Genomic DNA, 144179 nt, shown 5'->3' with positions numbered 1-144179 from the left:
AGAGAATTATGAGGTTCGATAGGAAGGGGAAACTGAGTCCTCGTTTCATTGGGCCATATGAGGTTCTGGAAAGAGTGGGTCCTTTGGCATATCGTTTGGCACTACCTCTAGAGTTGGAAAAGATACATAATGTCTTTCATGTGTCTATATTGAGGAGGTATCGATCAGACCCATCTCATATACTACCAGTAGAAGAAATTTAAGTAAATCCAGACCTCACATATGAAGAAGAACCCATAGAGATTCTGGCTTATGGGGTGAAGCAGTTACGGAACAAGCAAATGCCGTTAGTGAAAGTGTTGTGGAACCATCATTCGGGCCAAGAAGCTACTTGGGAACGAGACGAGAACATGAGGAGACAGCACCCACAGCTGTTTAGAGACTGATACCAAGTAAAATTTTGAGACAAAATTTATTTTAAGGGGTGAGAATTGTAACACCCCTATTTGCATAACCTGGTATATTTCACTATTCCAATGACCGGTGTCGGTCCGGACAATTAAGAGGATTAGAACCACACTTAAGATAACTAAATAAGCCCTGAACATAAATAATTAGTAATTGTCAATTAGTTAAGTATAAATAAGAAAAACATAATATAAGAATTTAAACGAGCCGTGAGTCACAGCAATGGGTTACCTTCTCGGGAAGGATTGCGAAGTCGATTTAAACTCAAATTTCAAACCGTAAAATGTGACGCCGCAGTCCTTAGGACTATTCTGAACACACTGGAAAAGAGAAAATCATGAAAAAGAATTGTTAAGCCAGTCAAGTAATTAGGTCAGGGATCCGAAAGAAATATTGAATTGTTTGCAAACCGGATCAAACCGGCGAGGGGCAATTTGGTCAATTGACCCCGAGAGCTGACTCCTAACCTAACTGTCAAATAACATCGGAGAAAAGAAAATTTCAGAATCAAGAATTAAATTAAAGAACTAATAAAAAAAAGGAAAAGTAAAAAGTAATGGCATCATGCATGACCTCATGCATGATGCAATAATTACTATAATTAAAATTTATTTAATTTAAATTTATGGTCTTCCTAAAGACGTAAAAAAGAAAAGAAAAGAGAGGAAAAAAAATAAAAGTTCTTCTTCCTCATCCATATTGCTGCCCCATTACTCCCATCTCTCTCTTCCATCTCTTTCCACCATTAACAACCATTTCAAGCTTTTAAAAGCTTGATTTTATTCTATACATGCCCTAACTCCCTTAAGTAAATTTTGTTCTTGGCACTTGGCAAGCATCTTGTGAATAGAAAGAAAGATGAAAGTGGAAGAATTGAAGCTTTGAGAATACTTCCTTAAAGGTTAGTCAAGAATCCCCTCAATTCTTCTTATATTCATGAACTTGCACTTGAAGTGAACTAGTATTGATGAAAATAAAATAAAAACAACATATTGAGGAATATAGTGAAATTCGTCCAGCTTAGAGATAACTTGAAATTGATGGATTTTGACACAATTAAAAAGGTAAGCAAGCTTGATTGAAGGTGTAGTTGAGGTTTATATAGTTTAATTGCATGAATGGAGCAAACATGAAAATTAGGGTTTTGGCACCTAGGGTTTGGAAGACAAAAATGTGAAGATGTGTTAAATGGTGTGTTGGACTTGGTTTGAGCTAAGAAATGGTCATTTATGACCAATTGGAGTATGTTAGAATTGTTGGAACCAAATGCAAATTCGGATTGCTTAGGGTTATGCTGCAGGCAATGGGACCAAGGTCCCTTTCAGGGACCAAAACTGAAAATTTACGAGCCCAATTGGTGTTAGGCCAATTGAGAATGAAACTAGATACAAAATGACACATTTTTCATTTAGGAATCATGCCCAAAAAGTGACTAAAACCTAGTGAACAAATTGGCCAAATTAGGGTGTGAGTGTTCTGCCGTGTACAAAAATGACCAAATGAACAGTGTTTGTTCATTTGGCCATAACTTGGGCTAGGCAGGTCTAAATGACCTGAAAATTTACCTGTGGAAAGTTGAGATATAGACCTAAAACTTTCATGAAGAATACAATCCCAAATTATGCCCTTAACCAAGTTATTTGGCCACCCAAATTTGGTGACCTAAAACTGCCAGAACCAATTTGGTGCTCAGAAATCTGGGTTAAGTCCAATCCAGCAGCCATGATTCAAATGGCTATAACTTGAGTTACAAAACTCTAAATGGAGTGATTCAAAAAGAAGAATAAATTTAAGACAATAAGGAACAATTTCTATGAAGAAAACTTGGCTAAATTTTAACAGAAAAATGACCAATGGAATAGTGCAACTTAAGACACCAAAACTGAAAATTTGCAATTTTGCTTAAAAGACCTAAGTTTTGAGAAAACAACCAAAACCAACAAAATTGGTGACCAAAATGTGGTATGTGAGGATAGTTGAAGTTCCCATGCCTATTAAGCCTTAGAAAGTTAACAAATTGACTTGAATAATGTCGTGAATAGTAACCCCGAAACACAAATTTTAAAGAATGTCAAGTTTAGCTTATTAAAGCTAGGTATAAGTGAATTTGAATTTATTTTTGGATTAATGATGAGTTATGATACTGAAACACTGTAAAACTGTGTGTTTCAGTTGAAAAGAACACCGAGAAAGAACTCGAGGGATCGAGTCAAGGCCAAGGGCGACTCGCTTAAGGTTTGTGCACAACATCAATATGCTTTAAAATTCATTTACAAAGTGCATGAAATGTGTATTATGCTTTTGCTTTGAATTGTTGAAAGCTTAATTGTGTATGTTGAAATGGAAATAAATATTTAATAAATTGTTAAGATAAGTTTTGAAACCACAGTGTCATGACCATATATTTGAACACCTCACTAGCATGACTAGTGAGGGAAATCAGTTTTGAATTTTGATTCCTTCTCTGGCTAAAGTGTTGAGGTGTGTGCCAGTAGAAGAAGAAAAAGAATCGGTTCCCATATATTTGAGCTAGCTATCCTTGTGGTGTGACTTCTCCTTAGCCTTCGGCTATTGAGATTATATTTGTTTCGAATGGCATGATATAACTGTGTGCTTTTATTAAATGTGTTTTGAGACTTTTGAAATGAAATTGTTTGGATTAAAATTTTATAAGTCATGTTTTGAATGTATTGCTCATGTTCAATTTAAATTTTGAATAAATGTGATTTAAATTCTGCATAAAGTTTATTTTAGTATGTTGTGCACCATTGAGTCCTGTTATTGCTGTCGCAGATATAGAGACTAGAGGAGCAGCAGATTGAGCTACTGAGGATTGAGGAGCTACCTGCTTTGAAGTTATCGGGTATATTTTATACCCTAACTGTAAAAATTTATTTTGATGTATGTAATGTATGTAAAGGTATGAACATGTAAAACTGGTCTTGAGCAGTTTGTATAAAGTTTGTAATAAATTTTAGTTTGGATTTTCCTAATGTAAATTTTTAGTATGATGTATATAAATTGTTTTACATTTAATTACATATGAATGAAAGTATTTTATTTTAATTTGAATGAAAGTAATTATTAATATTTTGGATGATATTTGAATTGGAAATTGTGGATTTGAATTTTTGGAAACTGAGAAATGATGTAGAAATTGGTTGGGAGGATTGTTGTGGAATTGATAAATAATTGGAAGTGCTTTTTACAGGTATTTGAAGAACTGTTTTCTCAAAATACAGATGGCACTCTGCCGAAATTTTTATAAAATTTGCGAAAAAATAAAATGGGCTAAAAATTTTAACTAGTTTTCAACTTTAATTAAATGTTTTAATACCTATTAGAAAATGCTCACCACTTATAAAAGTAAGAAAAAAAAAAATTTTTTAAATCCTTTGTAGGATACTTAATGAGTTATCGGTAGATGAAGTTCGGTAGTTCATTAGGTATTCTACGGGATCATGTTATGCCTTATAGAGGGATAAGGTGTGACATATTGTAAAAGAGGGATAATGACCCGATAAGGGGCATTTTGGTCAATTCACTTTAAGAGTTGATTTTTTTGACCAAAAGGTCAATTTAATTAAATAAAAATAAATTATTGAATTATGAAGAAATATTAAGGAAATTTTAGTGTAAATATAAAATGAAAAGAAAGGAAATAAAATTATAAGTTTTATGACATTGTTGACACAATTAAAATTTTTAATTGAAATAAACTAATTTTGGGAATAAATATGTATAAAATATAAGAAAAATTAAAAAGCCATTTCTTCCCTTTCTTTCCCATTTAGTTACCACCCACTCTCTCTCCTTCTCTCTTTCTTTCTTTCTTCTTCTTCCTTCTTTCTCCATTGACACCCATTATCAAAACTCAATTCCTTGCTTTTCCTCCGTGGGTTTTCCATCTAATTGGTAGAGAGCATCAAATTAATCTTTGATTTAGAGATTAAAAGCCAAAGGGAAACAAGAGATTAAAAGAAAATTGAAGATTTGGGGAGTTGGAAGGAAGTCATCAAGAGGTAAGTTCTTTAATGCTCATTTAGTTATACAAACTTTAAATTAAGTTAGGTTATGATGAAATTTCATAAGAAAATGAAAGGAAACATGCATGAAACCTAAATTAGGGTTTTGGCCAAATTGGAGAAAAATTAGGGTTTGATGTATTTCAATGAAAATGATGATGAAATCAAGCTTCGTTGAAGTAGTATGCATGATTAGAGTAAAGAAATTGCATGAAATGTGTATAAATTTAATTATGGGAAATTAGGGTTCATGGGAAAATTGGAGCTTTGGAGCTAGAGAGTGAAATTAGAGTTTGTAGTGTTAAATTATGATCATTTGAGGTTTACTTGGTCTGAATTGACATTGGGTTGATGAATGGAGGTAATGAAATGGTAGAATTGAGGAAAATTACAAACTTTGGCGTTGAAAAATTGTGGGATTTATGTTAGGAAGTGCCATTGATGTTTCAATACTAAATTATAGTCATTTTGGGTGAATTAAATGTGAATTGAGGTTGGTTAGAGGGAATAATTGAAGAAATGAAAAAATTGAACTTATGGCAGAATTTTTGCACATTGAATTCAGTGTGTTTGGAAGCCCATAACTTGAGCTACACAACTCCAATTGGTGTGAAACCAATTGGAAATGAAACTTAAGACATAGGAATAGAATTTTTGTGAAGATGCCCTACCTCGAAAATGACCTTAAGCTACCCGAAATGAGCCTTGAAATGGGAGATAAAATTCTGGAACCTGCAGAATTTGACTATATGAACTATAAACTTTGCATGGCCATAACTCTCTCTAGAAAACTCTGATTTAGGCGATTCTTAAGTCGATAGAAACCTAAGACATAGTAGAACATTTCATATGAAGAACTTGAGGCCAAATTATGGACTTAACATAATCAAATTTCGAAGCAAATTTGAATCACCAAATCTGCAGAAATCTGGAAATCTGTAGATTTATCATATGAATAGTAAACTTTGCATTGCCATAACTCTCTTCAGAAAACTCTGATTTAGGCGATTCTTAAACCGATGGAAACCTAATACATAGTAGAATATTTCGTATGAAGAACATTAGACCAAATTATGGACTTAACTTGATTAAATTGCTGAATGAATTTGGATCGATAAATCTGCCAGAACTGAATCTGCAGGATGAACAGTGACGTGAACAGTAACCGTGTTTTGGTCATAACTTGAGCTACACAGCTCCGAATTAGGTGATTCAAAAAGGAAAATAAAGTTAAAACCTAAATGACCAATTTTCATGAAGAACACCTACCAAATTATTATTGAAAATAGGTAAAAATTGAGTTCAAAAATTAGGGCACCAAGCTGTCCCAAAACCAACATATTCTAAAAGCTGCAAAGCTAACTTGGGATGCATTAGACATGCATGTAATGAGTTCTTGGCAGCAATTAAGATTGGTATTGAGGTATTCTATTTGTGTATTTTTAGTAGAAAAAGAAGTTGGAACAGACAAGGAGAAATAGGTAACAAGGAAGGAGAATTATTGAAGGTTTGTGCACAACTAACCTTTTTCTTTGTTTTAGCTTCGTAAATTGATTTGAATGAGTTTATTTGAATGAGTTTGATTTGAAATGAGTTTATTTTGAATGAGGTATGTTTTTCTCTTGTATTTAAGGAATTTGTGTGTTGCCACCCCTTTTATGAGTTTTATGATGATTTGAATATGTTATTGTTTTGCAAACGTGATTATTGATTTAGAAACTCTTGAAAGTTGTTTTGAAACCACAGTAGCATGACAGTCCCTTCAGAACTCCCCAGTAGTAATGGCTACTTAGGGTTTTATAATTGATATTGATTATGTCTCCCATTAATAACGATTAGTGGGATAAGACTACATGAGTACTCATTAGCTAGCTAGCCCTTCCCTCATTAATAACGGTTAGTGAGGTTGAGATTGCTCTGTCATAGTGTCCAACACGGCACTGATCATGAAATTTTGTGTCATGGCCTGAACTGTGTGTTGATGTTGGCAACACTAATGCTTTGTGAATTGTGATTTATAAAGTGTGATTTCTCATTTGAAATGTTATTCCAATAAATGGCTCTTATGAACTTAGAACTATTGTGATGTTTTCATGCTTAAGAAGGATGTGATTTATTATGCTTTGACAAATTGTGTTTTCCCTTAAGTTTTAAAGTTATTAGTTGTGCACCACTGAGTGATATACTTAGCGATAGCTTCTTTATGCTGTCACAGGTAAGGGAAAGGAGAAGGCTGCCGAGTGAGAGACTTGAAAGTAGCATTTTGGTATTATTTGTGGGTATTTATGTTAGGTATACCCTTGTGATTCCTTTGGATGTATTTTGTACCTATATGTATGGATGTACGGACATTGAGTAGTTTATATTTAAAAGCATTGCATTGCTATCACATTTTGAGTTTGTAACTATTTTGTATTTTACTTTGAGACTTATGAAAATGTAACTTTTACAATATTTAGTCTATCATTATTTCCAATGAATGTTTACATGGAATTTTAACTATTCTCATGCAGTTTTCTGTAAAAGAATTGATATGATAAAAAGCAATGGTTTATTTTAAAATTCTTTATAGCATAACTAATGGGTTATCGGTAGGTGGAGTTCAGTAATTCATTAGGTATGCTGCAGGAACATGTCGTGCCTTACAAGGGATAAGGTGTGACATAATTTAGTGGTATCAGAGCTTTGGTTTTTATACAAGTTTTCAAATTGCATGTTTAAAAATTTTTGAGATGTACAATTGCTCAATTGTCATTAATTGATACATATAGTGCATTACATCATAAATATGGACTAATAGAGGGAAATCTCCTTGTGTTGGTTGTCCAGGGAGTAGAATTCTTTGTGATTCAGTATGGAAAAGGGGGATCACATAGTAGAGCAATCAGTAGTAGCTGAGGTACAGGGGGAAGCCCCAGCTCCTCAGAATGCTAGTGGATCGGCTGCACCCGTCCTGCCTATGCAGTTTCCTGCTCAGTGCACTCAATAGATGGCTGCACTATTTTAGCAAATGGCTAGCAATATTCCAGTCCAAGCTCCTGTGCAAGCACCTCCAGTGCAACCACCACCTCTGACCAGACAGTATGAAAAGTTAATGAAGTATGGGGCGATAGAGTTCAAGGGTATAGTGGAACCATTGGAAGCTGAACAATGGTTAGAGCGTATGGAGAGGGTCTTCAAGAAATTGCACTGCACAGATGAGTTGAAGTTTGAATATTCAATTTCCTTGTTGCATGGAGATGCATATGAGTGGTGGAAGACCATTCCCCACAGTTTGGCTGAGCCGCTAGTGCTGACATGGGATGACTTTCTAAGGGAGTTCAGACAAAACTATGTTCCTGATACCTATGTGGATATGAAGCTACAGGAGTTTCTTAGTTTGAAGCAAGGGAACAAGACTATAGTCGAGTATGAGAGAGACTTTTCTCGCCTCAGCCACTATGCTAGAAGCCTACTTACTACCAGTAGAGACAGATGCAAACGGTTTGAGGCCTGGTTTGAGATTGCAAGTGGTTAGGTTTTGACATGACAACTTCTCTGGGTTGATATCACAGGCCCTTGAATTGGAAAGGATAGAACTGGAAGGGGCATTTGAGAAGGTAACCACTGAAAAAGAGAAGAGCAATAAGCCTACAAGTCAGAGTCCAAGTAACAATCTGGGTAAGAGGAAGAGTTTTGGAGGACCAAGTAATAGAGGATCTAGTAGGGAAAGATTCTCAGAGCAGAGGATGCCTAGATACAGACAATAGACATCTAGGGGTTCCTTTCCTGCTCATACCTATGAAACCTGTGGCAGGAATAATGGAGGAGTGTGTTATAAGGCCATAGGAGCCTGTGACAACTGTGGTAAAAGTGGGCATTTTGCTAAAGATAGCACTAGTGCTCGCAGGTCTGGGCCGCCTACCACCACTGAGAGATCTGTTCAAGGTTCTGCTTCCAGAGGACAACAGATAGCTAGTAGAGGCCGAGGCAGGGGTAGAGGTAACACTTCTGGCAGCCTGGAAAAGCTGATAAAAGATTATGATTGTTTGATAGACTATCAGCCTGGAAAAGCTAATGTTGTAGCTGATGACTATGGCTAGTTTGAGGGTTTCTCCATTGTCCATGGTGCATGAGTTAAGGGCATTGCACACTAATTTAGAGATTAATGAAGATGGGCAGATGGTAGGTACTTGGCAAGTGAAGCTAATGCTAGCAGAACAAATTAAAGTAGTTGCACAAAAGGATGATAAGTGTGTGAAGTTAATGGAGGAGGCTCGGGATGGCAAGAAACTAGAATTATCAGTAAATGATTATGCTTTTTTTATATATGGGCAGAATGTGCATTCCTGAGAATGTTGAACTGAGGCAAACCATTTTAAAGGAAGCACATGATTCATCTTTTGCAATGCACCCTGGTGGAACCAAAATGTACAGAAGTGTGAAAGAGCACTATTGGTGGAGAGGAATGAAGAAAGACATTGCAGAATATGTTGCCAAATGCCTAACTTGTCAGTAAGTAAAGGCAGAACACCAAGTGCCTGCAGGGTTGCCACAGCCATTGCCAATTCCCAAGTGGAAATGGGAAAGAATCACAATGGATTTCGTGACAGGACTTCCACGTACACAAAAGAATCATGATGCAGTTTGGGTTATTATTAATAAATTGACCAAGTCTACACATTTTTTGCTTGTCACACCCTACCCCTCTATAAGGCATAACATGATCCCGTAGTATACCTAATGAATTACCAACTTCGTCTACTAATAACCCATTAAATATACTACAAGGGATTTAAAACTTTTCTTACTTCTTTTTACGGTGGTGAGCGCTATTTACAGGTGTTAAAATTTTTTTTTTTTTTGAACTGAAGTAAAACAGCTAACATATTTGAAGAAATAATAATTTCTGTAAAAAATTTGGGAGAGTGCCATTTGTATTTTGAATAAAGTAGTTCTTCAAAAACCTGTAAAAAAGCACTTCAATTATATTTCTCAATCTCAAACTCCAACATTTAATTAACACAATGTGTTTCTCAACTCAAATCTACAAAAATTTTTTAGTATTTTCAAAGGCTAAGATAAAAGAAATATATCACAATATTTACAAACTAAAATAGTTTACAATTTATTTTATAACTTCAATGTACAATTTTAATTTACAACTGCTCAAACCAAGAATATTATATACATACAGTGAACATACATTATAATACAAAATGCAAAATATGGTATACTCAATATACCCGATGATCTCTCACTGAAGCACTAGCAGCCTAGTCTACTGCCCTGTCAGTCTGTCTACCTGCGACAGCAATGAAAAGCTATCACTGAGTAAAATTTACTCAGTGGTGCACAATAACAATTTGAAATGCGATACATAAATCTTTTATTGACAATTTACAAATCAAATAGTTCACAATTCCATTTCACAATTTACAAAGTTCATATAACACAAATTTGATCAAATAACTGAATAATACAGTTTTGCCAATCAATAATACCATTTGATCAAATAATTGAATAATACAGTTTTGCCAATCAACAACACAATTTGATCAAATAACTGAATAATACCGTTTTGCAAATCAATAACACAATTTAAATGCTACACAATTACATTTCACAAATTATCAAAGCTCATTATAGAAAAATTTTGAGTTAAATAATTTAATAAACACAGTATTGCCAATTCATACACAACTTAAGCCATGACACAAAATTTCCCATCAATGCCGTGTTGTACACCACGACAAAGCAATCTACAACCCCACTAATCGAAATCAATGAGGGAGTTGGCTAGCTAGCTAATGAGTACTCATCCGATCTACAACCTCAACTGGTAAACCAGAGAGGGAGGAAAATAATCACACTCACCCCAGACTGATAAGTCAAAGAGGGAGAAATATAATCACACTCACCCCATAAATGGAAGAGGAACATAATAACAATGTCATGCCAAGTGTGAATCAAAACAATTCCAAATCACAATATTTAAATATTTCATACAAATCACAAATCATATTTTATCTCAAAATTTCCATTTGCAAAGTAGGTAACACAATAATTTCCAAATAAGATTCTCAAAGCCAAAACAATAAAAAATTATTCATAACTCATTTCTCCAAATAAATTTTCTAGTAAAAGCAGTGAATGTAAAAAGTATTGTGCACAGACACAATTTAAAACTATAATGTTTAAATAAATTTTTAAGTAGAAAATAAGAAATCAAAATTATTGTGCACAAACACAATTTAAAACAATAACATACAAATAATCATAATTTATTTCAATTGAAAAATTCAAAAGAAATAACTATTATGCACAAACCTCTGATAACTGTTTCTTGCCTCTGACTCAGTGTTTCCTTCCCTTTCCCTGAGTCTTTGCTAACTGAGAAACACAATTTGAAGTGTTTCAGTACTCATTTAAACTGTCTCTAAGAATAAGGTTCAATAATTAATTTATCAAATTCTATTATTTCCTTAGTCAACCTAAGATGTCGACCCTCGATGCAGTCTAGGTGAATTAGGTTTCAATGTTACCAATATGTCACATTTTATAGCCTTTTAGTATTGGTACATGTTACCTAATTCATTTCCATGTTTGTTGCATTTTATTGCAATTTGTCGGATTTCAATGTACTAATTTGACCTAGCCGGATGACCTAGTTTCCTCGGTTTTTGGGTTTTGGTCAAAACTACAAACTTGTAGATGTATCTCTTATTGCACGCGGGGCAAAATTTCAGGTCATTCTGAGTTATGTAGACCAAGTTATGGTCATTTTACTATTGCTGGTCAAAATGCATAAAAATTGGTCACTTTAGGTCATTTTAGGTCATTTTTGGTTCGGCCAGTTTTTGGACCCGAACTTGTGCAAGCTATTTGACTTGCTTATGGTCATTTCTGGGCTTTGGTGTCTTCATAAAACTTGTAGATATATGTCTCAATTTTTGTGCCTAGTTTCACCTCCAATTGGTCTCATACCAATTGGAGCCACACACTTAAGGTTCTAGGCCCAAAACATAAACTGCCCTATTGCATTTTGTTCATTACTCATTAAAGGATATATTTAACACCTACCAAATTACACATTCATGCCATTTCTGTTTTGCACCATAACCTAAACACATTTCACAACATATTTTTGGTCACTTTGGCAGCTTATAACCACACTCAATATGCACCTTATAATACAAAATTTTTTTCAAGTTAAAATTACAAACAATTCAATCTCCTAACCTAGCTTATTTACATGTCCAACCTCACACCATCATACATATACACAAGTTGCCATAGCAAATACCACAATTCAACATTAATATTCCATAAACCAAACCATGAAATAACATTTTTATGGTTCACCATTCAAGCGGCCAATTCATAACTCTCCTTGGATTAATTTTCAAGCTTCCAAAATCAAGTGTACATTCACATACATCTAATATACATCACCAAATTTATTCCTACACATACAAACACTTCATCAACACTTTAATCTACCATTTACATACAAGAATAAACTGCCCTTAAGGAGTTTTAATGGCTGCCAAAAATAAACATCTCCCTTAGAACATCAAACTCCAAAATTCTTTCCACAATTCAAGTACCCATAACATCCTCACAAACTTTAATGAAGTAATAATCAAAAACACATACTTACCGCTTTGGAAACTCTTCAAAACCTCTCCAAAAATTGATCTTCTTGTCACCTATCTACTGCCCAAGATGTATGGACAACTTTTAGTGAAGGGAAGTGCAAGGAAGGAAGCTTGGATCACACTTGCATGGAGCTCTAAAACCATGTGGCAATGGAGTTTCTTGAGAGCAATTTCGGCTGGTTCTAAGGTTGAAGAAGATGATGAGTATTCTGCCCAAGATGATGAGTTAGTGGTCCACTTTGATGGGTGAGTGGAGCACTAAGTTAAAATTAAATATTAGTTTAATATAAGGTTTCATTTTCCCACATTAAGCTTCCCATTTTTGCTATTTACATTAGGTACCACTAATTTAATTGTTCATGACATTTTCCAAGTGTAATATCATATATTTTTAATGGACATTTAGGTCAAAAGACAACTCGGGGTGTCAAATGACCACAATGTCCCTGTTCGGGTTACATTTCTGATTTTTCGGTAACACCGAGTTTTGTCTATTTTTCGATTTCTCACTTTTCTTTGTACTAATTAATTAATTTTTCTTTGATATTTCTAATGGTATTTATACTTCAATAGACATTTATTTAAGTCTTAAAAATATTTTCCAGGGTTCCCTGTGGTCCAAGGCTAATCAACGGTTCACGCCGCGACTTAACGGTGCGGTCACCCATCGCTAGGGTTCTCGGCTCGTTTAACTTGGTTACATTTCATTGCTATTATTTTTCCTTTGTTTTTCTTGTATTTTCTTTTCTTGTATTTCATTATTTTATGTCTCCTCACTCATATCCAAGTGTAGTTCTAGGCATCCTAGCTGTCCGGACAGCACTAGTCACCGGAATAGTAGAACGCACTACCGAACATAGGGGTATTACATTTCCAGTGAGGATGGATTATAGCCTGGAAAGATTGGCCAAACTGTACATTGATGATGTGGTGAGGTTACATGGAGTGCCAGTGTCTATTGTTTCAGACAGAGACCCAAGGTTCAATTTTAGATTTTGGGGTAGTCTCCAAAAAGCCCTAGGAACTAGATTGAACTTCAGTACAGCATTCCATCCATAGATAGACGGCCAATCTGAAAGGATCATTTAGATTTTGGAGGATATGCTTCGGGCTTGTGTGATTGAGTTTGAAGGGAGCTGGGACACACACTTGACTTTAATTGAATTTGGCTACAATAACAGTTATCAGTCAAGCATCGGGATGCCTCCATATGAAGCATTTTATGGTAGAAAGTGTAAAACTCCCTTGTGTTGGGATGAAGTGGGCGAGAGGAAATTGATTAGCCTAGAATTAGTGCAGCAGACGGAAGAAAAGGTTAAGCTCATTGGAGACAGACTCAAAGTTGCAACAGATAGACAGAAGTCCTACATTGACCTAAATAGAAGAGATATTCGGTACAGTGTGGGTGACAAGGTGTTCTTGAAAGTTTCCCCATGGAAGAGGATCATGAGGTTTGGTAGAAAGGGGAAACTAAGTCCTTGCTTCATTGGGCCGTATGAGGTTCTGGAAAGAGTAGGTCCATTGGCATATAGACATGCATTGCCTCCAGAGTTGGAAAAGATTCACAATGTCTTCTATGTCTCCATATTGAGGAGGTATAAATCAGACCCCTCTCACATTTTGCCAGTAGAGGAGATCGAAATGAATCCAGACCTGACATATGATGAAGAGCCCATAAAGATCTTGGCATATGATGTAAAACAGCTGAGGAACAAGCAAATCCCTCTAGTGAAAGTGTTGTGGAACCATCATTCAAGCTAGGACGCTACATGGGAGCGTGAGGAGGACATGAGAAAGCAACACCCACAGCTATTCAGAGAATAAAACCAGGCAAATTTCGAGGACGAAATTTATTTTTAAAGAGGGGAGAATTGTAACACCTCGAACCTCCGGGTTATGAATAGTACCATTTTTGGACCGTGACTAGTACTATTCAAAGACACCTTAAGGACCAAAAATAAATAGAAAATTAATTGAGATAAACATAATAAAAATTTAAGTGACCCAAAAATATAAGGATTTACTAGGTATATAGTAAAAGAGGGATTATGACCCGATAAGGGGCATTTTGGTCAATTCACTTTAAGAGTTAATTTTTTTTGCCAAAAGGTCAATTTAATTAAATAAAAACAACTTATTGAATTATGAAGAAATATTGAGGAAAATTTAGTGTAAATATAAAATGAAAAGAAAGGAAATAAAATTGTAAGTTTTATGATATTTTTGACACAATTAAAATTTTTAATTGAAATAAACTAATTTTGGGAATAAATATATATAAAATATAAGACAAATTAAAATGCCATTTCTTTCCTTTCTTTCCCATTTAGTTATCACCCACTCTCTCTCTCCTTCTCTCTTTCTTTCTTTCTTCTTCTTTCTTTTTTCTCCATTAACAACCATTCTCAAAACTCAATTCCTTGCTTTTCCTCCATGGGTTTTCCATCTAATTGGTAGAGAGCATCAAATTAATCTTTGATTTAGAGATTAAAAGAAGGGGAAACAAGAGATTAGAAGAAAATTGAAGATTTGGTGAGTTGGAAGGAAGTCATTAAGAGGTAAGTTCTTTAATGCTCATTTAGTTATACAAACCTTAAATTAAGTTAGATTATGATGAAATTTCATAAGAAAATGAAATGAAACATGCATGGAACCTAAACTAGAGTTTTGGCCAAATTAGAGAAAAATTAGGGTTTGATGTATTTCAATGAAAATGATGATTAAATCAAGCTTAGTTGAAGTAGTATGCATGATTAGAGTAAAGAAATTGCATGAAATATGTATAAATTTAATTATGAGAGATTAGGATTCATGGGAAAATTGGAGCTTTGGAGCTAGAGAGTGAAATTGGACTGTGTAGTATTAAATTATGATCATTTGAAGTTTATTTAGTTTGAATTGACATTGGGTTGATGAATGGAGGTAATGAAATGGTAGGATTAGGGAAAATTGCAAACTTTAGTATTTGAAAATTGTGGAGTTTGTGTTAGGAAGTGCCATTGATGTGTCAATACTAAATTATGGTCATTTTGGGTGAATTAAATGTGAATTGAGGTTGGTTAAAGGGAATAATTGAAGAAATGAAAAAATTGAACTTAGGACAGAATTTTGGCACACTGAATTCAGTGTGTTTGGAAGCCCATAACTTGAGCTACACAACTCCAATTGGTGTGAAACTAATTGGAAACGAAACTTAAGACATAGGGCTAGAATTTTTGTGAAGATACCCTGCCTCGAAAATGACCTTAAGCTACCCTAAATGAGCCTTGAAATGGGAGATAAAATTCTGAAACCTGCAGAATTTGATCATATGAACAGTAAATTTTGCATGGCCATAACTCTCTCTAGAAAACTCCGATTTAGGCGATTCTTGAACTGATAGAAGACTAAGACATAGTAGAACATTTCACATTAAGAACTTGAGGCCAAATTATGGACTTAACTAAATCAAATTGCTGAGCAAATTTGAATCATTGAATTTGCAGAAATCTGGAAATCTGCAGATTTACCATATGAACAGTAAATTTTGCATGGCCATAACTCTCTCTAGAAAACTCCAATTTAGGCGATTCTTTAACCGATGGAAATCGAAGACATAGTAGAACATTTTGTATGAAGAACATTAGACCAAATTATGGACTTAACTTGATCAAATTGCTGAACGAATTTGGATCGATAAATCTGCGAGCCCGAATCTGCGGGATGAGCAGTGGCGTGCGATGAATCGTGTTTTGGTCATAACTTGAGCTACACAGCTCCGAATTAGGAGATTCAAAAAGGAAAATAAAGTTAAGACCTAAATGAATAATTTTCATGAAGAACACCTAACCAAATTATGATCGAAACTAGGAAAAAATTTGGGTTCAAAGATTGGGGCACCGCTGTCCCAAAACCAACATATTCTAAAATATGCAAAGCTAACTTGGGATGCATTAGACATGCATGTAATGAGTTCTTGGCAACAATTGAGATTGCTTTTGAGGTATTTTATTTGTGTATTTTAGTAGAAAAAGAAGTTGGAACGGACAAGGAGAAGTAGGTAACAAGGAAGGAGAATTATTGAAGGTTTGTGCACAACTAACCTTTTTCTTTGTTTTAGCTTCGTAAATTGATTTGAATGAGTTTGATTTGAAATGAGTTTATTTTGAATGAGGTCTGTTTTTCTCTTGTATTTGAGGAATTTGTGTGTTGCCACCCCTTTTATGGGTTTTATGATGATTTGAATATGTTATTGTTTTGCAAACGTGATTATTAATTTAGAAACTCTTGAAAGTTGTTTTGAAACCACAGTTAGCATAACAGTCTCTTCGGAACTCCCTAGTAGTAACAGCTACTTGGGGTTTTATAATTGATATTGATTATGTCTTCCATTAATAACGGTTAGTGGGGCAAGACTACATGAGTACTCATTAGCTAGCTAGCCCTTCCCTCATTAATAACGGTTAGTGAGGTTGAGATTGCTTTGTCATGGTGTATAACATGGCATTGATCGTGAAATTTTATGTCATAGCCTGAACTGTGTGTTGATGTTGGCAACACTAATGCTTTGTGAATTGTGATTTATGAAGTGTGATTTCTCATTTGAAATGTTATTCTCATAAATGGCTCTTATGAACTTAAAACTATTGTGATGTTTTCATGCTTAAGAAGGATGTGATTTATTATACTTTGACAAATTGTGTTTTCTCTTATGTTTTAAAGTTATTAGTTGTGCACCACTGAGTGATATACTCAGCGATAGCTTCTTTATGCTATCGCAGGTAAGGGAAAGGAGAAGGCTGCTGAGTGAGAGACTTGAAAGCAGCATTTTGGTATTGTTTGTGGGTATTTACGTTAGGTATACCCTTGTGATTCCTTTGGATGTATTTTGTACCTATATGTATGGATGTACGGACATTGAGCAGTTTGTATTTAAAAGCATTGCATTGCTATCACATTTTGAGTTTGTAACTATTTTGTATTTTACTTTGAGACTTATTAAAATGTAACTTTTGCAATATTTAGTCTATCATTATTTCCAATGAATGTTTACATGGAATTTTAACTATTCTCATGCAATTTTCCACAAAAGAATTGATAAGATAAAAAGCTATGGTTTGTTTTAAAATCTTTTGTAGCATAACTAATAGGTTATCAGTAGGTGGAGTTCCGTAATTTATTAGGTATGCTACGGGAACATGTCGTGCCTTACAAGGGATAAAATGTGACATTTTCAGTTTTTTAGCTTGAGTTATGACATTTTTGCCAAAACTGGTTGGATGACCAATTACTCACATTCTTCAGGTTCAGTCCAGAATTCAGGGCAAGTTTTTGGACCAATTTGGTCTAGCAATTTAATTGAGTTAGGTTCATAATTTGGCTTTAAGTTCTTCATATGAATTTTTCTCCTATGTGTTAGAATTCCATAGGTTTAAGAATCACCTAAATTGCAGTTTTCTAGGGTGAGTTATGCTTAATTTCCTAAGTACTGTTCATTTGGTCATTTTGCCTAGGTCTAGAATTGCCATTCCGTATTCAAGGCTTAATTAGGGTAAATTATGGTCATTTTCTGAGTAAAATCTCTTCATGAAAATTGTAGTATTATGTCTTAGATTTCATTTTCGATTAATTTTACACCAATTAGAGCTATGTAGCTCAACTTATAGGCATTCAACTACACTAGATACAAGCTGTCCAAATTCTAGCATATTAACCACACTTTTAATTCATTAATTCCTCTCACTAACCAACTTCATTTCTTGTTCATTCCACATCAATTGGTCATTATTTGACCTCAAGAACCTTACTTACACATCATAGCACAAAACTCCCAATTTTCCAAAACCCTAACTTCACAATTCACAATTTCATGCAAGTTCCAACACTCAAATTATGTATACACATTAATCAATACTAGTGAACATATTTAATTTAATCAAATCATCAAAACCCTAGTCCTCCTAGAGTTGACTGAAATTCTATGCCTTTAATCATACATGATTTTCATCATTTTCTTTGTCATTTCTATACATTTCAACTTAAATTCAAGTAATATACAAGAATTTAAGCTTAATTTGCACATACCTCAATTAGAGAATTTCCTAGCTTCCCAAAACTTCAATTTCCATTTTCCTTTTGCTATCAATCTTCAAATCAAGGTCAAATAACAAGTTTTTATTTTAGGGGCTATGGAAAATATGATAGAAATGCAAGGATTTTAGAGCTTGGAAAAATAAAAAATGGTGAAGGGAGATGGGAAGCTTGGTTTGGCTAAGGGAGAGAAGGATGAAGAAGATGACTTTTTCATTTAATAATTTTTGTCTTATATATTATATTTATCCAACTTTTAAATATTGAATTATAATTATATTTATTATAATTTTAACAATTGCCTTAATTCCCTTCATGTCCTTTTTAATTTCCATACAACTTTCATATTTTTAATTCATTTTCAATATTTTAATCTCACATATTTTAATTGACATTTAGGTTAAAAGTCAACTCTTGGAGTGAATTGACCAAAATGCTCCTCATCGGATTATAATCCATCTTTTTCAGTAATACCAATGAAGTCCATAACCTGATGGTTACTTTGATTTTTATTCTGCTTATTTCAATTTATTTTCCTCTTATTTTTAGTCCTCAAACCAGATTTGAATAGTACTATTCACTGACTGAAAATGATACTATTCAGAGCTCAGAAGTTCGGGCCGTTACAGCTGGGGGCACTGTAAGGTCTACATCCGAAATTATGGAAAGACTAGATGCAAGAGTGCCAGCATGTGTATATGCCACTCAAGCAAGAGAGAAGCAGGATGCACCGAAGGTCATAGTTGGTACATTTTCTCTTTTTAATTCTGTAGTGCATGCATTGATAGACTCAGATTCAACTCATTTGTACATATGCATTGCCATCCCAGTAGAGAAGGGTTTAAAGGTTGAAATTATTGAATAGGAAATAGTAATTACAAACCCTTAAGCCACAATGTTATGGTGAATAGGGTCTATAGGGGTTGCCCTTTGAGGATTTAGGAGTATGAGTTTCTGACAGACCATTGAGCTGCCTTTTCATGAGTTCGATGTGATCTTAGGGATGGACTAGTTGTCACATCACCTAGCTAAGGTAGATTACCGTTTAAAGAGAATCACATTGAGAGCTTCTGGTAATGTGGAGAAATCATTATTGTGGGTGAAAAGATAGATTATCTGTCTAATGTCATATCAGTCACTAGTGCAAGGAGACTGATAAGAAAGAGCTATGAAGCATACTTGGCACATGTAGTTGATACTAGGAAGGCTAAATCTAGTCTCTAAGATATATCCACTGTATGTGACTTTCCGGATGTATCCCCAGAGGAATTGCCTGGTCTACCACAGGAAAGAGAAGTAGAGTTTGCCATTAAAGTAATGCCGGGTACAGCACCAATATCGATTGCTCCTTATAGGATGGCACCCACAAAATTGAAGGAGTTAAAAATCTAATTACAAGAGTTGCTGAATAAGGGATTTTATATGCCCTAGCATGTCACCATGGGGAGCTCCGATGTTATTTGTAAAAAGAAGGAAGGGACATTTAGACTATGCGTGGATTATAGACAGTGGAATAAGGTGATTGTGAATAATAGACATCCTTTACCCAGGATTGATGACTTATTAGGTCAGCTGAAAGGAGCAAGTGTTTTCACTAAAATTGACCTGAGATCGGGGTATCATTAGCTGAGGGTAAAGGAATTTGATGTGCCTAAAACTACATTTAGAACATACTACGAACATTATGAGTTTCTAGTTATGCCATTTGGGCTAACCAATGCACTAGCAGCATTCATGGACCTAATGAATCGTATCTTCTGTTCTTATTTAGATCGGATCGTCGTGGTCTCTATTGATGATATACTAGTGCATTTTAAGGATCAGGAGGAGCATGATGGGCATTTAAGGACTATATTGTAGACCTTGAGAGAAAAGAAATTGTATGCTAAGTTGTCCAAGTGTGAATTCTGGTTACATAAGATTTCTTTCCTTGGACACATAGTATCAGCTGATGGGATTAAGGTTGATCCCAAAAAGATACAAGCCATCGTGGATTGGAAATTCCCAAAGAATGTAATAGAAATTAGAAGTTTCTTGGGGTTGGTTGATTATTACAGGAGATTTGAAAAAGGATTTTCTCTCATAGCATCACCGTTAACCAATTTGTTGCATGAGAATGTCAATTTGAGCAAAATAATTAATGTCAAATCAGCTTTGGGAAGTTGTGTGATACCTTTTATCCATTTACAGTGTAGTCAAGCAATGTATGCCATATTCAATGCCCGAGCACCCTATCTTGTCTTGTTTCATACCATATTAATTTAAATTCCATTTATTCGTATTTATCCATGTGTGAAAATTTTTTTTTATCACAAATTATTTTTGTGGAGACCCGGACAGAGTCTCTTCTATTTTATTAGTGTTTGGCGGGTTTCATTATTTACCTATTAGAAATCTCATATCATATATCATACTATCCATCTCATTATTTTCCATATCATATCATATCATCATAGCTCATATAATTTCAAGTAAATATATATCATTCATTCATATAAAATTCATATACAATAATAAAATTCATATATAATAATTTACAAGTTATTTACAATGACAAAATGAATTAAATCGTTTACTTATATACAATGAACAAAATACAAAATCTAGATACGTATGGGCCCTGTAAAAAAAAAAAAGGACTGCTGATGTGACACATCCCGCTACTGCAAACCTGCTCCACTCACTGTCTGGACTGGTCCTGCTCACCAGTACCTACGCGATGGAAAAACCAACGCGCTAAGCATAATGCTTAGTGGTACATAAATTAAAGTAAAAATAAGCTAACTAATTAAAAATAATTATTTCATGTATAATTTCATGAATTTTGAGTCATTTACAAGTTTATTGAACTTTGAGAGCAATAAATTTATCAGGATCTTTTCTGGTCATTTATCTCATATTCAGTCTTAGTAAATTCATATCAATGTCTAAGTAACCTATAACAAACTATAAAGATTGAATACACGAGAGTATACTAGTTAGATATCCGTATGTCTACTATGTATACATCGGTCATGTCAGGCACAAGGCCAACGGGGCAGGTATAAAGCCAGAAATCAAATTAGGCACAATGGCCAATGGGCAGGCATAAAGCCTTTAGAATAACCATATTAGACATATATTGTCTATCAATGATTATTCATGTGGGCAGTACTGCAATATGTAGTCTCTAATTGGTGTACAAATCGATCCATGCTATGTACATAAGTCTAGGTATACATTGGGTAATTTTAGTATCATTAAGTACTTATAGTTTCATTATTTCATGTTATGTACTATTTGTGTTTCATAGCATTTTCTTATTACTAGTGATGGGAAACATAAGTCCCACATGCATATTTATGTCACTTTTATGTTTAGCAAATCATTTTAATTAATTCCTTATTATATGACAAGTCATTTTATGAACCTTTCTCAAGGTCCAGATTTGGTGTCTTAATTTCACCTAGCAAAATTGGTTAAGATGTAGCCACTGTTTGGCCACACTTCCTCATGGAAGTTGTCTCTCTATTTCTTATCTTGGCTTTCCTTTTTGAATCATGTCATTTGGAGTTTTAGAACTCAAGTTATGGTCAAATTACTAAAACTGGTTCATTGACCCTTTAGGGTTCCAGAACCAGCAGATTCTGGAATCAAATTTTGTCTAGTTATTTGGGCATGCTACAAGCATTTTTAGGCCTAATGTCCTTCATATGAATTGTTACGCTATGTCTTAGGGTCACTCAAGTTCAAGAATCACAATTTTTTAGGTTATGTAGGGTGAGTTATGGCTAGTTAATTGACCTGGACTCATGAACCCTGGACCTTCAGGATTTCAGGTTTAGGTCAGTGTCTTTGATTCCCATTTTAGAGTCCTTACACTCAAAATTTGAGAAAAGTTCCTAAATCAAAATTGGAGTTCTATTTTTTAGGTTTCCAGAACAGTTTGGATATTCCAATTGGAGTTTCTAGTGGGAGATATGGTATAAATACTGTTCTGGGGTCAAGTGGCTATTTAGTTCAATTTCAGGATTTGGGTGGCTGACTTGTTCTAACAATTTGGCCAAGTCCATTAGGTTCTGGGTTTGGTCAAAACACCAAAATTGTAGTTCTTAGTCTTATAGAGATTTTGGCTTTGGTTTCACTGCATTTGCAATTTTGTGGACCAAGTTACGGTATTTTTGCCAAAAACTAGTCTGGTAGGTCCAAATCCAGAATTTCAGGTCAGTTTTGGTTCTAGTCAGAATTGTTGATCTAAATTTTTCTAGAAAATTGGTTGGGTTAGAGTCAGAACTAGATTCTATGTTCTTCATGAAAAATGTGCTCCTATTTCTAACCTTTCCAATGGTTCAAGAATCAGGCCATTTTGACCTTCCTAGAGTAAGTTATGGCCATTTCAACATTTACTGTTCATATGGCCATTTTTCCAGGTCTAGCATATGGTTACTCGGATTCAAGCCAATTTTAGGCCATGTTAGGTTCAGTTTTTGGGCAGGGTCTCTGCATAAAAAATGTGGAAATTTGTCATAATTTTCATTTTCAATTGGCCTCACACCAATTGGAGCAATGTGGCTCTACTTATGGCCACATAACCTTGCTAGACTTATAGGTCTAAAATCCTGCACAGAAATTAAACACTCCCAATATTAATTCCACCCAACTCCCAAAATTCAATCACATTCATTGCACTTCAAATAGACAAAAATCAACCTCAACAACATCAATTTCAATCCACAACACAAAATTCCCAATTTAGGTCAAAACCCTAACTTCAATTTTCACAACTCATGCATAACACATGTAATTCATGATCTAACTTAATTATACTCATCACATGCCATCACTAACAAATTTAGAACAATTAAAACCAGCAATTTGTCACTATCCCCATGGCTGCCGAAATTGGGGTTCCCATTTATTCATGGTTTTCTTTTAATTTCAAGAAAGTTTAACCTAGTTTAGCATGCTTACAATAGTTAAAGAAGAAAGGGGGGCTTGTATAGTGCACTAACCTCAACTTAAGCCAAATTAACCTTGCCTAAACTTCAAATTCTCTCACTTTCTTGGCTGCCAAAGGCTTCCTCAAGGTGTAGGATGAATTTTTACTGAAGGAAAGTATGAGTTTTGGGATGAAAATGGAGGGAAATTCAAGCTTGAAAGCTTGAAAATTGTGGGAGTATCCTAAGAACAAGGTTCGGCCTTGGTGGTTTCAAAAAGAAGAAAATGACTTTTAATTAATGAAATTTTGTCCATATGTATTTATATTTATTCCAATGTAATTATATTAAATTTTAATGATGTCATTTTGTCATCGTACCTAAGTCATGCTTAGGTCATCATGAAGTAAGGCTTATGTCATAATTAAATTTCATTTTTCTTTTTCTTTCTTTTCCCTTTTCCATAATACAATCCATGATTTTAATTTATTTTTAATATTTTATTCTCTCTCATTTTGATTGACATTTAGGTCAAAATTCAACACTGAGGGTGAAATGACCAAAATGGCCTTCGTTAGGTTCATCGAGTTATAATTGTCTATACCGATTGACTAAATTTTCTTGTATTTTTCTTGGCATTTTTATTGTCATTTAAACCTCTTAAATCCTTTAATTCAATCCCAAACAATTATTTCATAAGGTTCCCCACAAGCCTGGGGTTGGCTACTGTCTTCATAGTTGCTTCCCGTTAGGGTTACCCATTGCCATGACCTCTAGCTCATTTAACCGAGTTGCACTCCACTTCTTTTATTTTTCTTTAATTTTTTCTTGATCTTTATTTAACCATCTTATGACTCCTCACTCTAGTTCAAGTGTAGTTCCAGATATCCTGGCTGTCCGAACAGACGTTAATTATCGAAACAGTAGAATGTACAGACTACCTAAAGTGAGGGCGTTAAAAGTTGGAAGCAATGCTTATAGAGGCACTTATTTTCTACACAATCATATTAGGAAGAGACTTTGTGATTTATAATGATGCCTCTCATAACAAGTTAGGATGAGTATTGATGCAAGAAAGGAAAGTAGTTGCTTATGCTTCTAAACAACTTAAGTCACATAAGAAAAATTATTCCACACATGATTTGAAATTGGCAGCTATTGTCTTTACATTGAAAATATGGAGGCATTATTTGTATGGTGAGAAGTATTATATATATATATATATATATATATATATATCCCAAGAGTCCTAAATGTTTGCCAACTCAGAAGGAGCTTAATCTAAAACAGAGCAGATATATAGAATTTCTGAAGGATTATGACTATATCGTCGATTACCACCTCAAAAAGGTGAATATAGAAGCAGATGCTCTAGGCAGGAAGTCCATAGCAACTTTAAGATCACCAAATGCCCGCTTGTCTTTAGTACAACTATTATAGTTGAATTGCAAGTAAAGCCCAATCTTCTACAACAGGTGCAAAAAGGGCAGAAGCTAGATGAGAAGATAATGACTATTATGAGCTGAATTAAAGAGGGCAAGGAAAATGAATGTGAGACACAGTTAATTGCGTTATAAAGGAAGAGCATGTGTATTGGATAATGAGGAAATTTAAAAGAGTACTTTTAAGGAAGCTTTAGGCACTTAATTGTATTTTAGTATTACTTTCCATCCTCAAATGGATGGTCGGTCAGAACGAATGATTCAAGTATATGAGGATATGCTTAAAAGCTATGCTGTAGATTTTGGAGGGAGCTAGGATAGACACCTCCCATTAATGGAATTTGCATATAGCAATAGTTACCAAACAAGCATAAAGATATCACTATATAAGGCCTTGTATGGAAGAAATTATGAGACAACAACATCCTCAGTTATTTGAATCAGGAAAATTTCGAGGACGAAATTTCTTTTCAGAGAGGAAGAATTGTAACATCCTCACTTTAGATAGTTCCATACATTCTACTATTCTGGTGACTAAAGTCTGTTCGAACGGCTAGAATGTCTGGAGCCACACTTAAACTAGAGTGAGGAGTCATAATTAAATTAAATAGAGATCAAGTAAGGTTGAAGAAAATAAAAGAAGTGAAATACAAATCGGATAAATGAGCACAAGTTTTCGGTGATGAGTAACCTCACTGGGAAGTGACCATGGGTCTGGTTGCTACTTTAATTTGTGTAGCACCATGCAAGACCCTTAATAATGGATTAATTGAGGAATTTCTATAAATTAATAAGTCAAGAAAATGAAAAGAAATGAGCACAAATAAGTAAATTAAAGCTAAGGTGAAAAAAAAAAAGATAAGGACGTATCGAGTATTATAGAAAAGATAAACAGAAACCTGGTAAGAGAAAATTTTGGTCAATCAAATTTAGGAGTTCAAAATTGACAAAAAAGAGATGAATTGAGTTAATGAAGTTAGATTAATTAAACTAATTAATATTAAGAAAAATTAAATATAATTAGTGAAAGTCAAATTGTAATGATTATAGATTTCAACTAAATTACAATTTTGCCATTCCCCTTAATTACAAAAATGCCATTATGTCTTAAATTAATATAAATATCAAATAAATAAACAAAAATCTGTCTTTATCTCCTTCAACCAGCCGTCACTCTCTTCATCCCTCTCTCTTTCATTTTTCTTCCTCCATTAAAGCTTGTAACCAAGCTTTCCAAACCCTAAATTCTTCCCCAATTCTTTAGGAAATCAATAGAAAACACCAAATTGAGACTTGATTTGAAGAAAGCTCACAAGAAACTCAAGGAATTTGGAGGATTTGATAAAGTGAAATTTTATCCAATTGAGGTAAGCTATGTTTTGAGCTTGATTAGTTAGAAATTGATAATATTCAAGTTTAATTGTGAAAATTTCTATGAAATTGATTTAGATCATGGGTGAAATTGAATTAGGGTTTTTGGTCAAGGGTGAATTCAAGTTGGAAGACCAACTTTTGCTTGGTTTGAAGGTTAATTGAGAGTTGATTAAAGCTTGTCATTAAGGTTAGTGCTATGGAACTTATTGTTTTTTAAGTTTATATTAAGACCATTTGGTGTGCAGAAATATTGATGGAATGCCAAAACAATTGAGTGAATATGAAGTGCTAGATTCGGACTGCTCCTGGACAGCCTGAGTGTAGTGAGTTCAAATGCTCATAACTTGAGCTAGACAATTCCAATTGATGTGAAACTAAAGCCAAATTAAAGATAAGACAAAATACTAAATTTTTCATGAAGAACACTTGACTTGAAACTGACTGGAAGTTACTTGAATTTTGAGTTGAATCCAAAAATGGATATCTGGAATCCTGAAAAAATAACCAAATGAATAGTACACTCCAAAATTAATGTAACTTGTACTAGGAAACTCCAAATGAGGTAATTTTTGTTTTGTTGGAAAGATGAGACATAAAAGAATAACTTTCATGAAGATAACCTGCCTTCTCAGCATTTGGAGGGGAGCCACCGAGTGGCCAAATCTAATCCCACATCGAAATAGGAGAAGAAGGTAATGATATATAAAATGGGGGAATTAATCACTAGAGGCGCCTTTTGGTAGAATGGCCTAGAGAGTTGGAAGAACTCCGAAGTTAAGCATACTCGTTTGAGAGAAATCCTAGTATAGGTAACTTCTTGAAAAGTTATCCATTTCACCTATGGGACAAAACCGTAAGGCTTATGGCCAATGCGGATAATTCCTCTAGAGGTTGGAGCCTGACCATTACATAGAACACATACGTTAAAGAAATTTTGAAGGTTTGTTGAAGAAAAAAAAGAAAAAAGCAAGAAGAAGAAAGAAAGAGTGAGATAGGGAATGCTTACCGAATTGGAGAGATGGAGTGAGACTTTTTTTCTTATATTGTGTTGTTCTCTTCTCCCCTCCTCTCTCCCTAATTTTGTTCTTCTTTTCTGTGAGGTATTTATAGGGTTTAGGTCAAAAAATTATATACGAAGTTTATATAATCCCTTAACAAGAAGATTTAAGAAGTCATAAAGATGAAACTTTCTATTTAATTTCTATTTTCCTTTAAAAATAAAAGAATTATGAACTTTTATTTTTTTAATCAAAATACCCTACTAGGTCTTATTGGCTTTAGAGAGCCCAATTAGGTCCAATTAAGTTTTTTTTTTAATAAAACAAATTCCCAAAATTAAATTTAAACAAAAAATAAATTTCATTTAAATTTAGTTAAAACATTTTTTACTTTTCAAAATTATTTTCTCTAAGAAATATGTCACATTTATGATTATCCATTTTCTCACGATCTCAATGCACATGCCCACAAAGTCACAAAAATAGAGATCTACAAGAGTCTTATGGAGGTTGTTGTTGCAAAAGGTAGGCAATTTATAGTTTATACTGCAACCTCAAAAGCATAATTCCTGTATTGTTAGGGAATTCCTGAATGATGGAGTAAGGCTCTGCCTGTCTCAACTATGTGATGATGTTTTCGTTCTACACAACCATTTTGTTCAGGGGTTTGTGGACAAGAAATATGATGTGTAATGCCATGGTTTTGTAAATATTTTGTGAGAGCTTGAAACTCCTCTCCCTACTCAACTTGAAAACATCTAATTGGAAATCCAAAATATCATTCGACCAGATGATGAAATTTAGTAAAAATACTAAGGACATCAGATTTTTGTTTCATGAAATAAATCCAACATTAATGACTAAAATAATCATAGAAAATGACGTAGAAACGATGACATCCACTGATGGGACTAGAGATGGTCCCTACACATCAGAATCAGAGAATGAAAGCCTGTGACTTTTACTAACAGATCAGGCATTACATGGAACACTGAAACTACGTTTATCAACTAATAATTTTTTAGAAGACAAAACATTATTCGGTATTTTACTGTTGGCATGGGCCAATCGTTCATGTCAAGTACTGAGGAGAGCAACAAGAGCTTGTGGACTGAATGGAGAAACAACTTGAAGAGGTAAGTGATATAAGCCGTCCTTATTCCGGCCTTGATGTATGATCTTGCTGGTGTGGATATCCTTCACAAGAAATTTGTTAGAAAAGAATTTAAGAGAGCAATTATTATCATTAGTAAATGCAAATAAAGAGAGTAAATTACGATCTATGTGAGCAGAATACAAAATATTACGCAATTGAAATTGTTGATCATTGGAAAGAACTATGGAAGAACCAATACGAGAAAAGGCAAGAGAACTACCATTACCAATGGTGATTTGTTCAGGACCATGATAGGGACTAAAGTGAGTGATATTCCCTTGATCTGTTGTTAAGTGATAGTTAGCTCTGAGTCCACATTCCAAGAAGAAGTAGGTTGAGTGGTTCTGGTAGTAAGGTGAGACTGCGGTTTCAGCAGAGCGGAGGAAGAAGTGGGCGGTTTGGGCATGGGACACTGCCGAGGCAGATAGACATGCCCCTGACATTTGTAACAGATTATGTTGGAATTGACTTTACTGATATGGGTATAAGGCTAATTAGAGCGCCTGGAAGAAACAGTATGTTCTAAGGAGAGTTTGTCCATATGAAGTTATGCTTCCTCACTTAACAACAATGCAAATACATCATTAAAGGTAATGGCTATGTTTCGAGCCTTAATAGCCCTTGTGAAGGGACGATATTCATAGCCTAAGCCTTCAAGATTATCCCCAGTGAGTGCATCTTCAGAAACAAGACATTGTAGAATAGATAATTGATCAGAGATGGACTTGGCATTGCGCATATAAATCTCAATTAAGTCAAAACCTTTGTTCAAGTATTTGAGTTGTTTTCGCAGTTGCTGGATCTGAGTGCGACACTCGGCACCAAAAATAGTATGTAATTTGCTCTAGGCTTCAATGGCGGTTGTTAAACCAATTATTTGAGGTAATATATTTTCCATAATGGATGAGAAAAGCCAGCTTAAAACAAGTTGATCATGACGATACCACATTGCATAATCTAGACTGTCAATACCATCTGAAAGTTTTGGAGAAGGTGGAGTAAAGGTAGAGTCTATGTGAAAGGCCAGATTGTGATAGCGTAGGAATGGTAGTAATTGGGCTTGCCAAAGAAGATAGTTCAATGTTGATAATTTGATATGCAGAAATGGTGAAGCATTGGGAAGGGGTGAAGCAACTGACGAGTGCACAGGAGTATTAGAAGAAGTAGGAACAAGAGCTTGATCCTGAGACATGGTTGCCAAAGTGCTGTGAAGCGAGAGACATCTAATACCATGTAGAAGCTCTTCAATATATTAATGCGAAAGGTACAAAAGGACTTATATACACTTTACAGGATATATATGAAAGCTAAGAGACAATAGCTGTAATGAGGATAAGGCTTGAGTAGGTACAACATAATTTGATTTCACATAAGATTATCCTTATCATTAAGGATTTCAATTTATGAGTTTTTCTTCTTCAATTTTAAAATGAGATGCGCATCTTCTTTAATAACATGTATTAGGGAGAGTGTAGCTTATGCTCTGCCAACGCATTACATAAAACATGCAACAAGAAAATTCCAACACATAAGTAACAAATGTAAAAAAAAAAAAAAAAAAAGGAAAAAGGTTCAAATCGCCCTTGAACTTTTGGCTAAGGTTCAAATAAGGCAATTTTAAACTTTTGGTCCAAATTACCATAAACTTTTGATTTAAGTTCAAATAAATTCAATTTTGTGGCACAAAAAAATATATATAATTTTTTAAATTTTTAATAATTAAATATTAATTTTATAATTTTAAATATTAAAAATTATTTAAATAAAAAAGAAAAATCTAAAATCTAATAACTAACCCAAATTCACAAACTCTATTTACCCACTCCTTGTTCTTCTTTGGCATTGGATTTCCCATCTCTATTGATCACCCACTATTTTCCCGTCACCACAAATGGGACTTGACACAGCAACCAAACTAGCCTTACTTATCTCTACTTCAATAAAGGAACCAAATTCCCCTCTCTTTCGAGCCCTACCCCTTCCTCATTTACTTTCACCACGCAAGACCCACCTTTAACTAGCCTCAACTCATCAAAACTTGGATTAGAATGTAATTCATTAAAAAGCCATTATCACCAATGTTTCAAACTGTATTTAGCCATTGAACCAATAAAGGCATAGTGTTAAGGTTTAAGGTTCAACCGAGTCAAAAAGGAATTTAACTGGTATATTACCAAATAACTATTAAAAAATCAATAATATTATAATTAATATTTTATATATTTTATAAATAATTATTAAATAAATTTAATTATATTTTAAAATGTAAATATTATTAAAAAAATGATATTTAATTATTTATGATAAAAAATACATAAAAATAAAATTTTCATAATAATAAATTTATTCACATCAATAAAAAAAAATAAACGTTAATATATTAAAATTATATAACATAATAAATAGAAAAATTTTACACACTTTTTATTATATAAAAATAATTAAATAGAAAATAATTAATAACTTAAGTTATTACACTAACAAAATACATTATTGATATTATTGATTATTAAGCTGCAAGTGGGTAAAACGAAAATTTTTTATTTTTCTTTTCAATAGTTCTGGCCAGATTAATAATTGATAATTATTTTATATTAATATAACGCAATATAATTTAATTTAAGTAAAAGGAATAGGTTTGTGCACCTTTAACTGGCCTCAATTCATCAAAACTTGGATTAGAATGTAATTCATTAAAAAGCCATCATCACCAATGTTTCAAACTATGTTTAACCATTGAACCGGCGAAGGCAGAATGTTAAGGTTTAAGATTCAACTGGGTCAAAAAGGAATTTAACTATTATATTATCAAACAAATATTAAAAATTAATAATATTATAACTAATATTTTATATATTTTATAAATAATTATTAAATAAATTTAATTATATTTTAAAATGTAAATATTATTAAAAAATAATATTCAATTATTTATGTTAAAAAATACATAAATTAAAATTTTCATAATAATAAATTTATTCACATCAATAAAAAAATAAATGTTAATATATTAAAATTATATAACGTAATAAATAGAAAAATTTTACACACTTTTTATCGTATAAAAATAATTAAATAGAAAATAACTAATAACTTAAGTTATTACACTAACAAAATAAATTATTGATATTATTAATTATTAAGCTGCAAGTGGTGCAAGTGGGTAAAACGAAAAATTTTTATTTTTCTTTTCAATAGTTCTGGCTAGATTAATAATTGATAATTATTTTATATTAATATAATACAATATAATTTAATTTAAGTAAAAGGAATACGTTTGTGTATTAGTTTCGTTGATAGAAACTAATATATATATATATATATATATATATATATATATATATATATATATATATATATATTACTGTGAAAAAAAATTCCAAGTCAATTTGGAGGTCATATGACTATGGCATAGGAAAACTTCTTTAAGGTCCTAGGTTTTACTCCTTGCAGCTGCGCCATTTGTAGACTTTTCTTAATTGAGTGATCCAATCCCATTATTCGGTTCAAACCCAGTAAAGTTGATTGGTTGGCCAATTACCCGGTCGATCACTCCGGTTCGCACCAATTTTTTGAAATTGATGATTAAACTGAATTAGATAGCTTCTAATTCTCAATTAAACCGGTCCATTTGATCAATTTAGTCCGGGTTTAACAACAATGATTATCACCCATCGTCCCAAAATCAATCTTACCTAAACTAATTATATATAAGCCTGGGCTATTTTCAAAAAAGTCCTTATGGAGTTGATCAATAAAGTAATCAACAAAAACTAAATCAACCGACTTTGAATTTTCAAGTGTGCCTTTCAAGTTTTTGGACTTTGAAGCTTGATTGTTGTGGTCTTCTTCAACAACGGTGGATTCGACCATCTCCAAGAAAAGAAAGAGTGGAGCTTTGAAGGTTATATATATGGCTTTCTCCAAAATATTTTGTTTCTTAAACCTTAGCTTCGGCCATTTTACGAAAACAAAAGATATTGAAAATTTCATGTTTTAGGGTTTTGTCTAAATGTGTTCTTGCTCTTGAAAATTTTTAAATTAAAATAATAAATAATATTAAATATTTAAAATTACAGAAAATATTACTTTATTATTAAAAATAGTATTGTATTAAATCAGGATTTATTTGGACTTAAATGTAAAGTTATGTATTTATTTAGTCAAAAAGATCAAATTGAGCATTTAATGAAAAGTTAACAGATTTATTTAGACTTATTTAAAAAAAAAATTTTGAAAATTTGGAGGCTGAATTATGCTATGTATCAACAAAGAAGCACTATCGCACCATGGCAACAAACAATGAACTGCTAGGGAGTGAGGGGAAGTCCTCATTTAATTAGAATTGTATAAAGAAACTGTTTATGGTTTGAAAATAATTACAAATTAAATTTTCAATTTTGGATTTCGATTTAATATAATAAAAGTTTAACTCAAACCGAATATATATATATATATGTGTTGGAATTGATGAAATTTTCTTTAGGCCAGAGACTCATTTTTGCCTCTCAACTATTTTAAAATAGTAAATTGAGCCCCTAAATAAAATTTGGGTCAATTGAGCCCTAATTATTTTAAATGGGTATATCAACCCATAAACAATCAAAAAATTAGTAATTGAGCTCAATTTAGGTCATGTGACCACGTGACCCGGCCGTTGAGTGGTGTTAAAAAGGTATTTTCATGAGCTTTAGAATAGAATCTTTATCATTGTAAAAAGAAAGGGCTTATAAAGGATGAAGAACTTAAAGATGCAACCGTGTCTCTTGTGATGGCTCGAGGAGCATGGAAGGTATTCCAATGGAACAACCAACAAGGACACCTTTATAATTGCAGACATGCAATTCTGTTGGCTTTTAGATTCTAATCCTATGCTATTTTCCAAATAATGACCAACAAGAGGAAAAACAAATGAGTGTCTGATAGCATTAACTCACCTCTTGCTCGGTCATCAACTTCCAAAGCTATGTCAGCAAACAGCTCTTGCAACAAGTTGCATCTCTGCGATGCAGAAGCTGGAGTCCGTCGGAGCTTTTGCTCAATTTTTAGAGCATGAGCATTGAGATAAGATGAACTGCTACCTTGTTTTGCTTCTTTTCATTTTTGGGTTGCTCTACTTTTCATAAAAAAGATATAATCATGCATTTTAATTGATAAATCAAAAAGGCTAATATGTTTCCTTTTTTAATTTCATTGTTCCATGATGGATACATGACATTTTGAGAAACGTATTGATCTTGAAATGTGAGAAACGTATTGATCTTGAAATGTTTTCATGTGACGATGTTTATCCACTAGTTATTGTTGCACATCCGTAGAAACCAAAGCAATTTACAGTAGGGCTATCAAATGCTAGGGTGATTGTATTCGAGCCTTTAAATCCTGCTGGCAAGTGGAGTTCATTGCCACCATATGAAGATGGGTCATATCCTAAATTAGCAGAATTTCCTCTCATCAAAAAAATCATATGGCAACGACTTTTGCTGCAAACCATAAAGAATGTGCAATTTCCTGTAATATTTATTCAGTTAGTGAAAAAGAACTAAAAAATGAGAAAGCCAGCAAGTGGATAATAGCAGCTCTAAAATGGCATAGAAGGAATAGGCAAGGTGTATATAATTAAGTTAACAGAAGTTTGAACTCTGTTAATTTTGGGTTTATTTGGTCCATTTAAAAACTTTAAGGGCTCGATTGACCATAAACTTTGTTTAAAAGCTTAATTGACTATTTATGAATATTTAAAGGATTAAAATGGGCCTTTGCCTTTTCTTTAATGTATGAGATATGTCTCATTGAATGAAAAATCTTATTATTATGGGGAAATCATGAGATTGATTAGTAAAATCTTAAGGTGATCTATCATTCATTGATAACATTTCATATATATCATATATCTTCGATCGCAAGTATGGAGTTTTATGTATTATGTAAAATACATAATACAAGTGAATAAAATATAACTATTTTAAGGTTTTGTGTTTGTAGATGTAGGCTTTCTGTAGCCTAATCACATAAATCCTTCTATTGCTATTTTTCTTTTATCTTTTCTATTCTTCTAAATTTCAACATGATGTTAAAGCTCGAGTTGAAGTCATTGCTAGGCTTGAATAGTTTTCAATTTGAACCAAAAAATCAAATTGAATCGAGCCATTTCGGTTCAATCGATTTGATTTTTTTGTTATGTCAATACAATTCCGTTAGAGATTTTTAGTATGTTCGGTTTTCGATTTTGTTCAATTTTTTATCAGTTTAAAACCAACAAAACCAACTAAACCAAATAGCAAATGGCACAAGTAATTTTTCAACTCAGGATTGCTATTTTTATGAAGTGATGTTTGCTGTATTTATAGACTTTTATGTATTTTGGATTTATAATTTCATGGTACATTTTATGTAATATGTATTTACAATTTTATGGACTTATGGATTTATATATTATATACTTTTGAATGGATTTTTATGTATTATTGATATTTATAAATAGGTTTTTTTGTAATCAAGTTTAGGATTGTTATTAATAAATTATTGTTTATTAGATGTAAATAGATTCTTTTGTAAAATTCCAATAGTTTCGATTTAATGCAACGAAATCAAACTGAACCGTTGTTTTCCAGTTTGGTTCGGTCAACTTTTTTAAATGATTCGATATTTTGGTTTTTAGTGTTCGATTCGGCTCGAAACTGAACTGACCGAATGCTCCCCCCTAGTCCTTGCTTTTCTTTGCCTTCATCAGAGCCAATGGTTGAAGCCCTTACTCTATTCTTCTCCTTCATCAGAGGCAGAATTGAAGTCACTATTCTATTTTACTTCCTTAGAGTCAAGGGTTTGAAGTCCCTACTTTATTTCTTCCATTTTTCTCTTTTATTTATCAAGAAAAGAAACAAACCAACAAAAATAAAGAGACATAAAAAAAAAAAGAGAGAGAGAGAGAAATGAGAGGATAGATTTAAAAAAAAAATGAAAGAGCTTGATAATAAATCCATGACTTTAGCAAAAATCTCATTAAGGGGAATTGTCAGAATTAATTAGATTTTCCCTCAATGCTTGAGATATGTCTTATTAAAGAATCTTATGACTATGAAAAAAATCATGAAAACGATTAGTAAAATCTTAGGGTGATTTATTATTTATTGATAGCATTCCATATATAATATACATTTTTCATTATAAATATCGAGTTTTATGTATTACGTAAAAGTGAATAAAATGTAGCCATTTTGAAATTGTGTTCATGGATATAAGTTCCTCATAGCCAAACCAATACGTAGATTCTTCTCTTGCTATCTTTCTCCTGTCTTTTCATCCTTCTAAATTATATATATATATATATATATATAACGTTAATAATTTTATTTCATTTATTATTCTTATTTATTTTTGTTGAAGAATACATTTTAAATTAATATTTATTTTTTGATTAGAGGATCATAACATATATATGTACAAAATTTAATAATAATTAAATTATAAAAACCTAAAAAGTATTAAAAAAATAAAAGTCAATTTATTTTATAATTTAATTTGTTAATTTTAATTTAAATACTGATAAAACTAACTTTATTGATTTAATTTGACGAAATATGGTAAACCCACCCAAACAAACACATATATAGCCTAGCCTCAAAAAGGTTGCCAAGCAAAGAAAATGGGCATTTCTCTACACGTCAATATATTTTGGATAACTTGCAATATCATCAAAACATCATCAAACACTGATTGCACACACATAGAGATTCAGTTTCATAAATTATACACAAATTCCACTTCAAGTAAAAAAACAAAAAAAGTTAAGCAACATACTGCACATCTAGGTGCCCAATAATAAATAAATAAAACACAAAAGCAACAAATTTAAGGAAACAAAACGGCAGCACATGGATATTCACTATTTGCCTATAGCTATTCATATGTATTATATTGAAATCCAAAAATATAGATATTCGAAATAATCTATAAAACAAAAGCTAGAACATTTTTGAAATGAAACACAATAAAAAAATACCAAAAAATTAGCTATTTGCCTATAAGCCACAAGCATGATGGTTTCCTAAGTTAATCAAGCCCTAATTCAAAGAAAAAATTATCCACATTTTTTATCTCAGAATCCACAATTCAAAGAACAAAATAAATCCTTATATTTAAGTGTTCTCAGGCATTCAGAGGGGGGAGAGAGAGAGATAACTACATGTACAATCGAGAGAGACTCAACTGGGGATTATGACTGAGTGATTTTGATTGAGGGGCAGTCGATTGAGGCTCAGCTGTTGAAAGGCAAGGCAATCGAGAGAGAATGGAGAAGTGATTGAGGGACAGAAATGGAGAGAGAAAGGCTTATAAAGAGGGAGTGCTTCTCTACATTAGATTGGAAAAAGGGTGTTGTGGTTTCAGGTATTAAAATGAAGAAGCTTGAAATGCTTCATTTAAAGATCCATAGTTTAATCCGTTGTTATTTACCAATGGAATAATTACAGCCAAGTAAATCACAAATATAACAAATTAATAACGAAACATTTCGTCTCTAGAGTTTTAATATAATTTTATGAAAATATAAATAAATATTAGAAATAATTCATGTTATAATTGTAAACATGAACATTCCAACATTGTATTTTCCTTCGACTTTGTAAATTAAATAACCAGTACATTGTGTATCTCTAAAATCCTCTCTCTCTCTCTCTTCCACAAATGCAGTGCATATTGATTATAATCCATCACATCACATCAGGGCATCAATTTGTGTCACACGGCAAGAACTAAACTAGGGGCTACAAAAAAGCATTAGCTCATTTTACACAAGTGCAAAATTTGTGTCTTAATGGTTTCCAGTGGATGATGTCTGACCATTATCACTCAGAAGCCTTTGACAGTATTTAATCATGAATTCTTCATGCCAAAAAAAATTCAAGCAATAGGAATTTTCGGTTCACCTAAATTAACAAAGGCCTCCGCACGTGCCATACGTTCCATTGCTACATTCCATGAGATGAGGTGATTCATAAATGTATTCACATACTTCTCTCTGTCATTCTGGGTGGAAGATGTGCCATAATCATCAAGAAAATATCCCATGGTAGGTAAAACAAGATAAGGCAATGATTGTTACATACCTTGTAATCCAGATAATAAGCATGCTGCAAAATATTAGAGAAGGATAATCAACTTATAAGCATTATGAGGCCAAATGTGCTGTAGTTTGTATGTTTGTGAGCTTGTGCATGCCTGTGGTTTTTGCGTGTGAGAGAGACCGAGAGTATAAATTTACCTCCCACATATCTAAACAGATGATGGGCTGCAAGAAAAAGAGATTATCAATGTAATTGTTAATATGAAAATCAAGCATATAGGGTTGTAGAATTGACGTACGATATCATCCCATACAAGTGGAGTGATGGCATTTGATGTTTTAATGATTGCAAGTTGTCTTTCTTCTCTCTTCACTTCAAACAAATAAACAAAATTACTTACTAGTTGATAGGAGAATAATAACAGAAAAACTACAGCTCTTGAAAAGAAAAAGAACAAGTTATTGCTTAATTTAAGAATATGCAGATAAAGTCAAATGCATGTTTAAATGATATATGTGCAATGAGCTTGCGTACACCCATTGGGATGGCTAGTAGTGAAAGTATGGATCTTAATCCAATTCAGATGCATAATGTAAAGGTCCAATGGAACCTCTACAAATACCTCCCTCTCCATCCTAACCCTATTTCTAGCTAATCCCATTGAAAACAACTTTTGTGAATAGGAAGTGTAAGGAAGATCTCATCCTTTATTTCTTATCACTAATCATTGTTCTTTTGTTTGGTTTCTCGGTAATCTAATAGAACGAGTTCAAACACAAAGATTGCATCAAACCCACCCACAGAGAATTAAAGAATAAAAAATTTTAACAAGGTTTGACGTAAGCATACACCACCAATAAATCCACCATTAAAGGAAAAATAATTACAACCACTAATTATTTTTCTAACCCTCAAACACTCACAAATCATTTACTCAAATCTCTTAAAAAACAAAACTACTCATGGTGTACTCAACTCAAATTTTGTGGCATTCTCCTTGCAACTCTAATGCAGAATAGGAAAATGATATCTCTAATACAATTTAGGAATTTAATTCTATGTCAAATTAGGAAATTTAAGAGTTTTATTCTTTAGTAATTTTATTCTTATTAGGTCTATTATTTAGAAATTTTATTATTTCTTAGTTTATTTTGGTTTAATTTAGTATTCCTAATTAGGATTGAATTAGGGTTCTAAAATCTTAATGTGATTGGGATTTCTAATTCTATAAATAAGATCTAGGATTTCTATTGTTATTGGATAAGCTTTGTTATGACAATTTCTATGAGATCAATAATATCTTTAGAATTAGTTCTCTCTCTCTCTCTCTCTCTTTAATATATATCAAGGATTGGTCCTTGATTTCTTATTCTTCTTGGTTCTTTCCCTTTGTTCTACATAAATTTTGATATCAGAGCTCAAATTCAATCCAAATTTTCATAAGCTTTCGTAAATTTTCAGTCCTTTCATTCTGCCCTCAAAATTTCCCTCTACTCTTTATCCAAAATTTTCTACCATATTAAAAAAAGCACCAAACAGAAAATAGAAAGCTTTGAGAAACAACGCAACCCAGCAGCGTACTTTGACCCCTCATACACCACAATCCGGCCATCAAACCCAAGTAACACCACCACCAATCCATTGGCGACATCCAGGTGACCTTTTCGACACCTTTCCGATCACTTGCAACTTCCCCCAAAACAAGACCTGACCGGGTCCAATCTTGATCCGAATCTAAACCTGCAAATTTTTTAGATTTCTCTGGAATTTGACCCTCCCTAGCCCTTCTCCAATCACCGATCTGCCCATCTCTGCTGTTGGAATTGCTATTCGACTTTCTAGCCACAAAAATCTGTTGGGTCAAGTCAAGGAATTTGTTTTTTTTTTCTTTTTTTATGAAAATGACTCCTAAATTGCTGAAATTTCAGTTTTCTTCAATGAGGTTGCAACACCCCACCCTTGTGGGATAAAGTTTTAAAGTAGGAGGTGAGGAGAAAGAAAGAAAAGTCAAAGAAGTGGCTTTCGATAGGCAAAAGGTTAACTTCGGCAGCCGAAGTTGACTTTTGACGGCTGAAGGTAAATGTTGGCAGCCGAAAGTCCTCTTGATTAGTGAGGTATAAATAGTACCTCTAGTCGAGAAAGGGAATGAAAATTGATAAGTTTCTCTTCTTCATCCTATAATTAAGCATTCTAATTGGGAAGATATCCCAATAATTATGTTAACTAATTAAGAAAGAATATTATGCACAAAATTATGGGATTGACTTTCTATAATACTCCCCCTCAAGTTGACACATAAATATTAATCATGCCCAACTTATTACAAATGTAATCAACCCGAGTCCTATTCAAAGCTTTTGTGAAGATATCTCCTAATTGCTCTCCGGTTTTGACATGCTCTGTTGAGATAATCATATGTTGAATCTTTTCTCGAAAGAAATGACAATCAATTTTAATATGCTTAGTGCGCTCATGAAACACTGGATTTGAGGCGATATGAAAGCGACTTGATTGTCACACCATAGTTTGGCAGGAGATGAGGTCTCAAGACCCACTTCTTCCAATAACTGACGTGTGCACATAACTTCACACACAGCTTGGGCTATAGCTCGATATTCTGATTCAGCACTCGAACGAGAAACTACAGTCTATTTCTTTCTTCTCCAAGGTACTAAGTTTCCTCCAACAAAGATAAAATATCTTGTAATGGATCTTCTCTCAATCTTTGAACCTGCCCAATCTGCATCTGAAAAGCACTCAATATTTAAGTGCCCATGATTGCTATATAAGAGACCACAACCTGGAGCACCCTTCAAGTAATATAAAATTTGCCCCAAAACTTTTCAATGGGTAACAGTAAGAGGGGACATAAATTGACTTACGATACTAACTGAATATGCAATATCTGGACGATTTACTGTGAGATAATTAAGTTTGCCAACCAATCTCCTATACATCTCAGGGTCCTCAAATAGTTCACCATCTCCTATTGTGAGCTGATGATTAAGAGTCATTGGTACACTGCATGGTTTGGCACCTAATTTACCTGTTTCCGCCAATAAATCAAGGACATACTTCCTCTAAGATAAGAAGATGCCTTTCTTACACATTGAAACTTCAATGCTTAAAAAATATTTCAATAAACTCAAATCTTTTGTTTGGAACTGAGTCTAAAGGAATGACTTGAGTGAAGAAATGCCTACAGAGTATTTCCAGTAATGACAATATCATCAATATATACTATAAGTAAGATTAGTCCAGCTTTAGAATGTCTATAAAACATCGAAAGATCAAACTTGCTCTTCTGCATACCAAACTGATGAACTACCTCACTGAACCTGCCAAACCAAGCTCAATGACTCTGTTTCAAACCATAAAGGGATTTTCAAAGCCTACAAACTTTGCCTAACTCCCCCTAAGCAACAAAACCTGGTGGTTGCTCCATCTAAACTTGCTCCTGGAGATCACCATGAAGGAAAGCATTTTTTATATCTAACCGATGTAAAGGCCAATTATATCTAGCTGCCAAGGAAACAAATAAGTGAACAGAAGCTAATTTAGCAACAGGAGAGAAAGTGCCAGAGTAGTCAGTCCCATAAGTATGAGTATATCCTTTAGCTATAAGGTGAGCCTTGAGACGAGCCACAGCACTATCGGGATTCATTTTCACTGTAAAAACCCATTTACATCCAATAGCTTTCTTATTTGGAGGCAGATGCATCAATTTCCAAATACTATTAGTATCTAAAGCCACTATTTCCTCTTCCATTGCAGTATGCCAGCCAGAATGGGACAATGCCTCAGCAACAGTTTTAGGAATAGAAATAGTGTCTAGAGAACTAACAAAACAACTAGAGGAAGGAGACAGGTGATCATAACATACAAAGGAAGAGATAGGATAAGTACATTGACGTTTACCTTTGCGAAGAGCAATGGAAAGATCTAAGACAGACTAAGGAGCAGTGGATGAAATTGGATCTTCTGACAAAGAAGTTGGATGATACAGGATCTTCTGACGAAGAAGCTGGTAGAGGATCTGAGTCAAAAGTCTCCCATCTCCTGGAATAAATATGAACAATAGGCAGGTGATGAGGTCGAGCAGGTGCTGGTGCAGGAGGATTCTGAGGACTTGGTTGAGGACTTGACACTGGATAGACAAAATAGACTAAGAGATCATCTTCCTCCCCCTGACTCTCATAACCAGGGGAGGGAGGAAAGAATGGAGTAGATTAAAAAAATGTAACATCAGAAGACACAATATAACGATTAAAGGTTGGAGAAAAATATTTGTACCATTTTTGAAGTCGATAATAGCCAAGGAAGAGACACCTAAGAGACTTGAGATCCAGTTTAGTAACCTGTAGACGAACATCTCCCACAAAACAAGTATTACCAAAGATACGAGGTTCAATAGGAAATAAAGATTTAGAAGGAAACAAAATGATATAAGGAATGTCACAGTTAAGCACAGATGATGGCATACAATTAATCACGAAACAAGCTATAAAAACTGCATCAGCCCAAAATTGTTTAAGGACCTTCATTTGAAAAAGGAGTACCCGTGCTACCTCAAGAAGATGTCTATTTTTCCTTTCAGCAACCCCATTCTGGAATAGAGTATCAACACAAGATGTTTGATGAAGAATGCCCTTTTTTGACATATAGGATTGAAAATTGCTAGAAAGATATTTCGTAGCATTATCACTTCTCAATATACGCATAGAAGTATTAAATTGAGTTTGAATCTCAGCACAAAAGGCACAAAAAATAGAAAACAATTATGAACGATTCTTCATTAAAAATAACTAAGTAACACAGGAATAATCATCAACAAATATAACAAGATACTTGAAACTAGTTTTAGAAGTAATAGAACAAGGACCCCAACTATCAGAATAAACTAACTCAAAAGGGGACGAAGCCTGTTTATTGACTCTTGGTGTAGAAGGTAAACGATGGTGCTTAGTAAACTGACATGACTCACACTCTAAGACTGACAAAGACTAAAATTGAGGACATAACTTCTTCAAGGCAGCCAGGGAGGGATGAAAACGACAAGAAATTTCGAGAGGAGTTAAGATGCTGGAGCAAGTAAGAGATCGCGGTACATATTTATTCATAATGCAGAGACCACCAGTACATAGCCTGTTTTAGAAGTAAGATCCTGAAACAAACAATAATTAGGAAAAAGGAAACTGAACAATTTAAGGCACGAGTAAGTTTACTAACTGAAAGCAAATTAAATGAAAATGTAAGTAGACATAAAACAGATGATAAAGAAATAGATGATGTTGGGTTTGCAGTACCAGAACCCATGACACAAGAAGTAAAAGAATCAGCTAAAGTAACTGTAGAGGAGGTAAGATTAGACTGAAAAGAAGATAGAAGACTACAATTACCTATCATATGATCTGTAGCACCAGAATCAATGACCCATTTGGATGAGGAAGATACAAGGCATGTAGTGGATTTACCAGACTCAGCAATAGCAGTGACAGGAGAATTGGAAGCCTTTAGAGATGCCTGATATTGAGAAAATTGTACATATTCCTCTGCAGATATTAAGATAGTTTTCTCAGATGAGGGTGCAACTGTAGACTCATCTATTGCCATGTTTGCCATCTGAGACCACTGATTCTTCCTCTGAAGCTTTAGACAATTGTATTTTGTATGACCAGGCTCATGACAATAATAACAAATAACTCCTTTTGAGTCCAGATTAGAATTGGTTTCCCCATTACGCTGATTACTTCTATTGCTTGAATTTCCTCTTCTATTTCTCTGTTGTCCATTCGTATTTTGACTAACAAGAGCACCAGTAGTAGTTTGTGGAAGTTGGGTACTTGCTGTAAGAAGGACATGTGTGAATGTATCATGCAGAAAGGAAATTTCAGAGCGAGATAGGATTTGAGATTTAGCAGTCTCATATTCTAAAGGAAGACCTGCAAAAAAACTCATAACAGCCATCTGCTTTTATTGAGCCTATTGGACTTTCACATTAGGGTTAAAAGGCAACAAGACATTAAGTTCTTCATATACCCTCTTAAATTCCATAAAATAAGCCGTGAGAGACTTATCCTGCTTCGCACCACGATAGAATGCTTTGCACACATCATAAATACGAGAAATATTTCCTTTACTAGAATACAGAAAATCTAAGTAATCCATCAATTCCTTAACAAATTCACAGTGATTAATTAAACTAATTACCTCACTATGAATCGAATTCCGAATTTGCAAAAACAACCGAGCATCTTCCCTAAGCCAAGCTTGCCTTGTATCATCAGTGGGTGAATCATTAGTCAGATGATCATCCTAGTCAATACTTCATAAATAGGCTCTAACGATCTTACTCCACTCCAGGTAATTTGAATCATTAAGTTTGTGTTCCGTGATTTTAGTCATCATTGGAATTACAATAAAAATAATAGCCTTATTGTCCGCCATTAGATGAAATTAACAAAATTCTAACACAGATTAATAACCAACTCTGTCCCAATCTTCAAACAAACTCAATAAAACTTAAAAACAAAAGAATTCCGTAAAACAAAACCTGAAATTGCTTAATAGTAAACTGCCCGAAGGAGAGAAATATTTGAGATCCAAAAAAAATACCTCAAACCAAACAATGAACCACGGAACTAGAATCACCAAGTCGAGGCGACCCTAGGACAAGAAGCGCGACTGTCAGATGTCGCCAGAGGACGGCACACAGACGTTCACACGTCGGCGCATGGAATAGGGATCATAACTTAAGAATGGCATGTGAAGGCGACGTGCTTCAAGTCCGGTCACCGGACTTCCAAGGGTGGCCGATCGACACCTGGGCCTTCTCCTGAGATGGGTGGTGAGACACTATGATAACTCTATTTGGTTCTCCTAGGAGACAGCAATCGTCGGAAGAAAAGAACCAGAGAAAAAAAAATTTTAGAAAAAAAAAATTTCAGGCTAGGAAACCAAGCTCTGATACCATGAAAAGAATATTTTCTATATATCTTCTTTGAACGAGATACAAGGTATTTAAATACAAAGAATCCTATAATTAAGTATTCTAATTGGGAAGATATTCCAATAATTATGCTTACTAATTAAGAAAGAACATTATGTACATAATTATAAGATTTACTTTTTATAACAGAGGATGCTAAACATGGTGGCTGATGTGGAAAAAAATTATTTTTTAATATATTATTACTGACGTGGCATAAACTTTTATGTTCTTGTTGAAGTAGTGGCTGACATAGCAAAATATTATTATTTTATATGTTGTTGACATGGCATAACTTTACTAATTAAAAAATTTAAAACTTTTCGACTTTTGTCAATTATAGTCAATTCTATAAATTTATTTCATTTATAGCCAGTTGACTAATTTTTATATATTTGGGTCAATTAATACTTTATTGCTTAATACAATTATCAAAAATAAATATTTATATTATTTAGTATGATAAAAAAGATAATATTCCTCGATCCCTCTCTCTTTTTTTTTTGTGGTATTTATTGAACTTATTTATTAAAATAGATAAATTTTTATTTATTTAAAATTAAAAATATTCCTTAACCCATCTCTCCCTCTCCCTCTCCCTCTCCCTCTTTCTCTCCTTCTACCCATTATCTAATTATATGTATATATACACCCTCCACCTACCTCTCTCTAAATAAGATCTCTCTCTCTCTCTCTCTCTCTCTCTCTCTCTCTCTAAAAAAATATCCTTATACCTCTCTCTCTCTCTCTCTCTCTCTCTCCTCCCACCTACTGTCGTCAAATAATATATAGACATTGAACCATATGTTTATTATTATTATTATTATGAAAAGTCAATCACTATATTATTTCTCTGTATATTCTGTATTCTGTATTTCTATTTAGGATTTCTTCTTAATTAGTAGAACACAATTATTTGAATCAATTCTGTATTCCTATTTAGGATTTCTTCCTAATTAGTAGAACACAATTATTAGAATCAATTGTATATATATACCCATGTACAGATTAATTGAAACTAAGGATAATAATCTCTTTCTACATGGTATCAAAGCAGGTCATCTATCTAGGGTGACTATTTGTTCTAATCACCCAGCTCAGGAGAGACCTTAGCAGCCGGCCTGCCGTTTCGACTCTGATCAACATCGCCGGTGTCGCCTCAACCCCCTCATTCAACCACTGTGTGCTGTTGCCTAATCCAGTACACCATTAAAGGACTTCTGAGGTTTGGCTCTTATATCCTATTTCGGTATTTGCTTGATTTGTGATTTTGAGTTATTTTGCTGCTGTAAGCACTTTGGATTAGCATTTCGGTTAGTTTTCTTTGTCTCAACAAATGGCAAACAATAAGAATGTTGTTTCTGATGTGATTCCGGTGATGACTAAGATCACAAAATACAAACTTAATGGTTTGAATTACCTGGAGTGGAGTAAGACTGTTAGGGTCTATTTGCGTAGCATTGATAAGGATGATCACCTTCCTAAAAATCCACCTATTGATGATATACGACAAACTTGGCTAAGGGAGGATGCTCGGTTATTTTTGAAGCTTCGGAACTCGATTCACAGTGAAGTAATTAGTTTAATTAATCACTGTGAATTTATCAAGGAATTAATGGATTACTTAGATTTTCTGTATTCTGGTAAAGGGAATATCTCCTGTATTTATGATGTTTGTAAGGCATTCTACCGTGCTGAGAAAGAGGATAAGTCTCTCAAGGCTTATTTTATGGATTTTAAACGGGTATATGAGGAACTTACTGTATTGTTGCTTTTTAGTCCTGATATGAAAGTTCAGCATGCCCAATGGGAGTAACTGCCTGTTATGAGTTTTCTTGCAGACCTTCCTTCAAAGTATGAGACTACTAAATCTCATATTCTCTCCAGTTCTGAGATTTCCTCTTTGCATGAAACGTTCACAAGGGTCTTTCGTACAGAGAATACCCAATCTTCACAGCCTGCTAGTAGTGCTCTTATTAGCCGTAATCCAAATGGACAACAATAGAAGAGGAAGTAGAGGAGGAATTATAGGCAACAGAAGTAATCAGCGTTATGGGGAGGCTAGTTCTAATCAGGACTCAAGATGAGTCATTTATTATTATTGCCATGAGTCTGGTCATACAAAATATAATTGTCCGCAACTTCAGAGGAAAGAGTCTGGTAATACAAAATATAATTGTCCGTAACTTCAGAGGAAAAATCAGCAATCACAGATGGCAAATATGGCAGTGGAAGATTCTACAGTATCTTCCTCTGAGAAAACTGTTTTGATATCTGCAGAGGATTTTACACAGTTTTTCCAGTATCAGACATCTCTAAAGCCTACCAGTTCCCTCACATCGCGATCTGAGTCGAGTAAATCCACTACATGCCTTGTGTCTTCCTCATCCAAATGGGTTATTGATTCTGGTGCGACAGATCACATGACAGGTAATTCTAGTCTTCTATTTGCTTTTCAGTCTAATCTCACTTCCTCTACTGTTACTTTAGCTGATGGTTCTACTTCTTGTGTCATGAGTTCTGGAACTGCGAATCCGACTTCATCAATTTCTTTGTCATCTGTTTTGTGTCTACCAAAATTCTCTTTTAATCTACTTTCTGTTAGTAAACTTACTCATACCTTAAATTGTTTAGTTTCCTTTTTTCCTGATCAATATTTGTTTCAGGATCTTACGACGAAGCAAATTATTGGTAGAGGACGTGAGTCAGGTGGTCTCTACATTCTGGAAAATCATGTACCGCGATCGCTTGTTTGCTCCAGTACCTTAACACCTCTTGAAGCTCATTATAGATTGGGTCATCCTTCTTCGTCTACCATGAAGAAGCTGTGTCCTCAGTTTCAGTCTTTATCAATACTAAAATGTGAGTCATGTCAGTTTGCAAAACATCATCGTTTGCCTTCTGTGTCTAGAGTCAATAAACAGGCTTCATCCCCTTTTGAGTTAGTTTATTCTGATGTTTGGGGTCCTTGTTCTGTTACTTCTTAAACTGGATTTCGTTATTTTGTTATTTTTGTTGATGATTACTCTCGTGTTACCTACTTATATTTAATGAAGAATCGTTCTAAATTGTTTTCTATCTTTTGTGCCTTTTTTAATGAAATCAAAACTCAATTTAATATTTCTGTGCGCATATTAAGAAGTGACAATGCCAAAGAATACTTTTCAACACAATTTCAGTCTTATATGACACAAAATTGCATTTTTCATCAGTCTTCATGGATACCCCATCCCAAAATGGTGTGGCCGAAAGAAAAATGGGCATCTTCTTGAGGTAACTCTTGCTCTTCTTTTTCAGATGACTTTTGGGCAGATGCAGTTTCTACGGAATGTTTTTTTATCAATCGTATGCCGTCTTCTGTCCTTAATGGGGATATTCCTTATACTGCTTTGTTTCCTACAAAATCTTTGTTCCCTGTTGAATCCTTTATTTTTTGTTATACCTGTTTTGTGCGTGATGTTCGTCCACAGGTTACTAAATTGGATCCAAAGTCTCTCAAATGTGTCTTTCTTGGGTACTCCTGGCTCCAAAAAGGGTACCGCTGTTTCTCTCCTACTCTTAATCATTATCTTGTTTCTGCAAATGTCACATTTTTTTAGTCCACTCCATTTTTCCTCAATCATCTGTGTATGAGAGTCAGGGGGAGGAGGATGATCTCTTAATATATATTGTCCAACCAATGTCTAGTCCTCTCCCACAGCCTGTTCCTTCTATCTCTAGACCTACTCGACCTCTTGTTGTTCATGTTTATTCCAGGAGATTGGAGATTCCTGACTCAGATCCTCCATCAGCTACTTCGTTGAGAGATCCTGTACCTCATACTGATCATGATTCTGATCTAGACTTACCCATTGCTCTTCGTAAAGGTAAACATTCATGTACTTACCCTATCTCTTCTTTTGTTTCTTATAATCAATTGTCTTCTTATTCTTGGTGTTTTGTTACTTCTTTAGACTATGTTCCTATCCCTAATACTGTTAGTGAGGCACTGTCTCATCCTGGCTGGTGTGCTGCTATGAAAGAGGAAATGAAAGCTTTAGATGCTAATAATACATGGGAACTGTTGCCTTTGCCCACTGGTAAGAAAGCTATTAGTTGCAAATGGGTATTTACAGTAAAGGTAAATCCTAATGGTTCTGTGGCTAGGTTAAAAGCACACCTTGTAGCAAAAGGATATGCTCAAACATATGGAGTTGATTACTCTGACACTTTTTCTCCTGTAGCTAAACTTACTTCTGTTCGCTTTTTTATCTCTTTAGCAGCTACATATGATTGGCCCCTGCACCAATTGGATATCAAGAATACTTTCCTTCATGGTGATCTTCAGGAGGAGGTGCATATGGAGCAACCACCTGAATTTGTTGCTTAAGGGGAGTTGAGTAAAGTTTGTAGGCTTCGGAAGTCTCTTTATGGCTTGAAACAAAGTCCTAAGGCCTGATTTAAGAGATTCAGTGAAGCAGTACAAGAATTTGGTATGCAAAAGAGTAAGTGTAATCACTCAGTATTTTATAGGCAATCTGAGGCTAGTCTAATTCTCTTGGTAGTATATGTGGATGACATTATCATCACTGGGAGTGACTCTGCAGGTATTTCATCTCTTAAAACCTTCCTCCAAACCCAGTTTCAAACCAAAGACTTGGGATTATTAAAGTATTTCTTGGGTATTGAAGTTCTGAGAAGTAAGAAGGGTATTTTCTTGTTTCAAAGAAAATATGTCCTCGATCTATTGACAGAGACAGGAAAATTAGGTGCTAAGCCTTGTAGTGCACCAATGACTCCAAATTTACAACTGTTTGCAGGGGATAGTGAGTTGTTTGAAGATCTAGAGAGATACAGGAGATTGGTAGGAAAATTGAACTACCTTACAGTCACTCGTCCTGACATTACTTATGCCGTTAGTGTGGTAAGTTAGTTTATGTCTTCCCCAACTGTTGCTCATTGGGAAGCCTTGGGACAAATCTTGTGTTATCTAAAGGGCGCTTCAGGAAGAGGTTTGTTATATGGTAATCATGGGCATTTGAATGTTGAATGTTTTTCAGATGCCGATTGGACTGAATCTAAAGTTGACAGGAGGTCAACTACTGAATATTGTGTTTTTATTGGAAAAAATTTGGTGTCTTGGAGAAGCAAAAAGCATAGTGTAGTTTCTCGATCTAGTGCTGAATCCGAATACAGAACCATGGCACAATCAGTATGTGAGGTAATGTGGATACTTCAATTACTAAATGAGACAGGTTTTAAGACCTCCCTGCCTTCGAAATTGTGGTGTGATAATCAAGCTGCTCTCCATATTGCTTCTAATCCGGTGTTTCATGAGCAGACCAAACATTTTGAGATTGATTGTCACTTTGTTCGTAAAAAGATTCAACAACAGATCATCTCAACAGGACACATTAAAACTGGAGAGCAGTTAAGAGATATTTTCACAGAAGCTCTGAATGGAGCTAAGATTGACTACATTTGCAACAAGTTGGGCATGATTAACATCTATGCTCCAACTTGAGAGGGAGTGTTATGGATAGTCAATCACTATATTATTTCTCTGTATATTCTGTATTCCTCTTTAGGATTTCTTATTTAGGACATCTTACTTAGGATTTCTTTTTAATTAGTAGAACACAATTATATAAATCAATTGTATATATATACCCATGTACAGATTAATTGAAATTAAGGAGAATCATCTCTTTCTACAATTATTATTATTATTATTATTATTATTATTTGCTAAACTGATGAATATTGTTTTTTTTTTACAAGAATTTTTATTTTTTTATTATTTTTTTATTTTTTTACAAGAATTTTTAATTTTTAAATAAATAAAAAAATGAGGGAAAAGAGAGTGGATAATTATTTTTTTTTGTATTAAGTAACATAAATATTCATTTTTATAATTTTATTAGGTAATAAAATATTAATTTTTGATCAAGCTAGATCAAAATTAGTCAGTTGGCTATCAATGAAACAAACTTATAGACTTGGTTATAATTGACGAAAGTAGAAAATTTTAGATTTTTTTTTAATTATTAAAGTTATGCCACGTTAGCAACAATATATAAAAATAATAATATTTTTGCCCTGTCCACCACCACATAAGCAAGAACATAAAAGTTACGTCACTTGCCACATCAGCAGCAACTTATTAAAAAAATAATATTTTTTTCACGTCAATCAACATATCAACACCCCTAAGTTCCTAATTTTGACTAGGCCATAATAAATACTAAACTTTCAAATTAGATCAAAATTGACCAAAAAAAAAATTTTGACTATAATTGCAAAAACGAGTAAAGTTTTAGATTTTTTTGAATATTAGGCCTTTTGGAATACCCTTTGATTCGTGCCTTTGATCAAAGCTGAAGAAGACACGAATCTTGGACCATCTAAGAGTCTCTTAAGGTCTTAGGTGTTGATGTTCAAAATCAAAGGTAATTTTACTGCTTTCTTTCAAAAGAAAAGTTTTTTCTTGCCATAGTTGTATAGATGTTCTTGTTTTTAGCCATGCATGTGTTACGTACTATAGAAAGAAATATAAGAGAATATGATTAGATATTCTAGAAGTTGGGGAAGTAAGGAATTGGAGGGAAATGTGGATAAGTTGTTAGGGAGCCGGCTGTTCTGTAGTTAGCAAGTGAGCTGTTCTGTAGTTGGCAAGATGAGACAGCTGAAGCAGTTATGAGATAGTTGATGTATAAATAACTCAGCTACATCTTTCTTGTATTCATTCCAAAATCTACAAGAAATACAATAACTACTCTCTATTCTCTCTACTCTTCTATTCTTTTCTGTTAGAGTTCTCAAACCCTAACATTGGTATCAGAGCTTTGCATCCAAGAAACTAGTGGGTAATTCTTTCTTAAGGGTTGCAGCCATGACTAGGTCTGTTGTGGTTGGCCAAGAAATTGTACGGATTGCAAAATTGGAGGAGCAAATGAGAAATTTGCAGGAAGTAACTCAGAGGAATGCTGAGGAACTGAATGATTTCAAGAAGGAGATGAAAGAGAAATTAAACAAGACTTCTTTAACAAATAATGCCATTCTAGAGGACTTGCGACAAATGATGATCACTCATGTGGTGGAAAGGAATAAGGGCAGCTGTTCAAATGAGGGTGGGAGCAGAGTCGAAAACAGGGGAATGCAATCTAACCCTGTAGTGCAGCCAGTTCCTATGGTACATTCAGTCCCTGTAATCCAATCAATTCCTGTAGATAACAGGGGATTATTACCTATTCCTAACATGGGTGGTATGTCTCCATTGTTGCCTAAAATTGAATTAGTTACTTTTGAAGGTAAAGAACCTAGGGCTTGGTTGAGAAAATGTGTTAAGTATTTTGAGGTGTATAGGGTCCCTCAAAATTTGAATTAGTTACTTTTGAAGGTAAAGAACCTAGGGCTTGGTTGAGAAAATGTGTTAAGTATTTTGAGGTGTATAGGGTCCCTCATGATCAAAGAGTGCAATTAGCAAGTCTTTTCTTACTTGATAGGGCTGATGCTTGGTTTCACAATTGGGAAAAAGGAGAGAAACATTCTTGGGAGGAATTCGAGAAGGAAATTTGTAGTAGGTTTGGGGAGGATGGATTAGAAGATATAGTGGAGGAATTAATGAAACTGAGACAGCAAGGGACAGTGGGGGAGTATCAAGATGAGTTTGAGGATTTAAGAATAAGGATGGAGAGGCTATTACCTAATTTGGAAGAATCTTACTTTTTGTCAGCATTTATAGGAGGTTTAAAAGATGAAATCAGATTAGTGGTTGTAGAAAGAGATGATTCTCATATATTTCAATTAATCTGTACATGAGTATTTATATACAATTGATTCCTATAATTGTGTTATACTAATTAGGAAGAAATCCTAAATAAGAAATCCTAAATAGGAATACAGAATACAGAATATACACAGAAATAATATAATGATTGACTTTCCATAACACTCCCCCTCAAGTTGGAGCATAGATGTTAATCATGCCCAACTTGTTACAAATGTAGTCAATCCTAGCTCCATTCAGAGCTTTTGTGAAAATATCTCCTAACTGCTCTCCAGTTTTGATATGTCCTGTTGAGATGATCTGTTGTTGAATCTTTTCACAAACAAAGTGACAATCAATCTCAATATGTTTGGTCCGCTCATGAAATACCGGATTAGAAGCAATATGGAGAGCAGCTTGATTATCACACCACAATTTCGCAGGCAGGGGGGTCTTAAAACCTGTCTCATCTAGTAATTGAAATATCCACATTACCTCACATACTGATTGTGCCATGGCTCAGATTCGGATTCAGCACTAGATCGAGAAACTACACTCTGCTTCTTGCTTTTCCAAGACACCAAATTTCCTCCAACAAAAACGCAATATCCAGTAGTTGACCTCCTATCAACCTTAGATCCAGCCCAGTCGGTATCTGAAAAACATTCAACATTTAAATGCCCATGATTACCATATAACAAACCTCTTCCTGGAGCTCCTTCAGATAGCACAAGATTTGTCCCAAGGCTTCCCAATGAGCAACAGTTGGGGAAGACATAAACCGACTTACCACACTAACGGCATAAGCAATGTCGACGAGTGACAAGAAGGTAGTTCAATTTTCCTACCAATCTCCTGTATCTCTCTCGATCTTCAAACAACTCACTATCCCCTGCTAACAGTTGTAAATTTGGAGTCATTGGTGCACTACAAGGCTTAGCACCTAATTTTCCTGTCTCTGTCAATAGATCAAGGACATATTTTCTTTGAGACAAGAAAATACCCTTCTTACTTCTCATAACTTCAATACCCAAAAATACTTTAATAATCCCAAGTCTTTGGTCCAAACTGGGTTTGGAGGAAGGTTTTAAGAGATGAAATACCCAGAGTCACTCCCTGATGACAATGTCATCCACATAGACTACCAGGAGAATTAGACCAGCCTCAGATTGCTTATAAAATACTGAGTGATCACACTTACTCTTTTGCATGCCAAATTCCTGTACTGCTTCACTGAATCTCCCAAACCAGGCCCTAGGACTTTGTTTCAAGCCATAAAGAGACTCAAGCCTACAAACTTTACCCAACTCCCCGAGCAACAAACCTGGTGGTTGCTCCATATACACCTCCTCCGAAGATCACCATGAAGGAAGGCATTCTTGATATCCAATTGGTGCAGGGCCAATCATATGTAGTCGCTAAAGAGATAAACAAGCGAATGTAGTAAGTTTAGCTACAGGAGAAAAAGTGTCGATTAATCAACCCCATATGTCCGAGCATATCCTTTTGCTACAAGGCGTGCTTTTAATCTAGCCACGTAACCATCAGATTTACCTCATCAGAATACCCATTTGCAACCAATAGCTTTCTTACCAGTGGCAAAGGCAACAGCTTCCCATGTACCATTAGCATCTAAAGCCTTCATTTCCTCTTTCATAGCAAAGACACCAGCCAGATGAGACAAAGGCCTCACCAACAGATTAGGGATGGGAATAGAGTCTAAAGAATAAACAAAACACCGAGAACATAAACACAATAGATTATAAGAAACAAAAGAAGAGATAGGGTAAGTACATGAACGCTTACCTTTACGAAGAGCAATGGGTAAGTCTAGATCGTAATCATGATCGTGATGAGGTACAGGATCTCCCAACGAAGTAGCCGGTGGAGGATCCGAGTCAGGAATCTCCAATCTCCTGGAATAAACATGAACAACGGGAGGCCGAGTAGGTCTAGAGACGGAAGAAATAGGCTGTGTGAGAGGAATAGAAATTGGTTGGACATTATATATTAATATTTCTTCTTCCTCCCCTTTACTCTCATAAACAGATGATTGAGAAAAAAATGGAGTGGACTCAAACAATGTGACATCTGCAGTAAACAAGATAACGATTAAGAGTAGGAGAGAAACAACGGTACCCTTTTTGGATCCGGAGTACCCAAGGAAGACACATTTGAGAGACTTTGGATCCAATTTAGTAACTCATGGACGAACATCACGTACAAAACAAGTACAACCAAAAATACGGGTTCAATGGGAAACAAAGATTTTGTAGGAACAAAGCAAGATAAGGAATATCCCCATTAAGGATGTAAGAAGGCATACGATTGATTAAAAACATGCCGTAGAAACCGTGATCCGCCCAAAAGTGTTTAGGAACTTTCATCCAAAAGAAGAGCACGAGTTACCTCAAGAAGATGCCGATTTTTTCTTTCGCCACGCCATTTTGGGATGAGGTATCCACACAGAAGATCGATGAAGAATGCCATTTTGTGTCATATAAGATGAAATTGTGCTGAAAAATATTCTTTAGCATTGTCACTTCTTAATATGCGCGTAAATATTAAATTGAGTTTTGATTTCATTACAAAAGGCACAAAAGATAGAAAACAACTCGTAACGATTCTTCATTAAATATAACCAGTAACACGAGTAATCATCAACAAAAGTAACAAAATAACGAAATCCAGCTTTAGAAGTAATGAACAAGGACCCCAAACATCGAATGAACTAACTCAAAAGGGGATGAAGCCCGCTTATTGACTCTAGACACGTAAGGCAAACGATGATGTTTTGCAAACCGACACGACTCACATTCTAGTAATCGATAAAGATCAAATCGAGGACACAACTTCTTCATGGTAGACAAAGAAGGATGACCCAATCTACAATGAGCTTCAAGAGGTGTTAAGGTACTCGAGCAAACAAGCGATCGCGTACATGATTTTCCGTAATGTAGAGACCACCGACTCACGCCCTCTACCAATAACTGCTTCGTCGTAAGATCCTCAAACAAACACCGATCAAAAAAAGGAAATAGAACAATTTAAGGTACGAGTAAGTTTACTAATGTAAAGTAGATTAAAAGAGAAATTTGGTAGACACAAAGCAGATGACAAAGAAATTGACGGTCGGATTCGCAGCCTGCAACCCATGACACAAGAAGTAGAACCATCGCCTAAAGTAATGAGAGGAAGTGGGATTAGACTGAAAAGTAGATAGAAGACTAGAATTACCTGTCATGTGATCTCATTGCACCGTAATCAATAACCCATTTGGATGAGGAAGACACAAGGCATGTAGTGGATTTACTCGACTCAATGATCGCAGATGATAGGGGAACCGGTAGGCTTTAGAGATGCTCGACATCGGGAAAATCGTGCAAAATCCTCTCATGGATACCAAAACAGCTTTTCTCAGAGGAAGATATCAGAGAATTCTCTCACGCTGCCATATTTGCCATCCGTGATCGCTGATTTTTCCTCCAAGTTGCGACAATTATATTTTGTATGGCTGTGCTCATGACAATAATAACAAATGACTCCTCTTGAGTCTGATTAGAACTAGCCTCTCCATTACGCTGATTACTTGCTGTAATTCCTCCTCTACTTCCTCTTCTATTACCCTCGTTGTCCATTTGGATTACGGCTAATAAGAGCACTCTTGGCAGTGTGAAGATTGGGTACTCTGCACGAAGGACCCGTGTGAATGTTTCATGCAAAGAGGAAATCTCGAATCGAAAGAATCGAGATTTAGCGCCTCATACTCAAGGAAGGCCTGCAAGAAAACTCATAATGACCAGTTGCTCCGTTGGGCTCATGAACTTTCACATCGTAACTAAAAGGCAACAATACATTAAGTTCCTCATATACCCGCTTAAAATCCATAAAATAAGCCGTGAGAGACTTATTCTCTTTCTCAAAGACAGGTAGAATGCCTTACAAACATCATAAATACGAGATATTCCTTTACTGTAATACGTAAAATCTAAGTAATCCATCAATTCTTTAACAAATTCACGTGATTAATTAAACTAATTACCTCACCGTGAATCGAGTTCCGAAGCTGCAAAAACAACCGAGCATCCTCCCTTAGCCAAGTTTGTTGTGTATCATCGTTAGGTGGATCTTTAGTAAGGTGATCATCCTTATCAATGCTACGCAAATAGACCCTAACAGTCTTACTCCACTCCGCATAATTCGAACCATTAAGTTTGTGTTCCGTGATCTTAGTCATCATCTAATCACATCGTAAATAACATTCTTATTGTCCGCCATTTGTTGAGACGTAAAAACTAGCCAAACGCTAATCCAAAGTGCCGATAAAGAACAAAATAATTCAAAATCACAAATCAAGCAAATACCGAAATAGGATCCGAGAGCCAAACCTCGAAGTCCTTTAATGGTGTAATCGGATCGTGCAACAAGACACGCTGGTGGAATGAGGGGATTGAGGCGACACCGCAATGTTGATCGGAGAAAACGAACGGCCGGCGACCAAGGTCTCTCCCGAAATGGGTGGTGAGAACAAATAATCACCCTAGATAGATGACTCGCTCGATACCATGTAGAAAGAGATGATTCTCATATATTTCAATTAATCTGTACATGAGTATTTATATACAATTGATTCCTATAATTGTGTTATACTAATTAGGAAGAAATCCTAAATAAGAAATCCTAAATAGGAATACAGAATACAGAATATACACAGAAATAATATAATGATTGACTTTCCATAACAGTGGTAAAGATGATGAAACCTGTAACTCTTTCCCAAGCTGTGGAAATAGCTAGATTGCAAGAACAATTGTTAAAAAACACCAAGAAACCTGGATCTGCAACTAATTCTTCCAAATTCAAAGCCATGACTGATAGCCCGACAACTTATTCCAATTCTTCTTTCCAGTATTCCAGACCTTATCAAACCTATCAATACTCTCCTAGACCACCAAATTTTGAGTCTCAAAATAAACTCAAACCCCTTGTTACCAAGCAACAATCAGTAGGTAGTACTGCTACAGTTACTAATACTTCCACAGCAGCCTCAAAACCTAATACCAATCAGACTCAACCAACAAGAAACTTACCTAAACCATGTTTTAGATGCGGTAAAAAGTATTTTACGAGCCATCAATGTAAGTCAAAGACACTGAATGCTTTGTGTATGGATGGGAAAGCTAAGGAATTGGATGAGGAGTGGCATGATGTGGGGGCTGATATAGAAGAATTGGGAGAGGCTAGTTCCACCTTATCTGTTCATGCTTTAGAGGGTAGTCATGGGGCTGACACTATAAGAATGTTAGGGATTCACAAAAATAGGCAATTGGTGATCCTCATTGATAGTGGTAGTACCACTAGTTTTATAGACAAAAGGATAGCACAGGAACTGAAATTAGACTTAGTGCAGATTCCATTTAAAGCAATTATTGTTGCTGATGGAATAAAATTGGGTTGTAACAATCTATGTCAACAATTTAAATGGAAAATGCAGCATAATGACTTTATGTTTGACTTCAAAATATTGGAGTTAGGTGGATTTGACATGATTTTAGGAGTTGATTGGTTAAAAGATCATAATCCTATTCTTTTTTATTTTGCTACATCTCATATTACAATTGCAAAGGATGGCCAACGCATTCAATTGCAGGGAATTGGTGAGGAAAATTTACAATCTGGTTTGTGGCATTCTGATAATTTGTTGAGCAAAGGAGGGGTGGATTTTCAAACTCCTTTATTCTGTGTTGTGAATTTCAGCTTGTCAATAGATTCTTTAGCTACTGCAACTGCTGTTTCTGTTCCAAATGAGTGGCTGCAAGATTTAATTCATAAGTATAAGGGTGTTTTTGCAAAACCTAAGGGGTTGCCTCCATTTAGGAGTCACAATCATGCTATTCCCTTACAATCAAATGCTCAGCCCATCAATATTAGACTCTACAGGTATCCTATTTTTATCAAAAGGCTGAAATAGAAAAACTTGTAGCTGATATGATAGAATCTTCAATAATTCAGCCTAGCACTAGCCCATATTCCTCTCCAGTTCTCTTGGTGAAGAAAAAAGATGGCACATTGAGGTTTTGCATTGATTATAGAAGGTTGAATGATCAAAAAATAAAAGACAACTTTCCCATCCCTATTATTGAAGATCTATTGGATGAATTGAATGGGGCTAAAGTGTTTTCTAAGATAGATTTGAGAGCTAGATATCACCAAATTAGGATGTTGCCCGAGGATATTCCTAAGACAGCCTTTAAAATACATCATGGGCATTTTGAATTCAAAGTGATGATTTTTGGGCTCACTAATGCTCCTGCAACATTTCAAGCCTTAATGAATCACATCTTCCAACCATTTTTTAGGACGTTTGTGTTAGTATTTTTTGATGACATTTTGGTGTTTAGCAAGGATATAGAGTCTCATTTGCTGCATTTGGAGGAAGTTTTAAAAGTATTACCGGCCCAACAATTATTTGCAAAGCAGTCTAAATATTTTTTTGGGCAAACTAAGATTGAATACTTGGGGCATATAATTTCAGGGGCAGGGGTATCTACAGATCCTAAGAAGGTGGCTGCCATGGTTGATTGGTCTGTGCCTTCATCTGTTAAAGAACTCAGAAGTTTTTTAGGCCTCACAGGGTATTATAGGAAATTTGTAAGGCACTATGGCATTATCTGCAGGCCTCTTATTGAATTATTGAAGAAAGATTCTTTTCATTGGAATAAGGCAGCCCAAACAGCATTTGATACTTTGAGGAGATTGATGTCTGAAGCATCAGTCCTTGCTCTTCCTAATTTTTCTAAGCCATTTATTGTGGAAACTAATGCAAGCAATTGGGGAATGGGTGCAGTTTTACAGCAGCAAGGGCATCCAATTGCCTATATTTCTAAGGCATTTGGTCCTATGAGTCAGGCTATGTCAGTGTATGAAAAAGAATTATTGGCTATTACTTTTGCAGTCAGCAAATGGAGACATTATTTGGAGCAAGGGCAGTTCTTTATTAAGACTGATCATGAAAGCATTAAGTATCTTTTGGAGCAAAGGTTACATAACAATTTGCAGCAGAAGGGTATTTCAAAGTTGCTTGGTCTGGATTACAAAATTTTGTATAGAAAGGGCATTGAAAATAAGGTGGCAGATGCTTTATCCAGAAGGTGTGTTGATGTGGATTCTTATTCTTATGCTATGTATTCAGTGGTGGTTCCAATTTGGATGCAAAAGTTAATTGCTAGTTATGAAAATGATGGGAAAGCCTCTGACTTACTCCAGCAGTTGTTTTTGGATAAGGATGCAGTTTCTGGGTATCAATTCAAGAATGGTATTTTGTATTATAAAGATAGAATGTATGTGAGGACTTCTACCAATTTGAGGCAGATGTTGTTGGAATCTTATCATAGTTCAGCAGTGGGAGGCAATTCAGGTGTTCATGCTACTTATTTGAAATTAAAGAAATTTTTCTTTTGGCCTGCTATGCTTAATGATGCCATGCAGTGGGTTTGTACCTGTGGTATTGTGCTAGATGTAAGTGAGAGCACTGTGCTTATCCAGGGTTATTACAACCTCTACCAATTCCTACTCAAGCTTGGCAGCAGGTGTCTATGGATTTTATTGAAAGATTGCCCAAGTCAAAGGGGAAAGACACATTTTTGGTAGTTGTTTGCAGATTTACTAAATTTGGCCATTTTATTTCAATAGCACATCCATTTTCTACTGTTTCTGTGGCCAAACTTTTCATTGATCACATTTTTAAGTTGCATGTAGCTCCTCAAGTTATTGTTTCTGACAGAGATAAGGTGTTTACTAGCATATTTTGGTAAGAATTGTTTCGAAGTATGGGAATTAAACTTAATTTTAGTTCTACCTATCACCCTCAGTCTCATGGATAGACTGAAAGAGTTAATTAGTGTGTGGAGAATTATTTGAGGTGCATGGTTCATTTGAGGCCTACTAATTGGAACTCCTGGTTACCTATGGCAGAATGGTGGTACAATTCCTCTTATCAAAGTGTTATTCAGATGACTCCATTTGAAGCACTGTATGGATATACTCCACCTCTGTTTCATGAAAATTTTACTCTTGATTCATCAGTTGGGGCTATAGGGAGATTGTTACAAAAGAGACAGCATCTTAATAATCTCTTAAAAAAAATTTACAAGTGGCCCAGCATAGGGTGAAGCAGCAAGCTGACAAGAGGAGAACTGAGAGGGAATTTGTTGTTGGTTCACCACTTGATCAGAGAGTTGGTGATCAATGTCTAAGGACATCAAGCCCTGAGCCAAGTTGATGTCATAGCACCCTAGGAAACACACACAAGTTTTTTTGTACCTGCCAAATCTAGGGGGTAAGAATAGTTAATAAGTTCCACGAGAGATAAGTATAAACTGCTTAATTTAATTTCAAATGTTTTTTAATTACGGTAATTACTGCTTTAAGCATAATCATGCATCATGAAATGCACTGATATTAAGGTGTAAAGCATTTGAGCCTTACTTTATTGCAATTGTATAAATGTTTATGATGTGAGGTGGTTTATGGATGACTCACTAACTCTCAAATGGCATATGGAATTATGTTACGGTATGATATATTATGTATGGTTTGGATCCAAAAAGCCAAGTGAGAACCCATGAGGCCCCTGGTAAATGACACATGTCATGTCTAAAAGAAGAAGTCCTGAGGAACATCTATATAAGCCGAGCACATTGCTTATAAGGGAGTCACTGGTGACATATCTGCCATTTATGCAAATGTTTGATGAATTGATGCATTCGTGTATTTGACATTCGTGTGTATAAAATAAAAAGATTTATGTAATTGCATTAAGTAGTTTATGCTTACTGAGCCTGCCAACTCACCCCTTCTCCCCCAACAAAACAGGTTTTGTAGGTAGCAGATGTACAAGAATCTAGGAGAGCTTTGACAACTTAAAAGGATAATTGATGCAATAATGTTAGATTCATCTAAGTTATGTAATTATGTAGAGTCTTATGTATAAGAGTACGTTCCAAGTATGTAGTTATGTTATCATGTCTTGTTATGTAATATTAATGCATATGTTTTTTTTTCTTTTAATTGTGGTTAAATATATAAATTCACCATCGAACTTTACCAAAAGAGCCTAATGGCATCCTCACCTTTTAAAAGGTTTCATCTCACCTCAACTATCATAAAGTGGAATTAATAAAACCCTCCTATCTTTCTATCAAAAAGCGTGTGCTACAAGCATACTAACGTGTCCAAATAACGTTGATGTGGATAAATTATAGCTGAAAATATACTAAAATAATATGAGAAAAAGAAAATTATTAATTATTTCATATTATTGTCCTTCTTCTTACTTCATCACTGAACCCCAGCCCAACTCTGAACCTAACCCTAACCCAGGCTTGTCCATGTCTTAAGCAAGCCCACAAGTCGTTGTAGAGATTCGCCACTGTTACTTGCAGTACCTGCATCTTCATATGGCTCTTTATCTAAAACAATAAAATTGAACAAACATTAGGAGATATTTGTCCATGAACAAACAAAACAAAAAAATTAACCCACTTAATTCTTGCTTGATCTTGAGGCCGATGATTGAGTGGTTGGTAAAGGAAGGAGAGGAGCACTGGTCTTAGGCCTTTAAGGACCCAACTAGTGTAATTGTCACCATTGATTTTGCTGTTGGTTTGCATATTGGGATTGATCTAGCTACCATTGAAGCAAAGGCTTGAAGGTAATTTCTCTTTACCCTTCTTCTTAAGTTATCCAATAGCAAATTTGAAGGCCTAATTTCTCATTCAATCTCTGATGCTTGAGAACTAACTCGTCTCTTAATCTCTAGTAAAAACTTCTTTGTCATATTACTAGCAAAAATTTGAGAATTGCATGAGGTCATCGAGGTCAATTTGAGTCATAATCAATTTAAAGATGAATTGCCTTAATGTATAATTGAATTGAAGAAGAAACTTGACATGCAAGAGAATATGTTTTTGGGGAGATTTTGAGTTCATGGATTGAGTTAACTAAATTGAATTTACCAAGAAATCAACTTTCTGGCAAGATTCCACCTGAACTTGGAACATTCCATGCTCAATTGGGAAATTTACTATTGTTGTGATCGATGTTGGAATTGTTGTCATTGTAACAGTCATCGGCACATATATTAAAGCTTGTCCTTTGAATAAGAAGATATTCACAAGCAAAGGAGATATTTGTACTTTTTGAAATAGAAAGCGAGAAACCACAGTGCTAATGGAATTTAATATTCATATGGAGAAGATGATTCAGCATAATTCACCTATAGAACTTTTAGTAAGCTATTTGTTACATTTGAGCTCTAGCCAAATAATGGATATCGACTGCAATTGCCTCGACCAAGCTATATATCCATGAAGGGCCCAAAAGAAAATAGGTTGAATCCTTTGCAAACAGAACATAAGATGGCACATTTGGTGAGAGAAAAGCCACCAACTTTTGGTCGAAAGCAAGCTTAATGCAGTGACATTGGAAACCAATTGAGACATCAAATGGTTTTCTGCATAGCATCAAATGAGTTTTTATTGTTAAATAGGTGTTTCATGGATGTATACTTAAACACTACAAAACAATTGAAAAAGATATCAGCCTTTTTGTTGTACACAGAATCGAACAAAGCGATAAAGAGTATCTTTTCCCTTTGGTTTTCCAAGTCAGAATTTTTTTCATCTTTCACTCTCTGTTTTGCGCATTCATTCACGTGCCATGCTGACTAAGATTATAGGGTTGTATTAATTCCACTTTGTAGAAGTTAAAGGTGTTAAGATAGGACATTTTCGAAATTGAGGGTGCCACTAGGCTTTGTTTAGTAAAGTTTGAGGATGAATTTATGTACTTAGCCTTTTATTAGGTATGTATAACTAGTGTATGATAGAATGTGAATATGCTTGCCAGTAGGATTGTACAGTTACATGTGTTAGTGAGTTATTTCCTTAAAGAACTTTGAAAGTAAAAGATTAAATTGAATAAAGAATAAAAAGGGAATGTGAAATTCTCAATAAGTTGTGATCGCAAGATTCCCAATAAGTTGTGATCGCAAGATTCCCAATAAGTTGAAAGGAAAATTTTACCGTACAGCCATACTACCGGCCATGTTATATGGTAGTGAGTGTTGGGCACTGAAGGAGTCGTATGCGTCTAAGATAAGAGTTGCGGAGATGAGAATGTTAAGGTGGATGAGTGGTCATACTAGACTAGATAAAGTAAGTAAAGAGAGTATTAGAAAAAAAGGTAGGAGTGGTGCCAATTGAGGATAAGTTGAGAGAAGGGAGATTGAGGTGGTTTGGTCATGTGAAGCGTAGACATACGGAAGCTCTAGTTAGACAAGTAAAGCACATTAGGTTAGAGGATAGAAAGAAAAAAAGGGGTAGACCTAAATTGACTTAGAGGAGAGTAGTACAACATGACCTAAAAGCATTACACATTTCTGAGGATTTAACCCAAAATCGTTTAGAGTAGAGAAAGCGAATCCATATAGCCGACCCAAAATTTTTGGAATAAAGGTTTAGTTGAGTTGAGTTGAGTTGTGAAATTCTCTAAAGATAAATAGATGTAACAGTAGAGGAAGTTGAGTTGAGTTGTGGAATAAAGGTTATTGATTCTGGTGCGACAGATCACATGACAGGTAATTCTAGTCTTCTATCTGATTTTCAGTCTAATCTCACTTCCTCTACTGTTACTTTAGCTGATGGTTCTACTTCTTGTGTCATGGGTTCTGGAACTGCGAACCCGACTTCGTCAATTTATTTGTCTTCTGTTTTGTATCTACCAAAATTCTCTTTTAATCTACTTTCTGTTAGTAAACTTACTCGTACCTTAAATTGTTCTGTTTCCTTTTTTCCTGACCAGTGTTTGTTTCAGGATCTTACGACGAAGCAAATTATTGGTAGAGGACGCGAGTCAGGTGGTCTCTACATTCAGGAAAATCATGTACCGCGGTCGCTTGTTTGCTCCAGTACCTTAACACCTCTTGAAGCTCATTGTAGATTGGGTCATCCTTCTTTGTCTACCATGAAGAAGCTGTGTCCTCAATTTCAGTCTTTATCAGTACTAGAATGTGAGTCGTGTCAGTTTGCAAAACATCATCGTTTGCCTTCTGTGTCTAGAGTCAATAAACGGGCTTCATCTCCTTTTGAGTTAGTTCATTCTGATGTTTGGGGTCCTTGTTCTGTTACATCTAAAACTGGATTTCGTTATTTTGTTACTTTTGTTGATGATTACTCTCGTGTTACCTGGTTATATTTAATGAAGAATCGTTCTGAGTTATTTTCTATCTTTTGTGCCTTTTGTAATGAAATTAAAACTCAATTTAATATTTCTATGCGCATATTAAGAAGTGACAATGCCAAAGAATACTTTTCAGCACAATTTCAGCCTTATATGACACAAAATGGCATTCTTCATCAGTCTTCCTGTGTGGATACCTCATCCCAAAATGGCGTGGCCGAAAGAAAAAATCGTCATCCTCTTGAGGTAACTCGTACTCTTCTTTTTCAGATGAAAGTACCTAAACACTTTTGGGCGGATGCAGTTTCTACGGCATGTTTTTTTATCAATCGTATGCCATCTTCTGTCCTTAATGGGGATATTCCTTATACTACTTTGTTTTCTACAAAATCTTTATTCCCTATTGAACCCCGTATTTTTTGTTGTACCTGTTTTGTGCGTGATGTTCGTCCACAGGTTACTAAATTGGATCCAAAATCTCTCAAATGTGTCTTCCTTGGGTACTCCTACCCAAAAAGGGTACCATTGTTTCTCTCCTACTCTTAATCGTTATCTTGTTTCTGCAGATGTCACATTTTTTGAGTCCACTCCATTTTTTCCTCCATCATCTATGTATGAGAGTCAGGGGGAGGAGGATGATCTCTTAATATATACTGTCCAACCAATGTCTAGTCCTCTCCCACAGCCTATTCCTTCTGTCTCTAGACCTACTCGACCTCCCGTTGTTCATGTTTATTCCAGGAGATTGGAGATTCCTGACTCAGATCCTCCACCAGCTACTTCGTTGGGAGATCTTGTACCTCATACTGATTATGATTCTGATCTAGACTTACTCATTGCTCTTCGTAAAGGTAAACGTTCATGTACTTACCCTATCTCTTCTTTTGTTTCTTATAATCAATTGTCTTCTTGTTCTCGGTGTTTTGTTACTTCTTTAGACTCTGTTCCTATCCCTAATACTGTTGATGAGGCACTGTCTCATCCTGGCTGGTGTGATGCTATGAAAGAGGAAATGGAGGCTTTAGATGCTAATGGTACATGGGAACTATTGCCTTTGCCCACTGGTAAGAAAGCTATTGATTGCAAATGGGTATATACAGTAAAGGTAAATCCTGATGGTTCTGTGGCTAGGTTAAAAGCACGCCTTGTAGCAAAAGGATATGCTCAGACATATGGGGTTGATTACTCTGATACTTTTTCTCCTGTAGCTAAACTTACTTCTATTCGCTTGTTTATCTCTTTAGCAGCTACATATGATTGGCCCCTGCATCAATTGGATATCAAGAATGCTTTCCTTCATGGTGATCTTCGGAGGAGGTGTATATGGAGCAACCACCGGGTTTGTTGCTCGGGGAGTTGGGTATAGTTTGTAGGCTTCGGATATCTCTTGCTGGCTTGAAACAAAGTCCTAGGGCATGGTTTGGGTGATTCAAGAAGCAAGACAGAATTTGGTATGCAAAAGAGTAAGTGTGATCACTCAAGATTTTATAGGCAATCTGAGGTCGGGTCTAATTCTTTTAGTAGTCTATGTGGATGACATTGTCATCACCGGGAGTGACTCTGCAGTATTTCATCTCTTAAAACCTTCCTCCAAACTCGCCTGGACCAAAGACTTGGGATTGTTAAAGTATTTCTTGGGTATCGAAGTTATGAGAAGTAAGAAGGGTATTTTCTTGTCTCAAAGAAAATATGTCCTCGATCTATTGACAGAGACAGGAAAATTAAGTGCTAAGCCTTGTAGCGCACCAATGACTCAAACTTTACAATTGTTAGCAGGGGATAGTGAGTTGTTTAAAGATCCAGAGAGATACAGGAGATTGGTAGGAAAATTGAACTACCTTACAGTCACTCGTCCTGACATTGCTTATGCCGTTAGTGTGGTAAGTCAGTTTATGTCTTCCCCAACTGTTGCTCATTGGGAAGCCTTGGAACAAATCTTGTGTTATCTGAAGGGCGCTCCAGGAAGAGGTTTGCTATATGGTAATAATGGGCATTTGAATGTTGAATGTTTTTTAGATGCCGACTGGGCTGGATCTGAGGTTGACAGGAGGTCAACTACTGGATATTGTGTTTTTATTGGAGGAAATTTGGTGTCTTGGAGAAGCAAGAAGCAGAGTGTAGTTTCTCGATCTAGTGCTGAATCCGAATACAGAGCCATGGCACAATCAGGATGTGAGGTAATGTGGATACTTCAATTACTAGATGAGACAGGTTTTAAGACCTCCCTGCCTGCGAAATTGTGGTGTGATAATCAAGCTGCTCTTCATATTGCTTCTAATCCAGTGTTTCATGAGCGGACCAAACATATTGAGATTGATTGTCACTTTATTCGTGAAAAGATTCAACAACAGATCATCTCAACAGGACACATCAAAACTGGAGAGCGCTTAGGAGATATTTTCACAAAACTCGAATGGAGCTAGGATTGACTACATTTGTAACAAGTTGGGCATGATTAACATCTATGCTCCAACTTGAGGGGGAGTGTTATGGAAAGTCAATCACTATGTTATGGAAAGTCAATCACTATATTATTTCTCTGTATATTTTGTATTCTGTATTCCTATTTAGGATTTCTTATTTAGGATTTCTTCCTAATTAGTAGAACACAATTATAGGAATCAATTGTAGATATATATACCCATGTACAGATTAATTGAAATAAATGAGAATCATCTCTTTCTACAAAGTGCTTGATTTCAAGCTTGCTATTACCATACAAGAATGAAGAGTTAATTGTTCTTCTAATGCAGTTTCTGATTCTCTCGCACTTTTTGTCTAACTAAAGGAGAATAATATAGAATAGGAAGATAATATCCCTAATACAATTTAGGAATTTAATTCCATGTAAAATTAGGAATTTAAGAGTTTTATTCTTTAGGAATTTTATTCTAATTAGGTCTATTATTTAGGAATTTTATTATTTCCTAGTTTATTTTGGTTTAATTTAGTATTGCTAATTAGGATTAAATTAGGGTTCTAAAATCCTAATGTAATTGGGATTCCTATTCTATAAATAAGATCTAGGGTTTCTTTTGTTATTGAATAAGCTTTATTATGACAATTTCTATGAGATCAATAATATCTTAAGAATTAGTTCTTTTTTTTTTTTTCAATCAAAGATTGATCCTTGATTTCTTATTCTTCTTGGTTCTTTCCCTTTGTTCTACATCAAACTCCCTCGCTATTCTTAATGGAATGTGCCACGCACTACACATCTCAACATTGGCCATTACATGCTTATTTATAAGCCAACACTGTCCAAATTAAATTTGGATAATAAATCCCACTAGCAATATAATTTGGTTTCCACCGAATTAATGCCACCATTTATTTTATTTTATTTTTCAACTAAAACTTCCTAATTAATTTTCAATCATAGTTCTAATTAAACTTGGATTCTAACAATTTCCACCTCTAAGTCAAATGAAATTAGTTTTCACAACTTCAACAAAAGTCAATTCTCTATTGGGTAACTTGCATTATTCCAATCAATGTGTTTCCTTCCAATTTGTAAAGATTTTTTGGCCCAATCTTCTCGCTCTTCATGATCATGAGAGCACCTTGACTAATCCTTATGGCTCTACTATGAATAGAACACCTATAACCCAAACAATCTTGCTTACTCAAGGAAATTAAGTTCTTGTCAATTTAAGAACATACCTCACTTCATCTAACAATTTTACACAATTACCATGCAGCTTGATCTACACTATACCAACAACTTCGACATCCATCTTATTTCCATTGGCAAACTTCACTTTCTTTCCTTTTTTTTTTTTTTCAATCATATCGAACTACTCCTTCTTTGAGCAAATATGGAATGAGCAAGCAGAATCTATTAATAACTCGTCATGTAATGGATCCTTTATTTTTTTCTCAACAACAACCACATTCATAATATCACTGTCACTATCTTCATCACATGCAATTGCAGCAGTCCCTTCTTTTCCACGAATCTTCTTGAATTGTTTATACTCTGCAAAATCTTCCTTCATCTTTATACAATTATATTGAATGTGGCCCTTCTTATGATAGTAGTAGCATCTCTTTCCTTAAGGTCTACTTGTGGTTTCAAGCTCGATCCACTATTCTTTCTCAAACTATTTTCACGTGGATTGCTTCGACCATGACTAGAACTAGCAACAAAATCTTCGCATTTATTGTTACTCCCTATCTTCTTAAACTCTTCATCATCCAAAATAACTATGATAACTTCCTCCACCTTTAAAATTTCCTTCTCAATTATAAGGGCTATCACTAACTTTTTATAAGATTGTGGGAGAGAAGTTAAAAGTAAGAGGGCTTTAACTTCTTCATCAACTTTTACACCAACATTAGCCAATTGGGTAATTAATTTATTGAATTTATTAAGGTGATCTTTGACATCAATACCTTCTTCCATTCGAAGTTGGTACAACTCTTTCAAATATGAACGATTTGTGAGTGACTTTGATATGTATAAACTTTCTAATTTCTTCCAGAAAATAACTGGTGAAGTCTCTTTCAAGATATTATACTTCACATCAGGGGCTAATGTCAATTTAATTGTACTTACTACCCTTTGTTGAAATTTCTCTCAATCATCATCTTTCATGATTGCCAATTGTTTTTCGTTTAAAGTTTTGATTAATCCTTGTTGCACAAGGACATTCTTCACAGTACTTTGCTATAAACTGAAATTATTTTTTCCATTAAATGATTCCACATCAAATTTTGTGCTTGCCATCTTTGCCATCTCGAACCATAGCTCTGATACCATTTGTTGGGAAAATTCACACCCATAAAAAATTAAAGAACACAATTTAACGTGGTTCAACGTAAGCTTACTCTACTAACAAATTCACTGTTAAAGGAAAAATTATTACAATCACTAATTATTTTTCTAACCCTCAAACACTCACAAATCAAGCACTCAAATCTCTTTAAAAATAGAACAACTCATGGTGTATTCAAATCAAATTTTCATGGTCTTCTCCTAGTAACTCGCTTGCTCTTCTTAATGGAATGTGCCACAAACTACACATCTTAACATTGGCCATCACATGCCTATTTATAGGCCAACACTGTCCAACTTAAAGTTGGATAATGAATCCCACTAATAATATAATTTGGTTTCCACCGAATTAATGCCACAATTATTTTATTTTATTTTTCAACTAAAACTTCCTAATTAGTTTTCAATCCTAATTCCAATTAAACTTAGACTCTAACAAATATGTTGGTGTTCTAAATTCAAATACTACATTTGTTATACCATACAAAATGACCAACAAGACAATGTGTTGAAACACATTAAACAACTCAACTCAACTCAACTAAGCCTTTATCCCAAAAATTTGGGGTCGGCTATATGGATTCGCTTTTTCCACTCTGAACGATTTTGGGTTAAATCCTCAGAAATGTGTAATGCTTCTAAGTCATGTTGAACTACTCTCCTCCAAGTTAATTTAGGTCTACCCCTTTTTTTCTTTCTATCCTCTAACCTAATATGCTCTACTTGTCTAACTGGAGCCTCCGTATGTCTACGCTTCACATGACCAAACCACCTCAATCTCCCTTCTCTCAACTTATCTTCAATTGGCACCACTCCTACCTTTTCTCTGATACTCTCATTACGGACTTTATCTAGTCTAGTATGGCCACTCATCCACCTTAACATTCTCATCTCTGCAACTCTTATCTTAGATGCATACGACTCTTTCAATGCCCAACACTCACTACCATATAACATAGCCGGTCGTATGGCTGTACGGTAAAATTTTCCTTTTAATTTATTGGGAATCTTACGATCACATAAAACTCCCGTGGCACGTCTCCACTTCAACCATCCGGCTTTAATCCTATGACTAACATCCTCCTCACATCCCCCATCTACTTGAAGGACTGAGCCTAGATATTTAAAGTGATTACTTTGGGACAGTACCACCCCATTCAAACTAACTCCTTCCCTATCACCAGTTTGGCCTTCACTGAACTTGCAATGCATGCATTGAAAAAGAATATTTAGTTTATCGAATATGTTTCTCTCTGATCTACCACAAAGTGAGTCTTAATCTCTTGAATGTGTACAAACTGAAACAATAAATTGTTCTAGAGCATAGTCAACACTAGCTAAAGTAAATACCATAAATGATGGTTTATCAATATGTAATAATTAACTCAAACATAATGATTCTTGAACATGGATGCTTACAGAAAGCAAAGGCAATAAATTGGAAAGAAGATGAAGATAACAATTGTTTATTATAATTTTGTAATTTTAATTTTGTTCCCATGCAACAACCCAATAGTGGGTATTCAGAGGCCCAACTTGGAGGTCTAAGCTTGCAAATCTCATTACCATAGTTGTGTAGCCAATGGCCAATGGCATCTAAATGAACTGAAAATTAGAAGTAGGACACATTTAAGAGACAATTTCAAACAAAGTTATTTCTGCATCAGCAACACCATTCAACTGAAAAGCATGTGAACTTGAGGGAAAAAAAAAAAAAAACCTACTTACATACAAGCCAAATCCAACCAGAGCCAAATACAGTAAAAGCTGATTCTGTAAACTTCTCTTTGAAATTTGTATAGGAACCAAAATCCTTTTCAATCTGCTGAAGTACCCCAAGTTCTGGCATCTCACCGCCTCCTGGTTGCATGGATTCCCAAAAAAAATCATGATTCCAGACCTGCAGTTGTTGGTTATATAGTTGCTTTTAGTTAAAATATAGTGAATCTCTCTTTTGGTGAAGAGAATCTTGAGCTTAAAAATGCAAACTTATACAAACAAGATAAATTGAATGACAAATTAAAGTTTCTCTTCTAAATAAGAAATACTATGAAAACATCTGCTCAAAAGACCACGAGTAAGATGCCTGAAAAGGGGAAAAGAAACTTCACATCTCATCTTAACTTTGGGATCAACCATACTCCTCCAAAACAAATAACAAGTCTGATTAGTGTTAGGCAGAAATACAACTTCAGTTCAGATGCCAGCACTTGACAGAAATTTTTTGCATCTCCTTTTACCCATTCATTGTAAGCTATGCCTTTTTTTTCCATTTTTCATATGCCAAATCTAACATAAAGTCATAAACTACCATCTTCATTCTAGGCTATAAATGAGTGCATGGAAAAGGTCAGCCCATATGCAATCAATCTCCATGGAAAAGGGTCGTATTGAGACCAAAGGCTGAAATGATTACCACACAAGCTAAAACTCCAAGACAATTTTAACAAACTTGCATTCACTTTCTTATCTTCCTTTCAGTTTCTTAAGAGAGCAAATTGGATTTTATACTTCATACTGCTGAAAAATATAAAAACATAGCCAGAAAAATATGGTGGCAGCATATTCAAATAAACAGAAGAGAAGACAGACCTTTCTTATTCCAATCCCAGTCAATTTTCCAAGTAACTGCTACATGCCATACTACAATAAACTGAATAGCAGCAAAAGCCTCTTGGAAAATTTGGAGCATCTGAAATTTTCAAATATAGGTTCCTTCCTTTTCTTTGTAAGTTTGTGAAAATCTAGAAAATGACTTTCCTTTTGAACAAGAAAACACTTTCCATTGACCAATGTTTCTAACAGCCACAAACACCAGAACAAAAGGCAAAATAATTTCTGTTATACAAATCAAGCCTTAACATATGAAAATTTGACTAATCAAGAAGAAAAGATAAAGCTTCTAACTTAGGGACTCAAGAGGAGAATTTTATTTACTTCTTTTCTTCTCTTTACATTGTTTTTTCGCCTGGAGTTGTGAAGAAATGATATTGATCCATGAATTCAACAACTTGTCATTAAAAAAAAGAAAGGCTAATTCATGAAAGCGGTATCAACCATAAATAAATTGAACTCTAAAGGTAAATTTAGGCACGCATCCACTTTTGGCCAAGAAATTGAACTCTAAGGCTAAGCAAAGCCAGTCTGACATCCCTGATGAACTAGATGCAGGGATTGTCTCGAATCAAACATATTTGATAAATTGAATAGTCACATGCCAAGGGCGAGTTTACCCTGAGTTCTAGAGGAAATTTGAGGATCAAATATCAGAGAAATTATACAAAGAAGCTAATAAACATTTGCCATAGACATACCTGGGCAGCATTGTTGAATTCAGGTAAGGGGTTCCCATTGTTATATGTTACTTTGACAAGTTCATCCATAGTATACCCATATAGTATATCATCATTTGCTAGCTGTTTATTCAATCCTTCCACATAGGCACGATGATGTTCTTCCCAATGCATCTCTAGTGTCCTCTTACTCATATATGGTTCTAAAGCATCCTACAGTCACAAAAGATATGCAGACAAACCCTTTAACTGAGTGGTATTTGAACCTTTTTAGGGACGTAAGCCTTTTCCTTCCTCCTCAATTTTCGTCTCTTAGAAACAAGATAAGAAAGGAAAATACTTTTACTTTCCAATTTTCTTTCCGTCCTTATTTTTCATCAATCCAAACAAAGCACAATGGGTATAATGGAAAGAAAAAAAATGCTTACGAGTTTATAAGGTGGTGTCTTCAATCTATAGTAAGCGACAACCTTTGAAGGGGTTTGGAATCTATAGAATTGCTTCTTCTTCTCGGGCTTCTTTCCCTGAATAAAAAGGAGAAGCAACATTAATGGGTTTCTTCACATCCAGTAGAAAAAGCATTAGTAATAAATTATCAAATAAGCCCACCAGAGATAGAAGCATCTTTTGGGCATTCTTCAATTGCCAAGAACAAGAGAAGTCCGTCACTTGCAGACGACTATATAGAGGGAGAGGATTATAAGTACAGCACCAACTCATCTCTTTCTGGCACTCAAATGTTCTGCAATGTCCACTTATCCTCGGCCCCAAGTAGAATTTCTTATCTGGAGGAGAGATGTGAACCTTTTTAGTGTTTTTTTACGGCAAAATAACATTTTAATATTGAATTAATTATCCTTTTATAATATTGAATTATTGAATTATCCTTTTATAATAAAGTCACGGTTACCAGAATTGGACCGATCAATTGGACTGAGTCAATTAGAATCCAATCTTAATTCAGTTTGACTCACTTAATAAAATCTTATTTGTAAAAATTGATGTGAACTAACCTGAATATAACCAAATTGAAAATCATATAAAATGATTTTTTTTACTAATTTAGATTATTATATTAATTTAAAGGCCATATGTTATAAAAAATTTAAAGCTTTATGCGTTTTTATAATTATAGTCAATTTTTTTTGTCAACTTTAGCATAATTTAAAAGTTTAGTACTTATTATGATTTAGTCAAAATTGGGGATTTGATGATACTGACATAACAGCTAATGTGGAAAAAAATGATTTTCTAATATTTTTCTATTGACGTAGCAAGTGACATGCATGAACTTTTATATTTTTTGCTGATGTAGTGACTAACGTGGCAAAATATTATTATTTTAAATATTATCGCTGACGTGGCATAACTTTAAGAATTAAAAAAATATAAAACTTTTCGACTTTTATTAATTATAGTTAGTTTTATAAGTTTATTTTATCTATAGCTAGTTGACTAATTATTATCTATTTTGGTTAAAATTAATATTTTATTACTTAATGCAATTGTAAAAAATGAATATTTATATTATTTAGTATAATAAAAAAACAATATTCCCTCATCTCTCTCTTTTTGTTTGCGATATTTATTAAACTTATTTACGAAAATAGATAAATTTTTATTTATTTAAAATTAAAAATATTCCTTCACCCATCTCTCTCCCTCTCTCTCTCTCTCTCTCTCTCTCTTTCCTCCTACTAATTATCCAATTATATGTATATATATACCCTCCACCTATTAATATTTCTCCCTCTAAATAAGATTCCCCTCTCTCTCTCTCTAAATAATATTTTTATATCTCTGTTTCCTTTTCAGGAAGCAATTTGGTTGTCGCACAGCTTACGATTGTGTGAGCATGCCAAATACTAAGTATATCACATGGATTGCGCTCTAACTTCTTGGATCAAACGATTGTAGGATGTGACGCTCCTTACCCATCTACAGTGTAGCCGAGCAAGATGTATTACATTCTATACCGAAGTACTATATCTTGTCTTGTCGTGTACATTATTAATTAAATGTCCATTTCTTAATACTATCTCATGTGTGAAAATTTTTTTTTTCTCATTTTATTTTTATGGAGACTCAAACAGAGCCTCCTCTGTTTTATTAGCATATGGCGGTTTCCATTATTCACCTGTTAAAAATAATTCATATTCAATTCAATTTATTTTCTTAAGTGCCATGTCAATCACCAATGCTCATATAAAGTTCAAGAAGGTAATATATTTCATTCATCTAAAAATTCATATACACAACAATTTACAATTTATTTATAACACAAAATGATTTACATCCTGTACTTATATGCAATGAACAAAAAGATATAAAACTAGATATACATGGACCCTACCCAAAACTGACTGCAAAGGTGACTAGCAAATCTACACAAATATCTGTCAGAGCACTAATGCTGTGGCTGATCTCCAGTACCTACGCAATAGAAAACCAACACGCTAAGGGAATTACTTAGTGGTGCATAAATTTAAATAAAATAGCAAAATAATTAAATTAACTATTCTAAGTGTAATTTTCATAAATTTTTTAGTTATTGACGTATTAATTGAACTTTGGAACAATTTAAAGTTATTGGGATCTTTTCTGTTTACTTATTCCCTATTTAGTCTTGTTTAATTCATATCAGTGTCCAAGTAACCTATAACAGACTATAAAGGCTGGATACATGAGAGTATACTAGTTAGACAGCCATATGTCTAATATGTATACATCTACCATATCTGGCACAAAGCCAGCGGGTAGGCATAATAGCCAGAAATTAAAACAAGTACAATGGCCAATAGGTAGGCATAAAGCCTGTAGAACAACCATATCAGACAGATATTGTCTATCAATGATTATTCATATGGGCAGTACTGTCACACCTTACCCCTCTATAAGGCATAACATAATCCCGTAGAATACCTAATGAACTACCGAACTTCACCTATCGATAACTCATTAAGTACCCTATAAAGGATTTTAAAATTATTTTCTTACTTTTTATGCAACACCCCTATTTACATAGCCTGGTATATTTCACTATTTCGGTGACCGATGTCGGTTTGCACTATTAAGGGGATTAGAGCCACACTTAAGACAACTAGATAAGCCATAAACACAAATAATTAGTAATTGTCAATTAGTTAAGTATAAATAAGAAAAACAGAACATAAGAAGTTAAATGAGCAGATAGTCACAGCGATGGGTGACTTTATCGGGAAGGACTGCGAAGTCGATTTAAACTCAAATTTTGAACCATAAAATGTGACTCCGCGGTCCTTAAGACTATTAAAAACACAGTGAAAAAGAGAAAATCACGAAAAAAGGTTGTTAAGCCAGTCAAATAATTAGGTCAGGGAGCCAGAAGAAATATTGAATTATTTGCAAACCGGGTTGAACCGGCGAGGGGCGATTTGGTCAATTGACCCCGAGAGCTGACTCCTGACCTAACTGTCAAATAAAATTAGAGAAAAGAAAATTTTGAAATATATAATTAAATTGAAGAAGTTATGGAAAAACAAAAGGAAAAGAAAACAAATTTAATGAAGGATTATGACATCATCATGGTGACATATACATGAGGTCATAAATAATTTTTATTTACCTAATAATTTGACTAAGTCAATTAAAAGATAAATATACAAATTAAAGAAACAAAATTCATTTTCCTTCTTCTCTCTTCAAGCCGGCCGAACCTCCCCTCTCTCTAAACTCCATAGCTTTCCACCATTGATGAGTTATTCAAGTTTGAATAACTTGAATCTCTCCCATAAATTTTAACCTTGAACCCTAGAAAACTTCTAAATTACCCTAGAAAGGAAGAATTGAGGAAAGAAAAAGTGAGAAATTGGAGGAAAAAGTGAAGATCAAAGACTTCACCTAAGGTTAGTATTCTAACTTTCAATTTTCTATTTAATTGCATGTTTAGTTACTTAAATGAACTTAGAAACTAAAGAAATGAAATAAAAATAATTATGAGGGACCAAACCTCAATTTCGGTCAACTAGGGTTTTGATGTGTGTATGCATGAATTTGATGGACTTAAAAGTGTATGTGATCTTGATTGGGTTGAGGAAGCATGTATATAGGTATTGAATTGGTTAAATGCAACAATTTAATGAGTTAGGGTTTTGGACACTTAGGGTTTAAGAGTAAAAAATGTGAGAAATTGTGAAATGATGTGTTTGACCTAGTTTGAGGTGATAAATGGTCATTTGTGACCAAATGAAGTGTGTTGGAAGTGTTGGAGTTGAGTTTAAATTCGGATTGAATGTGGTCATGCTACTGGTAGCAGGACCAAGGTCCTTTTGAGGGACCAAAACTAAAAATTTACAAGTCCAATTGGTATGAGACCAATTGGGACTAAAAATAGACACAAAATGACACAATTTTCATTTAGGAATCATGCCCAAAAAGTGACCATAACCTAGTGAACAAATTAACCAAATCTGGATTTTTTCAGTCTGACCTGTACAAAAATGACCATGTTTGTTCATTTGGCCATAACTTGAGCTATGCAAGTCTAAATGACTTGAAATTTTACCAGTGGACAGTTGAGATATAGACCTGAAACTTTCATGAAGAACACAAACTCAAATTATGCCATTAACCAAGTCATTTGGCCACCCAAAAATTGGTGACCTAAAATTGCCAGAACCAGAATTTGCTCAGAAATCTGGGTTAAGTCCAATCCGGCAGCCATGATTCAAATGGCTATAACTTGAGCTACAAAACTCCAATTGGAGTGATCCAAAAAGTAGAATAAAGTTAAGACAATAGGGAACATTTTCTATGAAGGAAGTTTTGCTAAATTCTAACAGAAACATGACCAATGGAACAGTGCAACTTAAGACACCAAAACTGAAAATTTGTAAATTTTCCTAGAAGGCTTAGAATTTGAGTAAACAATCAAAACCAATAAATTTAGTGACCAACATGTGATATGTGGGTGAAGTTGGAATTCCCATACCTATTAAGCCTTAGAAAGTCAACAAATTAACTTGAATAGTGTAGTGAATAGTAACCCCGAAACACAAAATTTAAAGAACGTCAAGTTTAGTACATTAGAGCTAGGTAAAAGTGAATTTAAATTTATTTTTGGATTTATGCTAAGTTATGGTACTGAAACACTGTGAAACTGTGTGTTTCAGTGGAAAAGAACACCGGGAAGGAACCCGAGGAATCGAGTCACGGCCAAGAGGCGACTCGCTTAAGGTTTGTGCACAATGTATAATTTTTGTAAATTATCTTTTGCATATTGTTTTGAATAATTTGAAATATTGAATTATGAAATTGCTATGATGAAGTATTTATGATGTTTTTGATTTAAATTGTTGAAAGTTATTTGTGTGTATTTGAAATGGCAATGTTTAGTAAATTATTAAGATAAGTTTTGAAACCACAATGTCATGACCATATATTTGAACACCTCACTAGCATGACTAGTGGGGTAATCAGTTTCCAATTTTGATTCCTTCTCTGGCTGAAGTGTTGAGGTGTGTGCCAGTAGAAGAAGAAATTGAATGGATATCCATATATTTGAACTAGCTAGCCTTGTGATGTGACTTCTCCTTAGCCTCTAGCTATTGAGATTATATTTGTTTCGAATGGCATGATATAACTGTGGGTTTTATGAAATTAGTTTTGACACTTCAAAATGAAATTGTTTGGATTAAAATCTCATAATTCATGTTTCGTGTTTAACTCTGATGCTCAGTCCAATTTTTGAATAAATGTGATTTAAATTATGCATAAAAAAATATTTCAGTATGTTGTGCACTACTGAGTCCTAGTACTTAGTGATGGCTGTTATTGCTGTCGCAGATTTAGAGACTAGAGGAGCAGCAGAGTGAGCTGCTGAGGATTGTGGAGCGACTTACCTTGAAGTTATATCGGGTATAAGTTATACCCTGACTGTAAATATTTATTTTGATGTACATAAATGTATGAACATGTAAAATTGGTCTTGAGCAGCTTGTATAAAGTTTGTAATAAATTTTAATTTGGATTTTCCTGATGTAAATTTTTAGTATGATGTATATAAGTTGTTTTATCCTTAATGAAATATGAATGGAAATATTTTATTTTAATTTGAATGAAATTGATTGATAGTATTTTGATGATTACTAAATTTTTGGAAATTGAGAAATGATGATTGTTGAATTTTGAAACTTGAGAAATTAGTTGGGATTGTTGTGAAGTTGTTGAAATTATTGAGATAAATGATTAGAAGTGCTTTTTACAGGTATTTGAAGAACTGTTTTCTCAAAATACAGATGGCACTCTGCCGAAATTTTTATAAAATTTACGGAAAAATAAAATGGACCAAAAATTTTAACTAATTTTCAACTTCGAATAAATGATTTTAATACCTATTAGAAAATGCTCACCACTTATAAAAGAAAGAAAATTGTTTAAAATCCCTTGTAGGGTACTTAATGAGTTATCGGTATCATGTTATGCCTTACATAGGGGTAAGGTGTGACATTTTAGAAGTGGTGAGCATTTTCTAATAGGTGTTAAAACATTTAATTAGAGTTTGAAAACTAGTTAAAATTTTTGTCCCTTTTTATTTGTCCGTAAAGTTTAGAAAAATTTCGGCAGAGTGCTATCTGTATTTTGATAAAACAGTTCTTCAAATACCTGAAAAAAACACTTCCAATGATTTATCTCATCAACTCAACATCCACCACAACAAATTTCAACATTATTTCTCAAATTCTAAAATTCAAATCAATAATTTCCAATTCAAACATCATAAAAAATAATACTAAGTAATTTCATTTAAATTAAAACAAAATAATTTCATTCATATTTCATTAAAGTTAAAACAATTTACATTCATCAATCCAGAACTTACATTAGAAAAATCCAAACTAATATTATTACAAACCTTATACAACTGCTCATGGTCAGTTCTACATGTACATACATTTACATATATCAAAATAATTATTAAAATCAGGGTATAAAATATACCCTATAGAACTTCAAGGAAGGTGGCTCCACAACCCTTAGCAGCTTACTCTGCTGCTCCTCTAGTCTCAATATCTGCGATAGCAATAACAGCCATCACTGAGTACTATAACTCAGTGGTGCACAACATACTAAAATAACATTTATGCAGAATTTAAATCATATTTATTCAAAAACTGAACTGAATATGAGAAATAAATACAAAACATGATTTATAAGCTTTTAATCCAAACAATTTCATTTCGAAAGTCTCAAAACAAATTTCATCAAAACACACAGTTATATCATGCCATTCAAAATAATAATCATCTTAATAGCCAGAGGCTTATGAGAAGTCACATCACAAGGCTAGCTAGCTCAAATATATGGATATCCATTCAATTTCTTCTTCTACTGGCACACACCTCAACACTTCAGCCAGAGAAGGAATCAAAATTCGAAACTAATTTCCCCCACTAGCCATGCTAGTGAGGTATTCAAATATATGGTTATGACACTGTAGTTTCAAAACTATCTTAATAATTTACTAAACATTTAATGCCATTTCAAATATATACAAGTAAACTTTCAACAATTTAAGTCAAAAGCATAATACACATTTCATGCACTTTGTAAATGAATTTTAAAGAATATTGATGTTGTGCACAAACCTTATGCGAGTTGCCTCTTGGCCTTGACTCGATGCCTCGGGTTCTTTTTTGGTATTCTTTTCCACTGAAACACACAGTTTCACAGTGTTCCAGTATCATAACTTATCATAAATCCAAAAATAAATTCAAATCTACTTATACCTAACTTTAATATGCTAAACTTGACGTTCTTTAAAACTTGACGTTCTTTAATATGTTACTATTCACGATATTATTCAAGTCAATTTATTGACTTTCTAATACTTAATAGTTATGGGAATTCTAATTTCACCCACATACCATATTTTGGTTACCTAATTTGTTGGTTTTGATTCTTTTCTCAAATTTTAAGTCTTTTAGGCAAAATTTCAAATTTTCAGTTTTGGTGTCTTATTTTGCACTGTTTCATTGGTCAAGTTGCTGTTAGAATTTGTGTAACACCCCTATTTGTATAGCCTGGTATATTTCACTGTTTCGGTTACTGGTGTCGGTCCGGATAATTTAGGGGATTAGAACCACACTTAAGACAATTAGATAAGCACTGAACACAAATAATTAGTAATTGTCAATTAGTTAAGTATAAATAAGAAAAACAGAACACAAGAAGTTAAATGAGCCAAGAGTCACAGCGATGGGTGACCTTCTCGTGAAGGACTGCAAGGTCAATTTAAACTCAAATTTCGAGCCGTAAAATGTGACGCCGCGGTCCTTAGGACTATTGCGAACACAGTGGAAAAGAGAAAATCATGAAAAAAAATTGTTAAGCCAATCAAATAATTAGGTCAGGGATCCGGAAGAAATATTGAATTATTTGCAAATCGAGTCGAACCGGCGAGGGGCAATTTGGTCAATTGACCCCTAGAGCTGACTCCTGAACTAACTGTCAAATAAAATTGGAAAAAAGAAAATTTCGGAAATGAGAATTAAATTAAAGAACTAATAGAAAAATAAATAGAAAAAAAAAAGAGAAAAAGGAAAAGTGAAAAGTGATGACATCATGCATGATATCATGCATGATGCAATAAACATTATAATTAACAAATTTATTTAAGATAATTTTTGGTCTTCCATAAGGTTAAAAAAACATAAAAAAAAAGAAAAAAAAACAAAAAGTGTAATCTTCTTCTTCAAAATAGTGACCCATCTCTCTCTCAACCCTCCCTTTCCAAATACCTCCATTGAAGCTCTTTTGTGAGCTTCAAAACAACAAATCCCACCATAGAAAAATTAGCTACCATGATTAAACTTTGTTTTGGCAAGTAGAAGAGGAGATTGAAGAAAAGGAAGAGGTTTGAAGGGAAAGAAAATTCTGCATTCAAGGTTAGTAGCTAAACATCAAACTTTTAGTTTAATTATTGTATTTATAGCTTAATGAACTTAGAAATATGCTTAAAATGAAATGAAAACAAGTGTTGGAGGACTAGGTATGGATTTCGGCCAACTAGGGTTTGGTTGGAGAATGTATGAATTTGGTTGAATTAAATATGTTAGTAAGCTTGTATGAGTGGTAAAGTGATGTTGGTATGCTTGGAATTAATTAAATGTAACAAATTGGGGAATTAGGGTTTGGACCTAGGGTTTTAGAAGACAAAAATTGGAGAAATTATCAAATAGTGTGTTTGACCTTGGTTGAGCTGAAAAATGGTCATATGTGACCAATTGAGGTATGTTGGAAGTGTTAGAATTAAGTTTAAATTCGGATTACTTAGGGACATGCTGCAGGCAGCAGGACCAAGTCTCTTTCGGGGACTAAAACTAAAAATTTACCAACCCAATTAGTGTGAGGCTAATTGGGAATGAAACTAGACACAAAATGGCACATTTTTCATTTAGGAATCATGCCAAAAAAAGTGACTAAAACCTAGTGAACAAATTAACCAAATCCGGAAATAGGTATTCTACCCTGTACAAAAATGACCAAATGAACATTTGGCCATAACTTGGGCTAGGCAGGTCTAAATGACCTGAAAGTTTACCAGTAGAAAGCTGAGATATAGATCTAAAACTTTCATAAGAACACAAACCCAAATTATGCCCTTAACCAAGTCATTTAGCCACCCAAAATTGGTGACCTAAAACTGCCAAAACCAGTTTTGGTACCCAGAAAATCTGGGTTAGGCCAATCTGGTAGCCATGATTCAAATGGCTATAACATGAGTTACAAAACTCCAATTGGAGTGATTCAAAAAGGAGAATAAAGTTAAGACAATAAAAAACAATTTCTATGAAGAAAACTTAGCCAAATTCTAACAGTAATATGACCAATGGAACAGTGCAACATAGGACACCAAAACTGAAAATCTACAAATTTGCCTAAAAGACTTAAAATTTGAGTAAACAACCAAAACCAACAAATTTAGTAACTAAAATGTGGTATGTGGGTGAAATTGGAATTCCCATACCTATTAAGCCTTAGAAAGTCAACAAATTGACTTGAATAGTATAGTGAATAGTAACCCCGAAACATAAATTTTAAAGAACGCCAAGTTTAGCATATTAAACCTAGGTATAAGTAAATTTGAATTTATTTTTGGATTCATAATAAGTTATGATACTGAAACACTGTGAAACTGTATGTTTTAGTGGAAAAGAATACCGAGAAAGGACACGAGGTGTTGAGTTAAGGCCAAGAGGCGACTCGTATAAGGTTTGTGCACAACATAGAATTTCTGTAAATTTTCTTCTGCACATCATTTTGAATGAATTGAAATATTGAATTGTGATATCATGGTCTTGAAATGTTTATTATGCTTTTAATTTAAATTGTTGAAAGTTTAATTGTATATATTTGAAATGGCATCAAATGTTTAGTAAATTGTTAAGATAGTTTTGAAACCACAGTGTCATGACCATATATTTGAATACTTCGCTAGCATGACTAGTGGGAAAAATTAGTTTCGAATTTTGATTCCTTCTCTGGCTGAAGTTTTGAGGTGTGTGCCAGTAGAAGAAGAAAAAGAATGGGTTCCCATATATTTGAGCTAGCTAGCCTTGTGATGTGACTTCTCCTTAGTCTTTGGCTATTGAGATGATTTTTGTTTCGTATGGCATGATATAACTGTGTGTTTTTATGAAATTTGTTTTGAGACTTTTGAAATGAAATTGTTTGGATTAAAATCTTATAAATCATGTTTTAAATTTATATTTCATGTTCAGTTTAATTTTTGAATAAGTATGATTTAAATTTTGCATAAAGGTTATTTTAGTATATTGTGCACCACTGAGTCCTAGTACTCAGTGATGGCTGTTAATGCTGTCGTAGATATAGAGACTAGAGGAGCGGCATGGTGATCTGCTGAGGATTAAGGAGCTACCTACTCTGAAGTTTATCAGGTATATTTTATACCATGATTGTAAAAATTATTTTGATGTATGTAATGTATGTAAATGTAGGAAATGGTCATAAGCAGTTGTATAAAGCTTGTAATAAATTTTGGTTTGGATTTTTCCTAATGTAAATATTTAGAATGATGTATCTAAATTGTTTTATCTTTATTGAAATATGAATGGAAAAATTTTGTTTTAGTTTGAATAAAATTGAATTATATTATTTGATGTTGAATTTTGGAATTTGAGAAATGAAGTTGTTGAGATAAATCTTTGGAAGTGCTTTTTACAGGTATTTGAAGAACTGTTTTCTAAAAATACAGATGGCACTCTGCCGAAATTTTTATAAAATTTGCGGAAAAATAAAATGGAACAAAAAATTTTAACTAGTTTTTAAACTCTAATTAAATATTTTAATACCTAGTAGAAAATGCTCACCACTTATGATGAAAGTAAGAAAATTATTTTAAAATCCCTTGTAGGGTACTTAATGAGTTATCGGTAGGTGAAGTTCGGTAGTTGATTAGGTATTCTATGGGATCATGTTATGCCTTACAGAGGGGTAAGGTGTGACATATTTTAGTGGTATCAGAGCAAATTTTTGAAGTATATTTTAACTTGTGAATTTGTATCTTTCCTTGTTAAGTACAATTGCTCAATGTCCTTATTTGTTACATACAGTGCATTACATCATAAATATGAACTAACGGAGGGAAATCTCCATGTGTTACTTGTTCAGGAGATATCCTACTCCAGACTAAAATGGAAGAAGGGGATCGCTCAGTTGAGCAATCTGTTGAAGCTGAGGCACAAGGGGAAGCCCTAGCTCTACAGAATGTCAGTGGGTCAGGGGCACCAGCCCCGCAAATACCGCAGTTTCCTGCATAGTTCGCACAGCAGATGGCTGCGATGTTCCAATAAATGGCTGGGGGTATGCCTGCTCAAGCTCCACCCTAGACATCTGTGATACAACCACAGCCTCCAGCCAGATTGTATGACAAGTTGTTGAAGTATGGGGCTACGAAATTCAAGGGTACAGTAGACCCTTTAGAGGCAGAGCAATGGCTGGAAAGAATGGACAGAGTGTTCAAGAAGCTGCACTATCAAGATGAACTGAAGTTTGAATACTCCGTGTCACTACTGCAAGGGGATGCATATGATTAGTGGAAGACCATCCCCCATAGCTTGGCTGAACCACCAGTACTGACCTGGGATGACTTCATCAGAGAATTCAGACAGAAATATGTCCCAGATGCATATGTAGATCAGAAACTACAAGAATTTCTAAGTCTAAAACAAGGCAATAGAACAGTGGCAGAATATGAGAGGGAATTCTCCCATTTAAGCCACTATGCTGGGAGTCTCCTTTCTACCAGCAAGGAAAGGTGCAAGAGATTTGAGACGGGTTTGAAGCCCAGCCTATGGATGCAAGTAGTGGGATTCAGACACAGTAATTTCTCAGAGCTCATCTCTCAGGCATTTGAGTTGGAAAGAATTAAATCAGAAGCGGCCCCAGCAAAAGAAAAATCAGAGAAAGCTGAGAAATCAGAGAAAGATAAGGGGAAAAAGTCAGTAGAGCCAAGTCCTAGTGGTACTTCTGAGAAGAGGAAGAAATTTGGTGGACCTAGCAGAGGTCGAGGTGGAAGGTTTGGAAGGGGCAAAAACCCCCTAGGTTTGGTCAGCAGTCGAGCAGGGGTTCACAACCTCCCTGCCCCTGTGAGACTTGTGGCAAGATTCATGGGAGAGAATGCTATTGGGTAACAAGAGCCTGTTTTAACTGTGGAGGCAAGGGTCATATTGCAAAAGATTGCACTAGTGCTCCTAGATTCGGTTTAGCTCCTATAACTGCAGAAGGATTTATTCAGAGTCCTGCTCCCAGAGGTTCACAACCAGTTGGCAGAGGAAGAGGCAGAGGTAGAGGCACTGCTCGCCAAGGCGATCAAATTGTTGGTCGATCGGCACAAAGAAGTGCTTCAGCCAGAGTTTATACGATGAGACAGCGAGAAGAGGCCGAGACTTTCGATGTAGTAGCCGGTACATTCTCTATCTTTGATCAAGAAGTATTTGTGTTATTTGATCCGGGTTTAACCCACTCGTATGTTAGTGCTAGCATAGTCAGTTCACTTGCTATTTCGTGTGTCAAAATGGGTTTTGAAGTGCTAGTAACTAGTCTGTTAGGATAAGAGGTTCGGGTCAATAGAATTTATAGAGATTGTCCTTTGGTGATCCAAGGACATATTTTTCTATCAGATTTGATTGAAATGCCCTTCAGAGATTATGATATTATCTTGGGCATGGATTGGTTAGCCAGGCATCACGCCATGATTGACTGTAGACTGAAGACAGTCACTTTTGGTCTCCCTCTGTACGGTAATATGGTAATACATGGGGAGAGGCATTTACTGCCATCAAACATCATTTCGGCTGCACTAGCCAGAAGGATGATCAAAAAAGGGGTGTGAAGCATACTTGGCACATGTGATAGACACCCAGGTGGGGAGTCCAGCACTGAGGGACATCCCTACAATATGTGACTTTTCGGATGTGTTTCTTGATGAATTGCCAGGATTACCTCCAGAAAGAGAAGTGCAGTTTGAGATTGATGTTATGCCTGGTGTGGACCCAATCTCGATAACACCATATAGAATGGCACCAGCAGAATTGAAAGAGTTGAAAGTGCAATTGCAAGAGCTGCTTGACAAGGGCTTTATTCGCCCTAGTGTGTCACCTTAGGGAGCACCAGTGTTGTTTGTTAAGAAGAAAGATGGTACTTTCCGCTTATGTATTGATTATCGGTAGTTGAATAAGGTGACAATAAAGAACAGATATCCATTGCCCCGCATTGATGACTTGTTTGATCAGTTGAGGGGTGCAGTTGTGTTCTCCAAAAATGACCTGAGATCAGGTTATTATCAGTTGAAAGTACAATAGCAGAGTATTCTTAAAACTGCCTTTAAAACCCGCTATGGCCATTATGAGTTCTTGGTCATGCCATTCGGGTTAACTAATGCTTCGGCTGCTTTTATGGATCTGATGAACACTATCTTCAGACCGTGCCTCGACCAGTTTGTTGTGGCATTCATAGATGATATATTAGTTTATTCAAGGAGTGCAGAAGAGCATGATAGACATCTGCGGATTGTACTGCAGACTTTGAGGGAGAAACAACTATACGCCAAATTATCGAAGTGTGAATTTTGGCTGAAAGAAATATCATTCTTGGGGCATGTAGTATCGGTAGAGGGCATCAAGGTAGATCCAAGTAAGATAAAAGCTGTCCTTAATTGGAGGCCACCCAAAAATATCACAGAGATTCATAGTTTTCTAGGTTTAGCTGAATACTACTGTAACACCCCTGTGTTCGATAGTGAGTTCTACTATTCCGGTGACCAGTATTGTCTGGACAGCGAGGATGCCTAGAACTACACTTAGATATGGGTGAGGAGACATAAAATAATGAAACACAAGAAAAGAAAATACAAGAAAAATAAAGGAAAAATAATAGCAATGAAATGTAACTAAGTTAAACGAGCCGAGATTCCTAGCGATGGGTGACCGCACTGGGAAGTCGCGGCGTGGACCGTTGACTAGCCCTGGACTACGGGAAACCCTAGAAAATATTTTTAAGACGTAAATAAACATCTATTGAAGTATAAATATCATTAGAAATATCAAAGAAAAAATTAATTAATTAGTACAAAGAAAAAAACGAGAAATCGAGAAAACGATAAAACTCGGTGTTATCGAAAAATCGGGAATATAACCCGAAGTGGGGCATTTTGGTCATTTGACACCCTGAGTTGTCTTTTGGCCTAAATGTCCATTAAAAATAAATAATATTACACTTGGAAAATGTCATAAAAAATTAAATTTGTGGTACATAATCTAAATAGCAAAAGATAGGAGTTAAATGTGGGAATTTGGAAACTTTAGAATAAAACAAATATTAAACCCTTTACTTAGTGCTCCACTAACTCCATTAAGTGAACCATTAAGCCTATTGTGGCAGAATATGCCTTCATCTTCCTCACTTTGCAAAACCAGCTGAAACTCCCTTGAAAGAAATCCTCCATGGCCGAATCTTCCAAGCTCCATGCAAGCTTGTTTAAGCCATTTTCCCCCCAAGTTCCTTCATTAACCTTGCTCCTCACCTTATAAGGAAGAGTTTGATAACAATTTTAAGAAGTTTAGTGAGGTTTTGATCAAGTTTCAAAAGTGGTAAGTGAGTGTTTTCAAATCTTGTTTCATTAAACTTTGAATGGGTGTTGTGGGTAGTTGATTTGTGGAAGGATTTTTGAAGTTTGATGAGTAGTTAATGTGTTTAATTTTGGGAGCCATAGAACTTCAATAAGAACAACTTATTCTTGCATGTAAATAGTAGTTGGAATGATGATTTAAATGTTTGATTTTATTGTAGTTGAATTCCATGTGTAAGGTTTGAATTGTAAGCTTGAAAAGTGAAAGTGGAAATTGATGGGTATGTGTAAACTTGTGGCAGCCTTATGAAGAAGATCAAAATGTGTTGTTTCATGGTTTGGTTTATGGAATTATATTGTTGAATTATGTTGTTATGGATGGCAGCATGTATGTGTGTATAAAGGTTTGAATTTGGACATGTAAATGAGGTGCATTCATGTGTTTAATTATTGTAATTAGACTTGGAAAATTCTGGGTTATAGTGTGCATATTGAGAATGGTTATAAGCTGCCAAAATGACCAAAAATGAGTTGCTAAATGTGTTAATGTTATGGTACAAACCAGAATTGGCATGGAAGAGTGACTTGGTAAGCATAGGATGTGTAATTGGTAAAGGATGAACAATGTGCAATAGGGCAGTGTATGTTTTAGCTTAAAACCTTAAGTGTGTGGCTCCAATTGGTATGAGACCAATCGGAGGTGAAACTAGGCACAAAACGTGCCAACTCTCATAAAGGAAGCTTACCAAAATTCTGCTTAGAAGATGACTTGAAAAATGACCAAATCCGGATTAGTGCTTTGAAAGCCTGAAAATTGACCATTTGGGCAGCAGTTAGTGTTTTGGCCATAACTCACTCAAAACAGGTCCAATTGACCTGAAATTTTTACCATGAATAGTTTATACATATATCTATAATTATTATAAAGACACCAAAGCCCAGAAATGGCCAGAATCAAGCCAAATAGCTTGCACAAATTCAGGTCCAAAAACTAGTCAAACCAAAAGTGACCTAAAAATGACCTCAACCTACCATTTGGGTGCATTCTGTCCAGCATTGGTAGATTGACCATAACTTGGTCTACACAACTCAAAATGACCTGAAATTTTGCCCCGCGTGCAATAAGACATAGACCTACAAGTTTGTAGTTTGGACCAAAACCCGAAAACTGAGGGAACTAGGTCATCCGGCTAGGTCAAATTAGTATACAAAAATCTGGCAAATTGCAATAAAATGCAATATACTTGAAAATGAATTGGATAACATTTACCAACACTAAAAGGCTATAAAATGTGATATATTGGTAACATTAAACCTAATTCACCTAGAGTGCATCGAGGGTCAACATCTTAGGTTGACTAAAGAAATAATAGAATTCAATAAGTTAATTATTAAACTTTATTCTTAGAGACAGTTTAAATGAGTACTGAAACACTTCAAATTGTGTGTTTCAGTTAGCAAAGACTCAGGGAAAGGGAAGGAAACACTGAGTCAGGGCCAAGAGACAGTTATCAGAGGTTTGTGCACAACAGTTATTTCTTTTGAATTTTTCAATTGAAATAAATTATGACTATTTGTATATTATTGTTTTAAATTGTGAAAATTTATTTGAATGATATTTGATGGATACTTATTGATTGAAAAGCATTGTAAATGGTTTGTGTAACATCCTCACTTTAGTTAGTCTGTACAGTCTATTGTTCCGGTGGTAAATGTCTGTCCGGGCAGCTAGAATGTTTGAAATTATAAATAGACTAGAGTGAGGAGTTATAAAGAAACTAAATAATGCTAAAAAAAATCAAGGAAAAAATTTTAGAAATGAAATACACTAAGGTTAAACGAGCCGAAACACTAGGGATGAGTAACCCGAAGGGGAAGTGATGGTGAAGGTCGTTAGCAACCCTAGACCCAGGGGAAAAATTATAAAATAATTATTGGGACTCCAGAGAAGGATCATTGAGGTTCTTATGACATTAGAATGCCAAGAAAATACTTAAAAAAATTTTTCTATTTGTACACACAATTTTGGCTCGTTAAGCTAAACGGAGGGTATTTTGGTCATTTCGTCTTCAGAGATATTTTTGGCCAACTTGTCCAGTTAAATAAATAATTTATATAACATAAAATATGAATAAATATTGCTAAAAATTTAATTGAAATTAAATAGACAAGAAAAGGAGAGAAAATGAAAGAAAATGGAATTATGACATCATAATGATGTCATTAAAATTCTCTCAACCAATCCAATGTTGACACATGTCATAAGCTTATTTAAAAGAGACCAAATGGGCTGAAAAATGAAAAAAAATCAGAACTCTCTCCCTCATCTTCTTCTTGCCGTCACCCCTCCTCCACAGCCAACCTTGAGCAAGCTTTTCAAAGCTTGATTTCCCTAGCTTTTGTCCCACTAAACCCTATACTCCCAACATAAAAAAGTGTTCTTGCACCTTGGAGAGTCTTTTGGGAGCAAAAAGAAAGGAAAAAGAAGAACCCTAGCAAGTGGGAAATCTCACTCCATTAGAGGTTTGTGACCTAACCTTAGTTTTCACTTTAAATTCATGTTTAAGGACTAAGAATGAGTGCAAATCATAAAGAAATTTATTGAATATCATTTGTATGCCAACCCATAATTTCAGCAGCCTTGGTTGGGTTGAGATTGTGATGATTTTTATGAAGTTAAAATGGTAGTATGGCTACCCACAATATGTATTTCTTAAGTGGATTGATGAAATGCAATGATAATGCATGATTTATAATGTTTGAGTTAGGGTTTGGAGTGAAAAATGAGACTTTGATCATGTGATGATGAGATTAGGTTTTAATGTTCAATTAGTAACCATTTGGTTCTGTTAAAATAAAAAATGAAGTGAATTGTGTAGTGGGATTGGAGTTTGATGTGCCTGCCCTTGGTGACCTGCAGGACTGGGCATGAGTCCAGCAGGTTTGGGTAGCAATAACTGGAATTGTAGAGTTTCAATTGGGGCAAGGTCAATTGGACATGAAACTAGACACATAATGACACAACTTTAGTGAAGAAACCATGCCCAGAAAACCAAACCAAGTTGACCAAAAGATTACCCTAATCTGGGTGACCTGCATTCTGTCTGGGCAAAATGACCAAATGAACAGTGTTTAGTCATTTGGCTAGCTCAGTGTAGAAAGGTCCAATTGACCTGAAATTTTACCAGCAATAAGCTGAGATATAGACCCACAACTTTCATGAAGAAACCTAACCCAAATTATGATCATAACATATTCAGAAAGTGACCTGAAGTCACTGCTTCTAATACTATAGATTTGGTCAGTCCAGAAATTCTGGAAAAATTTTAATCCGGCCAGTTGTGGTTTTTGGGCCATAACTTGAGCTACAAAACTCTAAATGGAGTGATTCAAAAAAGGAAATGCAACTAGAAAAAATAAGGAACAACTTTCATGTTGATCATTTTGTCAAATTCCCAGTGCAAAAATGACTAATGGAACAGTAAACACAAAGCTTGAAAACTGAAAATTTTGTCCAATTAACATTAAGCTTAGAAATGGTATTGGCAACCAATACCAATAATTTTAGAATGCAAAATGTGGTATGTTGGGAGTATTAAAACCAATGTACCTATTGTCCATGTAAAAATCAACATTTTGGTTGACTAATGAATTGAATAGTAATACCAAAACTTGAATTTCAAAAACTGTGAAACTTAAAAGTGTAAAATGCCCTAGTATACCTAGCAAGATTAGTTTGGATAGGTTGGCATGCCAATAGGGTTCTGTTAGCAATACTGCATATGGCTTCATGCCATTCTGTGTTTCATGGCTTCTCGTGCCATTCTATGACATAATAGCCTTTGGCTATGTTATTTGAGTTGTTATACTCTGGTTTTAACCTTGATAATTATTATAGCTTATTAGCTGTTCTGTTGCACACCGAGAGACACAATATGATCGATGGTGTGATGGTCTGAGGTACTTAGTACCCAGTGCCAGTTTACCCGTTTATCCAGTCCAGTCAACTAGTATGGGTTACTCGGGCAATGATAATAAACCTTATCAAATTTTAATCGAATAATACTGTAATAAATATCAGAAATTAAGTCTACCCAAAAACAAATGAAATCATACATTCTACATACTTATTTTATTTTATTTTATTTTATATTGTCACTACTAAGCAGAATTACTTAGCGTGTCGCTTTTGCCACGCGCAGGTACTAGAGACCTAGCTGGGGAGCCCAGCAGACATCAGACCGGGTGAACCTTCAAATCTGCATCCGAAGTCCAGAGTCACCTCATGTCTGCAGTGCACATGGTAGGACATTAGGACTTTGGGGTAGTATTTTGTATTTTGTATTAGTTTTGGATTGTAACTATAAACTCTTGAAATTATTTGATGATGTAAATATATGAAATTTTATGTTATTAAAATTTTCTGTATAATGTATGTGGAAAAATGAAATGTTGAGAAATATATTTAAATGTGCTTCATGTGATGAATGTGAATAGAAAAGAAAAATTTCTGAAAATAGTATTAAGATTTTGAGATTGAGTTAAGATATGTGTGTATAATGGAGTTTGGATTTGGGAAATTTTATTGGAAGTGTTTTTAAACAGGTTCAGAAGAACTGTTTTTCTAATTTACAGCCGGCACTCTGCCGGATTTTTTATAAAAATTTCGGAAGATTTATCAAAATTGTAAATAAATGAATTAAAAAGGGATAAATTGTAATTGAAACATGAATTGGTGCTCCAGCACACTGAGTGACATATCTTGCTCGGCTACACTGTAGACGGGTAAGGGGTGTCACAGTTTGAAACCACAGCTATCATGTATATTGATTGAATTCCTCGCTAGCTTGTCTAGTGGGATGAATTGACTTTGAATTCCCTCTCTGGCTGAAGTGTTGAGGTGTGTGCCTGTTGAGGACGAATAGAATGAGTACTCATATTATTGCTAGCTAGCTATGTTATTCCTCACTAGCCATCGGCTTTTGGGATGAATTGAATTCCTCACTAGCCATTGGCTTTTGGGATGAATTGAACTTTGGCAACATGATTAAGCTCTGTGTGTGTGATTTATTGTAACACCCCTAAGTTCGGTAGTGCGTTCTACTGTTTCAGTGACCAGTGTTGTCCGGACAGCTAGGATGCCTAGAACTACACTTAAATATTAGTGAGGAGACATAAAATAATGAAATACAAGAAAAGAAAATACAAGAAAAACAAAGGAAAAATAATAGCAAAGAAATGTAACCAAGTTAAGCGAGCCGAGAACCCTAGCGATGAGTGACCGCACTGGGAAGTCGCGGCGTGGACCGTTGACTAGCCCTGGACCGCGGGGAACCCTGGAAAATATTTTTAGGACTTAGATAAATGTTTATTGAAGTATAAATGCTATTAGAAATATCAAAGAAAAATTAATTAATTAGTACAAAGAAAAGTGAGAAATCGAAAAATGAACAAAACCCGGTGTTACCGAAAAATCGGGAATACAACCCGAACAGGGGCAGTGAGGTCATTTAACACCCCGAGTTGTCTTTTGACCTAAATGTCCACTAAAAATATATGATATTACACTTGGAACATGTCATGAAAAATTAAATTAGTGGTACCTAATATAAATAACAAAAATGAGAAGCTTAATGTGGGAAAATGAAAACTTGATTATTTAATTAATTAACTTATGGTGAGTGGAGCACTATGGGGTTAAATAAACATTAAGTGGACAGAAAGATCCACTAACAAATCTGCAATTCATCTTCTTCAATTGAAAATGCATGAAAGCTCTCAAACCTCTCCCATGGCTGCCCACCTTCAAGCCATTACAACTCCATGATCAAGCCATCTTTTCCCACTCTTGTCTTCACTAAAATTTATCCTCACCTTGCAAGGAAGAGTTTGATAGAAATTTTAAGAAGTTTTGGTGAGGTTTTGAAGAATTTCCAAAGTGGTAAGTTTGTGTTTTTGATTATTTTTTCATTAAAGTTTGTGAGGAGGTTATGGGTACTTGAATTGTGGAAAGAATTTTGAGGTTTGATGTTTAAAGGGAGAGCTGTATTTTTGGCAGCCATGGAAACTCCTTGAAGATAGTTTATTTTTTCTTGTAAATGGTGGATTAAAGGATTGATTAAATGTTTATGTGTGTAGGAAATTATTTGGGTGATGTATACTTAGTATATGTGAATGTGTAATTGAAATTTGAAGCTTGGGAATTAATGGAATGTAAATGCATGAACCGGCAGCCTGGTTTGGTGAACCATAAGGATGTTATTTCATGTTTGGATTATGGAATATTAATGTTGAATTGTGATGGTTGTTATGGCAGCTTGGGTATATGTGTGATGGTGTGAGGTTGGACATGCAAATGAGCATGAATAGGTGGTTAAATTGTTGTAATTGAGTTTGACAAATTCTGCACTTTATAGTGTATGTTGAATGTGATTATAAGCTGCTAAAATGATCAACAATATGTGGTAAAATATGTTTAGGTTATAGTACAAACCAGAATAGGCATGAATGTGAAGTTTGGTAAGTGTTAAAGGTGATCTTTGATGAGTATGAACAAAATGCAATAGGGCAGTTTGTGTTTTGGGCTTAGAACCTTAAGTGTGTGGCTCCAATTGGCATGAGACCAATTGGAGGTAAAACTAGGCACAAAAATGTGCCAACTTTCATGAAGGAAGCTTGCCAAAATTCTGCTTGTAAGGTAACTTGAAAGGTGACCAAATTCGGATTAGTGCAATTAAGGCCTGAAAATTGACCATTTGGGCAGTAGTTAGTGTTTAGACCATAACTCACTCAAAACAGGTCCAATTGACTTGAAACTTTGACCATGAATAGTTAAGACCTATATCTACAAGTCTTATGAAGACACCAAAGCCCAGAAATGACCATAAGCAAGTCAAATAGCTTGCACAAATTCGGGTCCAAAAACTGGCCGAACCTAAAATGACCTAAAGTGACTAATTTTGATGCAATTTGACCAGCAATAGTAAAATGACCATAACTTGGCCTACATAATTCAGACTGACCTGAAATTTTGCCCCGTGTGCAATAAGACATAGATCTACAAGTTTGTAATTTTGACCGAAACCTGAAAACCGAGGGAACTAGGTTGTCCGGCTAGGTCAAACTAGTATCCCGGAATCCAGCAAATTGCAAGAAAATGCAAGATACATGGAAATGAGTTTGGTAACATGTACCAACCCTAAAAGACTATTGAATGTGACATATTAGTAACATTAAAACTTAATTTACCTAGAATGCATCGAGGGTCGACATATTAGGTTGACTAAGCAAATAATAGAATTCAGTGAATTAATTATCAAGCATTATCGTTAGAGACAGTTTAAATGACTACTGAAACACTTCAAATTGTGTTTCTCAGTTAGCAAAGACTCAAGGAAAGGGAAGGAAACACTGAGTCAAGGCCAAGAGACAGTTATCAGAGGTTTGTGCACAACAGTTATTTCTTTTGAATTTTTCAATTGAAATAAATTATGACTATTTGTATATTATTGTTTTCAATTATGGAAATGTGTTTGAATGGATACTTATTGTTTGAAAAGCATTGTAAATGGTTTGAAACTGTGGAAAAATTGATTTAGTGTGATTTGTGAAAATTAAAGTTAATTATGAATTGTGTTGCCATTTTGTGAATGAAATTATGACTTCAGAAATTTATTGGATTCTCACGAATCATTTGAATAAAATGTTTGGAATCAATTTTGTGTTCACACTTAGCATGACAGTATCACATCATTCCTTCTCCATTTATGGGGTTGTGATCGTTTATTTTTCTCCCTCTCTGGTTTACCAGTTGAGGTTGTAGATCGGATTGTCGCAAGGTGTTTTGCGGTCGCCTGAACGAACCCTCACCGAAGTGGGAAAGAGTGAGGAGTCGCCACTTTAATTTTGAGGGAAATTAAAGAAAACCATTTGCGAAAATAAATTAAAATAAAACCACTTCAAAAACAGAGATTCTAGGTTCGGGGTCCGTAAACGGGTGGGGAAGGTGTTAGGCACCCCACCTCGTCCCTCAACAAGGGTAAGTAGATTTAACTTCAAGTTCTTTATAAACTAGAATTGATAGTTAGGAGGTTCGAATGGAGATGTTAATCCTCTTGGTAAAAGGGAATATTTGATTTTTCACCAATTCGGGTTTCCCAGATACATAAATAAATGAGATGGCCCTTAGTGAGTTGCTGTTGCGTATTAGTTTTCTTTTAGGGGGGGTCATTTTGCATATTTGTTAGAATTTGATTTGAGAATCGGATAAGAACTCTCCTCCGATCTCTTTTAAATATTTATGAAAATTTTGGTTGAGAATTGGATAAGAACTCTCCTTCGATCTCTTTTAAATATTTATTAAAACTTTGGGTTTGAGAATCGGATAAGAACTCTCCTCCGATCTCTTTTAAATATTTATTAAAATTTTTAGGTGAGAATCGGATAAGAACTCTCCTCCGATCTCTTTTAAATATTTATTAAGAATTTTTAGGTGAGAATCGGATAAGAACTCTCCTCCGATCTCTTTTAAATATTTATTAAGAATTTTCAGGTGAGAATCGGATAAGAACTCTCCTCCGATCTCTTTTAAATATTTATTAAAATTTTTAGGTGAGAATCGGATAAGAACTCTCCTCCGATCTCTTTTACTTTAATGGGAATCGGATAAGGACTTTTCTGATCTCTCGAAATTTAATCACAACTATACATCACAAAAAGCCTAAGACTAAGGGTTCTAGCATTCAAAGATGCCGGAGATCGGAATAAGGCTTCTTTTAACTCATTGGTACCTTGTGACTAGACAGGGGATACCAGACTAAATTTTACCGACCTCCCATGTGGTCGCCTTACCAGTACCTTTTGATACCCGATTTATTTCATTTACTTATCTGAGATTTGGTTTTATTCCGCCTTATGACGCCTTACCCAATTGTCTTCTGTGTTAGTCCAGTTATTCAACTTTACTATTTTCCTAACTCATTATTCAGACCTTCTATTATTTTAAAGAAACGCTTAAGATACAGTTATCTACATTTTATCCAACTACGTATACACTACTCGGGACTGGAACTCTTGCATTCAAAGATTAACAAAAGAATAGACTGATTAACAAAGAAGTAAGCTCGAGAATAACCTTCTTCGCGTTTTTTGATGCAATATAAACTTTGTGAAAATTACAAACATCAAAATAAAGGAAATACGCAGAATAAAACGAGCACTTAATAAAACAGCAATATAAGCACTCACCTGTAGGGAGCCGAATCTACTGAACTAACTACGGAATCACAAAACGTAATAGGACTGTGGGCTGATAGCCTGAGGATTAAGGTTCGCCTTGAAATGAAGAATACTTTGCTAAAATGCAGTCGGGTCAAGATAATAACCGAGGTTTGAATGAAGTTGAGCTTGGACAACGAGAGTGGAGATAAATATAACAAAGACAGAAAGCGAGAGTGTCACAGGATAATGAACGAACTGAAAATGGAGAGTTTCAGTATTCAAAAATCCCTTTGCAAGAAAATACTTCAAAAAACTAGTTTCAAAAGTTTTTCTTATGAAAGCTCAAAAATAGCAGAGTAACGAGCTGAATTAAGTTTCAGAGTCCTTCCGCTATATTCACTATTTTTTTGTCCCCTTTGAACAGTTTTCATGTAGGTATTTATAGGAACCGGGTGCTCCCCATGAAGGGTCAGGATTTGTTTTGAGGGAGATGGAGGGTTAGGATTTTAAAGGACATGATCTGAGGCTCGGGAATTAAAGAGAATCAGAACGAACGGCTGAGATCCCTTTCAGAATATTTGTCCTTTCTCTCTTCTAATCTGACGGCCCAAAATTTCCTTGTCAAGGGCGATCCGAGGGCTAGGAGTGAAAGGCGCTGGTCTTGTAGTCTTCTTCTTTGATCCAAGGGCTCTGAGCTCGTCCTTACAAGTAAGATCAACGGTGGAGATTAGGATGTACAGCACTATCATGACATACTCTGGCACATGTCAGTAATGCGAGTGATTCTGGGGCGTGCGGTGGAGATTTCGTCTGCAACGCTTTAACTACCTCGGCTCTGATTATGACGACAGTTAGAGAAAGTTTTCTTATTCCCTTTGTTTTCCGACCTCCCCTCCTTTCTGATCTTTCTAACACGATCCTTTTCCGCTCTCTCGTGCCAGGCTCCCCTCTTCCGACCTCTCCAACTCCGATCTTCTCCTTCATTGGGTCCGGTTCAGTCAGAGCATTTATTTCTTCGCTTTCTGAGGCATCTGCTTCATTTTCTGCTCGCAATAAATGCTCGGATTTTTCCTATATATATACCTTCAACGGGAAAGCCCTCTGCATTTGATTTTCTCCTCTTCCTTCTCACATTTCCTGTTCTAACTACTCCGGCAATAGTCCCGGCCATGATAGTGGCTTTTGATTTTTTTCTGATTGTTCTTTTTATTCCCCGACTGAAAATTTATGATTCCGGTGATCGGAGAATTATGATAACCTTATTTGATGATAGTGAGAGAACCGGACTAACTTACCGATCTGGATCGAGGACTTCGATCGTGTCAATCTCGAATCGTTCGACCGATATAATCGGCAAACTGATTTCGGGCGAGAAGACTGCTAATATTCCCCTTAACATCGGTAACTGCCCCTTGAAGTTCATTTGGCTCCTCACCACATTGGGCATCTCGATTACAGCTCGGTTCTGGTCGATGACAGTGGAGATGACTCTCTATCCTCATGAGAGTCATAATCACCTCATCTAAGCTGTACATCTATCCGATGTCAATGGACGGTCTCCTGATCAAACACATCTTTTGATTCAGCCACGAGACTAGGCTTTGACATAGGTCTTTATTAGAGATCCCCCTTACGATGTAATCAGACCTTCAATGTAATCTGATCTCTAGAGATCGCCCAAATGATGTAATTCAACTTTTAATGTAATCCGATCTCTAGAGATCGCCCAAATGATGTAATCCGACCTTTTAATGTAATTCGATCTCTAGAGATCGCCCAAATGATGTAATCCGACCTTTTTGGAAATAAAATTTTATTTTGACAACTATCATTTTATTATTATTGCATTGACTATTTTCCGATCTATGATGTGTTTATCCGATCTGGTTCCTAACTGAACAATCCTTAACCGATCTGCCTTAATTCACCGATCTGTGACTAGCCGATCCCTTTTATTATGGAATTTCTGGAATATTCGTGAGACGTGTCAGAAAAGCTGGCGAATCCCGCTAACCGATGCACCACCTAGAACACTGTGAGCATTAAATGCTCAGACGGGTATAAATAGGGGATGGGTCAGCCAGTTGCTCTCTTATGTCTTTTTTAGCATCCCGCGAGCAATTCCGAAATTCTCTCAATTTTTCAAGTTCTTCCGACACCGATCAAGCTCCGATAAGGGTTTTGATCCTTCTTTTAGTTTAAATTTTCTATTTCCTTTGAAAATGAGCGACGCCGAGGGTCAGAGAGCGGCAAGCCCCCCTTCCGTTCAGATCTCGTGGTCGTCTGATGAAGTGGAGGTGGTCGGACCAAGCATGCGACCTGAACCTCCTAGGGCCTCTGTTCTAGCTCGGGGGCAAGCAGCACCATCAAGACATGTACCTTCTTTAGGGAGAGAAAATCTTCCCATGGACGAGCTACCATCAATCCTGCAAGAAACCGACCTGTAGTCGTTCAGCCAGGAGTACAACATTCGGCCTGATTCATACGAGCTGATTAAGTGTCACGGCGATCTTCGTGCCGATCATTTCCTCGAGGAGAACGATATGATCATGGTATACGAAGAACAATTAAAGGTCGGGCTGCGGTTCCCCCTTGATGACTTCTTCAAGGAAGTTTTAAAATTTCACCAAGTGTCATCGCCCAAGTTCACCCGAACTCATGGCGGATCCTAGTAGCCTTCAGAGGCCTCTGTCGAGCTAAGGGACTCCGTCCTACAGCTAAGGTATTCGCCGAACTACATAGATTAACTCGTCGAAAGGAAGACGAGTATTGGTTCTTCCAGGCGAAGCCACATTGCGGGCTTTTTACCGATCTGCCCTCCTCCCTGAAGAATTAGAAGAATCGCTTCTTCATTCTGAGGAGCAAAATTCCGAACGGCTTTGAGGGCTTCCCTCGCAGCTGGCTGCACCAGGCCCCCTTACTTCTGAAGTGCCTCACCCTAAATAGGGAAGAAGGCCTGATGGTGATGGAGCTGAAAGATCAGGCGGCTAGAGAGAAGTTCTCTTGTTTGGATGCAGTGACTGCCGAACTGCATCACTGGACAATGGAGTTGATCACTGGCGAAGATCGCGGACTTTAGCTCTCTGACCTCGGCATCGGTATTTTCTATATCTCAGATCTTTGGACCTTAGCGATCTCACTGACCTCTTCTTTGTGCAGGTATGGCAAGCGGCGAAGCTTTCAAGGAGAGCTGAAAGCGGAAGAGGGAGGTCTCCCAGAAAGTGCGGGAGATGAAGCGGTCCGAATTGCTTCAGATGCCCGGGCATGAAGCTGAGGAAATGCAAGGGGGCTCATCTCAACCTTCTGGGCAGCCGATCCCTGACGTAGAAGTGATCCGATCTCCTCCTCGCCAAGAAGAGCCGCCACCACCCCCTCCAGTTGCTTGGAGCACGGAAGGGGGTCCTTCCCAACCTACCTTGAGGACCCTCTCCAGCGGTGCTCAAGTGCTGATCCATTCCCTGGAGAAGAACCGAACTGTTCGAGAGAATCTGGGTTTGGCTAAGGTTCTGGGGGCTTCTATTTGCCTTCGGGAGGATCGGGATAGGCTGTCCCTGGACAATCTTGATGACATCCTGACCCGGTCTATGAGCCTGAACGTGGAGTGTTTGGTGAACCAGCACATTGTCCGGGAGAAGGCTCACCTCCTGGGTAAGGAGGTCGAGAAGATGGGTCATGAAGTGGCTTCCCTCCAATCCCAACTCTCATCCACTCAGAACTACATATCTGAAATTGAGGGGCGGATGAAGTTCTACGAGGATAAGCTGGTCGAGCAAGCTCATTTTCTGGCCGAGCGAGATCATGTTCTTCAAGAAGTTCAGGCGCTCCGGGCCAGTGAAGTTGCTCAGCTCACTGAGGAGCTCAAAGCAAAAGAAGAAGAGGCGATGACAAGGGAGGCCGGCGCTTATGTGAATGCTCACAGGGATCTCTTGGCCGAGCTCAAGAAGCGATATCCTGAGGAGGACTTCTCTTGGATGGTGGATCTGGCTCCCCAGGACGAAGGTGAGGATAGTGAGGAGGAGGCTGAAGGTGAGAGAGGGAGCGAACAAAATGTAGATCGAATGACTTGTACAAATTTTAACATGAAATGAAATGAAATTCCCTTTTTGTTAAATGAATGGATGTGATCGGAAAATCTCTAAATTGCATAAGCACTTGATTGTCTGAGCATATTAAAACAACAACTAAAAGTGATTATTAATTCAAGTGTAAGAGGTCAGAAGACACAATAAGCATGAGATCGGCTGATAACCAACGCTAAACGGGACTTGATTAAAATTGAAAATTTGACTTGAACACTTAAGATCGGGATCATCATTAAACCGAATCAAAACCTTAACTTTATTATTCCCAAACTTTTAAAAGAGAGATCGGCAATAAGACTGGTGGCACGAAGGCCTAATGTTGGTTCAATCTCGTTTGACAAGAAAGATCGAAAATATAATTGGCTGATCAGGGGACTTGACAATTGGCTTGAGAGATCGGTGAGGCTTTAAATGATATGGGGACTTAGTGTTGATTAGATTTCTTTTGAAGAGAGATCGAAAATGTGGTTAGTTGGCAAAGGGAGACTATGTGTTGGGGATCGGCTTCAAAGTTTATTGGTTTCGGGGATCGACCAAAATATGGTGTCGACACGGATGAGTACTCATTATATAGCTAGCTTCCTTCCTCATTGATTTCGATTAGTGGGGTTGTGATTGCTTTGTCGTAATGTACAACGCGGCATTGATCGGAAAATTGTGTCATGGCTTAAGTTGTGTATGAATTGGCAATACTGTATTCTTAAATTATTTGACTAAATTGTGTTATTATAAGCTTTGATAATTTGTGAAATGGAGTTTAAATTCTTATTGACATTCACTGTCTTTTGAATTTAACCATGTTTTGACTATTGAGATTTATTGTGATATTGTGAAATAGAGTTTAAATTCCTTATGACATTCATTGTCTTGAATTTAATTATGGTTTTACGTATCCATCATTTATATGATTTATGAATTGTGATTTAAAGTTGTATTTGGTTAATGTTGTACACCACTGAGACATTGTCTCAGCGATAGCTTTTTATTGCTATCGCAGGTAGACAGACGGATAGGGCAGCAGACTAGGCTGCTGTGTATTCAGCGAGAGATCATCGGGTATATTGAGTCTACCACATTTGCATTTTGTACTGTAATGTATGTTCACTGTATGTATATATTGTTCTTGACTTTAAGCAATTGTAAATTAAAACTGTACATTGAAGTTGTAAAATAAATTATGAGTTATTTTGGCTTGTAAAAATTGTACTGTATTTCTTTTATCTCAGTCTTTGAAAAATTATTGTGCATTCGAGTTGAAAAACTTATTGTGGTGTTTAACTGTTGGAGTTGAGTTTAAGAAAAATACTAAAGTGCTTTTTACAGGTTTTCTAAAGAACTGTTTTATCCAAAATACAGATGGCACTCTGCCAAAATTTTTACAGAAGTCACTAATAGTCCAAATGTATTAGCTTTTTCACTTCAGTTCAAAAAGGTTTTTAACACCTGTAAATTGTGCTCACCACTGTAAAAAGAAGTAAGAAAAGTTTTAAAATCCCTTGTAGTGTATTTAATGGGTTATCAGTAGATGAAGTTGGTAATTCATTAGGTATACTACGATATCATGTTATGCCTTACAGAGGGTTAGGGTGTGACATTTATTGATATTTATCGTGATATTATGAAATGGAGTTTAAATTCTTTATGACATTCACTGTCTTTTGAATTAAACTATGTTTTAAGTATCCACTGTTTATATGACTTATGATTTATGATTTAAAGTTACATTATGTTAATGTTGTGCACCACTGAGACATTGGCTCAGCAATAGCTTTTCATTGCTATCGCAGGTAGACAGACTGACAGGACAGCAGATTAGGCTGCTAGTACTACATTGAGAGATCATCGGGTATATTGAGTATACCATATTTTGCAATTTGTATTGTAATGTATGTTCACTATATGTATATATTGTTCTTGGTTTTGAGCAGTTGTAAATTAAAATTGTAAACTAAATTTGTAAATTATTTTAGTTTGAAAATTTGTGATATATTTCTTTTATTTTAGCTTTTGAAAACACTAGAAAAATTATTGTGGATTTGAGTTGGCAAATGTTGAGAAACATATTGTGTTGATTGAATATTGGATTTTGGGGATTGAACAAAATATAAGAAGTGCTTTTTTATAGGTTTTTGAAGAACTGTTTTATTCAAAATGCAGATGGCACTCTGCCAAAATTTTTACAGAAATTATTAATTATTCAAAGGTGTTATCTGGTTTCATTTTAGTTAAAAAAAAAAAAATTAACACTTGTAAATAGTGCTCACCACTGTAAAAAGAAGTAAGAAAAGGTTTAAAATCCCTTGTAGTATATTTAATGGGTTATCAGTAGATGAAGTTGGTAATTCATTAGGCATACTACGGGATCATGTTATGCCTTATGGAAGGATAGGGTGTGACATGTTTTAGTGGTATCAGAGCTAGTTTTTAAATTCTGTTTTCACCTGTAATTTGAATATTCTTTCTTCATAGTACAACTGCTGTCGATACCATATTTTAGCCGATCATCGAAGTCAATGAACTTTAAAAATTGACCCCAACTGACATTTTTCAGTTACAAGTGACTCAATCGGGAAATAAACCGATCCCGCATTTAGTCGAATGCTTTCCGATCTCTCGACAAAGGAGATCACACCAATATCAAGTCTCCATGTCGTCTAATCTCATTTCCGATCTCTCGTTAAAGGTGATCAAACTAATATCAGGTCTCCATGCCATCCAGTCTTATTTCTGATCTCTCCTTCACAAATATTATGGAAAATCATTTAATAAAGCTAAGGTTTCAGTTCGACTTAATGGTGTTTCCGATCTTAAGTATTCAAATCAAGTTTCCAATTTTAATGATCTAAAGTTCTGTCCGGTGTTTGGTCTCGACTTAGGCCGATCTCATGGTTACAATGTTTTTCCGACCTCTTATACTTAGATTAATGATTGCTTTTAAGTTTGATGTCCTAATACATTTAAACAATCGAACACTCATACAATTTGGATACTTTCCGATCTCATCAAGAAATTGAATAAAAGGGATTTCATTTCATCTCAAAATAAAGGTTACAAGTCATTTGGCTGGAGAGTCACCCCCAGCCTATTCTGCATTAACATTTCTCTCAGTTTCCCTCTCTCTTTTGGTTTCCTCCTCGCTCTCCTCTTCGTCTTTAGGAGCAAGATCCACCATCCATGAAAAGTCTTCCCCAGGATAACGCCTCTCGAGCTCGGCCAGAAGATCGCTGTGTGCATTCACATAAGCACCAGCTTCCCTCGTCACAGCCTCTTCTTCCTTCGCTTTGATCTCCTCAGTAAGGCGGCCGATGTCAGCAGTTCGAAGTGACCGAGCTTCCCCAAGTTCACAAGCCTACTCGGCCAGTTTATCCTTGTAGGATTTCATCCGACCTTCGATTTCAGCAATGTAGTCTTGGGCAGATGAAAGTTGGGCTCGGGCGGAAGCAGCATCTTAGACTGCTTTCAGAATCTCTTGCCTCAGAAGATGAGCCTTTTCCCTGATTATGTGCTGATTCACTAGGCTCTCTATGCTCAAACTCATCGTCTGAGCCAGGAGATCATCATTGCTACCCGAGGTCAGCCTGTTCAGGTCCTCCTGGAGGCATATGGTAGCACCCAGAACTTTGCCCAAGCCCGGATTCTCCCGATCAGATCGGTTATTCTCTAGAGAATGAATGAGGACTTGGGCACCACGAGAAAGGGTCCTTACGGTAGGTTGGGAAGATCCCCCTTCAGCACTCGAAGGAACAGGTGGAGGTGGTGGCTCTTCTTGTCGAGGGAGAGAAGGAGTTACCTCTACTTTAGGGACCGGTTGTACCGAAGGTCAGGACGAGTCTCCTGGCACTTCTCCTGAATCCCGCCTTGGCATTTGTGATGCCGTGGCGATCTTCATTTCTCATACCTTCTGGGAGACTTCTCTTTTCCACTTCCGGCTCTCCTTTGCGCCTTCGCCTCCAGCCATTTCTGCATAGAAAAATAGTTAGTGAGATTACCTAAAACGGGAGACTAAAGATTTAGGTTATACTAGTCCCGGGTCCGAGGTCAGAGAGCTGCAGTTTATAGTTTTCATTGGCGATTATCCGCATCAGCCACCATCTCAGTTCAACCATAACAGTATATAGGCACGAATACTTTTAAGTGGCCGCCTGATCTTTTAATTCCATTACCATGGCACCCTCATCCCTGCTCAGGGCGATCCTCTTTGGAATTGATGGGCCTAGATGCTGCTAGCTGCATAGGAAGCCCTCAAAACCATTCAGAATCTTGCTCCTCAACATAAAGAAGCGATTCTTCTAATTTTTCAGTAAAGAGGGGATATCGGTAAAAAGCCCACAGTGCGGTTTGGCTTAGAAGAACCAATACTCATCGTCCTTTCGATGAGTAAGTCTATGCAGCTTGGCAAAAACCTTAGCTGTAGGCTCAAGCTTCTTGGCTCGGCATAAGCCTCTGAAAGCCACCAGAATTCGCCATGATTTCGGATGTACTTGGGCTATACATACTTGGTGGAACTTTAGAATGTCCTTATAGAAGTCGTCAAGAGGAAACCGGAGCCCGGCTTTTAATTGCTCTTCATATATCATGATTGCATCATTTTCTTCAAAGAAGTGATGGCTCGGAGATCACCATGGCATCTGATAAGCTCGCATGAGTCGGTCCGAAGGTTGTACTTTTGATTGATCGACTGCAGATCGGTTTCTTGGAGGATCGATGGCAACTCATCCCCGGGGAGATTTTCTCTCCCAGAGGAATGTGCTCGTCTTGATTGTGTCGCCTGACCATGGGCTAAAATAGAGGTCGTAGGAGGCTCAGGGGGCCCACTCGAGCTAATCACCTCGACTTCATCCGATTACCACGAGACATGGACGGAAGGAGGGCTTGCCGCTCTCTGACCCTCGGCGCCGCTCATTTTCAAAGAAGTGAAAGAAGTCTAACTAAGAGAAAGATCAAAACCCTTACCGAAATGTGATCGACGTTGGAAAAACTTGAAGAAATAAGAGAATTTTGGAATCGCTCGCAAAGTGCTGAAAATGACATAAGGGAGCAACTGACTAACCCTTCCCTTATTTATACCCGTCTGAGCATTCAATGATCACAGTGTCCCAAGCGACGCATCAGTTAGCGGAATCCACCCACTTTCCTGACACGTCACAGGAAGATTCCAGAAACATCATAAATAAAATAAATGGAGATCGGCTGGCTAAGATCGTCGGACTAAGGCGGATGTTCAGAGTTACAGATCGGCTAAGGGTGATTTAGTTAGGAACCAGATCGGATATGCACATCAGAGATTGGAAATTAATCAAGGCAATAATTAAATGATAACTGTCAAATAAAATTTCGTTTCATTCCCAAAAGGTCAGATTACATCATTTGGGCGATCTCAAGAGATCGGATTACATCATTAAGAACCTTTAAAAGTTAGATTACATCATTTGGGCGATCTCTAAAGATCGACACTACATCATACCTAGTAAGACCTATGTCAAAGCCTAGTCTTGTGGCTGAATCAAAAGATGTGTTTGATCAGAAAGCCAGCCATAGGCACCAGATAGATGTGCAGCTCAGATGGAGTGACTATGACTCTCATAATGGTAAGCGGAGTCATCGTCGATGTCGTCGACCAAAACCGAGCTGCAGTCGGGATGCCCGATGTGGTGAGGAGCCAAATGAACTTCAAGAGGTGCTCACCGATATTAAAAGGGAAATTAGCAGTCCTCTCACCAGAAATCAATTCACTGATTATATCGGTAGACTGATTCGAGATCAGTACGATCGACATTTTTGATCTTGATCAGTAAATTAGTCCGGTTCTCTCACTGTCATTAGATGTGGTTCTCATTATTCTCCGATCACCGGGATCATAAATTTTCAGTCCGGGAGCAAAGAGAACGGTCGAAAAAAGATCAAAAGCGATTGCCATGGCCGGAATGTTGTCGAAGAAATTAGAAAAGGAGAAGCGAGAAATGGAAAAAGGAGAAATGTAATGTGGGAGAGATTCCCCGCTAAGGCGTATATATAAGGGGCCTGAGCATTTATTACTTACGAAAACCGAAGTGGATGCATCAATAACTGAAGAATTAAAGGCTTTGATTGAGGCAGATCGGTTAGAAGGGAAGGTTCTAGAATGAGAGAGATCAGGAGAGGGGCTCGATATAAGAGATCGGAAAAGGGGTCATAATAGAGAGATCGGAAGGAATAGGAGATCGGAAAGCAAGGAGAGGATGAGACGACTTCCAATAACTCTCTACATAATCAGTGCCGAGGTAGTTAAAGTGTTGCAGGCGTGATCAAATCTTCACCGCACGCCTCATTTGCAGAATCACCCACATTGCTAACAGATGCCAAAAAACAGTTATGATAGTTCTGTACATCACAATCCTCACCGTTGATCATACTTGCAAGGACAAACTCGGAGCCCTTGGATCAAAAACAGACGACAGGTCCGATGCCTTTTATTCCCAGCCCTTGGATCCATCTTGTAAGGAAGGATCCTGAACCATTGGATTAGGAAGAAAAAGGACGGATATTCTGGATGGGATCCCAGCCATGCATTTTGATTCTCTTTAATTCTCAGACATTGGATTATGTCCTTTTAAATCCAAACCTTCCGTCTCCCTAAAGGGAGATCTTGACCCTTCATTAGCAGTAACCGTTCCCTATAAATACCTGCATGTAATACTGTAGAAGGGATGGACAAAAAAAAGGGTGGTGATTATAGTGGAAAGGCTCTGAAATTTAATTCAGTCTTGCTGCTTTACCATTCTAAGCTTGCATAAAAATTGAGAAACTTCAGGAACTAGTTTTCTCGAGTATCTCCATTGATAGAGAGTTTTCGAACCCTGAAATCCTTCATTTACAGTTTGTTCATCACTCTGCTATACCATTTCTGTTGAGCCTTGTCTTCGTCACCCTATCACTCACATATTCTTCTCTCAGCTTGACCTCATTCTGACCAGGTAGCCGTAACTTCAACTTAACTGCATTTCAGCCTAGTTCTCGCAATCTCAAAGTAAGCATTGGTCCCGGAACCATCAGCCTCCAACGTAACAATATTTGTGATCTCCAAAGTCAATTTGATAACCTTGACCTCATACAGGTAAGTATCTACACTATCACCTTTCTGAACGCTCTTGTTTTACGTTCTCTGTTTTTATTCTCAAAATTCCCACTAAGTTCAGTTATACTAAAAATCTCCATGTGGATTCTTTAGGCCAGAAATTACTTTCTTGAGTTTACTTTTTCTATTTCACGTTATTTATTTGTTCTTGGTTTTTATTTCCTTCGAATATAGGTGTTCCAGTTACAAGTAGCTTCTAGGAAATTTAGCAAAGTGTTGGTGACAATATCCTAACGTGATAATGTCTTTTGAAATAAGTAAAATAATCAAGAAATGAATAAGCAGGCACCAGTTACTCTCCAACACTCCCCCTTATGCCATTTCAGGCAGTGTGGACATGCAGAAGATGCGGGGGCTGGTCCCCTGAACCCCATCCCTGGAGAGCTGCCCACTGATGGTGTGGACTGACCTCTCCTAGGGTTGAACTGTGGCCTGGGCCCCTGAGACCGACCCTGACCTTGTGGTTGCCCTGAACTCTGTGCAGGTGGACCTTCGAACTTCTTCCCAGGTGCAGGAGATGAGCTAGACTGACCCGGTCCCCTCTTCTGCTGTCTCTCCCTTCTGGTCTGCTCACTTATTCTTACTTTTTCAACCCTTATTGCAGCTTCCACTAACTTGCTAAATTCTGTGATTCCCAAAGCAGTGAGCTGAATCTTTATGTTGTCATTTAGTCCCTCTTCGAATCTCTTGCACCTTTCAGCTTCATTAGGGACTATCTCCCTTCCATAGCGGCTTAATCGGACAAATTCCTTTTCATACTCGGCCACTGACAGCTGTCTTTGCCTCAGGTTAATAAACTCTCTTCTTCTCTCTTCCAGGTATACAGTACCCACATATTTCTTCTTGAATTCGGAGAGAAAGAAGTCCCAAGTTATAGCTTCTGGCTGCACTTCACTGGATACCGTGTCCCACCATTCGTAGGCATCATCTTGCAACAAAGATATGGCAGCCTCTAAGTTTTGCTCCGGGGTGCAGTGGAGTTGTTTTAGAACTCTGCCCATTCTGTTCAACCAATTCTCGGCTGCAACAGAGTCATCTTCTCTCTTACCAAAAAAATCCACTGCTCCAAACTTTCTTAGCCTTTCCAGGTGTGATTTCTGCTGTGGAGCTGGTGGTGGAGGTGGTGCTGGCATTACTCCGGCCATTTGTCTAAAGAAATCGGCCATTTGCTGGAACATGGCCTGTGGAGGCTGAGCAGGCTCTGCTTGAGCTGGCGGAGCAGGTTCTCCCATACCCCCAGTCTCAGCTGCTGCAGGTGGAGCATGACTCTCCACTTCCTCCTCAACTGCCCTCTGAGATGTAGGGTCCATATCCTATTCAAAATAAGAAAGACAAACAGATCTGCATTAGTGTCACCTCGACTCTTACAAATGCAATGCATGATATGGACTCAATCTAGGCCCAGAAACGCCTAAACCGTGCTCTGATATCACTAAATGTGACACCCCTTACCCGTGTACAGTATACCCGAGTAAGTAATGCCACACGGTGTACCGGCACACTCTAATATGCCTTATTTAATTTTTATCATGCTTTTGAATATAATTTGTGAAATATAATTTATTTAAGCCATTTATCGAAATTGTCATTTATTTGAGGTTCCGAAAATTTTAAAGAAAATCCGGTAGAGTACCGGCTAAAAATGGAGAAAACAGTTCTTCGGAACCTGTTAAAAACACTTCCAATATTTGTATTCAATCATCTCAAACTCCAATATCCAAAATCTCAACAATTTTCAATTTCGGTTCTCAACAACCTTTTCATTTCTCAAACATCCATTTCTCATAATGCTCATATATAACAATAAATAAATGCTCAAATTTTGCATTCATAACCATAACTTTTATTATTTACATGAACATCAGAATACATTACATAAGTTCAAATACATATGAGAAAGTAAAAATTAGCTACAAAATATCAAAATGACGCTTAGTGTCCTACCAATGCACTGCAGAAGTTGAGGTGACACGGACACTGTGCAGAACTGCCGGACAGACTCACCCAGTCTGCGGTCTACTGGGCTCACGATCTGTATCTCCAGTACCTACGCGTGGCAAAAGCAACGCGCTAAGCAATAATGCTTAGTGGTGCAATAGTATAATAAAAGAAAATAGCAAAAAAATAAGTATGTATAGAATGTGTATGATTTCTTTGTTTGGTATTGGTGTATCCATTATTTCATTATCTTTGTCCACTTTCATTCATTTGGTTGCCCAAGTAACCTACACTAGATGACTGGACTGGATAGCAGGTGGCGCCTTTGGGTATCAAGTACCTCGGGCCGTCACACCATCGGTCACATATGCATCTCCCGGTGTGCAACAGAACAGCTAATAAGCTGTGATAACATCAGGCACAAGGCCAAAGCTCAATACAAGGTCAGAATGGCTAAAAGCCATAAAATCACAGAATGGCAGTACTACTAACTGAACCCTATTGGCATGCCAAACTATCCAAACCAATCTTGTTAGGTATACTAGGGCATTTGAAACCTTTAAATTCTTCAATTTGTGAATTTCAAGTTTTTTTGTGTCACTATTCACCTCATTGGTCAACAAAAATGTTGACTTTTGGGTAGAAAATATGTACATTGACTTTGGCACTCCCAATATACCACATTTGGCATTCAAAACTTGTTGGCATTAAGCATTTATACCATTTCAAAGTTTAAACCAAGGGAAGCAGAATTTTCAGTTTTTGTAGCTCAAAATTACTGTTCCATTGGACACTGTTGCAGTGGGAATTTGAAGAAATGGCGAACATGAAAGTTGTTCCTTATTTTGTCTAGTTGAATTTCCATTTTTGAATCACTCCATTTGGAGTTTTGTAGCTCTAGATATGGTCCAAAAACCACAGCTGGCCGGATTGTCAATCTGCAGAATTGACCATATCTACAGTAACATGAACAGTAACTGGAATCACTTGGTTGGATGGGTTCTGGCCATAATTTGGGGTAGGTTCCTTCATGAAAGTTGTTTGTCTATGTCTTAACTTGTTGCTGTAAAAATTTCAGGTCAATTGACCACATCTACAGTGAGGTATGGCCAAATGAACAGTTACTGTTCATTTGGTCATTTCTGCAGGTGCTGTTGCAGGGTATCCGGATTGGGGCCAAGTTTTGGTCCTCTTGCTTTGGTCTTTTAGGCATGGTTTCTTCAGCAAAAATGTGCCATTATAAGCCTAGTTTCATCTCCAATTGGCCAAACACCAATTGGACCAACACAGCCAAAGATATGGTTGTGCAAGTGGACTGAAATTTTAGTCACCTTGCTGCTGTCTTTAGGCAGCCTACACATTCACTTTGCCATGCATTATTTCAGTCCAAATTGTGGTCAACTTACCTTAAATGGTCACTAATTGACCATTAAAATGTTCTCTAACAATTTCCTAAGCCAAGTCAAATTTTCACTTCTCAAAACCCTAATGTCCAATTCAATTTACCCATACACCTTAATTAGCACACTAGTTCATTTTCCATGCATATATATACCTTAAACATCATTTCTAGCCCACTCTAAGTCCATTAAAACAATCAAACTCATCCTTCCTTAGGGCTACTGAAAATTGAAGATACCCTAACATATATAATTTACTTCAAATTTTTACAATTCCTTAACTTAAAGTGATGCTCTAACAAAGATTAAAAGAGTGAGAGTGAAAGTATAGCACTAACCTCTTTGCTCAACTTATTGAGCTTGTGAAAACTCTAGAATTCCTCCTCTTTGTGGCTGCCTAGAGTTACCTTGTGATGTGGGGATAAGTTTTTGTGAATGGAGTAGGGAAATTTATGGTGAAATAAGGAGAGAACTTGAGCTTTGGTTGAAGGATTAATGGAGGTTTAGGGCAAGCAAAGGTTTCGGCTGTACTTGAGGAAAGAGGGATGGCTGTTGGCTTTTGGTCTTCCTTAGTCTTTATTTATCTCTTTTATTAGTTAGTCAAATGGTTGCTTAATTGTGATTGGCTATAGTTTTTAAATGACATCACCATGATGTCATAAATAAGCCTTTTTCCTCATTTTCTTTTCTTTTCTTCACTACTCATTTTCAATTTAGTTTCTAGTAATGTTTATTCATATTTTATGTCATATTAATTATTTACTCAATTGGACAAGTCGGCCAAAAATCACCTCTGAAGGCGAAATAACCAAAATGCCCTCCGTTTGGCTTAACGGGTCAAAATTGTCTGTACCGATTGAAAAATTTTTCTAAATATTTTCATGGAATTCTGATAATATGGGAACCTCAATGACCCTTCTCTGGAGTCCCAAAAATTATTTTATGATTTTTCCCCCGGGTCTAGGGCTCCTCGTTGCGAGAACCGCAACTTCCCTCTGGTTACCCATCGCTAGGGCACTGGCTCGTTTAACTTGGTTGTATTTTATTTCTAAAATTTTTACCAAATTTTTCTTATTAATATTTGAGTTAATTATGGTCCCTCACTTTAGTTTAAATATTTTTCCGGACATTCTAGCTGTCAGGACCGACATCAGTCACCGAAGCGAGGAGGTACTGAGTAGTTACCGGGAGGGTGTTACAACTCTTCCACTCTAATTTAAATTTCATCCTCGAAATTTACCTGATACAAACAGTTGAGGGAACTGTTGCCTCATCGTCTCTTCACTTTCCCAAGTTGCCTCTTCGGTGTTGTGGTGCCTCCATAGCACTTTCACCAGTGAAATCTGCTTGTTCCTCAACTCTTTCACTTCCTGAGCCAGGATCCGTAGAGGTTCTTCTTCATACGTCAAATCCGGTTGTATTTCAATTTCTTCCCTGGAGATGACATGTGAAGGATCTGAGCGGTATCTTCTGATCATGGATACGTGAAACACATTGTGGATCTTGTCCAGCTCTGGAGGTAAAGCTAGCCTATAGGCCACTGGACCCACACGTTCAATGACTTCATATGGGCCAATGAACCTAGGGCTTAACTTACCTTTCCTTCCAAACCTCAATACCTTCTTCCACGGTGACACCTTGAGGAACACTTTATCGCCAACCACATATTCTATTTCTTTTCTCTTCAGGTCGGCATAAGATTTACATGCATGCGAGGCAACCTTGATTAGCTTTGATCAATTTTACTTTGTCCTCGATCTGTTTCACGAGTGCAGCCCTACCAGTTTATCTTCGCCCAATTCAGTCCAGCACACTGGAGTTCTACATTTTCTTCCATACAGTGCTTCATATGGGGCCATTTGAATGCTAGCCTGGTAGCTATTGTTATATGCAAATTCTGCCAGTGGGAGGTATCTGTCCCAACTTCCCTCAAACTCAATGACACAACTCCTCAGCATATCCTCAAGGACCTGACATATATTTCATGTTGTTGTTATCATTTCAGTTCAATATGTGTATTTATCTAATTGGTTTCAATTGTTTACCTGGATTACTCTTTCAGATTGCCCATCCGTCTGAGGATGGAAAGCTGTGCTGAAGTGGAGTTGTGTACCCAAGGTCTCATGCAACTTCTTCCAAAATCTCGATGTAAACCTTGGGTCTCGATCAGATATGATGGAAAGTGGAATTCCATGCAGTCTAACTATCTCACTGATATACAATTCTGCTAACTTTTCCAGTGAGTAGTCGGTCTAATCGGCGAGAAAGTGTCTTGACTTAGTCAATCTATCAACTATCACCCATACTGCATCATGTTTCTTCCGGGTGAGAGGTAGACCACTTACAAAATCCATGGTGACCCGATCCCATTTCCATTCAGGTATGCGTATAGGCTGTAGCAATCCTGATGGAACTTGATGTTCTGCCTTGACTTGCTGACATGTCAAGCATTTAGTCACATAGTCAGCTATGTCTTTCTTCATACTGAGCCACCAATCTGAAGCTTGGATCATGATACATCTTTGTACTTCACAGGTGCATAGCATATACACCGTGTGTGCCTCTTTTAGAATCTGGCCTTCAATTCCCCATTATCTGGTACACAGTCTTCCTTTGTATCTGAGACACCCATCTGCTTTCACCTCATGGTGATTGCTTTTCCCTCCGGGATTTTGCTCATAATAGCTGATAACTTTTCATCTACTTTTGCCCATCTAAAATCTGCTGTATGAGTTTGGCCTCACTTGCAACTCAGCCAAAATAGCTCCATCTCGAATCAAAGATAGACGGGCATTCAATGATCTCAAAGCTGTGATGGACTTTCTGCTCAAAACATCAGCAACTACATTTGCCTTCCCAGGATGGTAGTCAATCACACAATCATAATCCTTCAGGAACTCAATCCATCGCCTCTGTCTAAGGTTGAGCTCCCTCTGGGTTGGCAAATATTTCAGACTTTTGTGGTCTGTGTAAATGTAGCACTTTTCACCATACAAGTAATGCCTCCATATCTTGGTCTGAAGATAATTGCTGCAAGCTCTAGATCATGGGTAGGGTAATTCTGTTCATGTGGCCTTAGTTGCCTGGAAGCATTAGCGACCACCTTTCCCTCTTGCATCAATACACACCCTAGCCCATTATGTGAGGCATCACTGTAGACCACGAAGTCCTTTCACGACCTTTGTGTGTGCTGCTGGTGCCTCTGTCAACATAGCCTTCAACTTCTCAAAACTGGTCTAACACTTGTCATTCCGGTCAAATCTGACATTCTTGTGTAACAACTTGGTCATTGGAGCAGCTATTAAGGAAAATCCCTTCACAAATCTCCTGTAATACCCAGCTAGCCCCAAGAAAGTTCTGACCTCAGTTGTGTTTCTGGGAGGCTTCCATTCCATCACTGCTTCTATTTTCTTGGGATCCACTCTAATCCCATCAACTGACACTATGTGTCCAAGAATGCAATCTCATTCAACCAGAAGTCACACTTGGACAACTTAGCATACAGCTTCTTTTCTCTCAGGGTTTGCAGAACAATCCTCAAATGCTCGTCATGTTCTTCCCTGGTCTTGGAATACACCAAAATATCATCAATAAAGACCACTACGAACCGATCTAGGTATGGATGGAAGATACGGTTCATAAGGTCCATAAATGCTGCTAATACATTTGTTAGGCCAAAGGGCATCACCAGGAACTCATAATGCCCATACCGGGTCCTGAATGCAGTCTTTGGCACATCTGCATCCTTCACCCTCAACTGATGATACCCTGATCTGAGATCAATTTTACAAAATACTCCTACTCCCTTCAACTGATCAAACAGATCATCAATTCTAGGCAACGGATATTTGTTCTTCACAGTCACTTTATTCAACTGTCGGTAATCGATGCATAGTCTCAAAGTCCCATCCTTCTTTTTCACAAACAGCACTGGAGCTCCCCATGGTGACACACTGGGGCGTATGAACCCCTTATCAAGCAACTCTTGCAACTGAGTTTTCAACTCCCTCAATTCAGTGGGTGCCATCCTATAAGGAGCAATGGAAATGGGTACTGTACCCGGCAGTGTCTTAATAGCAAATTCAACTTCCTTTTCTGGTGGCAAACCAGGCAATTCTTTAGGAAATACCTCTGGGAAGTCTCTTACTGTGGGTATATCACTCAAGTTTGGCTTAGCCTGCCTAGTATCCACCACATGTGCTAGGTAGGCTTCACAGCCTTTTCTCATCATTCTTCTTGCAACTATGGCTGAGATGACATTGGACAAGAAATCTATCCTTTCCCCCACAACAGTGATCTCATTACCCTCAGAAGTTTTGAGAGAAATTCTCTTCAATTTGCAATCAACCATTGCCTGATGACGTGACAATCAGTCCATTCCCAAAATCACGTCAAACTCGTGGAAGGGCAACTCAATCAGGTCTGCCAAGAATTCATACCCCTGAATCCTTAACGGGCAACCCTTGTATACTTTGTTCACCACTACACTGTGGCCCAATGGATTAGTGACCAGAATGTCTTGGTCACTCTCCCCTACTAGTATCCCCCTTTCTACGGGTAGGTTGATGCAGATGTATGAGTGAGTGGATCCTGGATCCACCAATGTATGCACAGGTATATTGTAGAGGGAGAACGTATCCCAGATGACGTCCGGGGCATCTTGCTCCTCCTGAGCTCTCAGGGCATAATTTCTGGCAGGTGGTCTGTTATCTAGCCTCTCTGCTGGCTCAGATGCAAGCCTCTGTGATGGTCCTACAGCCTCAGACTTGCCAGATTTTCTACCTCTCTGTGGTGCAGGAACAGGTCTGTCTGCTTGTATTGGAGCAGCTGTAGTAATTATACGTGGGCAGTTCCTCAGCTGATGTTCTGTCGACCCACATCTTAAGTAGGCACCAGTTACTCTCCAACACTCCCCCTTATGCCATTTCAGGCAGTGTGGACATGCAGAAGATGCGGGGGCTGGTCCCCTGAACCCCATCCCTGAAGAGCTGCCCACTGATGGTGTGGACTGACCTCTCCTAGGGTTGAATTGTGGCCTGGGCCCCTGAGACTGGCCCTGACCTTGTGGTTGCCCTGAACTCTGTGCAGGTGGACCTTTGAACTTCTTCCCAGGTGCAGGAGATGAGCTAGACTGACCCGGTCCCCTCTTCTGCTGTCTCTCCCTTCTGGTCTGCTCACTTATTCTTACTTTTTCAACCCTTATTGCAGCTTCCACTAACTTGCTAAATTCTGTGATTCCTAAGGCAGTGAGCTGAATCTTTATGTTGTCATTTAGTCCCTCTTCGAATCTCTTGCACCTTTCAGCTTCATTAGGGACTATCTCCCTTCCATAGCGGCTTAATCGGACAAATTCCTTTTCATACTCGGCCACCGATACTGTCTCGCCTCGAGTTAATAAACTCTCTTCTTCTCTCTTCCAGGTATACAGTATCCACATATTTCTTCTTGAATTCGGAGAGAAAGAAGTCCCAAGTTATAGCTTCTGGCTGCACTTCACTGGATACCGTGTCCCACCATTCGTAGGCATCATCTTGCAATAAAGATATGGCAGCCTCTAAGTTTTGCTCCGGGGTGCATTGGAGTTGTTTTAGAACTCTGCCTGCCTGCTCAACCAATTCTACCGCAATGTAATCATCTTCTCTCTTACCAAAAAATCCACCGCTCCAAACTTTCTTAGCCTTTCAGTGTGTGATTTACTGGAGCCGGTGGTGGAGGTGGTCTTGGCATTACTCGGCCATTTTTCTAAAGAAATCGGCCATTTCTCGGAACATGGCTCGTGGAGGCCGAGGTGCTCGCTTGAGTCGGGCGAGCAGTTCTCCCATACCCCCAGTCTCAGCTGCTGCAGGTGGAGCATGACTCTCCACTTCCTCCTCAACTGCCCTCTGAGATGTAGGGTCCATATCCTATTCAAAATAAGAAAGACAAACAGATCTGCATTAGTGTCACCTCAACTCTTACAAATGCAATGCATGATATGGACTCAATCTAGGCCCAGAAACGCCTAAACCGTGCTCTGATACCACTAAATGTGACACCCCTTACCCGTGTACAGTATACCCGAGTAAGTAATGCCACACGGTGTACCGGCACACTCTAATATGCCTTATTTAATTTTTATCATGCTTTTGAATATAATTTGTGAAATATAATTTATTTAAGCCATTTATCGAAATTGTCATTTATTTGAGGTTCCGAAAATTTTAAAGAAAATCCGACAGAGTACCGGCTAAAAATGGAGAAAACAGTTCTTCGGAACCTGTTAAAAACACTTCCAATATTTGTATTCCATCATCTCAAACTCCAATATCCAAAATCTCAACAATTTTCAATTTCGGTTCTCAACAACCTTTTCATTTCTCAAACATCCATTTCTCATAATGCTCATATATAACAATAAATAAATGCTCAAATTTTGCATTCATAACCATAACTTTCATTATTTACATGAACATCAGAATACATTACATAAGTTCAAATACATATGAGAAAGTAAAAATTAGCTACAAAATATCAAAATGACGCCTAGTGTCCTACCAATGCACTGCAGAAGTTGAGGTGACACGGACACTGTGCAGAACTACCGGACAGACTCACCTAGTCTGCGGTCTACTGGGCTCACGATCTGTATCTCCAGTACCTACGCGTGGCAAAAGCAACGCGCTAAGCAATAATGCTTAGTGGTGCAATAGTATAATAAAAGAAAATAGCAAAAAAATAAGTATGTATAGAATGTGTATGATTTCTTTGTTTGGTATTGGTGTATCCATTATTTCATTATCTTTGTCCACTTTCATTCATTTGGTTGCCCAAGTAACCTACACTAGATGACTGAACTGGATAACGGGTAAACTGGCACTGGGTATCAAGTACCTCGGGCCGTCACACCATCGGTCACATATGCATCTCCCGGTGTGCAGTAACTAACAAGCTGTGATAACATCAGGCACAAGGCCAAAGCTCAATACAAGGTCAGAATGGCTAAAAGCCATAAAATCATAGAATGGCAAATTTCCATGTGCAATACTGCTAACTGAACCCTATTGGCATGCCAAACTATCCAAACCAATCTTGTTAGGTATACTAGGGCATTTGAAACCTTTAAATTCTTCAATTTGTGAATTTCAAGTTTTTTTGTGTCACTATTCACCTCATTGGTCAACAAAAATGTTGACTTTTGGGTAGAAAATATGTACATTGACTTTGGCACTCCCAATATACCACATTTGGCATTCAAAACTTGTTGGCATTAAGCATTTATACCATTTCAAAGTTTAAACCAAGGGAAGCAGAATTTTCAGTTTTTGTAGCTCAAAATTACTGTTCCATTGGACACTGTTGCAGTGGGAATTTGAAGAAATGGCGAACATGAAAGTTGTTCCTTATTTTGTCTAGTTGAATTTCCTTTTTTGAATCACTCCATTTGGAGTTTTGTAGCTCTAGATATGGTCCAAAAACCACAGCTGGCCGGATTGCCAATCTGCAGAATTGACCATATCTACAGTAACATGAATAGTAACTGGAATCACTTGGTTGGATGGGTTCTGGCCATAATTTGGGATAGGTTCCTTCATGAAAGTTGTTTGTCTATGTCTTAACTTGTTGCTGTAAAAATTTCAGGTCAATTGACCATATCTACAGTGAGGTATGGCCAAATGAACAGTTACTGTTCATTTGGTCATTTCTGCAGGTGCTGTTGCAGGGTATCCGGATTGGGGCCAAGTTTTGGTCCTCTTGCTTTGGTCTTTTAGGCATGGTTTCTTCAGCAAAAATGTGCCATTATAAGCCTAGTTTCATCTCCAATTGGCCAAACACCAATTGGACCAACACAGCCAAAGATATGGTTGTGCAAGTGGACTAAAATTTCAGTCACCTTGCTGCTGTCTTTAGGCAGCCTATACATTCACTTTGCCATGCATTATTTCAGTCCAAATTGTGGTCAACTTACCTAAAATGGTCACTAATTGACCATTAAAATGTTCTCTAACAATTTCCTAAGCCAAGTCAAATTTTCACTTCTCAAAACCCTAATGTCCAATTCAATTTACCCATACACCTTAATTAGCACACTAGTTCATTTTCCATGCATATACATACCTTAAACATCATTTCTAGCCCACTCTAAGTCCATTAAAACAATCAAACTCATCCTTCCTTAGGGCTACTGAAAATTGAAGATACCCTAACATATATAATTTACTTCAAATTTTTACAATTCCTTAACTTAAAGTGATGCTCTAACAAAGATTAAAAGAGTGAGAGTGAAAGTATAGCACTAACCTCTTTGCTCAACTTATTGAGCTTGTGAAAACTCTAGAATTCCTCCTCTTTGTGGCTGCCTAGAGTTACCTTGTGATGTGGGGATAAGTTTTTGTGAATGGAGTAGGGAAATTTATGGTGAAATAAGGAGAGAACTTGAGCTTTGGTTGAAGGATTAATGGAGGTTTAGGGCAAGCAAAGGTTTCGGCTGCACTTGAGGAAAGAGGGATGGCTGCTGGCTTTTGGTCTTCCTTAGTCTTTATTTATCTCTTTTATTAGTTAGTCAAATGGTTGCTTAATTGTGATTGGCTATAGTTTTTAAATGACATCACCATGATGTCATAAATAAGCCTTTTTCCTCATTTTCTTTTCTTTTCTTCACTACTCATTTTCAATTTAGTTTCTAGTAATGTTTATTCATATTTTATGTCATATTAATTATTTACTCAATTGGACAAGTCGGCCAAAAATCACCTCTGAAGGCGAAATGACCAAAATGCCCTCCGTTTGGCTTAACGGGTCAAAATTGTCTGTACCGATTGAAAAATTTTTCTAAATATTTTCTTGGCATTCTAATGATATGGGAACCTCAATGACCCTTCTCTGGAGTCCCAAAAATTATTTTATGATTTTTCCCCCGGGTCTAGGGCTCCTCGTTGCGAGAACCGCAACTTCCCTCTGGTTACCCATCGCTAGGGCACTGGCTCGTTTAACTTGGTTGTATTTTATTTCTAAAATTTTTACCAAATTTTTCTTATTAATATTTGAGTTAATTATGGTCCCTCAATTTAGTTTAAATATTTTTCTGGACATTCTAGCTGTCCGAACCGACACTGATCACCGGAACAGCAGGATGTACGGAGTAGTTACCGGGAGGGTGTTACACTTTCGCTTAAAACTCTAAAAACATATCTAGAGATCGGTGGAAAACTTCTTGTCCGAGTTCTCTTAACAAAATCCAAAATTAAAACAAAGCAACTCCAATACATTAAATAATTTTACTCGACACCTAATCACTAAAGGGTCATCTCATGAATTTGTGTTCTTGGGACAATCCAAAAATAAGTGAAATATCAAATATTCCTTTATTTTGCACAAAGGATTAACATTATCACTATCCCAACCCCCCTAATTACCCTTTTAATTTATAAAAGAGCATAATATTAAATCTGTTTACCTTCATTGAGGGATGAGGTGGGGTGCCTAACACTTTCCCTGCCCGTATATGGACCTCGAACCTCGAATCTCGAATCTCTGTTTTCGAAGTGGTTTCTTTTAATTTATTTTCACAAATGGTTTTCTTTAATTTTCCTTAAAATTAAAGTGTCGACTCCTTGCTCTTTCCCACTTCGGTGAAGAGCTTTCATCCAGGCGACCGCAAAACACCTTGCGACAGCTTGGCGACTCCACTGGGGATTTGTCTTCCTTAATCCTTGTTTAGAGGTCCAAAAGCAGATTTAATTTTGTGCTCCTGTAAATTAAAATCGTAATTAGGTGGGCTTAACTTACAAAATTCGAAAGTCTCAATATATTGGTTATTGTTATTCCTTCTAACCATTTTTTTGCTTATTTTGATTATCTTATTTATTACAGCAACCTTCGTCTAAAAAAGAAAAAAACTCCCCCATACAGGGAAGAGGTAAATATGTCCCTTCACACACTGAGTACTTACACAATGTCCTCACACACTTCAGCCCTATACCCGGGCTTTCTCACCCTTTAGGAAAGTAGGAGGGAGTCATGTAGCGGTACCTGTGGGTTTTACCCCGTTAGTATCCGTAAAGGCTTCTGCTCAGATTGAAACTCGCTTTATTTACTGTGATTCCCGTGGAACTCTCCCGTTAGTATCATGGTGATGGAATGGGGCTCTACTGTTTACAGTAGGGGCAATTTGGGAACCTGTGGCTTTTAGAAAATTAGACCTTGAGCTAAACTATCACAGTAGCTGGAAGCCGTACCAAACTACCTCATAAGATAGAACTATTCAATTAGATAGCACTTACCCAGTATTAGGATTCCCCCTATTATAGGACAAAAGAGACATACTTGCTCTCACCCTACTCTGTTTGTGTTTTCTTATGTTTTTATTTTTGAGGGTAATCTTGGATCATACCGTTAGGAGAATCTACACATTTTCCTACTTTGATAAATGTGTAGGTATCACCCCGCCAACAGTATAATTCAAAATTACCTGAATTTATCCTGCTAATAAGTTTTCTCCACAGGCATCATTGAATTAGGGTCTGCAAAAGAATAAACATCAATTTTAACATGGCATCCTCGAGTCAGTCAGCAGAAGAAGTTCCTAGACCAGAACAGAATGCTAAACCGTGGTCCAGACCGCCTCATAGTTCAATGCCCCCGCAAAGTGATGTCACCAGGGCAGATACTAGCTTGTTACCTCTGTTAGACCTAAGCAAAGTCGAGGTCAGAATGACCGGTCTCGAGGGTCTATCTAGTAGTTGGAGGTCGCTTCCCGATCATGTCAAGGCAAAGTTTGAGGAAAAATACGGAAGGATCACGACCTTGATACATGTCAAAGTTCAAATTCCAGCGCTAAAAGCCATGCTGTCAGTTTGGAACCCCAAGTATGGAGTGTTCTCCTTCAACGACATCGATACGACCCCCATTATGGAAAAATATCAGGCGCTGTTGGAAATTCCTTACGTGGCACAGAATCGAATCTACCTACACCTGGAGCATAAGCAGATTTAGAAACGGTTCACGCATATGTTGGGAATTCCCCTAGAGGAAGCGAAGGCGAGAGAAACTGTCAAAGGGAACACACACAGGTGGTATTGGACCTACCTTAAGAAGCAGTTGGACCTATACATCTGAGATGAACAATGAGGGCAGGCTTCATTAGCACTAGCTTTGGGGATCTATGGCCTAATCTTATTTGTGACACCCTTACCCGTCTACAGTGTAGCCGAGCAAGTTATGCCACTCAGTGTGCCGGAGCACCAATTCATGTTTCAATTACAATTTATCCCTTTTAATTTATTTATTTACAATTTTTGATAAATCTAAATTTTTTCGCAAATTTTATAGAATATCCGGCAGAGTGCCAGCTGTAAATTGGAAAAACAGTTCTTCTGAACCTGCTTAAAAACACTTCCAATATAATTTCCAAATCTAAACTCCATTATACACACATTTCTCAACTCAATCTCAAAATCTTAATACTATTTTCAGAAACTTTTCTTTTCTATTCACATCATCACTAAAAGCACATTTATATTTCTCAACATTTCATGTATCAACATACATTATACAGAAAATTTCAATAACATGAAATTTCATATATTTACATTGTTACATAATTTCAAGAGTTTGTAGTTACAAACCAAAATTAATACAAAATGCAAAATATAAAGTGCTACCCCGAAATCCTAATGTCCTACCATATGCACTACAGATGTGAGGTGACTCTGGACTCCGGATGCAAATCTGAAGACTCACCTAGTCTGATGTCTGCTGGGCTCACCAGCTAGGTCTCCAGTACCTGTGCGTGGCAAAAGCGACGCGCTAAGCAATTCTGCTTAGTGGTGACAATATAAAATAATATAAAATAGGAATAAAAATAAGTATGCAGAATGTATGTTAACATTTTTGGGTAAACTTAATTCCTAATATTTTTTTTGTAGTATTATTTGATTCAAATTTGGTAAAAGTTATTATCATTGCCCGAGTAATCCATACCAGTCGACTGGACTGGATAAACAGGTAAACTGGCACTGGGTACTAAGTACCTCGGACCATCACACCATCGGTCACATTGTGTCTCCGGCAGCAATGTAATACCGATAAGCTGTAATAATTATCAGAGATAAAATCCCGAATGTAACAACTCAAATAACATAGCCAAAGGCTATTATGTCACAGAATGGCATGAGAAGCCATGAAACACAGAATGGTATGAAGCCATATGCAGTACTGCTAACAGAACCCTATTGGCATGCCAACCTATCCAAACCAATCTTGTTAGGTATACTAGGGCATATTACACTTTTAAGTTTCACAATTTTTGAATTTCAAGTTTTGGTGTTACTATTCACTTCATTAGTCAACCAAAATGTTGACTTTTACATGAATAATAGGTACATTGGTTTTAATACTCCCAACATACCATATTTTGCATTCTAAATTTGTTGGTATTGGTTACCAATACCATTTCTAAGCTTAATGTTAATTGGGCAGAATTTTTAGTTTTCATGCTTTATTTTTACTATTCCATTAGTTATTTTTGCAGTGGGAATTTGGCAAAATGATCAACATGAAAGTTGTTTCTTATTTTGTCTAATTGCATTTCCTTTTTTGAATCACTCCATTTGGAGTTTTGTAACTCAAGTTATGGCTCTAAAACCACAACTAGCCGGATTGAAATTTCTCTAGAATTTCTGGACTGACCAAATCTATAGTGTTAGGAATAGTGATTACAACTCACTTTTTGAATATGTTTTGGTCATAATTTGGATTAGGTTTCTCCATAAAAGTTGTAGATCTATATCTCAGCTTATTGTTGGTAAAATTTCAGGTCAATTGGACTTTTCTACACTGAGTTATGGCCGAATGACCAAACACTGTTCATTTGGTCATTTTGCCCAGGCAGAATGCAGGTCACCCGGATTAGGGCAAACTTTTGGTCAACTTGGTTTGGTTTTATGGGCATAGTTTCTTCACCAAAGTTGTGCCATTATGTGTTTAGTTTCATGTCCAATTGGCCTTGCACCAATTGGACCTCTATAATTAAGATATTGCTGCCCAAACCTGTTGGACTCATGTCCAATTCTGCAGGTCACCAAGGGCAGCCACACCAAACCCAAATCCCATTACTCAACACGCTTTATTTTTTATTTAAACAGAACCAAATGGTCACTAATTGACCATTAAAACCTATTTTCATCATGACATGGTGAAAGTCCCATTTTCCCACCCCAAACCCTAACTTAAACATTACAACCCATGCATTTTCATTTCATTTCATCAATCCACTTAGTAGATACATATTGTGGGCAGCCATACAAGCATGTTAACTCCATAAAACTCATCACAATCATACCCTACCAAGACTGCCAAAATTTAGGGTTAGCATACCAATGGTATTTCATCAAATTTTCTTTGTAATTTACACTCATTTAAGGTCCTTAAACATGAATTCAAAGTAAGAACCAAGGTTAGGTCATTAATCTCTTATGGAGTGAGATTTCCCACGTGCTAGAGTTCCTCTTTTTCCTTTCTTTTTGCTCCCAAAAGAATCACCAAGATGCAAGAAAACTTTTTTGTGTTGGGAGTATAGGGTTTAGTGGGGTAGAAGCTAGTGAAAATCAAGCTTGAAAAAGCTTGAAAATGGTGGTTATGGAGGAGGGTCACGGCAAGAAAAAGAAAAGAAGAGAGAGATCTGATTTTTTGTTCATTTCCAGCCCATTTTTGTCTCTTTTAAGTGTATTTAGTGAATGGTGATTGGTGGAGGCATTGTAATGACATAAGCATGAGGTCATAATTCCAAAATTCCTTCATTTTCTTTTCTTTTCTTTTCTATTCATTTTCAATTTAATTTTTAGCAATATTTATTCATATTTTAGATCATAATAATTATTTACTTAATTGAACAAGTCGGTCAAAAATCACCTCTGAAGGTGAAATGACCAAAATGCCCTCCATTTGGCTTAACAGACTAAAATTGTCTGTACCGATTGAAAAATTTTTCTAAGCATTTCTTTGGCATTCTAATGTCATAAAAACCTCAATGACCCTTCTCTGGAGGCTCAAAAATTATTTTATAATTTTTCCCCCAGGTCTAGGGCTCCTAGTTGCGAGAACCGCAACTTCTCACTAGGTTACCCATCGCTAGGGCACTAGCTCATTTAACTTGATTGTATTTTATTTCTAAAATTTTTCCTAAATTTTTTTAATTAATATTTGAGTTAATTATGGTTCCTCACTTTAGTTTATATATTTTTTCGGATATTCTAGCTGTCCAGACTGACACTAGTCACTGGAATAGTAGACTGTATGGACTAGCTAAAGTGAGGATGTTACATTATTCCCTGGGCCTTCGGGAATTATAACCTGCGGTGTCACAGAGATGTTCCGGGCAGTAGAAAAGCAGAAGGTTAACCCGATACCAGCAATCCTTGTAGAGACTCTATTGACTCTTACTTACTGTAGACAACAAGGCAGGGGATCCATTAAGTGCTGTTCTCAATTGTTGCACCTCTGGATCATCAGTCGCATGTGCCCTATAGAGAAAAAGGGGTTAACTTGGTACCCAGACCAGCCTCTTATTGAAAAATGATTGGATTAGTAATCAGCCCAAAGGACGAACTGCAGTGACAAGAGCAGATTCTAAGCTTTAATAGGCACAACTACTGCTGGAGGAAATTGTGGGCGCTAGGTCTACCTATTTTATTCAGCACGGGGAGTAATTGTTCAGTATCTTTAATCGGAGTAACCGGATATACAAGTTATGTCCCAGCATTGGTAATGAGGCCATTCGGCTCAACCCAGTCCATATTTAGTGTTGAAGAATACCATCAAGGTCACTTTTATCATGAGCTCGGTAGTGAGGAGGAATTAAAAGTGGCCCGCAAATTCTGGAAGAGTGTCACTATGATGGGGAGATCACCTAAAGGTCTGGGTGCCACAGAAGGTTATCTCAAATGGAGGGCCAGCAGGGATCAAGGACACACAGCTGCCGAGCCAACAGAACTCGAAGGTAACATTCCCCATCGGAACATCTTTTCAGAAGAAGCTAATGCTCGTTTGGTTGATTATCTACAAAAGGCAGATACCGAGAACCAGCAATTACAAGAACGGATAAGGCAGTTGGAGGATCAACAGCAGGTCCTCAAAAGAGAGGTAAAAAGACTCAAGAGAGAGGCAATGACCGAAAAAGCAGAGTTTGAGAAACAAGAAAAGGAAAAAATCTTTCTCCAAAATGCAATAAAGGAAGCAGGAGTTCAGAATAATGAATTGCAAGAGAAAACGAAGTACCAAGAGATACTCATGGAAGAGTATAAACAAGAGGGTAAAAAGAAGAAGCTCGAACTGAAGGAGCAAGCACAGCTTATCAATGATATTCTGAAAGAGTGTGCTAAAGAAAGAAAGGAAAAAGAAAGACAAGCTACTCTCCATCAAGAGCTAAGAGAAAATGTTGACCAGCTGGAGAGAATGATAGCACGAGGGAAACAAGAGCTCTTGCCAGAATCCGAATATGCCCTAAAGATGTTCGACCTCGCCAGACAAGAAGAAAGACTTTATGAATATCTCAAAAGATGTCATTACATTATAAAGAGTCTCCCTAAGCCTAGGCCAATGTAAAGAGTGCTATGTGTGAACTATTTGATCAATAAAATAGCTTTGGGTCATGGTTTAGCAAAATTGTGAATGAATAGTATGACTCCCGTAGGAACTACCCTCGCTAGGGTTATGCAAAAAGTTGAATGCGCCATATGGACAAGTATCATAAATACGCATTCAATCTAGTCATTCACCGTCGAACTATCAAGCGATACCATGATAAAATTGATGCAATTATTCTTCTGCAGATCCCATTCCTGGCTTTCATATGCTACCATATCCTTTGTCCAAATCAGGACCTTTTCAGCAAAATTCGAATTCATTAAAAAACCTTTTTTTCTCTCATATAGGAAATCAACATTGCTTCGAGCAAAGCAAGCCTGACCAAACAAGCGGTTCAACCAAGACGAGTGTACTTAATAAGATCACAAACGAAGAAGCTAATGGAAGACCAGGAACAAGTCCAGAACCTACAAGGACAAGTTTCCGAATTAAGAGACCAAGTCTAAGAGCTCATGAAACTGATGAGGGAAATATCCCAAAATAAACCTGCATCAGAGCCAAACTTGCCACTACCTCACCCACCTCTTACAGCGGTTGATTCTCACCAAGCTTCAACCTCTTTTACTTTTCAACCACCTATTTCGGATCCGACAATTACTGTCAATCCGACTCCCTTGAATAATGACTTACCCTTCTCCTACTACCCAGCTGTCCCAAATGCCGAGCCACACCCCTCAATCCCAATCCCTCTGGTTCATCCTGCCCCTCATTTTCCAACTGGGGGAATATCTCATGCAGTAGGAGGAGAAAGTAAAATGAGAGAGAATGAGAAGTTATCTACTCTAGAAGAGAGATTAAGAGCAATAGAGGGACTGAATATTTACGGTTCAGTAGACGTATCATTATTGAGACTAGTACCAGATGTGGTAGTACCACCCAAATTCAAGGTCCCGGACTTTGACAAATACACCGGGAACTCGGACCCTCGCATTCATCTGGCTACTTACATTGCCAAGATGTCCGCCCTGACAGAAGATGATAGACTCCTGGTCCACTTCTTCCACGAGAGTCTCTCCGGGGCAGCCCTGAGATGGTGTATTCAGTTAGACAGGAGCAAACTACGCTCCTAGAAAGATTTGGCTGATGCCTTTCTGAAACAGTACAAATTTAACTGTGACGTTGCCCCCACAAGGAGAGACCTCCAAAATCTGATACAGAGAAAAAGAGAAAGCTTCAAGGAGTATGCCCAGAGGTGGAGAGAGAAAGCGGCAGAGGTGTATCCTCCAGTTACTGACAATGAACTCTGCTCTTTGTTCATTGAGACATTGAAGGCTCCGTATTTCAACCTCATGATTGGAAACACCTCCAACAGCTTCTCGGACATCATTCAAGCTGGCGAGAGGATTGAAGCTAACCTCAGGTTACGACGATTGCAGGAGTTGACTGAGAATCCTACAAAGAAAACTGCCAGTTTTAGCAAAAAGAAAGAAGGTGATGTGCACTCCATCACCAGACAAAACCAATCTCCATTCCCTTAGAATAATTTCCGGCCATATCCTCCTGTTCATGGCCCGACCATAGCAAACATTCCACCTCTTTTTCCAAATTATTCTCATCCATGCCCACAGTATCCACCACAAATAGCTTACTAACCCCGACCACCTCCTCAAACTATTCAATCAAGACCACCCCAAAATAATCCTAGACCACAAAGAAACCCTGATCCACCTCTTCCCCTCCCACTCAGTGAAATATACCGATACCTCATCGGTATAAATCAAATAGTGCCAATCCTCCTTGATCCAATTCAGCCACCATACCCTAGGTGGTATGATGCCAGTGCCCGATGTGAGTATCATGGAGGGGCACTCGGGCACTCAACTGACAACTGTGGGGCCCTTCGGGGAAGAGTGCAGGCACTGATCAGAAATGGTTGGTTAAAGATTGAAGGGAATGGCTCTCTCCCCAACGTCACTTCAAACCCTCTGCCCAATCATGGTACAAGTAGTGGTGTAAACATGATAGAATCTGAGGATGAAAAGTCAATCGCGGAGATGGATCTACTAGTTCCTCACTTTGAGGAAATTTTTGTTATGGCAATGAGGGAAGGCTACCTTTATCCTCAGGCATCAGGATCAGAAAGGGGTACGGGATGTCCTTACCATGGAAGAGCAGCTGACCATGAGCTATGCAACTGTAAGGAATTCCGGCAAGAGGTCCAGAACTTGCTGTCCCTTAAAATTTTGAGATGCCAAACGAGGTCGAAAGCGGAAGGCGAAATAAATGCAGCCAGATTCAGCCAGAATGCCTCCACCTCCAATCCCAGACTAACCTTTTCTGCCCCCAATGCTCCAACACCACCACCACCAGTAACAGTTATCCGAACCCTGCCTCAGCTTCCAGTCACAAACACTCATGCTGTGCCTTGGAACTACAATTTCCAAGTCTTCACTCAAGAAGCATCCAACAGTACATCAACTCCTAGCCTTGCCTATACTCCACCCTCGACACCCCCTAAACCGTGCTTCACCCCCCATGAGCACTTCAGAACGACTTATACCGGACCTTTCGGCAATGCTACTCCCCAATTAAAACCCAAACTTGTCGCTACCAGTAACTCCTTACCACCCGAGCAAGAGGTAGAATTTATAACACGGAGTGGGAGATGTTACGGGAATGACGAGAAGGAAAAGAAAAGAGGGAAAGTAAAAATGGGAGAGCCACAAGAGAGCACGAAAGAGGAGGTAGAGAAAGTTGAGAAAGGGGAACCTGCTGGATCAAGTGGGGAAGAGGAATTGTTGCTTCAAATAATGAAGCAGAGTGAATATGACGTTGTTAAGCAACTGAGAAAGACGCCTGCCCAGATTTCGTTGTTGTCATTAATCTTGAGCTCAGAGGTCCATCGCCAAGCCCTATAGAAGATTCTGGATCAGGCCTTTGTAAACCCCGATATCACATCGGGGCAATTCGAGAAGATAGTGGAACAAATTCAAGCATCCAGTTTTGTCACTTTCTCGAAAGAGGAAATAGACCCGGCTGGCTTAAAGCACACCAAGGCTTTACATGTGACAGTAAAATGCAAAGGCTGCATAGTTACTAAGGTCTTCATTGACAATGGATCTACGCTTAACGTCTTGCCCAATGCCACCTTGGCAAGGCTACCTGTCGACCAATCAAACATACATCAAAGTGCCATGTTAGTAAGAGCCTTTGATGGCACAAGGAGGGAAGTACTGGGAGATATTGACTTGCTGCTTCAAATCGGGGCATGCATTTTCAACGTCACATTCCAAGTGATGGACATTGAACCTGCATACACTATGCTGCTAGGGAGGCCTTGGATCCATTCAGTAAATGCCGTACCTTTGACCTTGCATCAGAAGATTAAATACATCGTGGATGGCAGAATCATCACTGTAAAGGGGGAAGAAGCCATGCTGGTCACTAAGCCACAATCACTTCCTTTTGTGAGAACAGCTAAAAAGTCCTTGGAAAGTTCTTTCCAGGCTCTAGAATTGCAAGAAACTATCTTGAAGGATGAAGGGGCTACAACTATGGTTGCAAAGGTGATGCTCAAGAGCGGATATGAGATAGGCAAGGGGCTAGGTGCCACATTACAAGGGATTGTTGAACCCATACCGACTATCCAAAAAATTAGCCATTTCAGCTTGGGATTTGAGGAAGATGCTCTTATGGATGGGCGGTTTTGGAGGAGGAATGTGCTTCGAGATTAGAGATTTGATCAGAGAGTCGGGAAAATGAAAATTGTCCTGAAAATCACAGATGTCTTCACTAAACCAATCCTTGAGAATCCCGAGAAGGGTGAAGAATCACTCGAAGAACCATCTGTCGATGTCATACAACTGGACTCCCTATATGAAGCCCTAATCTCGCCAATTGCTGAGGGGCAAGAACTGGACAACTGGGAAGCAGAGGACCTTCCTGTGATTAATCTCGAGTAAAGTACATTTTGTTATCCACACTTGATCATTTCATCCATGTTGACAAGTGCAATACTGTAAATGGACCCTTTTCTTATGATACAAATATTAATGAATTAATAGCGCATTTTGCATCCAATTGTCTTTTTTATAATGTATTCCACTTTCGTTTCTTCAAGACCATTCATCAATTAATGCCTAATAATTCAATAGACTCAGAAATTCCTCTTATTAATTTTGAAATTCCCATAATTGCCATTACTTCAAGTGATTCTGAAGAAGAACTTGCAGAAGAAGGGGGTGAAAGAAATGAACCTTCCCTGGTGCCTTGTAGGGAGGAAACGCACACCATAAATCTAGGCACAAAAGAAATAAAAAGGGAACTTAAGGTTGTGGAGAGTGGAGAATTAGAAGATATGGTCGGTTTGCTCAAAGAATTCTTGGATGTATTTTCATGGAGCTATGACGATATGACCGGCTTAGACCCTCACATAGTGATGCAAAAAATCCCCCTAGTTCCCGGGACAATTTCAGTAAAGTAGAAGTTAAGAAGAATGAATCCCGACACCTTGCTCAAGGTTAGGGATGAAGTAAAAAAGCAGTATGATGCCGGATTTTTGGAAGTGGTCAAGTACCCTCAGTGGATAGCCAATGTTGTCCCGGTAATGAAGAAGGACGGGAGAGTCAGGGTTTGTGTTGATTACAAGGATCTCAATAAAGCAAGCTTGAAGGATGATTTCCCTCTCCCACACATAGACGTGCTAGTAGACAATACTGCAGGATTGGGTAGATGTTCGTGTATTGATGTGGCATCGAGATACAACCAAATCCCCATGGATGAAGAAGATAAAGAGAAAACTGCTTTCATCACTCAGTGGGGGGTATTCTGTTATCGGGTCATGCCATTTGGGTTAAAGTATGCTGGGGCTACCTACCAATGCGCTATGGTCACGTTATTCCACGCTATGATGCACAAAGAAGTGGAGGTGTACGTGGATGACATGATCATCAAATCCAGGGAGGGAGACAGCCATGTACAGGTGCTGAGGAAAGTATTCGAAAGGCTTAGAAAGTATCAGCTGAAGTTGAACCCAGCCAAATGTGTGTTTAGAGCTAGATCTAGAAAGCTGTTGGGATTCATAGTGAGTGAGAAGGGAATAGAAGTGGATCCAGACAAGATTCGAGACATTCAAGAAATGCCATCCCCAAAAACAGAAAAGGGAGCTGCGCAGTTTCCTAGGGAAGCTGAACTACATTTCAAGATTTATTTCCAACCTCATTGCTAAAGCTGAACCCATCTTTAGATTACTCAGAAAGAACAACACCTCTCAATGGGATTTAGTTTATCAAGAGGCTTTCGAGAAAATTAAGCAGTACCTGTCAAACCCGCCGATATTGGTTCCTCCGGTAGTGGGAAGACCGTTGATTCTATTCATGGCAGTCCAACAAAATTCAATGGGATGTGTTTTTGGGCAGCATGATGATAAAGGGCAAAAGGAGAGGGCCATTTATTACCTGAGCAAGAAATTCAATGATTGCGAGTCAAGGTACTCTTTCTTAGAGAAAACTTGTTGTGCATTGGCCTGGACGGCGAATCGGCTTAAACACTACATGTTGAATCATAAGACATGGCTCATCTCCAGGATGGATCCTATCAAGTATGTATTCGAAAGCCCATTTGTGCCAGGGAGGATAGCCAAATGGCAGGTCATACTCTCTCAATATGACATTATCTATATGACTCGGAAAGCAGTAAAAGGTAGTGTAATCACTGATCTCCTAGCAGAAAACCCTATCCAAGATTATGAAGCCTTGGATTTTGAATTCCCTGATGAGCATGTCAACAAGCTCGACGGCGAGGAAAAAGAACTAGCTGATGTATGGGAAATGTATTTTGACGGAGCTGTCAATTTGTCTGGTAATGGGATTGGAGCGATGCTGGTATCCCCTAACGGAAAACACTTCTCGATAGCTATCAAGTTAAGGTTTGACTGCACCAACAATGTCGTGGAATATGAAGCCTGTGTGATGGGTTTGTAGGCTGCCATCGAAATGAAAGTCAGGAAGTTAGAGGTATATGGAGATTCGGCCTTGATCATTTATCAAGTCAAGGGAGAATGGCAAACCAAGGATCCGAAGTTAATCCCATATCAGAAGTACCTACAGGAATTGATCAAGAAATTTGAACAAATCTCTTTCACTCACCTCAGTCGTGACAAGAATCAATTTGCAGATGCCTTAGCCACCCTGGCTGTCATGGCTCAAATAAAAGAGGGGCAGACGACTCAGTTATTGTAGATCAAAGCAAGGGGTGAGCCAGCTTATTGTTTCATGGCCGAGGAAGAAATTGATGGCAAACCCTGGTACCATGATATCCAGGGGCAAGCAGAAATGAAAGGAGAATGATCAGGAGATTGGCTTTGGGATACTTCCCCAGTGGTGAAATTCTGTACAAAAGGAGCTCCAATGGAGAAATGTTGAGATGCGTGGATGCGAAAGAAGCAAAGAGGCTCCTTTCTGAGACTCATGAGGGGAATTGTGCAACCCATGCTAATGGACATATGATGGCCAAGCAAATCATGAGACGAGGATATTTCTGGATTACTATGGAGAAAGATTGCATCGAGTACTTTCAGAAATGCCATAAATGCCACATCTATGCGGATCCGATAAATGTTCCGCCTCACCAATTGTTCAACCTCGTCTCGCCATGGCCTTTTTCAACGTGGGGAATCGACGTGATTGGTCCCATTAACCCCAAAACATCCAATGGGCATAGGTTTATCCTGGTAGCTATTGACTATTTTTCAAAATGGGTCGAAGCGACGTCATATGCCCACATCACGCAGAACACATTCCTCAAATTCCTCCGAAATAATATCATCTGCCGACACGGCCTCCCTAGCGAAATCATCACTGACAACGCCAAGAATTTGAATGGTCCGAAGGTCCAAAGTTTATGTGACCAATACAAGATCCGACATCTCAATTCTTCACCATACCGTCCACAGATGAATGGAGCGGTGGAAGCCGCTAACAAAAATCTCAGGAGAATCATCTGAAAAATGACAGTCACCTATGGAGACTGGCATGATATGCTTCCTTACGCCCTTCATGCATACCAAACCTCCGTAAGGTCATCAACTGGGGCAACTCCATATTCGTTGGTTTACAGAATGGAAGTTGTTTCGCCTATCGAAGTGGAAATTCCTTCCCTGAGGATTCTAAAAGAATTAGGAATTGATGAGTCAGAATGGATCCAATCGAGGTTGGACCAATTGAATTTGCTAGATGAGAAAAGGCTAACGGCAGCATGCCATGGGCAACTATACCAGAGGAGAATGGCTAGGGCATTTAACAAAGGCGTTCGCCCGTGTGAATTCCAACCAGGAGACCTAGTCCTGAAAAAGGTGCTTCCAAATTAAAACGACGCCCGGGGCAAATGGTCGCCAACCTATGAGGGACCCTACGTGGTTAAAAAGGCATTTTCTGGTGGGGCCCTGATCTTGACCCATATGGATGGTGAAGAATTTCCAAGACCCGTGAATGCCAACACTGTCAAAAGGTATTATGCCTTAAAAAAAAAAAAAGAGTACGGGTGAAAACCCGAAGGGCGTTCCTAGCAAAATGTGCGAAAGAAGACGAAAACTCGGAAGGGCCCTTTCTGTAAAATGAGTGAAGGGTAAAAACCCGAAAAGGCACCCTGAAAAAGAAAAGAAAAAAAAAGGAAAAAAAAAAACAAAATCTGGGGGCGAAAACCTGAAAGGGCGCCCTTAGAACCAGAAAATGGAGAATAAGGAAGGGGATACTGGACCAGGAAAGGAAACAAACTACCACGGTATGAATGTTCGTCAATAGAGTACTTGAAATAATGGCAGTTAAGGGACTTCAAAGTCAGCTACAAGGAATCTATGAGATCCATTCTTGTACCCCTTTTTCTTTAAAGCTGTACCTTTTTCTCTCAAGTCATAATAAAGTCATCCTTTCACTTTAATCTATCTTCTTCACACATTTACTTTTTAATTTATTGTTTTGCTTACACTCAGATTTATCTTTCTCGTATACTCACACTCTAATGCTGTCTTTTCTGTGCTATTAATCTGTTAAAATTTTGTCATAAGATTAGGATTTGGATATTGATAACCTCATGTACTTTGCTAAGAGATTTGCAGGGAACGATCGATAGCAAAAAAAAAACTAGGGGTAAAAACCCGAAAGGGCGCTTCTAGTCAGATGGGTAGAGGGGAAAGTGAAAACCCACAAGGGAGCTTTTTGCAAAATAAGAAGAAAGTCGAGAACAGAAAGTTGATCCGGGGAAGTGAGTAAGAAATGTGAAGTGGTAGGTTAAATCTTGCGACTCGTCCTCTATTAATCGTTTATCTTTGGGATCCTATTAAGTACACTTCGTTGTGGAAGAACTTCTTGTGTCAGGTTAGGCTTGCTTTGTAAGCATTTTAATTTTCGCATTTAAATTTCTCGCTATCAACCTCTGGTTCCTTGATCCAAGTTGATTTTAATTTTTGCATTTAAATTTCTTGCTATCAACCTCTGATTCCTTGATCCAAGTTGATTTTAATTTTTGCATTTAAATTTCTTGCTATCAACCTCTGGTTCTTTGATCCAAGATTTTATTTCTTGCATTTAAATTCCTCTCATCAACCTCTGGTTCCTTGATCCAAGTTGATTTTAATTTTCGCATTTTAAATTTCTTGTCATCAACCTCTGGTTCCTTGATCCAAGTTGATTTTAATTTTAGCATTTTAAATTCCTGTTATCAACCTCTGATTCCTTGATCCAAGTTGATTTTAATTTTCTGCATTTTAAATTCTTGTCATCAACCTCTGGTTCCTTGATCCAAGTTAATTTTAATTTTCAGCATTTTAAATTCCTGTCATCAACCTCTGGTTCCTTTTTCCAAGTTGATTTTAATTTTAGCATTTTAAATTCCTGCTATCAACCTCTGGTTCCTTTGTCCAAGTTGATTTTAATTTCGTGCGTTTAAATCTCCAAGTTGATTTTTATTTCTTGCATTTAAATCCCTGTCATCAACCTCTGGTTCCTTGATTCAAGTTGATTTTAATTTTGCGCATTTAAATCTCCAAGTTGATTTTAATTTTTCAAGTTGATTTTTAATTTAAATTCCTGTCATCAACCTCTGGTTCCTTGATCCAAGCTGATCTTAGTCTCCAACTTTAACTTCCCAGTCAGATTTTGAGTTTTGACGTTTTAATTTTGATACCCAATCGCCCAAAATATGGGTCTGAATCTTTACATAATTCCTATACGAGAAAATTTTATTCCCTTTAAAAGAAATTATGTAAAGAGGGGCAGCTGTCGACACCATATTTTGGCCGATCACTGAAGTCAATGAACTTTGAAAATTGACCCCAACTGACATTCTTCTGTTACAAGTGACTAGATCAGGAAATAAACCAATCCCGCATTTAATCGAATGCTTTTCGATCTCTCGACAAAGGAGATCGCACCAATATCAAGTCTCCATGCCGTCTAATCTCATTTCTGATCTCTCGTCAAAGGTGATCAAACCAATATCAGGTCTCCGTGCCATCCAGTCTTATTTCCAATCTCTCCTTCACAAATATTGTGGAAAATCATTTAATAAAGTTAAGGTTTCAGTCCGACTTAATGGTGTTTCCGATCTTAAGTATTCAAATCAAGTTTCCAATTTTAATGATCTAAAGTTCTGTCCGGTGTTTGGTCTCGGCTTAGGCCGATCTAATGGTTACAATGTTTTTCCAACCTCTTATACTTAGATTAATGATTGCTTTTAAGTTTGATGTTCTAATACGTTCAAACAATCGAACACTCATACAATTTGGATACTTTCTGTTCTCATCAAGAAATTGAACAAAAGGGATTTCATTTCATCTCAAAATAAAGGTTATAAGTCATTCGGCTGGAGAGTCACCCCCAGCCTATTCTACATTGACATTTCGCTCAGTCTCCCTCTTTCTCTCGGTTTCCTCCTCGCTCTCCTCTTCGTCTCTAGGAGCAAGATCCACCATCCATGAAAAGTCTTCCCCAGGATAACGGCTCTCGAGCTCGACCAGAAGATCGATGTGTGCATTCACATAAGCACCAGCTTCCTCGTCACAGCCTCTCATTCCCTCGTTTTGAGCTCCTCAGTAAGGCGGGCGACGTCGGCAGTTCGGAGTGACCGAGCTTCCCTAAGTTCACGAGCCTGCTAGGCTAGCTTATCCTTATAGGATTTCATCCGACCTTCGATTTCAGCAATGCGGTCTTAGGTGGATGAAAGTTGGGCTCGGGCGAAAGCCGCGTCCTGGACTACTTTCAGAATCTCTTGCCTTAGAAGATGAGCCTTTTCCCTGATTATGTGCTGATTCACCAGGCTCTCTATGCTCAAACTTATCGTCTGAGCCAAGAGATCATCAATGCTACCCAAGGTCAGCCTGTTTTGGTCCTCTTGGAGGCATATGGTAGCACCTAGAACTTTGGCCAAGCCTGGATTCTCCCGAACAGATCGGTTCTTCTCCAGAGAATGAATGAGGACTTGGGCACCGTGAGAAAGGGTCCTCACGGTAGGTTGGGAAGACCCCCCTTCAGCATTCGAAGGAACAGGTGGAGGTGGTGGCTCTTCTTGTCGAGGGGGAGAAGGAGCTACCTCTACTTCAGGGACCGGTTGTACCGAAGATCAGGATGAGTCTCCCGACACTTCTCTCAAATCCCGCCTTGGCGTTTGTGATGTCGCGGCAATCTTCATTTCTTGTACCTTCCGGGAGACTTCTCTTTTCCGCTTTCGGCTCTCCTTTGCGCCTTCTCCTCCAGACATTTCTGCATAGAAAAATAGTTAGTGAGATTACCTAAACTAGGAGACTAAAGATTTAGGTTATACCAGTCCCGGGTTCGAGGTCAGAGAGCTACAGTTCATAGTTTTCATTGGCGATCATTCGCATCAGCCACCATCTCAGTTCGGCCATAAAAGCATATAGGCACGAATACTTTTGAGTGGCCGCCTGATCCTTTAATTCCATTACCATGGCACCCTCATCGCTGCTCAGGGCGATCCTCTTTGGAATTGATGGGCCCAGATGCTGCCAGCTGCGTGGGAAGCCCTCAAAACCGTTCGGAATCTTGCTCCTCAACATAAAGAAGCGATTCTTCCAATTTTTCAGTGAAGAGGGGAGATCGGTAAAAAGCCCACAGTGTGGTTTGGCTTGGAAGAACCAATACTCCTCGTCCTTTCGATGCGTAAGTCTATGCAGCTCAGCAAAAACCTTGGCTGTAGGCTCAAGCTTCTTGGCTCGATATAAGCCTCTGAAAGCCATCAGAATTTGCCCTGAGTTCGGATGTACTTGGGCTATACATACTTGGTGGAACTTCAGAACGTCCTTATAGAAGTCGTCAAGAGGAAACTGGAGCCTGGCTTTTAATTGCTCTTCATATATCATGATTGCATAATTTTCTTCAAAGAAGTGATCGGCTCGGAGATCGCCATGGCATCTGATAAGCTCGTATGAGTTGGTCCGAAGGTTGTACTCTTGACTGATCGACTGCAGATCGGTTTCTTGGAGGATCGACGACAACTCATCCACGGGGAGATTTTCTCTCCCAGAGGAATGTGCTCGTCTTGATTGTGCTGCTTGACCATGGGCTGAAACAGAGGTGATAGGAGGCTCAGGGCGCCCACTCGACCTAATCACCTCGACTTCATCCGATGACCATGAGACATGGATGGAAGGAGTGCTCGCCACTTTCTGACCCTCGGCGCCACTCATTTTCAAAGAAATGAAAGAAGTCTAACTAAGAGAAAGATCAAAACCCTTACCGAAATGTGATCGGCGTCGAAAAAACTTGAAGAAATGAGAGAATTTTGGAATTGCTCGCAAAGTGCTGAAAATGATATAAGGGAGCAACTGACTTACCCTTCCTTTATTTATACCCGTCTGAGCATTCAATGCTCACAGTGTCCCAAGCGATGCATCGGTTAGCGAAATCCACTCGCTTTCCTGACATGTCACAGGAAGATTCTAGAAACATCATAAATAAAATAAAGGGAGATCGGCTGGCTAAGATTGTCAGACTAAGGCGGATGTTCAGCGTGATAGATCGACTAAGGGTGATTTAGTTAGGAACCAGATCAAATATGCACATCGGAGATCAGAAATTAATCAAGGCAATAATTAAATGATAACTATCAAATAAAATTTCATTTCATTTCCAAAAGGTCAGATTACATCAGTTGGGCATTCTCAAGAGATCGGATTACATCATTAAGAACCTTTAAAGGTCAGATTACATCATTTGGGCAATCTCTAAAGATCGGCACTACATCCTACCTAGTAAGGGCTTATGTCAAAACCTAGTCTTGTGGCTGAATCAAAAGATGTGTTTGATCAAAAAGCCAGCCATAGGTACCGGATAGATGTGCAGCTTAGATGGAGTGACTATGACTCTCATGATGGTAAGCGGAGTCATCGTCGATGTCGTCGACCAGAATCGAGCTGCAGTCGGGATGCCCGATGTGGTGAGGAGCCAAATGAACTTCAAGAGGCGGTCACCGATATTAAAAGGGAAATTAGCAGTCCTTTCGCCCGAAATCAGTTCATCGATTATATCGGTAAACTGATTCAAGATCGGTACGATCGACATTTTTGATCTTGATCGGTAAATTGGTCTGGTTCTCTCACTGCCATTAGATGTGGTTCTCATGATTCTCCTATCACCGGGATCATAAATTTTCAGTCGGAGAGCAAAGAGAATAGTCGAAAAAAGATCAAAAGTGGTTCCCATGGCCAGAATGTTATCGGAGAAACTAGAACAGGAGAAGCGAAAAATGAAAAAAGGAGAAAGGTAATGTGGGAGAGATTCCCTGCTAAGGCGTATATATAGGAGGCCTGAGCATTTATTACTTACGGAAATCGAAGCGGATGCATTGGTAACCAAAGAATTAAATGCTTTGACTGAGGCAGATCGGTTAAAAGGGAAGGTTCTAGAATGAGAGAGATCGGGAGAGGGGCCCAATATGAGAGATCAGAAAAGGGGTCATAATAGAGAGATCGGAAGGAATAGGAGATCGGAAAGCAAGGAGAGGATGAGACGACTTTCAATAACTCTCTAAATAATCAGAGCTGAGGTAGTTAAAGCGTTGCAGGCATGATCAAATCTTTACCGCACGCCTCATTTGCAGAATCGCCCACATTGCTGATAGACGCCAAAAAACAGTTATGACAGTTCTGTACATCACAATCCTCATCGTTGATCATACTTGTAAGGACAAACTCAGAGCCCTTGGATCAAAAACAGATGACAGGTTCGACGCCTTTTATTCCCAGCCCTCAGATCTATCTTGTAAGGAAGGATCCTGAACTATTGGATTAGGAAGAAAAAGGACGGATATTCTGGATGGGATCCCAACCATCATTTTGATTCTCTTTAATTATCAAACATCGGATTATGTCTTTTTAAATCCAAACCTTCCGTCTGCCCAAAGGGAGATCTTGACCCTTCATTAGCAGCACCCGTTCCCTATAAATACCTGCATGCAATACTATAGAAGGGACGGACAAAAAAAAAGGTGGTGATTATAGTGGAAAGGCTCTGAAATTTAATTCAGTCTTGCTGCTTTGCCATTCTAAGCTTGCATAAAAATTGAGAAACTTTAGGAACTAGTTTTCTCGAGTATCTCCATTGATAGAGAGTCTTCAAACCCTGAAATCCTTCATTTTCTGTTTGTTCATCACTCTGCTATACCATTTCTGTTCAGCCTTCTCTTCATCACCCTGTCACTCACATATTCTTCTCTTAGCTTGACCTCATTCTGACCAGGTAGCCGTAACTTTGACTTAACTGCATTTCAGCCTGGTTCTCTCAATCTCAAAGCAAGCATTGGTCCCGGAACCATCAGCCTCCAACATAACAATATTTGTGATCTCCAAAGTCAGTTTAATAACCTTGACCTCATACAGGTAAGTATCTAGACTGTCACCTTTCTGAACGCTCTCGTTTTATATTCTCTATTTTTATTCTCAAAATTCCCACTAAGTTCAGTTATACTAAAAATCTCCATGTGGATCCTTTAGGCCAGAAATTACTCTCTTGAGTTTACTTTTTCTATTTCACGTTATTTATTTATTCTTAGTTTTTATTTCCTTCGAATATAGGTGTTCCGGTTATAAGTAGCTTATAGGCAATTTAGCAAAGTGTTGGTGACAATATCCTAACGTGATAGTGTCTTTTGAAATAAGTAAAATAATCAAGGAATGAATAGGGAATTAGGAGAAAAGTCAGGAGGTCGGGCTATTAAGCAGGTATAAGAAACAGCATAATAGAGTGGGAACCAAAATAAGGTTGGACCTCAGATTAGTAACCGAGAGAGATCGGATGTAGCCAACCAAAGAGTTCAGACAAGGTAGTCATATAAGAGATCGGTGAAAGACTCGGTCTTCAACCAAATACTTTAAGAAGTAGGGGGAGAGTTCTTACTTGATCCTCAATCAAACAAAAACGGAGATCGGAGGAGAGTTCTTATCCGAAATCCTTAAACTAAATACTTTAAGAGGTCGGGGGAGAGTTCTTACCCGATCCTCATTCAAACAAAATGCGGAGATCGGAGGAGAGTTCTTATCCAAGATCCTTCATTAGAAATCTTAAACCACATATTTTAAGAGGTCGGGGGAGAGTTCTTACTCGATCCTCATTCAAATGAAAACATGGAGATCGGAAGAGAGTTCTTATCCGATATCTTTCATTAGAAACCTTAAACCACACATTTTAAGAGGTCGGGGGAGAGTTCTTACCTGATCCTCATTCAAATTAAAAGGCAGAGATTGGAGGAGAGTTCTTATCCGAGATCCTTCATCAAACTTTAAGCCAAACACCCTAAGAGATTTGGGGAGAGTTCTTACCTGATTCTCGCTTAAATTAAAACAGGGAGATCAGAGGAGAGTTCTTATCCGAAATCTTCCGCTTAAAACTCTAAAAACATACCTAGAGATCGGTGGAAAACTTCTTATCCGAGTTCTCTTAAAAAGGTCCAAAATTAAAACAAAGCAGCTCCAATACATTAAATAATTTTACTAGACACCTAATCACTAAAGGGTCATCTCATGAATTTGGGTTATTGGGACAATCCAAAAATAAGTGAAATATCAAATATTCCTTTATTTTGCACAAAGGATTAACATTATCACTATCCCAACCCCCCTAATTACCCTTTTAATTTATAAAAGAGCATAATATTAAATCTGTTTACCTTTATTGAGGGACGAGGCGGGGAGCCTAACACCTTCCTTGCTCGTATATGGACCCCGAACCTCGAATCTCTGTTTTCGAAGTGGTTTCTTTTAATTTATTTTCACAAATGGTTTTCTTTAATTTCCCTCAAAATTAAAGTGGCGACTCCTTACTCTTTCCCACTTCGGTGAAGAGCTTTCATCTAGGCGATTGCAAAACACCTTGCGACAACTGTTCAATGTCATTGTTTGATACATACAGTACATTATATTATAAATATGCACTAACGGGAGGAAATCTCCTTGTGTTAATTGCTCAGGAGGTCTAAGTTCCTCTAATTGACTATGGAAGAAGGGTGATCATTCAGTCGATCAATCAATAGAGGCTGAGGTACAAGGGGACGCCCCAGCCCCTCAGAGAGTCAGAAGCTCGACTTTATCAGCCCCACCTGTACAAATTACTACACAAATGGCCACTTTCTTTCAACAAATGGCTAATAATCTGTCAGTCCAAGTCCAAGTACAAACCCTACCCCTACAAGGGCAGTGTGAAATAGTGAAGAGAGAGAAACCTATGGGTCAGAGCTCGAGCAGTAATTTGGAGAAGAGAAAAGAATTTGAGGGGCCCCGAGCTCAGGGATATAATAGAGGTGGATCATTAGGGCAGAGACCACCAAGGTCCAGTCGTCGAACACTAGAATTTCCTACCCTCCCCGCCAATGTGAAACTTGTGGAAGAAATCATGGTGGGGTATGCTACAAGGTCATAGGAGCCTGTTATAACTGTGGAGGCACAGGGCACTTTGCCAAAGACTACACCAGTACTCGCAGAGTTGGACCACCTCCTACTACTGCTGAAAGGTCAGTTCAGAGCCCAGTTAGCAGAGGTTCACAACCACCTAGCAGAGGTAGAGGCAGCAGTAGAGGTAGTCCAGCAGGCAGCCAAGGCACAGTGAATCAATTAGAGCAAGGTAGTGCTCCAGTCAGAGTTTACGCAATGAGACAGAGAGAAGAGGCTGAGACATCTGATGTTGTGGCTGGTAACTTCTTAACTTTTAATCAAGATGTATTTGTGTTATTTGATCTGGGTTCTACCCATTCTTATGTGAGTACTAGCATAATTGCTTGCATTGCTGTTCCATGTACAAAAATGGACTTTGAGGTGCTAGTAACAAGTCCGCTAGGACAAGAGGTCAGGGTTAATAGAATGTATAGGGATTGTCCTGTGGTGATCCAAGGACATACTTTTCTGTCTGATCTCATTGAAATGCCCTTCAGAGATTATGATATCATTTTGGGCATGGATTGGTTAGCCAGGCATCACTCCATGATTGACTGTAGATTGAAGACAGTCACTTTTGGTCTCCCTCAGTACAGTGATGTGGTAATACACGAGGAGAGGCAGCTATTGCCATCAAACATCATTTCGGCTGCACTAGCTAGAAAAATGATAAGAAAGGGGTGTGAAGCCTACTTGGCACATGTGGTAGACACCCAAGTGGGGACTCTAGCATTGAGGGACATTCCTACAGTATATGACTTTCCAGATGTGTTTCCTGATGAATTGCCAGGATTACCTCCAGAAAGAGAGGTGCAGTTTGAAATTAATGTTATGCCTGGTGTGGATCCAATCTCCATAACACCATACAGAATGGCACCAGCAGAGTTGAAGGTACAGTTACAAGAACTACTTGAAAAGGGCTTCATCCGCCCTAGTGTGTCACCTTGGGGAGCACTAGTATTGTTTGTTAAGAAGAAGGATGGCACTCTTTGCTTATGTATTGATTACCGGCAGTTGAATAAGGTGATAATAAAGAACAGATATCCATTGCCTCGCATTGATGATCTGTTTGATCAGTTGAAGGGTGCAGCTATATTCTCCAAAATTGATTTGTGATCTGGTTATTATCAATTGAAGGTGCAAGAGCAGAGTATTCCAAAAACTGCTTTCAGAACTCGATATGGCCACTATAAGTTTCTAGTAATGCCATTCGGGTTAACTAATGCTCCAGCTGCTTTTATGGATCTGATGAACACTATCTTTAGACTATATCTCGACCAATTTATGGTGGTGTTTATTGATGACATTTTGATATATTCGAGGAATGTAGAGGAGCATGACAAGTATCTGCGGATTGTACTGTAGACCTTAAGGGAGAAACAGCTATACGCCAAATTGTTGAAATGTGAATTTTGGCTGAAAGAAATCTCCTTCTTAGGACATGTTGTGTCAGCTGAAGGGATCAAGATAGATTCTAGCAAGGTAGAAGCTATCCTTAATTGGAAGCCGCCCAGGAATATCACAGAAATTTGCAGTTTTCTAGGTTTAGCGGGATATTACCGCTGGTTTGTGAAAGGGTTTTCTATGTTAGCTTCTCCACTGACTAAGCTGCTTCGGAAAGATGTAAAATTTCAGTGGACTGATAAATGCCAGTAGAGTTTTGATG

The 144179-nt window shown here is 36.9% G+C and overlaps 1 protein-coding gene across 3 annotated transcripts; it reads right to left on the bottom strand.

Moving 5' to 3' along the window:
- Positions 1–36517: 36517 nt before the first annotated feature.
- LOC110665778 (superoxide dismutase [Fe] 3, chloroplastic) lies at positions 36518–72956 on the bottom strand. 3 transcript variants are annotated; one of them, XM_021826024.2, is made up of 8 exons: positions 72748–72955; positions 72567–72662; positions 72160–72351; positions 70574–70745; positions 37392–37465; positions 37248–37317; positions 37136–37159; positions 36518–37055 (listed from the first exon to the last, which is right to left on the bottom strand). In XM_021826024.2, exons 1-8 carry the CDS (start codon positions 72856–72858, stop codon positions 37051–37053), a joined length of 744 nt encoding a protein of 247 aa, XP_021681716.2. In that variant the 5' UTR covers positions 72859–72955; the 3' UTR covers positions 36518–37050. The 3 variants fall into 3 exon arrangements, with proteins under 3 accessions (XP_021681716.2, XP_021681714.2, XP_058001714.1); XM_021826022.2 differs by having other exon boundaries at positions 37291–37317; positions 72748–72954; XM_058145731.1 differs by lacking the exon at positions 37392–37465 and having other exon boundaries at positions 72748–72956.
- Positions 72957–144179: the final 71223 nt, after the last annotated feature.

Source organism: Hevea brasiliensis, chromosome 1, assembly GCF_030052815.1.
Source record: "Hevea brasiliensis isolate MT/VB/25A 57/8 chromosome 1, ASM3005281v1, whole genome shotgun sequence".
Classification (NCBI taxonomy): domain Eukaryota; kingdom Viridiplantae; phylum Streptophyta; class Magnoliopsida; order Malpighiales; family Euphorbiaceae; genus Hevea; species Hevea brasiliensis.
Note: the sequence above shows the minus strand (reverse complement) of the source record. Positions and strands in the feature narration are given on the sequence as shown.

What these genes read in the sequence shown, in the direction of transcription:
- LOC110665778 (XM_021826022.2), bottom strand. Translation starts at nt 72,858, where the DNA reads ATGAGTTGGTGCTGTACTTATAATCCTCTCCCTCTATATAGTCGTCTG. An exon ending in AAAAGATGCTTCTATCTCTG is followed by an intron (nt 72,663 to 72,747) that starts GTGGGCTTATTT and finishes CTTTTTATTCAG; the next exon opens with GGAAAGAAGCCCGAGAAGAA. An exon ending in AATTCAACAATGCTGCCCAG is followed by an intron (nt 70,746 to 72,159) that starts GTATGTCTATGG and finishes CAACAACTGCAG; the next exon opens with GTCTGGAATCATGATTTTTT.